Source organism: Theropithecus gelada, chromosome 11 (genome assembly GCF_003255815.1).
Source record: "Theropithecus gelada isolate Dixy chromosome 11, Tgel_1.0, whole genome shotgun sequence".
Taxonomy (NCBI): Eukaryota; Metazoa; Chordata; class Mammalia; order Primates; family Cercopithecidae; genus Theropithecus; species Theropithecus gelada.
In genome coordinates this window covers 13,344,226-13,485,370 of record NC_037679.1, presented here as the reverse complement: position 1 = coordinate 13,485,370, position 141,145 = coordinate 13,344,226, and the positions used below count along the sequence as shown (strand labels likewise).

The 141,145-nt window shown below is 47.1% G+C and overlaps 4 protein-coding genes and 1 non-coding gene across 12 annotated transcripts in view; 4 read left to right on the top strand and 1 right to left on the bottom strand.

Moving 5' to 3' along the window:
* Window positions 1-863: 863 nt before the first annotated feature.
* On the top strand, window positions 864-967 carry LOC112635613. The gene has a single exon (XR_003121960.1). It is a non-coding gene; the product is annotated as a U6 spliceosomal RNA (small nuclear RNA).
* Window positions 968-19,908: 18,941 nt separating this feature from the next.
* On the top strand, window positions 19,909-29,231 carry NFE2 (nuclear factor, erythroid 2). Of its 3 annotated transcripts, XM_025402255.1 has the most exons (4): window positions 19,993-20,229; window positions 20,751-20,880; window positions 26,003-26,172; window positions 27,957-29,231. In XM_025402255.1, exons 3-4 carry the CDS (start codon window positions 26,059-26,061, stop codon window positions 28,962-28,964), a joined length of 1,122 nt encoding a protein of 373 aa, XP_025258040.1. In that variant the 5' UTR covers window positions 19,993-20,229; window positions 20,751-20,880; window positions 26,003-26,058; the 3' UTR covers window positions 28,965-29,231. The 3 variants fall into 3 exon arrangements, with proteins under 3 accessions (XP_025258038.1, XP_025258040.1, XP_025258039.1); XM_025402253.1 differs by lacking the exon at window positions 20,751-20,880 and having other exon boundaries at window positions 19,909-20,229; XM_025402254.1 differs by lacking the exons at window positions 19,993-20,229; window positions 20,751-20,880 and adding an exon at window positions 25,305-25,759.
* Window positions 29,232-34,945: 5,714 nt separating this feature from the next.
* Window positions 34,946-41,850, bottom strand: HNRNPA1 (heterogeneous nuclear ribonucleoprotein A1). Of its 3 annotated transcripts, none has more exons than XM_025400823.1 (12): window positions 41,228-41,850; window positions 40,543-40,659; window positions 40,110-40,256; window positions 39,735-39,945; window positions 39,554-39,646; window positions 39,377-39,469; window positions 39,175-39,249; window positions 38,814-38,969; window positions 38,084-38,239; window positions 37,721-37,784; window positions 35,315-37,495; window positions 34,946-35,089 (listed from the first exon to the last, which is right to left on the bottom strand). In XM_025400823.1, exons 1-10 carry the CDS (start codon window positions 41,240-41,242, stop codon window positions 37,729-37,731), a joined length of 1,119 nt encoding a protein of 372 aa, XP_025256608.1. In that variant the 5' UTR covers window positions 41,243-41,850; the 3' UTR covers window positions 34,946-35,089; window positions 35,315-37,495; window positions 37,721-37,728. The 3 variants fall into 3 exon arrangements, with proteins under 3 accessions (XP_025256608.1, XP_025256607.1, XP_025256609.1); XM_025400822.1 differs by having other exon boundaries at window positions 37,725-37,784; XM_025400824.1 differs by lacking the exon at window positions 38,814-38,969 and having other exon boundaries at window positions 37,725-37,784.
* A 69-nt stretch (window positions 41,851-41,919) lies between these two features.
* Window positions 41,920-89,581, top strand: CBX5 (chromobox 5). 4 transcript variants are annotated; one of them, XM_025400829.1, is made up of 5 exons: window positions 41,920-42,041; window positions 68,716-68,894; window positions 77,271-77,457; window positions 82,850-82,947; window positions 86,853-89,581. In XM_025400829.1, exons 2-5 carry the CDS (start codon window positions 68,758-68,760, stop codon window positions 87,001-87,003), a joined length of 573 nt encoding a protein of 190 aa, XP_025256614.1. In that variant the 5' UTR covers window positions 41,920-42,041; window positions 68,716-68,757; the 3' UTR covers window positions 87,004-89,581. The 4 variants fall into 4 exon arrangements, with proteins under 4 accessions (XP_025256614.1, XP_025256611.1, XP_025256612.1 ...); XM_025400826.1 differs by having other exon boundaries at window positions 41,922-42,041; window positions 82,847-82,947; window positions 86,853-87,738; XM_025400827.1 differs by lacking the exon at window positions 41,920-42,041 and adding an exon at window positions 66,822-66,899 and having other exon boundaries at window positions 82,847-82,947; window positions 86,853-87,738.
* Window positions 89,582-124,894: 35,313 nt separating this feature from the next.
* Window positions 124,895-141,145, top strand: part of SMUG1 (single-strand-selective monofunctional uracil-DNA glycosylase 1) — a 26,329-nt gene continuing 10,078 nt past the window's right edge. The window contains exon 1 of the mRNA XM_025403221.1: window positions 124,895-124,978. The gene's annotated coding sequence lies outside the window, so the exon portion shown is untranslated. The remainder of the gene's footprint in view (window positions 124,979-141,145) is intronic.

Here is a 141,145-nt window from a genome sequence, read left to right as displayed (position 1 = left end):
TCAAGACTGCAGTGAGCTGCATGATCTCGCCACTGCACTCCAGCCTGGGTGACAGAGTGAGACCCCACTTTAAAAAAAAAAAAAAAAGTAAACTATATAGTAGGTTAGGTGATAAGTATTATGGAGAACAACAAAATGGAAAAAGAAGTTAGTGGACAATTCCACTTTGTTGAATAATTTATTATATATATGTGTATATATATATTTAGATATAAGAAAATATTTCTAAAAAAGAATATATATATAAAATATATATAAGAATATATATAAAAGAATATATATATTCTTTTATATATATGTTCAAGATATATATTCTTTTTTAGAGATGAGGTTTTGCTCTGTTGTCTAGGCTGGACTTCAATTCCTGGGCTCAAGGGATCCTCCCACCTCAGCCTCCTGAGTTGCTGGGACTACAGGCTCATGCCATGGGTGCTGGGCTATGCGTTGCACAATTTGAAATGGTACATTTATGTTAGGGAGAAGAGAGAAACAAGGAAGAAGAGTTAAATAGGGTGGTCATGGAATACCTTATTCAGAAGGGGACATTTCATTGAGACACCCCAAAGAAGTAACAGAAAGAGGCCAGGAGTGATGGCTCACACCTGTAATCCCAGCATTTTGGGAAGCCAAGATAAGCAGATCACAAGGTCAGGAGTTCGAGACCAGCGTGGCCAAAATGGTAAAACCCATCTCTACTAAAAATACAAAAATTAGCTGGGCGTGGTGGTGTGCGCCTGTAAGGAGGTTGAGGCAGGAGAATGGTTTGAACCCAGGAGACAGAAGTTGCAGTGAGCCAAGATCATGCCACTGCACTCCAGCCTGGGTGACAGAGCAAGACTACGCCTCAAAGACATATATATATAGTGCTGGCTTCAGCAGCACATACACTAAAATTGGAATGATGCAGAGATTAGCATGGTCCCTGTGCAAGGATGACATGCAAATTCACGAATCCTTCCTTTTTTTTTTTTTTTTTTTGAGATGGAGTCTTGCTCTATCACCCATACTGGAGTGCAGTGGTGAGATCTCAGCTCGCTGCAACCTCTGCCTCCTGGGTTCAAGCGATTCTACTGCCTCAGCCTCTGCAGTAGCTGGGATTACAGGTGTGTGCCACCACATCAGGCTTTTTTTTTTTTTTAATTTGTAGTAGAGACAGGATTTCACCATTTTGGTTGGGCTGGTCTGGAACTCCTGACCTCAAGTGATCCACCCACCTCAACCTCCCAAAATTCTGGGATTACAGGCATGAGCCACTCCTCCCGGCCACAGGTATTTTCAATTATTATGGGTATGTATCTAGGAGTGGAATTGCTGGGTCACATGGTAACTATGTTTTCCTTTTTTTTTTTGAGATAGAGTCTCACTCTGTCGCCCAGGTGGGAGTCTAGTGGTGGGATCTTGGCTCTTTGCAACCTCTGCCTCCAGGGTTCTCCTGCCTCAGCCTCCTGAGTAGCTGGGATTACAGGCGCATGCCACCACTCCCGGCTAATTTTTGTGTTTTTAGCAGAGACAGGGTTTCACCATGTTGGCCAGGCTGATCTGGAACTCCTGAACTCAGGTGATCCACCCCCCTCGGCCTCCCAAAGTTCTGGGATTACAGGTGTGAACCACCACTCCCGGCCTGTTTTACTTCTTTTTGGGACTTTGTTTTTTGTTTTTGCTTTGCTTTGTTTTTTTGCTTTTTTGTTTTTGTTTTCCAGGCTGGAGTGCAGTGGCAAAGAGACGGCTCACTGCAGCCTCAACCTCCTGGTCTCAAGCAATCCTTCAGCCTCAACCTCCTGGTCTCAAGCAATCCTTCAGCCTCAACCTCCTGGTCTCAAGCAATCCTTCAGCCTCAGCCTCCCATGTACCTGGGACCACAGGTGTGCACTAGCACACTTGGCTAATTTTTTATAAAATTATTTTTTGTAGGCCGGCGCAGTGGCTCACGCCTGTAATCCCAGCACTTTTGGGAGGCCAAGGCAGGTGGATCACCTGAGGTTCAAGACCAGCCTGGCCAACATGGAGAAACTCCATATCTATAAAAATACAAAAATTAGTAGGTCATGATGGTGGGTGCCTATAATCCCGGCTACTTGGGAGGCTGAGGTAGGAGAACCACTTGAACCTGGGAGGCAGAGGTTGCAGTGAGCCAAGATCACTCCATTGCACTCTAGCCTGGGCAACAGAGTGAGACTCTGTCTCAGAAAATAAATAAAATAAAATAAAATTTCTTTGTAGAGATGGACTCTTGCTTTGTTGCCCAGGATGATCTTGAAATCCTGATCTCAAGCGATCCTCCTGCCTTGGGCTTCCAAGCACTGGGATCACAGGCGTGAGCCACTGCACCAGGCCCTGTGTTTAACTTCTTGAGGAACTACCAAATTATTTTCCACAGTGGCTGCACCATTTTACATTCCCAACAACAATGTTTGAGGATTCTGATTTCTCCTCTCCACATCCTCACCAACACATGGTATTTTCTGAGTTTTTTGGTTTTGTATTTTCTTTACGACCATCCTAGTGGTGTTTGTAAACCATGGTGTCTCATGGTTTTGATTTGCTTTTCCCTAAGGACTAATGATTTTTTTTTTCCGCTCTGTCCCCCAGGCTGGAGTGCAGTGGCATGATCTCGGCCCACTGCAAGCTCCGCCTCCCGGGTTCACGCCGTTCTCCTGCTTCAGCCTCCCGAGTAGCTGGGACTACAGGTGCCCGCCACCACTCCTGGCTAATTTTTTGTATTTTTAGTAGAGACGGGGTTTCACTGTGTTAGCCAGGATGGTCTTGATCTCCTGACCTCGTGACCCACTCACCTCGGCCTCCCAAAGTGCTGGGATTACAGTTGTGAGCCACCGCGCCCAGCTCCCTAATGACTAATGATTTGCACATCTTTTCATATGTTTGCCTATTTGCATATCTTTTTTTTTTTTTTTTTTTGCCACGGAGTTTTGTTCTTGTTGCCCAGGCTGGAGTGCAATGGTGCAATCTCGGCTCACGGCAACCTCCGCCTCCCAGATTCAAGCAATTCTCCTGCCTCAGCCTCCCGAGTAGCTAGGATTACAGGCATGCACCACTATGCCTGGCTAATTTTGTATTTTTAGTAGAGGTGGAGTTTCACCGTGTTGGTAAGGCTGGTCTCGAACTCCTGACCTCAGGTTATCTGCCCACCTCGGCCTCCCAAAGTGCTGGGATTACAGGCATGGGCCACTGCGCCCGGGCTTTTTTTTTTTTTTTTTTTTGAGACAGATTCTCACCCTGTTGCCAGGCTGGAGTACAGTGGCACAATCTCAGCTCACTGCAACCTCCGACTCCCTGGTTCAAGCAATTCTCCTGCCTCAGCCTCTCCAGTAGCTCGGATTACAGGCACGTGCCACCACGCCCAGCTAACTTTTGTATTTTAGTAGAGACGGGATTTCACCTTGTTGGCCAGGATGGTCTCAATCTCTTGACCTTGTGATCTGCCCGCACTGGCCTCCCAAAGTGCTGGGATTATAGGCGTGAGCCACCGCGCCCAGCCTTGTATATCTTTTTTTGAGAAATGTCTATTCAAGTCCTTTATTCACTTTTAAGTAGATTATTGTAGTTTTAAGAGTTCTTTGTGGCCGGGCGCGGTGGCTCAAGCCTGTAATCCCAGCACTTTGGGAGGCCGAGACGGGTGGATCACGAGGTCAGGAGATCGAGACCATCCTGGTGAACACGGTGAAACCCCGTCTCTACTAAAAAAATACAAAAAACTAGCCGGGCGAGGTGGCAGGCGCCTGTAGTCCCAGCTGCTTGGGAGGCTGAGGCAGGAGAATGGCGTAAAGCCAGGAGGCAGAGCTTGCAGTGAGCTGAGATCCGGCCACTGCACTCCAGCCTGGGTGACAGAGCGAGACTCCGTCTCAAAAAAAAAAAAAAAGAGTTCTTTGTATATTCTGGATACTGGATCCTTATCAGGTACAAAAATTGCAATTATTTTCTTCTATTCTGTAGGTTTATGGAAGCAATTTTTAAATGATTAATTTGACAGCTGTGTGTGCAGAAAGGATTTGAAGAGACAGAAAGCAGAAAGACCAACTAGGAATTCATTGCAGTTCTTCAGGTTACAATGGACACAAAACAGTAACAGTAAGAAAATGTCCCCCAAAGATTGTGCGCAAGTGAAATTAGGAAAAGTCAGCTGAGCATTGTGGTATGTACCTGCAGTCCCAGTTTCTTGGGAGGCTGAAGTCGAAGGACCCCTTGAGCCTGGGAGTTAAAGTCTTCAGTGAGCCATGATCACGACACTGCACTGCAGCCTGGGCAACAGAATGAGGCCCTATCTCAAAAAAAAAAAAAAAAAAAAAATTAGGAAAACTCAAAGTATAACAGATGGTATCAGTCATTTGTAGAAGTAGCAAATAATCTGGTGTAGTTTCAGGAAAGCATAATTCTATCAACATATCTAAAGTTCTAGCAACCTAATCACTCAAAGTAAAATGGCTGGAGGCCTAACACAATCAAATTCTAACCCAATCAATTATAATAACATGGCTGAAGGGAATATAAACAGAATCAATTATATTAAGTTGGCTAGAGCTGAAACCCCATCAATTGAATTGTACCTTGTCTTCATAGAAAGGGGAGTAAGGAAGTACTCTGCAAAGAATTCCCACCCCTAAAATTGTCATTATTTCTCCAGTGACATTTAGGAAAGAAGATTACCCATTTGTCCAACACAAATGAATGTCTTATATCTGTATAAAGAAGATGTATGCTTTATTAGTCATTAAAATTATCCAACTAGGGTGAGCTCAGTGGCTCATGCCTGTAATCCTAGCACTTTGGGAGGCCGAGGAGGGTGGATTACCTGAGGTCAGGAGTTCGAGACCAGCCTGGCCAACATGGCAAAACCTTGTCTCTACTAAAAATACAAAAATTAACCAAGAGTGGTGGCAGGCGCCTATAATCCCAGCTACTTGGAAGGCTGAGGCAGGAGAATCGCTTGAACCTGAGAGGTGGAGGTTGCAGTGAACCAAGATCGCACCACTGCACTCCAGCCTGGGTGACCGCAAAACTCCATCTCAAAAAAATAAAATAAAATTATCCAACTAGCCGGGCGCGGTGGCTCACGCCTGTAATCCCAGCACTTTGGGAGGCCGAGGCAGGCGGATCACGAGGTCAGGAGATCGAGACCATCCTGGCTAACCCGGTGAAACCCCGTCTCTACTAAAAATACAAAAAATTAGCCGGGCGCGGTGGCGGGCGCCTGTAATCCCAGCTACTCGGAAGGCTGAGGCCGGAGAATGGCGTGAACCCGGGAGGCAGAGCTTGCAGTGAGCAGAGATCACGCCACTGCACTCTAGCCTGGGCAACAGAGCCAGACTCGGTCTCAAAAAAAAAAAAAAAATTATCCAACTAATTCCACTTGTTCACTAAGCAACCTTCTAATGATCAAACTTGCTTCCAAAATAGTCAACCATTTTGATTAGCCAATAAGATTGTCTAGGCCACTGGAAGTTTTTTTTCTCTATTTCTTAATAACAAAATTTAAAAGTGGTACAGACGGCCGGGTGTGGTGGCTCATGCCTGTAATCCCAGCACTTTAGGAGGCCAAGGCAAGTGGATCATGAGGTCAGGAGATCGAGATCATCCTGGCTAACACAATGAAATCCCGTCTCTACTAAAAATACAAAAAATTAGCTGGGTGTGGTGGCATGTGCTTGCAATCCCAGCTACTCAGGAGGCTGAGGCAGGAGAATCGCTTGAACCCGGGAGGTGGAGGTAACAGTGAGCTGAGATCACGCCACTGCACTCTAGCCTGGGCAACAGAGCGAGACTCCATCTCAAAAAAAGAAAAAAAAAGTGGTACAGAGAGGTTGTTTGGTTCTTCTTTCTTTCTCTTCTTTTCTTTCTTTCTTTCTTTCTTTCTTTCTTTCTTTCTTTCTTTCTTTCTTTCTTTCTTTCTTTCCTTCTTTCTTTCTTTCTTTCCTCCCTCTCTTTCTTTTTCTTTCTTTCCTTCCTTCCTTCGTTTCCTTCTTTCTTTCTTTCTTTCCTCCCTCCCTTTCTTTTTCTTTCTTTCCTTCCTTCCTCTCTTTCTTTCTCTCTCTCTGCCCCACCCTCTCTCTTTTTGAGACAGAGTCTCTCGCTGTCTGTCACCCAGACTGGAGTGCAGTGGTGCAATCACGGCTCACTGCAACCTCAACCTCCCAGGTTCAAGTGATTTTCAGTTTGAAAATAGATAAATATTTCCTAAGTAGCTAAGACTACAGGTGTGCACCACCATGCACAGCTAATTTTTGTATTTTTAGTAGAGACAGAGTTTCACCATGTTGCCTGAACTGGTCTCAAACTCCCGGCCTCAAGTGATCCACCTGCCTTGGCCTCCCAAAGTGCTGTTATTACAGGCCCGAGCCACCGTGCCCAGCCAGGCCACTGGAAGTTTTATGTAGAAATATGTAAATTAACCATGTGGCTTATATGTTACACTCTTCTAAGTTTGGTCAGCATAAGTGAGTTCTTCCAAGATGAATTAATTGACCAAAATTGACATGGGCATTCAAGCCAAAGCTTGAATGTTTTCTTTTCTTTCTTTCTTTTTTTTTTTTTTTTTTGAGACAGGGTTTTACTCTGTTGCCCAGGCTGGAGTGCAGTGATGCGATCTCAGCTCACTGCAACCTCGACCGCCTTGGTTCAAGGGATTCTCCCACCTCAGCCTCCCTAGTAGCTAGGACTATAGGCACACACCACCACATCTGGCCAATTTTTGTATTTTTTGGTAGAGATGGGGTTTCACCATGTTGGCCAGGTTGATCTCAAAGTCCTGATCTCAGGTGATCCATCCACCTCGGCCTCCCAAAGTGCTGGGATTACAGGCGTAAGCCAGCGTGCCCAGCCTGAATGTTCTTAGAAAAAAAAAAACTTAGCAATGTTTCTTTTTTCTTTTTTTTTTTGAGACAGAGTCTTGCTCTGTCACCCAGGCTGCAGTGCAGTGGCACGATCTCGGCTCAGTGCAAACTCTGCCTCCCAGGTTCGCACCATTCTCCTGCCTCAGCCTCCTAAGTAGCTGGGACTACAGACGCCCACCACCACGCCTGGCTAATTTTTTCATATTTTTAGTAGAGACAGGGTTTCACGATGTTAGCCAGGATGGTCTCAATCTCCTGACCTCGTGATCCACCCGCCTTGACCTCCAAAAGTGCTGGGATTACAGGCGTAAGCCACCGCGCCTGGCCTAAAGTTAGCAATGTTTCTATCCTTGATAGTGTAATCAACCCAGGTGTGGAAGGAACCTTGTTTCATATGCTCAGAAGAGACAGTGAGAGGAATTTTTTGGTTTTTCCATTCTGCAGTGGAAGCAGACTCAGAAAAGCAATGCAAATTGCCTAGGGCCACACAATTCAATTAGATAAGGCTCTAGACACTAACTCCCAACCCAGGGCTTGCTTTGGCTCCTACTATAGCAATCATAGATTGCTTCTACTCCAGCCACTGCGTAATAGGAAACAGCACAGTGGTCATCACAGCAGAGTAGGGGCAACTACAGCTGTTGACCTGGAGATGTGGGCGAATCTTCTCCACAAAATCAGGTCTTGGGGAGACAATAGAAGGGTGACATCGTTTTTTGGGGTTTTTTTTGTTTTTTTTTTTGAGACTGAGTTTTGCTCTTGTTGCTCAGGCTCGAGTGCAATGATGCAATCTCGGCTCACTGCAACCACTGCCTCCTGGGTTCAAGTGATTCTCCTGCCTCAACCTCCCGAGTAGCTGGGATTACAGGCATGTGCCACCATGCCAGGCTAATTTTGTATTTTTAGTAGAGACGCGGTTTCTCCATGTTGGTCAGGCTGGTCTCGAACTCTCAATCTCAGGTGATCACCCACCTTGGCCTCCCAAAGTGCTGGGATTACAGCTACTCAGCATCTTTTTTTTTTTTTTTTTCTAAGACAAAAACACCTCTGTTGTCTAGGCCGGAGTGCAGCCTCAACCTCCTGGGCTCAAGTGATCCTCGCACCTCAGCCTCCAAGTAGCTGGGACTATAGGTGTGCGCCACCACAGATGGCTAATTTTTAAATTTTTTTGTAGAGACAAGGTCTCACTATGTTTCCCAAGTTGGTCTCAAACTCTTGGCCTCAAGCAATTCTTTTGCCTCAGCCTCCCAAAGTGCTAGGATTACAGGCGTAAGCCACCACACCCAGTCGTGGCATCTAACTTAACAACGGTCTGGTTTTGTCTCTGAGGTGTAGGAGGTATCTCCCCAACATATGACTATGATGAAAATTAAGACCACAAAAAGGAAGATTCCTAGGGTTATGTAGTTGCAACCTTCATCCAGTAGGTTGGAGTGCTACCTGGATGAACTATTTAGACTGCCACCTAAAGATCCACCCCTACCTCTTAATTACTTTATCAACCTTCCTCAGGACTACATCAAACATAGTAACCTGCATAGAGAACATTGCTGGGGGCAGAATTGAATGTTAGCTATGCACTCAGAGGAATCCAATTTTTTTCATCCCTTCACAGAGCTGTGAGAGGATGACTTTCCTTAGGAAGAGGGATATTTCTTTCTTTCTTTTTTTTTTTTTTTTTTTTTTTTTTTGAGAGAGGGTTTTATTCTGTTGCCCAGGCTGGAGTGCGGTGGCAAGATCTCAGCTCACTGCAATCTCTGCCTCCCGAGTTCAAGTGATTCTCCTGCTTCAGACTCCTGAGTAGCTGGGATTACAGGCGTACACCACCACGCCTGGCTAATTTTTGTATTTTTAGTAGACACAGGGTTTCACCATGTTGGCCAGGCTGGTGTCGAACTCTTGACCTCAGGTGATCCACCCTCCTAGGCCTCTCAAAGTGCTGGGATTACAGACGTGAGCCACTGTGCCCGGCTGCCTTCTTTCACCTTGATAAGGTAGAAGACCACACGTGGGAATAGATACAAGTAAACTGGTGGATTTGGTATTCTAAAAAATGAGGCAGTTTCATCTAATTGCGTCTATTTTATCAATGAAACACGAAGCAAGGGCCGGGCGCGGTGGCTCACGCCTGTAATCCCAGCACTTTGGGAGGCCGAGATGGGCGGATCACGAGGTCAGGAGATCGAGACCATCCTGGCTAACACAGTGAAACCCCGTCTCTACTAAAAATGCAAAAAATTAGCCCGGCGAGGTGGCGGGCGCCTGTAGTCCCAGCTACTCGGGAGGCTGAGGCAGGAGAATGGCGTGAACCCGGGAGGCGGAGCTTGCAGTGAGCCGAGATCGCGCCACTGCACTCCAGCCTGGGCGACTAAGCGAGACTCTGTCTCAAAAAAAAAAAAAGACACACGAAGCAAGATCATCTGCTGAGAGTGAAGTGGAGGTGGTATTGGAGATGTTAGAAGAGAGAAGGTGTGAAACAATCATTATGCAGGGTAGAAAAGAGAATTTACTAGGGAAATATAGAATTATTTGGGAGTGTTGAGTTTTAGGGGTATTATTTTTTATTATTTATTTATTTATTTATTTATTTATTTTTGAGACAGAGTCTTGCTCTGTCGCCCAAACTGGAGTGCAGTGACACAATCTCGGCTCACTGCGTCCTCTGCTTCCCAGGTTCACACTATTATCCTGCCTCAGCCTCCCAAATAGCTGGGATTATGGGCATGCGCCACCACGCCCAGCTAATTTTTGTATTTTTAGTAGAGACAGGGTTTCACCATGTTGTCCAGGCTGGTCTCTAACTCCTGATCTCAAGTGATCTGCCTGCCTCGGCCTCCCAAAGTGCTGGGATTACAGGCGTGAGCCACGGCACCCTTTAAATTTAAAGTGATGCTAGTTAGCCAGATTCTGAGATTTTCTCCTTCAATATTCAGCTACCTAGGTATATATATGGAGAAGCTGAATTGTTGGATTTAACTAGAATTGGATTTTTTTCCAGAAGTTCTATGGAGGGCAAGAGGGACAAAGAAGTTAACAATGTCTGCAAGTTTATAGTTCTGGATGTGAAGGGGAGTGAGTGGATTATTTAAAAAATAAAAGGCCAGGCACAGTGACTCACACCTGTAATCCCAACATTTTGGAAGGCCAGGGTTGGGGGATTGCTTGAGTCTGGGAGTCTGAGGCCAGCCTGGGCATCATAGTGAAGCCTGGTGTGGTGGCACGCACTTGTAGTCTCAGCTCCTTGGGAGGCTGGGGTGGGAAGATCACTTGAGCCCAAGAGTTTGAGGTTGTAGTGAGCTATGATAGCACTACTACATTCCAGCCTAGGAGTCAAACCCAGACTCTAAAAAAAATAAAAAAACTAGGGCCAGGCTCGGTGGCTCACACCTGTAATCCCAGCACTTTGGGAGGCTGAGGCGGGAGCATCACCTGAGGTCGGGAGTTTGAGACTAGCCTGGCCAACATGGTAAAACCCCGTCTCTACTAAAAATAGAGAAAAATTAGCCAGGCATGGTGAGGGGCGCCTGTAATCCCAACTACTCGGGAGGCTGAGGCAGGAGAATCGCTTGAACCCAGGAGATGGAGGTTGCGGTGAGCCAAGATCATGCCATTGTACTCGAGACTGGGCAACAAGAGTGAAACTCCATCTCAAAATATAATAAAAATAGGCTGGGCGCGGTGGCTCACACCTGTAATCCCAGCACTTTGGGAAACCGAGGGCAGATCATACGAGGTCAGGAGATCGAGACCATCCTGGCTAACACGGTGAAACACCGTCTCTACTAAAAATACAAAAATTTAGCTGGGCGTGGTGGCGGGTGCCTGTAGTCCCAGCTACTCTGGAGGCTGAGGCAGGAGAATGGCGTGAACCCGGGAGGCGGAGCTTTCAGTAAGCCGAGATCACACTACTGCACTCCAGCCTGGGGGACAGAGTGAGACTCCGTCTCAAATAATAATAATAATAATAATAATAATAAAATAAAATAATAATAATAATTTATTTTTTTTTTATACAAGGTCTCTCTCTGTTGCCCAGTCTGGAGTGCAGTGGCATGATCACAGCTTACTACAACCTTGACCTCCTAGGCTCAAACAATCCTCCCACTGCAGCCTTCTGAGTAGCTGGGACAACAGTTGCATGCAGCCACACCTAGCTAATTAAAAAGAACTTTTTTTTTTTTTTTTTTTTGTAGAAGAACCCTTTTGTAGAAGGGTCCCATGATATTTCACAGGCTGGTCTCAACTACTGAGCTCAAGAGATCCTCCTGCCTTGACCTCTCAAAGTGCTGGGATTACAGGCATGAGCCACCCTACCTGGCCTCAACTTTTATTTAAATTCAGAGGGTACAGGTTTGTCATACGGGTATATGGCATGACACTGAAGTTTGGGGTATGAATGATCCTGTCACCCAGGTAATAAGGATAGTACCCAATAGGTAGTTTTTCAGCCCTCCCTGCCGTCAGTGGTCCTGAGTGTCCATTGTTCCCATCTTCAGAGCCAAGATTTGAGTGCCAGCATTTCTGACTCTGAAACTCATGCTCTTAGCCATTGTACTATAGTACCTGAGACAACTTTTGTTCAATATCGTTTTTACCAGTGGCATGATCTCGGCTCACTGCAACCTCTCTCTTCCCGGTTCAAGCGATTCTCCTGCCTCAGCCTCCTGAGTAGCTGGTATTACAGGTGCGTGCCACTACACCCGGCTAATTTTTGTATTTTTAGTAGAGACAGGGTTTCACCATGTTGGCCAGGCTGGTCTCAAACTCCTGACCTCAAGTGATCCGCTCGCCTCAGCCTCCCAAAGTGCTGGGATTACAGGTGTGAGCCAACGTGCCTGGCCTATTTTATTTTTTTGAGTTAAAAAAAAAAAAATTACCGTTTTACCGTTATACTATTATAGGATGGTATAATGAAACACAAAATCATGTGGTCCAAATAGAAAAATATTTAAATGAGGCTATTAATTCTCTGGTACATATAATTGCAAAATAACTTAGAAAAGAGGAATATGGCCAGGTGTGGTGGCTCACGCCTGTAATCCCAGCACTTTGGGAGGCCAAGGCAGGTAGATCACCTGAGGTCAGGAGTTTGAGACCAGCCTGGCCAACGTGGTGAAACCCCATCTCTACAAAAATTGGTCGGGCACTGTGGCTCACTCCTGTAATCCCAGCACTTTGGGAGGCCGAGGCAGGTGAATCACAAGGTCAGGAGTTCAAGACCAGCCTGGCCAAGATGGTGAAACCCCATCTCTACTAAAAATACAAAAAATTAGCCAGGCATGGTGGTGGGTGCCTGTAATCCCAGCTACTCAGGCGGCTGAGGCAGAGAATTGCTTGAACCCAGGAGGCGGAGGTTGCAGTGAGCTGAGATTGCGCCACTGCACTCCAGCCTGGACGACAAGAGTGATACTCTGTCTCAAAAAAAAAAAAAAAGAGAGAGAGAGAAATAAATTAAAGAGGACTATGTGTATGTGCGAAAGTAGCCAGAAAGAGTGTTGTAGACCTAGAGCTTGAAATGAACTCTCCTTGGAGAGTAGATTATAAGAAGGGAACCAACATTAATGTATTTCCTGTATAAGCACTGTATGTGCATTGCTTCATCTGATCCCTTTCACAACCTGTGATGGAAACTCTGTTCTCCCTCATTACCAAGGGGAAACTGAGGTTCAAAGGAGGTTAGATAATTTGCCCAGGTCCACGCTGCTAGGTGCGGAGCTGAGACTCAAACCTAGATCTCTCGTCTACTCCATACTGCCTTAGATTGGTAGAAAGGGCCAAGGAAGGCATTCCAGGTAGAGGGGAGCAGCAGGGGCAAAGATGGAGGTCTGGAATGAGAAGGATGCCTGTAAAAAGAAGTTAGTAAACGGCCAGGGATCTGGCCTTCCATCCTCTAAGGAGGAGCAAAGGGTGGGACTTCCTAGGCAGTTCCACCCACTTTAAAGGGTTGCAACAGTGTGAGGTGGGGCGGAGGTTCTGGGGTTCCTGGAAGGTGACTGAAGCCCATAAGCCTGGCACTGCGCCCATGGCGTGGCTGGAACTAGCCCCGCCCAGTAGTGCTGGGATGGGAGAGCCATGGCCTGCAGGCTAGTTCCTGGAAGTCTAGCCCCCATTCCTCCCCACCAACACTGGTGCAGCCTAGCTCTTGCTCTCCCCCACAATCAGGCTCTTCACTGGCTTCAGTTTGTCCCAGGCATCTCTCTACCAGAGTCTGACCTCCAGATAGGGCATTCGAAGTTCCTCAAGCCCTTGGGTCACTCTGGCCTCCAGGTATCTAAGCTTTCATCTAATAAGTAACAGACTAATTTTTGTATTTATCCCATTTTATCTTCCTAACAACTTCACTAAGTTGGCATTCTCATCATTGTCTCCATTTTCCAAGTGAGGAAATAAAGCTCAGAAGCTTTGGGTTGGCCGGACTTGGTGGCCCACACCTGTAATCCCTGCACTTTGGGAGGCTGAGGCAGGTGGCTCACCTGAGGTCAGGAGTTAGAGACCAGCCTGATCAATATGATAAAACCGCATCTCTATTAAAAAAAAATACAGAAAATTATTTGGGCATGTTGGTTCGCGCCTGTAATCCCAGCTACTCAGGAGGCTGAGGCAGGAGAATCGCTTGAACCCAGGAGGTGGAGGTTGCAGTGAGCTGAGATCGTGCCATTGCACTCCAGCCTGGCAGCAAGAGCAAAACTCTGTCTAAACAAACAAACAAAAAAAAACCAGAAAGATTGGGTTACCCAAGTCTATACGGCCAGTAAATGCCAGGACCCAAGCCCAAGTTTGTTTGTTTGTTTGTTTGTTTGTTTAGAGATAGGGTCTTGCTCTGTCACCTAGGCTGGAGTCAGTGGTTGGAGTACAGTTCACTGTAACCTCAAACTCCTGGGCTCAAGTGATCCCCCTGGGTCAGCCTCCTGAGTACCTGGCACTACAGGTTCAAGCCACCACACTCCACACGAAGCCCAAGCCTTTTTTTTGTTTTGTTTTGTTTTTTGTTTTGTTTTGTTTTGTTTTTTGTTTTGTTTTGTTTTTGAGACAGAGTCTTGCTCTGTTGCCCAGGTTGGAGTGCAGTTGCACTATCTCAGCTCACTGCAACCTCCATCTCTTGGGTTCAAGCAATTCTCCTGCCTCAGCCTCCCAAGTAGCTGGGACCACAGGTGCCCACCACCACATCCAGCCAATTTTTTTGTATTTTTGGTAGAGTTAGGGTTTCTCCATGTTGCCCAGACTGGTCTCAAACTCCTGGGTTCAAGCAATCTATCCGCATTGGCCTCCCNGCCAATTTTTTTTTTTTTTTTTTTTTTTTTTGAGATGGAGTCTCGCTGTGTTGCCCAGGCTGGACTGCAGTGGCCGGATCTCAGCTCACTGCAAGCTTCGCCTCCCGGGTTTATGCCATTCTCCTGTCTCAGCCTCCCAAGCAGCTGGGACTACAGGCGCTCGCCACCTCGCCTGGCTAGATTTTTGTATTTTTTAGTAGAGACGGGGTTTCACTGTGTTAGCCAGGATGGTCTCGATCTCCTGACCTCGTGATCCGCCCGTCTCGGCCTCCCAAAGTGCTGGGATTACAGGCTTGAGCCACCGCGCCCAACCCCAGCCAATTTTTGTATTTTTATTAGAGACAGGGTTTCGCCATGTTGGCCAGGTTGGTCTCAAACTCCTGACCTCAAGTTATCCACCTGCCTCGGCCTCCCAAAGTGCTGAGATTACAGGCATGAGCCACCATGCCCAGCCCCCAAGTCTTTTTATTTTTTTTATTTTTTTGTTTTTTTTTCTTGAGGCGGAGTCTCGCTCTGTCTCCCAGGCTGGAGTGCAGTGGCACGATCTCAGCTCACTGCAAGCTCCCCCTTCCGGGTTCACGCCATTCTCCTGCCTCAGTCTCCTCAGTAGCTGGGACTACAGGCGCCTGCCACTATGCCCGGCTATTTTTTTGTATTTTTAATAGAGACAGGGTTCCACCATGTTAGCCAGGATGGTCTCGATCTCCTGACCTCGTGATCTGCCCACCTCGGCCTCCCAAAATGCTGGGATTACAGGCATGAGCCACTGCGCCCGGCCTTTTTATTTCATTTTATTTATTTATTTTTTTATTTATGAAATGAAACATTGCTCTGTCACCCAGGCTGGAGTGCAGTGGCACGATCTCAGCTCACTGCAACCTCTGTCTTCCTGGTTGAAGCTATTCTGCCTCAGCCTTCTGAGTAGCTGGTATTACAGGTGCGTGCCACTACACCCGGCTAATTTTTGTATTTTTAGTAGAGATGGGGTTTCACCATGTTGGCCAGGCTGGTCTCAAACTCCTGACCTCAAGTGATCCGCTCACCTCAGCCTCCCAAAGTGCTGGGATTACAGGTGTGAGCCAACACGCCCAGCCTATTTTATTTTTTTGAGACGAGGTTTTGCTCCATCACCCAGGCTGGAGTGCACTGGCACAATCACAGCTCACTGCAGCCTCAACCTCCTGGGCTCAAGCCATCCTTTCACCTCAGCCTCCTGAGTAGCTAGGAGTACAGGTGCACGCCATCATGCCCGGCTAATTTTTTTTTTTTTTTTTTTTTTTGAGACGGAGTCTTGCTCTGTCCCCCTGGCTGGAGTGCAGTGGCACTATCTCAGCTCACTGCAAGCTCCACCTCCCGGGATCATGCCATTCTCCTGCCTCAGCCTCCCGAGTAGCTGGGACTACAGGCTGGCTAATTTTTAAAAATTTTTTGTAGAACCAAGGTCCCACTATGTTGCCCAGGCTAGTCTCAAACTCCTAGGCTCAAGTGATTCTCCTGCCTCAGCCTCCCAAACTGCTGGGATTAGAGGTGTGAGCCACCGTGCCCAGCCTCAAGCCCATGTGTTAAGACTCAAGATCTATTATCTACCACAAAACTACTTCTCTTTCTAGATTTAGAATTAAGCCCCAGGCCAACATGGTGAAACCCCGTCTCTACTAAAAATACAAAAATTAGCTGGGCGTGGTGGCAGGTGCCTGTAATCCCATCTACTTGGGAAGCTGAGGCAGGAGAATCACTTGAAACCGGGAGACAGAGGCTGTAGTGAGCCGAGATCGCGCCATTGCACTTCAGCCTGGGTGACAGAGTGAGACTCCATCTCAAAATAATAATAATAATGATAATAATAATAAATAAAGTAGAATGAAGCCCCAGGGATTATTTCTTCTGGACTATGCTAGGCTTATCTATCAGCCTTCATCCATTTTGGTGTTAGTACTAGGCTCTGCTAAAGGGCATAACTCTTAGATGCCTGGGTATGGGAACCTCAGTCACATCCAACTCCCTTGAAAGCCCCAAACCCTTTTGTCCTGAGAATGGGCTTCAGTCTCCCCTTAATTCCTGAGTCAGTCGTCTAAAAATTCTTATCTGAGGAAAGAAACCTCCTCAAAGACTTTTTAAAATCCTATCCTTACCCAAACTGGAACACAAGGAACAACGAGTTAGATGCTTTAGGAAATCTAGTCCACCATCTGAGCCTCGGTGTATAACAGGGCCCTCCGCTACTTTAGTAAGAGGGGCCTCACTATTCCCTTGGTCCCAGACCCCTCCACCACCTCCCCCAACCATTGGGGTAACCGCCCGGCTCTGCTGCCTAGGATAACGCCCAGCCCTCCCCTTGCCCCCTGTGGCTGCCTCCCCTTTCCGTCTGTTGAGAGAGGAAGCCAGGGGGTGGTGGGTGCAACCCTGCAGGGCACTGATAAAGGGCCAGCCCTGCCCCCGCCCTCTGGGGCCACTGCGGTCAGACCAGCAGGCAAGCAGGCAAGGCAGCCAGCTCCCTCTGGGACCCATGGCCCTCCCCTGGTTCCACCTCTACACACCCCGCCCTTCTCGGGAAGCTGGTTGCATAACTCAGTGGGGTGTTTGGCAACATTGCTTGTGGCTTGACCTGCTGCTGCTGGTGGTGTACACACACGTTATGAGGGTGAGGGTAGGGGTGGGTTGACCAGGTGTGACAAGAAGTCAACCTTTTAGGGAGTTAGTTAGCAGTATACGTGGAGAATGATAAAATAGTAAAGATATGTGGCCGTGGTTTTCTCCATATCGTATTCCATCTCTGCTACCTTTGATGAAGTGGGAGAGTCTTGATAGGAAAACCTTAGACATCCCTGCTTTAACAAGTCATAGGCACTATCCAACCCATTCAGGCTGGCTCCTAATGCTTTGCAATTTGTAAATCAAAGGAGACTTAAGGTAGAAGGGTGTTTGGTCTGGATTTCAGGAATCTGAGAGGAATGGGCTAAGGAACCATCCCTTCCTTTGAAGCCTGTAAAGGGTGTCCTGGAGGCAGGACACAGCCTGAGAACCACAGTGAAGTCCTCTTTTTCTGTAGGAGAGGAGTGAGGGTGAGATGGGAGAGACATCTCCACCTAGCCGGTCCCCTTAGTGAAGGAAGGCTGTCTCTTCACTTAGAACACCCTACTTGACTATGTCTGTCCCCTCAAATAAGTAGTAGATGACCTCAAACACTTCTATGAATCCCTATTGTTTACAGGATAAAGTATACTCTCCCTAGATTGATTCTCAAGACATTGTATAATTTAGCCCCTGTCAAATTTTCCAGGCTTATCTTCTCCTACTTCCCATCTCATACGCCAATCTAGTAAACCCAAAGTATTGCTCTGTATTTTATGCCTCCATGCCTTCACATCTTTGCTTGGAATACTCTTTTCCCCTTCTGTGCCTGGGAAATTCTTAGCTTTTCTCCACAGCCTAACTTAATTGTCATCTCCTCTGTAAAGCCCTCCTTGAATTTCACTTGGCAGAATTTATTTCCTCTTCTGCTCCATAGCACTGTATATACACCTTTATTTTTTTAATTCAATTTTTTTTTTTTTTTTTTTTAGCTAGAGTCTTGCTCTGTCACCCAGGTTGGAGTGCAGTGGCACGATCTCAGCTCACTGCAACCTCTGCCTCCTGGGTTCAAGCGATTCTCTTGCCTCAGCCTCCTGAGTAGCTGGAATTACAGGCACATGCTACCACATCTGGCTAATTTTTGTATTTTTAGTAGAGACGGGGTTTCACCATGTTGGTTAGACTGGTCTTAAACTCCTGACCTCAGGTGATCTGCCTGCCTCGGCCTCCCAAAGTGTTGGGATTATAGGCGTGAGCCACCACATCTGGCCTATTTTATTTTATTATATACACCTTATTAATGTAATTCCCTGACTAGACTTGACTGAGGATACAGACTCTCTTGCTCATCTTTGTGTTCCTGGGATGTGAAACATAGTAGACACTCAATAAATATTTGTTGAATGAATGAATGATGAGCCTTGTGTTATCCATAATTGTCTATGCAACACCAGTATCCTGAACTGATAATTCTTATTCAATAAATGTTTGTTGACTATCTGTAACCTGATATCATTATATAGTCAGCCACAAATGTGACTGTTACCATTCTTCATCCCCTCCAAGTGGCCCAAATAAGTATGCAAATGAGAGAATTATATCTGAGAGCCTACCTATGTGACCCAGATTCATGCCCAAGTCTCAAGAGATTCTGAACCCACATGTAACATGCAATGAAGTCATTGGATTGCCTCCTGTCCTACCTTGATCATGCATGTGCAGTCATGATCTGCTGGAATAGGGATGGAATTCAAAGCATTTAACCATAGGTTTGGCATGGGCATTGGCCAATTCCAGCACAAGCAGGCAGCACAGGAGACTCCTTATGGTACTAGCATTGCCTCTTTACTTCCATGGTCGTGTTGCTGGGTTGTTGGGGATCTTAGAGGAGAACTAGGCTACTGGTGGAGTGGTGGGGGACACTTAGAGGGCTCACAGCAGCTGCCCTTTATCAAGTAGGACAGAACATTTTCATTATTTTAACAGTAAACGCAATTCCATCAGAGCATGCTTGTTGAATGCCAGTCCTGCCTCAGAGTGGCACCTATCTGCTTCCCCAGTCTTGAGATGTTTCTAATTTAACTTGAACACCGTAAGAAGAAAAAAATGTAAGCTGCAGATGTCAGGATTGAAGCCAGACATATAGAGCTGAAAGCCATTACAAATCAGGAGGAAGAAAGGCTCTTTTCTCATAGTCTCTGAAGAAAGATGGGTTTGACCTGGGGCTTTGGTTGTGTAGCTTGGAGGCAAAAAGATGAATAAGTGGGCTGGGTGAGGTGGCTCAGGCCTGTAATCCTAGCACTTTGGGAGGCCAAGGTGGGAGGATTGCTTGAGCCCAAGAATTCAACACCAGCCAAGGCAATATAGTGAGACACCACTTCTACAAAAAAAAAAAAAGAAAGAAAAAAAAAATTAGCTGGGCACGGTGGCGCTGATCTATAGAACCAGCTACTTGGGAGGCTGAGGTGGGAGGATTGCTTAAGCCTGGGAGTTTGAGACTGTAGTGAAACATGTTCACACCACTGCACTCCAGCCTGGGAGACAGAGTGAGCTCCTTTCTGGAAAAAAAAAAAAAAAAAAAGATAAGGGTACTTACTGGCCTAACAGAGTTGGGTGCCATGTGGCTGGGGTGCTTTGCCTGGGAGAAAGGAGGACAAAGGACATCTGGGGTCCCCTTTAAGGGAGGTGAATAATCTCCTTGCTGGGCGGCCCCCCACCTAACTCCCCTCACACACTGACAAAAACCTGGCCAAGAAAGAGGCCTTTGTCCTAGGACATCTGAGGCTGAGGGGGGAGGGGAGAAGGCTACAGGTGAAAGGACACATCAAAGCAGCCAGCTGCCCCTCCTCCTCCAAATAGTTCCCCTGCCCTTGTTCCCAGAGTCCAGGTTTTCCTTAAATGAAAGCTATGCCCTAAACGTCCACCTGCCTAGACAGCTGGTAAGCTAGACACCTGGTCCTTACCTTCAGCTGCCTTCCACCTTGATTTGACTCAGTTTCCCCGTCCCTAGGAGAGCCATGGGGACACAAGGCGACGACAACCTGTATAAAGTTTAAAGGTCACGTTCGAGGGGACCATCAAGTTGGAATTCATCAAACGCATGGGAGAAACGCAGACCTGGCTGGACTCCTGGACTGAAAACAGGGCTGTGAGAGGCTTGGAGCCATGTGTGCCCCCGCTGGCCAGGAGCAAGGTGGGGGCGGGGTGTGGGCAGAAACCACATCAGGCTCAAGTTTCCTCTCTTGGCCGAAAGGGGCAGGAGGAGAGGACAGCCACGGGGAAAGGGGAGGGTTGGAGGAAGGACTGAGAACTCAGGCCGAGGGTTTCAGACGCTGGTGCTCCTGCCTGGGGCTCCTGTGCTCAGCCCAGCCTGAGCCTCCATACTCAAGGCTCAGCAATGGCCCGGGGGCGGGGCGCGGTCCTCGCACATTCTCAAAGGTAGCCGGGATCCTCGTCCAGCAGTGTCAGCTCAGGCTCAGCCTCCCCAGAGACAACACCGGGAGCCTCATCTCTCTCCTCACTCCGCTGGGACTCTGCCACAGGTGCCTGAAAGGCAGGGTGGGTGGGGAGGATTCCAGTGGTATCTGAGGGGCAGGCTGGGGGGGTGAAGGAGGTGAGGGGGGAAAATAACCAACTTTCGGTATGTTCTTAGGAGACTTCAGACTTTTAGATCGCCCCTGGTTTAGGAATCTGATATATTTGGGAACTCCTCTAGGAGAAGACCTAAATGGTTTCTTGGGTGCTCTGGGATCCTTGGGGTGGAGGCTGTGAATGGGGACCAGAGAGTGGTCTCCCCAGGCAAGGCACCGCTGAGGGACTGGGGAGTAGCCAGGAGGAATCCTTCAACTGGTGGGCTACCCTGGGGGAACCAACAGACTACCCTTTCCCCAACTCCATTCCATTACTCTGCCCTGTCTAGGCAGCTGAGAAGGTTTGGGGAAAGCTGAGGAATTGGAAACACTGGATATCTGAACCTCTGAGAAGCGTTGCAAGGTGGGGCGGTTGGATGAGAGATCGCCTCTGGGTTCTTGCCTCCCTTGCTGTTTCTCTTCTCTGTGCCCAGGGGCAGTAGAGATCAGCTGGACCTGGAGGGAGAAGGAAGGCATCCCAACCCCAGCATAGTTGCTTCTAATTGGAACTCTTGGCTGCTTGGGAAATAGGGGCTTGGGAAGCAGTGGAAGAGAAGAGAGGAGGTATCAGAACTGCTGGGGCTGGGATCCCCTAGACATCGGTACCAAAGGACTGGAGTTTGGGGTCCAGGGATGAAGTGACAGGATAGCAGAAACTTGTCCCCCTCTCCTTTGTTTTCACACATTTGTTTGAGTCATGCATGTCCCCAGGGCACTGAGCTCACTATACTCAAATCTCTCTCCCTCCTTTTTTTCCCCTTCATTCTGTCTCACCTCTGTGTGCGTCTCTCTCTTTGGGAGTTCTCCCTAATCTTTCTAATAAGTTGCTTACCTGCCAACCCATATCCCATGTTTTACTAATCCCTCCTCATCCTTTCACTGCACCTATTGACACAGGGAGAGGTGAGGTGGTCAAATAAGCCTCCGAAAAGGGATCCTGAGGCAAGCCTCCTCTCATTGTTCCCCCTTGTTAAGGAAGTTAAGAGCCCTGGGGCAGCAGCCAAGGCCAAATGTATTCCTCTCTCCATTATCCCTCTCCAAATGGTCCTCACTCTGTATTCCTAAGCATGAATCTCCAATATCATTCTGTGAGTACTTAGGGATTGTGATAAAAATCTTTCTGGGTAGGACCACCAGGATAAGAGTAAGGAGGATGGACTTTAGTCCCTGGTGACAACCCCATTTCTACCTAATCCACAATGTTGGGGAGTAAGAGAAGGAACAGACAACCCAGTGGGAGTAAGATGGTTGTGTGACCTCAAAATGAAAGCTGAACTAAAGTGGGAGCTTCTTATTGTAAAAGAAAGGGAACACAGGGAAGCCCACTTCACTTTCCCAGTATCTCCTCAGTTTCTATACCCTCTATGGTGTTCTATTTGATCCATCTCCCTGATCTATCCCACTGCCTGCCAGCTCTGCTGTCCTCTGAAAGGTAGGCTCTGGAGACCCAGAGGGACCTATGCCTGGTGTATAGAACACCACCCATTCTTGAGTGTCTAGGGAAAAGCATCCTGTTCCACCTGCCACCTGGTACAAACTTGCTACTGCACCCAAAAGCTGGTTGGAATGGATCCAGAGGTTCTCCTCAACTCTCTCCCCTCCAAACTCCTGCCTCTCCTTGCTCCCCACCCCCTTTTTTTTTTTTTTTTTTGAGACAGAGTCTTACTCTGTTGCCCAGGCTGGAGTGTAGTGGCATGATCTCAGCTCATCGTAACTTCTACCTCCCGGGTTTAAGCAATTCTCATGCTTCAGCCTCCTGAATAGCTAGGATTACAGGTGTGCACCACCAGACCTGGATAATTTTTGTATTTTTAGTAGAGATGGGATTTTGCCATGTTGGCCAGGCTAGTCTCAAATTCCTGACCTCAGGTGATCCACCCACCTTGGCCTCCCAAAATGCTAAGATTACAGGCATGAGCCACCACACCCGGCCACTGAGGCACTTTAAAATGCTGATTCCTGGGTCTATGAATTAAATTCAGTAGATTTGAAGTGGCTTTCAGGAATCTGTGTTTTTACATGTAGCCCTGGTGAATGTGGCACACAATGAAGTTTGTGACTCCCTGAGCTAGATGCAACCTACAGCCTTTCACAGCAATTGGTTTCTAGTCCTGTCTCCATTTAGGGAAGGGACTGAATGAGAAGCAATTTGCCCAAGGTCATGTATCCTTTTTTTTTTTTTTTTTTTTTGTTTCAGTGTTTCACTCTTGTTGGCCAGGCTGGAGTGCAATGGCATGATCTCGGCTCACTGCAACCTTGCCTCCCTGGTTCAAGCGATTCTCCTGCCTCAGCCTCCCAAGTAGCTGGGATTACAGGCATATACCACCATGCCCGGCTAATTTTGTATTTTTAGTAGAGACAGGGTTTATCCATGTTGGTCAGGCTGGTCTTGAACTCCCTACCTCAGGTAATCCTCCCACCTCCTCTCAAAGTACTGGGATTACAGGCGTGAGCCACCGCGCCTGGCAAGGTCATGTATCTCAAGTGCCAGAGAACCTAGGTCTCCTGCCTCCTAGGGCAGGACCTTTGTACTGCACCTTAGAGTCAGATCCAAGAAGATAAAAGGAGAGACAAATGCGGGGTGGGGTGGGGTGAGTGAAGAACTATGAAGCAAGAGTCATTGTCTCTGCCCCCTAAACCCCTTCTCCATTCACTTTGCCTTTGGGCAATTTCCGCCAGAACCTGGGTGGAGGAGGGTGGGGTTCCGGTGTTGAAATGGCATCCTGGACAGACATAAACACCCCACCCACTCTGCCCACTGGCAGAGTTGCCTACACCAACTCCCATCTCTGGGGATGGCAATAAAACAAGGGGATGGAGGCAAGAGCTAGGGGAGATACTCTTTTAAAAGCATCATTTGTAGTTCCTACTAATTTTGTCGTAAGTTGAAGAGAAGATTCCAAATTAAATTGCTGTGCTGGGCCATCCTTGTGGTAAGTGGTCTAAGGTCATGCAATTTGAGATCATACAATCCTATCCTCTGTCCTTCTTTTTCTTTTCTTTTTTTTTGAGACAGAGTCTCGCTCTGTCGCCCAGGCTGGAGTGCAGTGGTGCGATCTCAGCTCACTGCAACCTCCACCTCCCGTGTTCCAGCAATTCTCCTTGTCTCAGCCTCCCAAGTAACTGGGATTACAGATGCCCACGAACATGCCTGACCAATATTTGTATTTTTAGGAGAGACAGGGTTTCACCATGTTGGCCAGGCTTGTCTCAAACTACTGACCTCAGGTGATCCACCTGCCTCGGCCTCCCAAAGTGCTAGGATTAGAGGTGTGAGCCACCGCACCTGGCCTTTTTTTTTTTTTTTTTTTTTTGAGACAGGGTCTTGCTCTGTCACCCAGGCTCGAGTGTGGTGGCACAATCATGGCTCACTGCAGCCTTGACCTTTCAGGTTCGAGTGATCCTCCCACCTCAGCCTTCTGAGTAGCTGGGACCACAGACGTGTGCCACTATGCCTAGCTAATTTCTGCATTTTTAGTGGAGATGGGTTTTTACCATGTTTCTCAGGCTGATCTCAAACTCCTGGGCTCAAGCGATGCTCCCACCTCGGCATCCCAAAGTGCTTCCCCTCTCCCACGTTTCCTTCATCCTAGCCTGCTTCCCTTTACTAATATGGCAGGGTATGTCTGTGTGCGTGCACATACACACAATGTGTGACCGTAGAGATCAGGAAGACCTTGCCAAATCTACTTGGAGTCTCTTGCTGACGGCAGGGAAAACAGATGCAAGGAAGGTGGGTCTCAGGGAATAGGGAGGTAGCATGAGGAGAGGGACTGACAGAGAGAAGATAAGGACACGGGTGAGGGTTTGCTGAGAATTCTAAGCTATCCAAGCAGAAAGGGACCTCCAAGGTCAATTTGTCCAACTCCCTGGTTTTACAAATGAGGAAACAGAGGCCCAGAGAAGTGAGATGGCTTGCTCAACATCACACTGCTGCTTTGTGGCAGAGCTGCAACTAGAACCCAGGTCAAAAGAAAAGGGACTGGATGGCAGTGTGTATTCAAGGCTCTAGAGGGACATTGCCCAGAAGGAGAAAGAGAGACTGACACTCCACAGAAAGAACTGATGAATGTAGATTTCCAATAGAGGTTTGGAGTATGAAGATACAGGGGCAGGAGGGGAAGATGCCTAGAAGAAATTATAGTCAAGTGGAGTCAGGTTCTAGACCTCATCCTGCTATTATTTATCAGTTTCAGTCTCAGCTTCTGATGTACCTTTAGAATCTTTGTGAAAACCAGTCTTTTTTTTTTTTTTTTTTGAGACAGAATCTAACTCTGTCACCCAGGCTGGAGTGCAATGGCGCGATCTCAGCTCACTGCAACCTCCACCTCCTGGGTTCAAGTGATTCTCCTGCCTCAGCCTCCTAAGTAGCTGGGACTACAGACATGTACCACCCCATCACACCAAGCTAATTTTTGTATTTTTGTTTTTTTTTTTTTTTTTTTGAGACGGGGTCTCGCGCTGTGTCACCCAGGCTGGAGTGCAGTGGCGCGATCTCGGCTCACTGCAAGCTCCGCCTCCCAGGTTCACGCCATTCTCCTGCCTCAGCCTCCGAGTAGCTGGGACTACAGGCGCCCGCCACCACGCCCGGCTAGTTTTTTGTATTTTTAGTAGAGACGGGGTTTCACCATGTTAGCCAGGATGGTCTCGATCTCCTGACCTCGTGATCCACCCGCCTCGGCCTCCCAAAGTGCTGGGATTACAGGCTTGAGCCACCGCGCCCGGCTAATTTTTGTATTTTTAGTAGAGACGGGGTTTCACCATGTTGGCCAGGCTGGTCTCGAACTCCTGACCTCAGGTGATCGCCTGCCTTGGCCTCCCAAAGTGCTGGGATTAGAGGCCTGAGCCACTGCACCTGGTGAAAACCAATCTTATAAACTAAGCGTGCAACATCAAGGTTAGTTCTTAACAAGTGCTTACTAAGTCTTTACTAAGGTTGTTGTATTACCTCAGAAGCGGAAAGACTTCTGGTTGTATGGGTTAAGGTATGGCCCAAATGACCCTGTGAGGACACGGGACAGAGGTCCAGTGTCTCCAGAGCCCATTCCTTCTGTGCCTCTGCCGCCTGCAGCTGATAAACCTCTTATCTGGCCCAGGCAGGGAAGCCCAGGGCCAGGATAGGAGGAGAGGGCAGAGCTGCTATCAGCCACCAGGCCTGGGCCATATCTTCGAGAGGGGGAGGGGCTGTCTGCTTGGCTCTTTCCACAACATGCTCTTGGGGATCCTGAAGCATATACTGTCATCATCTTGGAAAGAAAAGGCTGAAAACTTAAAACTGAGGACAGAGGAGGAAAGCAGGGTGACCCCTGATGTTGCCCTAGAAAATGAAAAACAAAATACAGGAAAACAGAGAAACAGAAGATCTGACTCTGCCCTTAGCCAGGAAAACAGTTTGGGGGAGTGAAAAGTAGGGGAAAGAGTGGGCATTTTGCCTGGAAAAAAGGTAAAGACCTTCTGTGCTACCAAAGGAACTGACTGTGGCCATAGTTGGCGAGGTGGAGATCATACCACAGGAAAAGATTTTCCGTCTTAAGGGATTGGTTGATGAGTCCAGCATGAATGAGGATGGGGAGGAGGCAGTCTCTCCTTCCCTCAGGGGAAGCTGGAGGGAGCCCCTCCAAGGAGGTAGTGCAAACTTGCTGATCCTAGCAGGTGTAGCTCTAACACCTCTTTTCCTTTGACACAGGTTTCCAGAGCCATCTGGGCTTTCCAGGAACCTGGACCAGACTCTGGCCCAGTAGGATGTCCCCGTGTCCTCCCCAGCAGAGCAGGAACAGGGTGATACAGCTGTCCACTTCAGAGCTAGGAGAGATGGAACTGACTTGGCAAGAGATCATGTCCATCACTGAGCTGCAGGTGAGTAAGGGTGGGATAGGGTGGGGAGAGCGTGTGTCAGAGAAGAGAGAAGCAGGGAGTTGACCTGGACTGAGGCAGAGGGCGGGAGCAAGCAGGGCTCAGGGCTGGTAATGCTTCAGGCACTGGGAAAGGAAGAACTGGGAAAGATCTGGATGGAAGACACTGAGGAACATTGAGGAGGAGGAGTGGAGGAGCAGTGGTGGGGAGGGAATGATCTGATAGGGAGTGTATGCTCTCTCAGCAGCCACTTGACCCACATCTCTCTCTATCCCACCTCCTTCTGTCCTTCCCTTGCTCACCTTCTTCTCTTCTGACATGCCTCTCTGATCCTGCCATCTTCTTCCGTCATTACCTCTGCCTGCCCTTGGCAACTGGGTCCGTTTACTCCAGGTAGCAGAGCAGTAGTTCAGGGGCCTCAGGAAGGGGAGTTGGACTATGCCAGGGTCCTCTCCTCCTGCTACTTGGACAAAGGGGTGACTGTTGGCTTAACAATGATGCCTTTGTCCCCAGCTGGGCTGGAGCAGGGTGGCTCCCCGATGTGGGTTGGGGGCCTTGTTTCTAGCACGTTCTCTACTTCTCACTGCACCTGGGCAGGGACAGAGGGACTGAAGAGGAGACGGCAAAGTTTGTGCTGGCTCCCCAAGGTGCTTCTTAGCCCCCAGCCCACACCCTTTTACTGCCCTGCTACCATGCCTAGCACCCTCAGGATCTGCCCTAGGCCCTCTTCCCACACAGCAGCTCCCTCTGCTGGGCATCCGGGGCATGGCCAGGATCTGAACTTGACCCTTTGACCCTAGATAACTGCAGCAGGAAAGGGTTCTGAGGGGTCATCTTGAATAACAAGGCTTTGACTTCCTGAAGGAAATAAAGGAACATGAGCCATTTCTTTTTTTTTTTTTTTTTTGAGATGGAGTCTCGCTCTGGCGCCCAGGCTGGAGTACAGTGGCACGATCTTGGCTCACTGCGAGCTCTGCCTCCCAGGTCATTCTCCTGCCTCAGCCTCCCGAGTAGCTGGGACTACAGGCACCTGCCACCACACCCGGCTATTTTTTTTGTATTTTTAGTAGAGACAGGGGGTTTCACTGTGTTAGCCAGGATGGGCTCGATCTGACCTCGTGATCTGCCCGCGTTAACCTCCCAAAATGCTGGGATTATAGGCCTGAGCCACCACGCCTGGACGAACATGAGCCATTTCAACCCAGTAAGAGCTTTTCCAAGGAGAGTTCATAATTGTTCCAGTGTTAGGTAGACTTTTCTGCAGTCCAACCTCAGTGACTTCCATTCTTGCTAAAGCTGCGTTTTTCGTTTTTTCTTTTTTTGAGATGGAGTCTTGCTCTGTCACCTAGGCTGGAGTATAGTGGCACCATCTTGGCTCACTTAAATCTCCACCTCCAGGGTTCAAGCAGTTCTCCTGCCTCAGCCTCCCAAGTAGCTGGGATTACAGGCGTTCACCACCATGCCCAGCTAATTTTTGTATTTTTAGCAGAGATGGGGTTTCACCATGTTGTCCAGGCTGGTCTTGAACTCCTGACCTCAGGTGATCTGCCACCTGGCCTCCCATAGTGTTGGGATTACAGGCATGAGCCACCGCTCCCGGCCTTAAGCTGCATTATTCTTGGAACAACTGTATCAGAACTTTGCAAGAAGCTTCCAATGATTATGGCAACTTTGTTTCCTTGTTACTATCTCACTGGGTCTTTCAGAAGAATCCAGCTTGGTCCTGAGAGAGTGTTGGTTTTTCTTCCTTAGTCTGTCTCCAAATCTCTTTGTGTCTTTCCTTGCAGGGTCTAAATGCTCCAAGTGAGCCATCGTTTGAGCCCCAAGCCCCAGCCTCATACCTTGGACCTCCACCACACACAACTTACTGCCCCTGCTCAATCCACCCAGATGCTGGCTTCCCACTTCCTCCACCACCTTATGAGCTCCCAGCATCTACATCCCATGTCCCAGACGCCCCATACTCCTATGGCAACATGACCATACCAGTCTCCAAGCCACTGAGCCTCTCAGGCCTGCTCAGTGAGCCACTCCAAGACCCCTTAGCTCTCCTGGACATTGGGCTGCCAGTGGGGCCACCTAAGCCCCAAGAAGACCCAGAATCCGACTCAGGATTATCCCTCAACTATAGTGATGCTGAATCTCTTGAGCTGGAGGGGACAGAGGCTGGTCGGCGCCGCAGCGAGTATGTGGAGATGTACCCGGTGGAGTACCCCTACTCACTCATGCCCAACTCTTTGGCCCACTCCAACTATACCTTGCCAGCTGCTGAGACCCCCTTGGCCTTAGAGCCCGCCTCAGGCCCTGTGCGGGCTAAGCCCACTGCACGGGGGGAGGCAGGGAGTCGGGATGAACGTCGGGCCTTGGCCATGAAGATTCCTTTTCCTACGGACAAGATCGTCAACTTGCCGGTAGATGATTTTAATGAGCTATTGGCGAGGTACCCGCTGACAGAGAGCCAGCTGGCGCTAGTCCGGGACATCCGACGACGGGGCAAAAACAAGGTGGCAGCCCAGAACTGCCGCAAGAGGAAGCTGGAAACCATCGTGCAGCTGGAGCGGGAGCTGGAGCGGCTGAGCAATGAACGGGAGCGGCTTCTCAGGGCCCGCGGGGAGGCAGACCGGACCCTGGAGGTCATGCGCCAACAGCTGACAGAGCTGTATCGTGACATTTTCCAGCACCTTCGGGATGAATCAGGCAACAGCTACTCTCCTGAAGAGTACGCGCTGCAACAGGCTGCCGATGGGACCATCTTCCTGGTGCCCCGGGGGACCAAGATGGAGGCCACAGACTGAGCTGGCCTAGAGGGGTGGAACTGGTGATGGGATTTCCTTCATTCCCTTCTGATAAAGGTACTCCCCAACCCTGAGACCCAGAAGGAGCTGAGTTCTCTAGACCAGAAGAGGATGACAATGGGAACGGGTGTTTGGAAGTTCCAAGGTGTATTCAAAGAGGCTTGCCTTGACGAAGGGCTGGCATCTGTCTTCTCTGACTCAGCTTCTCAGGTCTTCAGCCTCCACCTCGTCTAAGCTTTGGTCTATAAAGTGCGCTACAGAAATAGCCTTTTACTGTGTCTTCCTTCTTGAGGGAGGGTGGTGAAGCTGAGATAACTATCTGTTTGAATCTTAGCACGTTCATTTCATTCCCCCCAGAGCTCTGTATGAGAGGTACCATAAAATTTGGGCTTGAGGCTGGGCATGGTGGCTCACACCTGTAATCCCAGCACTTTGGGAGGCCGAGGTGGGCGGATCACTCCTCGTGAGGTCAGGAGTTCAAGACCAGCCTGGCCAACATGGTGAAACCCCATCTCTACTAAAAATACAAAAACTAGCTGGGCATGGTGGCGCACGCCTGTAATCCCAGCCACTCAGGAGGCTGAGGCAGGAGAATCACTAGAATTCGGGAGGCAGAGGTTGCAGTGAGCTGAGATTGTGCCACTGAACTCCAGCCTGGGCGACAGAGCAAGACTCCATCTAAAAAAAAAAAACAAACAAACAATTGGGCTTGAGCAGTATGGGGATCTACCACCTTCACCTCCTTTTCAGAGTAAGGGGCCATGGATGATCTGAAGAACCCCACACTCCCTGGTGGTGCCCTATTTGTAGAGCTTGGAGAGCTGCCCAAACTGGCTAAACACCCTATGCAAAGGTTCCTGATGTTTACATCTCTTTTCTCTTAATCCTCCCAGCACAAAAAAGCCCAGAATGCCCATAGGCCTTTCTTTTTTTCTTCCCCTCCTGCTTGCCTCTCAGCCTGGGTCCTAATATGCCAGAGTTCTCTCAGAAGATTGAATGGGCTATTCTTGGCTGGAATTTATACATCAAAATTTCAGAAGATTTCACACCCAAGCTTTGGTAAAACTCGCTCCACAGTGGAGTAAAATATTCATTCCTGTGAAACGTTTTCTCTGGTTATGTTAGACAAACACTACCCAGATCTTTACTTTTTTGAGAGACAGTTTCACTCTTGTCGCCCAGGCTGGAGTGCAATGGCGTGATCTCTGCTCACTGCAACCTCCGCCTCCCGGGTTCAAGCGATTCTCCTGCCTCAGCCTCCCGAGTAGCTGGAATTACAGGCATGTGCCACCATGCCCGTCTAATTTTGTATTTTTAATAGAGATGGGGGTTTCTGCATGTTGGTCAGGCTGGTCTCGAACTCCCGACCTCAGGTGATCTGCCCGCCTCAGCCTCCTAAAGTGCTGGGATTACAGGAGTGAGCCACTGCACCCAGCCAACACTACCCAATTCTTGTTTTGGGGCCCTCCTTTTCTAGAACCTTAAAGATCTTGTTTGTTTTCTTTGAGATGGAGTTATGCTCTTGTTGCCCATCCTGGAGTGCAATGGTGTGATCTCAGCTCATCACAACCTCTGCCTCCCGGGTTCAAGTGATTCTCCTGCCTTAGTCTCCCAAGTAGCTGGGATTACAGGCATCCACCACCACGCCCGGCTAATTTTGCATTTTTAGTAGAGACAGGGTTTCTCCATGTTGGTCAAGCTGGTTTTGAACTCCTGACCTCAGGTGTTCTGCCTGCCTCGGCCTCCCAAAGTGCTGAGATTACAGGTGTGAGCCACCGTGCCTGGGGTTTTTGTTTTTTTTGAGACAGAGTCTCACTCTGTCGCCCAGGTTAGAATGCAGTGCTGCGATCTTGGCTCACTGCAACCTCAATCTCCACCTTCTTTGCCTCAGCCTCCCGAGTAGCTGGGATTACAGGTGTCCGCTACCATGCCTGGCTATTGTTTGTATTTTTAGTAGAGATGGGGTTTCACCATGTTGGCCAGGCTAGTCTCGAACTCCTGACCTCAAATTATCCACCTGCCTTGGCCTCCCAAAGTGTTAGGATTACAGGCGTGAGCCACCATGCGTGGCCTAGATATTTTTTATTAGTCTATTTTGTTTCTTCTTGAAACAGAATATAATTGACTAAGTTTCAGATTCCTTAGCCATATCAGTTAAAGTCCAGTCAAACCTCCCTGATATGACACAATCTCCTTGCTTGGAGTTGTATGGTCTCCAATATTCCCAGTCCCTGAGTTACACAGCTTCTTCAGAATATTTTACGTTTACTTTTTATTCAAATTTACTAGCTCCATTCCAACATTAAAACCTTACATCCAAGTTCTGATCTAGACACCACAGGCTGAGGTGGGAGGACTGCTTGAGCCCAGGAGCTTGAGACTAGCCTGAACAACACAGGGAGACCCTACCAAAAAAAAAAATAATAAAAAATAAAAATTAGTGGGTGGGTACAGTGGCATATGCCTGTGGTCCCAGCTATGTTGGAAGCTGAGGTGAGAGGATTGCTTGAGCCTGAGAGTTCGAAGCTACAGTGAGCCATGATGATGCCACCGTACTCCAGCCTGGGCAACCGAGTGAGTGTCTCAAACCAAAATGGGCACCACAGATACTGAGGCCTAAAAGCAGCACAGTGATTAGGGAGATATGGAACGTGGTCTCTAGCCTAAGTTTAGGGAATGAAAACAACTTGAAGCGCTTCCTATTTTTTTTTTTTTTTTTTTTGAGATGGAGTCTCACTCTGTTGCCCAGGCTTGAGTGCAGTGGGCTGATCTCGGCCCACTGTAACCTCAACCTCCCAGGCTCAATCAGTCTTCCCGCCTCAGCCTTCTGAGTAGCTAGGACTAAAGGTACATGCCACCACGCCTGGCAAATATTTGTATTTTTAGTAGGAAGGGGGTTTCGCCATGTTGGTCAGGCTGGTCTTGAACTCCTGGGCTTAAGCAATCTGCACACCTCAGCCTTCCAAAGTGCTATCACAGTCACGAGCCATCTAATGTTTCCACACTGTTTTTCTCTTGTTTTTTGTTTTGTTTTGTTTTTTGTTTTTGAGACAGCATCTTTCGCTCTGTTGCCCAGGCTGGAGTGCAGCAGCAGGATCTTGGCTGACTGCAACCTCCACCTCCCAGGTTCAAGCGATTCTCTTGCCTCAGCCTCCCAAATAGCTGGGATTACAGGCACCTGCCACCACGCCCAGCTAATTTTTGCATTTTTAGTAGAGATGGTTTTCACCATGTTGGCCAGGCTGGTTTCGAACTCCTGACCTCAAGTGACCTTCCTGCCTAGGCCTCCCCAAGTGCTGGGATTACAGGTGTGAGCCACTGCGCCTGGCAATGTTTCCACATTTCATTTTTTTTTTTTGAGACGGAGTCTCGCTCTGTTGCCCAGGCTAGAGTGTAGTGGCATGATCTGGGCTCACTGCAACCTCTGCCTGCCAGGTTCAAGTGATTCTCCTGCAGCCTCCAGAGTAGCTGGGATTACAGGCGCGCGCCACCACGCCCTGCTAATCTTTGTATTTTTGGGTAGGTGGGGGGACAGTCTCACTCTGTCACCCAGGCTAGAGGGCAGTAGCGCGATCTCGGCTCACTGCAACCTCCGACTCACCGGTTCAAGCAATTCTTCTGCCTCCGCCTCCTGAGTAGCTGGGACTACAGGCACGCGCCACTACACCTGACTAATTTTTTTTTTTTTTTGAGACGGAGTCTCGCTCTGTCGCCCAGGCTGGAGTGCAGTGGCCGGATCTCAGCTCACTGCAAGCTCCGCCTCCCGGGTTCACGCCATTCTCCAGCCTCAGCCTCCCGAGCAGCTGGGACTACAGGCGCCCGCCACCTCGCCCGGCTAGTTTTTTTTTTTTGTATTTCTTAATGGAGACGGGGTTTCACCGTGTTAGCCAGGATAGTCTCGATCTCCTGACCTCGTGATCCGCCCGTCTCGGCCTCCCAAAGTGCTGGGATTACAGGCTTGAGCCACCGCGCCCGGCCTTTTTTTTGTATTTTTTAGTAGAGATGGGGTTTCACCATGTTGCCCAGGTTGGTTTTGAACTCCTGAGCTCAGGCAATCTGCCCGCCTTGGCCTCCCAAAGTGTTAGGATTACAGGCGTGAGCCACTGTGCCCAGCCAATTTTTGTATTTTTAGTAGAGATGGGGTTTCACTATGTTGGCCAGGCTGGTCTCAAACTCCTGACATCGTGATCCACCTGCCTCGGCCTCCCAAAGTGTTGGGATTACAGGCATGAGCCACTGCACCCAGCCATTTTGTCTCCCCATTTCAAGTTGCAAAGGGCAGGGGCTTGGGCTAGCTGTTCAGAAATTTAATTAGTTCACCTAAGAGATGTCAGGTACAGACAATCCCCGTGCACTCATGAAAATCACTAGTAAGACCATCTCACACACACGTACACACACACGTTTGGTGTGCTGACCTAACAAGGTGGAACATAAGTTTGAAAATAGAGCAGCCTGGCCGGGCGCGGTGGCTCAAGCCTGTAATCCCAGCACTTTGGGAGGCCGAGGCGGGTGGATCACAAGGTCAGGAGATCGAGACTATCCTGGCTAACATGGTGAAACCCCGTCTCTACTAAAAATACAAAAAACTAGCCGGGCGCGGTAGCGGGCGCCTGTAGTCCCAGCTACTTGGGAGGCTGAGGCGGGAGAATGGCGTGAACCCGGGGGGCGGAGCTTGCAGTGAGCCGAGATCGCGCCACTGCACTCCAGCCTGGGAGACACAGTGAGACTCCGTCTCAAAAAAAAAAAAGAAAATAGAGCAGCCTGGGTTACATGGTCCAGTGGTTGCAGGAACTTGGGACAGGATTTTACCTTCAGCCTATTTCCTGATTTAGAAAACATGGAATTTACTTTTCACAATCCCATATAATGAAGTATGTAGCAAAGTACATGGAATGAAACAATGTTTCTCTTCAATAGGCATGCTTTTAGGAAACTACTATCCTCCAGTTGCCCTTTCCCTTCAAGGAAATCTGATTGTCCACAATAAAACCTCTAGTAAATGCCAAGTCACAAACTGAGACCCTGACATTACTTCCAAGTACCACAAGGCTGATGGAACTTAGTCCCACATACAGTTATTTCAAAACAGCATGGGTGTTAAGAGGCAAAAATTTCCCAATAATTCTACCTCCACTTTTGTTAGGTTCAAAACTGAGGCTGGATAAACTTTCCTTGAAAATATCAGAAAAATTTAAGTGGCCAGGCACAGTGGCTCACAGTTCTAATCTCAGCACTTTAGGAGGCTGAGGTGAGCAGACCCCCTAAGGCCAGGAGTTCAAGACCAGCCTGGGCAACATGGTGAAACGCTGTCTCTATTAAAAATACAATTAGCTGGGCACCTCTAGTCCCACCTACATGGGAAGTTGAGTCAGAATTGCTTTAACCCAGGAGGCAGAGGTTGCAGTGAGCAAAGATTGTCACTGCACTCGTCTGGGTGACAGAGGGACACTTCATCTCAAACACAGAAAAAACTAAGCATTTACTAGAGGGTACAATTATTACTTCCAAGATAGCCCTTACATTTTTAGGCTCACTATCTTTGAGAGGCTAAGTCTTGCCTCCCATTCAGTTTACTTTCTTACTCCTGGCTTGATAATTCTACTTTAGTATGAGACAGCTGGCCAATAAACCCAACTTGTTTGCCAAAGATGAAACCCATTATGTCCCTCTGCAACAGATGGTGAGCATAAGTCCCAATAGAGACCTACTGAGCTCAATGGCAGTGCTACAACTTGATTTTCCCTTGCCAGGGGAGCTAGAAAAAGGACATGCTCAATTGGATCAACAGTAAAGTTTACTTATTATAATGAGCCAAAAATTACTCCAGCAGTGAAAACTTATTTCTATTTTCATTAAACCATAAAGCTGAATGGGATGAATCTAAATACAGCAATTCACATTGTAATCAACCATATTCTAACCTGAATTTCAACGTTATTAACCATAGATATCACAAAGGAGGACAAAACAAGCAGAAATAAGTCAAATACAGTTTATTTTTAAAAAAAACCAAAAAACCCCATTTACAAAATGGAATTTGAGCTGCAGAACAGCTCATGTCAACTGCATGGCAGTGATAACGAAGCACAGTGGCTCAGATAAAGGTCTTCACAAGGATGTTCCTGCAAAAGGCAAAAGAGGTTATAAAGTATTTATATAAACAGAACTGAATGACTACACAATTATATCCATTGTCACTACTGGGAATACCTGGTTGTACCAGTAACTTTTTGCAATTGGATGAGATTACAAAATGTTTTGGTTTGAGGTACAGCTTGTCCTTCTCCCTTTTTACTTTGGGAACGCAGGGCATTCTTTTGCTGACCACTAACTTGTAAAAAACTTACCTTTCTGCCACGAACTTGGACAGGTGAGTTTCTGTTTTTAAGAGCTGATAAGACTAGTAGCAGACTCCTCCCTAGAAAAGTAAACAGCCTTTAGAAGTAGCTCTCTTCTAAGACCAAGTCCCATCTCAAGCTAAACCCCCCATACCTCCCATTGATAGCCCACCCATCCCCCCACCATATGGGGAAGAGTCTATTACTTTGAGCCATTATTTTAAGGAAATGGGTCAAAGGAAGATAAATAAAAGGGCAAAAATTTATATTCACAGTACAAATAATGTGCTCACTTCCTTCAACTGGGAGCCACCAATAGGGTGTCAATTTAAAACAATTCATCTCCAGAAAAACCAAGTTCAGCTTAACTGGACTAGTTTTGGCTCAATATATTAAGAAAAATGTTTAACAGAAAACTGGACTTTAAGCCACTATATGGATGTAAGTAAAATCTGTTCTTACCTACCCGCATAGCAATAAAACCTTTCCTCCTGGTTCTGACTGCTAGTCCTAAGAGTCAGGTGTGCCTTACTCTTGTCTGCCTCCTTCCTTGCGATGATCACTGAAATTTCACTCCCTCCTAGCTTTCATGGAGCGTGCCGTGGCCTGCCCCTGGCTTATCTGTACTCCACATACCACAAGTGTCTACTCTCAGCTGTAGAGTGTCTGAGCTCGGAGCCATTCGCGCTATACTTGCTAGCAGTTCCTAGTAGCTGAACATCTCTCCTGGATCTTTAAAGGCATTGTCACGAATCCTGAGGTATCTGCAAACTCCCTCAATAGTTAAGGTTCCACCTGCTATTGCAAACTCAGCCAGTATCATGGACTATCACCCATGCTTTCCCACCCACCACCATCTCCCACCCACCTCCCACCACCCTCCTCCCCAAACTTCCAACACACCCATGGGATGGAATATACAGTACTATTGATAAACAAATCTCTATGCTACTAGGTACAATAGCACTGAAATTGAGAGCACCAAAGGTAAGGCTCAAAAGAATCTATGTACAAATAACACATTATTGGATATTAACTGTTAAAGGTTTAGAAATCATTTTCTATACAATTAACATTTTAGGTAGGTTGTGTGACCTTGTGCCATAAAGGGAAACTGCAGTTAACACGAAATTACATAGAAAAATTTAGTTTCTATTGGTATGGTTTTCAACTCCAAATTAGTATAGTTAACTGATAAAACCTCTGAAGGCCCACCCAACCAGAACCCAAACTGCAGTTTTCCTTTAATGTAAGCCTATCTTTATGTTCATTAAAATACTTTCTGATATTGCTTATTTTTAAAAGGCCTCCCAAACACTTCAAATCTGTGGATTTATGGAGCGGCATTAGCCAGCAGCTAGTTTCTATTCCCTGGCAGAGCTTTGAACTTGAATTGTGATAGAAGCATTCAACATCATCAAGGGGAGTGGGTAGGGAAAGTCCAAATCTCTGCCAGTCCCAAATCCATACAGTTGTCATTTCATTCAAGAGAATTAAATCGTTTATTGATTACACATGATAATGGATGATACACAAGCTTCATTCCCATCTATAATTTTATCTGGTACCATTATTCAATTTAGATATATTGCATAGGATGTGCCAACAATCACTTTTATAACCAATAATTCCATGATTTTGCTTGGGTAATCCCTTTTAACGGTGAACTTCAGGTCACAACAGTAACTATCAGTTCAACTACACCAAGGTTTCCGAAGACAATGGCTTCTCCACCCAAGCAGGTTGTATATAAATTCCAAATAGAACCTGGCATCACCCTGAAGGAATTCTAACTTCACACTGTTGGGGAAGTTTACCAAGATGGCTTCAGAGTAGACTAACTTTACACAGCACATTAAAAAAAAGACATTTATTCAGCGTCACGATCAGACTATTACATTTAGCAATCAACAGCATGGGTGCAAAAAAAAAAAAAATCTACATTAAAACCCTTTGTTGGAATGCTTTACACTTTCCACAGAACAGAAACTAAAATAACCTGTTATACAATTAGTCACAAATACAGTCCTCGAGTTTTTTGCCCATACACATGAGTATTTGTCTAAAACATGTCTTCTTTGTAGCAGCTAGGCCCTGCCACCACTGTGCTTGGCTGAGTTCACAAATCTGTTGTAACCTGTAGCTTCCCTGTCACTTCTCTGGCTCTCCTCTCCTGCTAAGCTTTGTTTCCTGTTGAACAATATGGAATAAAGTTGTTAATCTAAACATATTAAGACTCAAGGCTACAATCCAATATCAAGTTTGCTTCCCACAAATTTTGCTGATCTGAATATTAACTTTATATCCACAATTACTGCAATTATAATGTTAACTATGTTGCACTGCTCAGCTACATTAGGGTTATTGGGTTCATCAGCAATTTAAAAAATTGTCCACACACAAAAAGGTGCTTACTTACCTAATTAAAATCTTCTGCCACTGCCATAGCTACTGCTGCTGCTGGAACCGCCATAGCCACCTGAAGAGTACAATTTTTCTTTTAAAGTTTCAAAGTGCCAACAGTAACACAATGTTTTCATAGTTGAGATAATAAAAGTTAAATTCAAGTGTCTGGCCATTTAAAAATGGCCCCTACTCCAAAGGAGGTGGTAAAGCAGTCCCATGACTTTTTAAATTTGTGATCAAATTATCACTTTCTGAAGGTTCTAAACTGTAAACGTTTTGCTGCCTAGACATAGCAGTTAAAGGGCTTTCTTCCCAGCAGTAGCTACAGATACAACTCTTTTGACATGATCCCAAATTACACAGATACCATACCTTGGTTTCGTGGTTTTGCAAAGTATTGACCTCCACCGCCATAGGGGCCAGAGCTTCTGCCTCCAAAATTTCCTCCCTTCATGGGTCCAAAATTTGAAGACTGATTGTTGTAATTGCCAAAATCATTGTAGCTTCCACCACCTCCAAAATTGCTTCCTATGAATGGGAAAGAGGGCCTTCGTCTGTTACCTGAGGATGATGCTAGTTTCCAATTCTGTTTAGTGGTCAGAATACAATAAGGTTGAGTTATCTGCCTTCCTTTCTCCCAAACTATGGTGACTCCAATCTTTGCATTTCATTCTCTGGGAAAGGCATTCAGTTGAATAATCCAGTAATAAAAAAACTGGCCTAACTCACCATGACATAAAATAAAGAGATTTTCATAGTGGCTCAAGCATATTCTCCAGCCTTGAAGGCCTTCATGGATCCAGGGCCACAGCAAGCAGAAGTATCTTGGATACATCAACTAAGCGCCTAAGGTCCCAAAGGAGTTAAGATACTAAATCCTTCTATGATACTAATCTAACTCAAAGACAATACTATCCACTTATCTCTACTAATTGGGAGTGAGGCGGCCCCAGCTTAAAGCTAGGAGGAGGTAGCATAGCAAGCCCATTTGTTTTTAATATACCATGCAATGTACCACACAATGCTTTAACAGCACCAGAACCCAAGCTCTAAAAGGCTAATCTAGCTGTCACACCAAGTACTTGGATCACTGGATACCTACCACTACCACCGCCAAAGCCGCCTCCGCCTCCGTTGTTATAGCTGTCATAGCTGCCACTCCCGCCATAGCCACTGCCCTGGTTTCCATAACCCTGTCCACCACTTCCATAGCCTCTGCTTCCTCCAGAGTAACCAGGGCCGCCTCCTCCATAACCACCTACAAGAATACAATTCTTCTCAATAAGACAAAAGTATTTGACAATGAAAACGTGTGCAAGTGTAATGGCTGAAGGCCTGCTCACAGCATGCGTGTTATGGGCAAGGTTGAGTTTGTCATGCACCAGAATTTTAGTCTCTTATCAACCTATTCTAAAGATCCAGGTTGCCAGGATTTTTTCTCTACTTAGTCCTAAAAAACTTACCATCATTACCAAATCCATTATAGCCATCCCCACTGCCACCATATCCACCACCACCACGGCTGCCACCAAAGCCACCTGGAAGAAAAAGTTTCAAGTATGACTTGCACTGAAAATGACATTCTGAATGCACCTCCCACACTGTAAAATCTACATAGCAAAGACGGTGTGACGTCAGAACTACACGTGCATAAACCATACATACCACGACCACTGAAGTTTCCTCCACGACCGAAGTTGTCATTCCCACCGAAACCACCTCCACGACCACCACCAAAGTTTCCAGAACCACTTCGACCTTAAGAAATGAAGTTTAAGCATTAAATCATTCATACTGAAGTAACTCAGTTACCTTTAAGGTTTAATTAAGCAACAAGCATACCTCTTTGGCTGGATGAAGCACTAGCCATCTCCTGCTTTGACAGGGCTTTCCTAACTTCACAGTTGTGGCCATTCACAGTATGGTATTTCTGAACTAAAAAAAATATAAATACATGGTCTCAGGGTTTAGAATGCCACATGGATTGTGGAACCCTTACTAAATGCCACTATCGGATACTTACTGACAATCTTATCCACGGAGTCATGGTCGTCAAATGTTACAAAGGCAAAGCCCCTTTTCTTGCCACTGCCTCGGTCAGTCATGATTTCAATCACTTCAATTTTCCCATACTGTTCAAAATAATCTCTTAGGTGATGTTCTTCGGTGTCTTCTTTAATGCCACCAACAAATATCTTTTTCACAGTTAAGTGGGCACCTGGTCTTTGAGAATCCTAATAGGAGGAAAACCACAGGTTTAGATTAGCAAACCCTATATTCAAATCAAAAATTGTTCTGGTAAGTTTAGAAAACTCCTGAATCTTAAGTCCATAGCAGCACATCTCTAAATGAGTTGAAGGGGGAAAAAAAAACAAAAACCCAACACAAAACAACTCACTTCTCTTGAGACAGCTCTCTTTGGTTCCACAACTCTTCCGTCCACCTTGTGTGGCCTTGCATTCATAGCTGCATCCACCTCCTCCACAGTGGCATATGTGACAAACCCAAAGCCCCTGGAACGCTTGGTGTTTGGATCTCTCATTACCTGAGAACAGTGTTAATTTATGTAACAAAGTCTGACCGCAGAAGCTTTTGTCATTGTAACTTTGAATAGGGCAATAGGAAACTTTATACCAGCCTTTTATGAAAAGCGGTCCAGTTTCCCTCTACCCTAGATTTAACAGGTAGCTTTTAAAATCAAAGCAGAATGTTCCTTTGCCGACAAAGCTCTAATCATAATGCTACTAACAACTTTCATAAGCATTCAGAGAAGACTGCACCAAGATATGCCAAGGAAATCGGCTATTTTACTGCTTTGTCCCAATTCTTACCACACAGTCCGTGAGCGTTCCCCATTGCTCAAAATGGCTCCTCAGGCTCTCATCGGTTGTTTCAAAGCTCAACCCTCCAATGAAGAGCTTCCTCAGCTGTTCGGGCTCTTTAGGAGACTGGAGTGGGGGAAGGGGGAAGTGTTAAATGGACTACAACACGAAACAATTTCCATCAAGGAAAAGAAAAACTAGACACCAACTGTGTACCTAGCACTTATTGTTTGTTCAGGTCGCAACAAGCCACGTGCTTCTCCCCACCAAGGGAGGCAGTATGCTGGGGGTTGGGAGTGCTGGGAAATCGCAAGCGCATGCGTCTCTAGTCGTCTTCCGACGCACGCGCAACAAAGGCTTGGGTGGGAGGGGTGCATCTCCATAATGGGACTAACCGCTCTTCAGAAATCTCGCTCACCAAGGCAAGGTCTTTTAAAAAAAGACAAAGATCCTGTGTGCCTAAGAATTTTGCTACGAGTAGCAAGTCCCGCGTGATAACTCGTGGTTGGCGGAGAGCGGCCTCATGGCGATCAAGAGGACAAAATGGCGACTTGAACTTTGGGAGGGGTAGGCCTTGGCAGCGACCGAAGTTAACTGTAGAATCGGCTGGTGCAAGGAACGAAACCAAGCCGCATCTTATCGATTCAGGAAAGGGAGACGAAAAAATTCAAGTTGGAAAGCTCGCCTAACTCACCTCTGACTTAGACATGACGGCAGGGAGAAGAGAGACTTTAACGATGCTTCTTCGGCGGCGTCCACGGGCAGAAAGGAGCAAGCTGACGAACGTATCTGCCAGCCTACCTTCGGCCTCTCTTTTTTACCCCGCCTCCTCGCTTTCGGCATTGGTAGACTCCGCCCTGGAACAGCTCTGATTGGACATTTGAAATCGCTTCCCCTTGCTATTGGCCTGTGGTGCCACATTGCTGTGTAACGTCATTCCTTTGGGCGTTCTACGCGTCTCCACCCCTTGGAGTCAATTGGTTCTCGGGTAATATTATTATTAACCAGTCTGATTGGCCAACCGACCAATCATTCATGTTTGAATCTACCTGGGGTGTTTAACGCCTTTTTCATCTTCCACGCGTAAATATTACAGTCAAGTCGCGTGGCAAAGCATGATTAACACTATGTATTAGACAAGCAGCCAGGAGGTCACAGTTTTTTTGCAAAGAACGCTTGTTGACCGCACGTGTAGCAAAATGGCGAATTTTGCGCAGGCGCATTAAGAAGTTCCACCTGCCTCTGGGAACACGTGAAATGGCGGGCAGGACTAGGCAGTGAACCTACGGCGCCTGCGTGTTGGCGGGAGTTGGTTCTAGCTTTGCGCATGCGCAGTGGGCGGAGAAAAAAGGTCCGGTTCCAGGATTGGTTGCGCAGGCGCAGGGAAGGATCCGTTTTGGCGGGCGGTTGGCGTTGCGCAGAAGGCGGCGGCGGTGGTGGCTAGTGGTGCGGCCTCACCAAACAGGAACAGGGCAGACGTTAGCGTGAGTGATCACTCTCAATCCCGGGTAAGTGGCAGACAGTCTTATCTACCCATAGTAGGTCTTGAACTGACTCCATTTGGGCCCGTTATTGTGTGAAATGAATGGACCGCGGGGTGGGGGATAGTCAAGGGGCAGCGGTGGATCGGGTCAACCAATAGAAGAACAGGGGGCGGGATGTTTTAATCCCTGTAGGTTCTTGGGAGCTGTGCAGCCGAAGACTTTGACTGGCTTGTGTATAGGCCAATTGGGTGTGCCTTGAGCTGCCGACTGATCGGCCCTTGGGCCATCGGAATGTGGGAGATGGGTTTTCCCCTTCTGAGGAGCGTCTCACTGAGCCAGTGAGCAGGAAGCGCGCGGTAGGTTGGGCTTCTCCAGGAGGCAGCGGTTTGACTCCAATGGGGAATGCGGGATCGGGCGGTTAAACGGATGGAACGAATCTGGAGCCAGTAGACGGACAGCCTAAGGAAAGCGCTGGGACCAGTCGTCCAATCGGCTCTCCAAAAGAGAGAGGTCTTCGATTTGGGGTTGTGAGGAAGGGGAGTCGGTGCCTGTAATGGCGTGTGAGGATGAATGTTTTATCCACACTGACTTTTCTAATGTTCTAACGGAGCCTTTAGGCCTCAGTCCCATACACCTCCCTGAAAGCCTAAGTTTCCTGCTGTATTCCTCGACTTGACCATTTTTCCCCCGCCTCCTCACCACTTGAGGTTTGGGGAACAGAGGAGGTTTTTGTTTGTTTTTTTAATAATACTTTCAGAAGTCGCTTCTTTAGGAAGACTGTTAAAATGTTAGAACGAATAGGAGAAATCTCTATATCCTGATAGTGCATATTTCCACGAACAATATGTTTGTAGGTCCATAGAAAAGTTTTCGAAAGCTACACACCAAAGTGTGTCAGTCCTAGGGACACAGTAGGATCGAGGCAGGCTGGTTCTTTAATGTTTAAAACTTTGCAAGATTAATGATTTGTGATTAAAATTAAATAAAAAATGAAGTCAATTGTTTTGTGTTTCTAATCATAATCACATACTTACCACCCTTTTTCTGATTTATATAATCCATGTGCCCAGTGCTTTTATTTTAGTCTCTTTCTCCTGGGAACTTTCCCTCTCACACATTTCCTTTCTTTACACCATTAAAGATATCCTAAAACCCCTCTTTTTGATGTTCATTTGAGGATATCTGACTTTGGATTAAAAAAGAAACGCTTAAAGAGGGTAATATTTAGGGTTCTGGGGACAGAAGACTCATCCATCACCTGGATTATTCCTTGCCTTTTAATTAGATTTCCTTCGAAGTGTGTTTTACATGCAGTCTATCTCCTTTTGGTAATGCCCCCTTTGCTTATTCCAGGATCTTTTGGAGAAATAAATAAATTTTGATAACATTGGCTGTATCAGAGTCTTACTGCTTTATTCAATAATTCAGGATCAAGGGAAAATACTTAAATACTGAAAATCAACTACCTATGAAGTACACTTATGACTAGAGACCTTTCCGACTTTATACCAAAGACAAACGATTTTAATAGCAGTTTATGAACAGAGGAAAAATTTCCATGTTCTCTGGCACTAGCAAAAGGACAAAGTATTTATATATAATTTATACCTGGTTTTAAACCTATTTGTAGGTATGCTAGTAATGGGGTTGCTGAGCTTCTGAGAACTAAAGTGATACTGGTTAAGGGTATCTGTCCTGGATTTATTTAGGTTTGAAAGGAATACAGTCTTAACCTGCAGCAAGATTTCTCAGCGTTAGCACTGTTGATATTTTGAGGCAGATAATAATTCTTTGTTAAGGGTATTCGGGGTGTCCTGCGCATAGTAAAATATTTAGCAAAATCCCTGGCTTCTACCCACTGTATGCCAGTAACATCGCACCTCTCGCCACATCCCCATTTGTGACAATCAGATTGTTAACAGACATTGCCAAATGTCCGGAGAGGTAGGGATCGGGGATAAAATCTCCCTCGGTTGAAAATCATTCTTCCAAAATTCTGGAGTATGCAGGGCACAGTTTCGTGTTCCTGTAGTCCCAGCTACTCTGGAAGCTGAGGCAGGAGGCTTGAGCTCAGGTGGTCAAGGCTGCAGTGTGAAATGATTATGCCTGTGAATAGCCACTGCACTCGTCTGGGCAGCACAACAAGATCCCATTGCTAAAAAATAAAAATAAAATGCTAGAGTTTATTATTTTTTCAAAATCCATTATTTTACCAATTGGAAAATAGGTAAAAGTGAGAGAAGATGGTTGAAGTGTTTAGGGAGTGGCCTTTGGTAAATGGATCGCTAAATCCTGATGTTTATCTCCTTAGATACAGAATTGATCATTGTTCCATTTGATAAAAGGAAATTTTTATTAAAATTTTTACCACTTGATCTGGCGCCAGTGGCTTACGTCTGTAATCCCAGCACTTTGGGAGGCTGAGGTGGGCGGATCAGTTGAGGCCAGGAGTTTGAGACCAGCCTGGCCAACATGGTGAAACCCGTCTCTACTAAAAACACAAAAATTAGGCCGGGCGCGGTGGCTCAAGCCTGTAATCCCAGCACTTTGGGAGGCCGAGACGGGCGGATCACGAGGTCAGGAGATCGAGACCATCCTGGCTAACACGGTGAAACCCCGTCTCTACTAAAAAATACAAAAAACTAGCCGGGCGAAGTGGCGGGCGCCTGTGGTCCCAGCTACTCGGGAGGCTGAGGCAGGAGAATGGCGTGAACCCGGGAGGCGGAGCTTGCAGTGAGCTGAGATCCGGCCACCGCACTCCAGCCTGGGCGACAGAGCCAGACTCAGTCTCAAAAAAAAAAAAAACAAAAAACACAAAAATTGGGCCGGCCGCAGTGGCTCATGTCTGTAATTTGGGCGGCCGAGGCGGGTGGATCACTTGAGGTCAAGGAGTTCAAGACCAGCCTGGCCAACATCGTGAAACCCCGTCTCTACTGAAAATACAAAAAAATTAAGCGGGAGTGGTGGCAGGTACCTCTAATTCCAGCTACTCGGGAGGCAGAGACAGAATTGCTTGAACCCAGGAAGCGGAGGTTGCAGTGAGCAGAAATTGCACCACTGCACTCCAGCCTGGGTGACAGAGCGAGACTCCATCTCAAAACAAAAAACAAAAAACCCCACAAAAATTAGCCAGGCATAGTGGTGGGCACCTGTAATCCCAGCTACTCAGGAACCTGAGATGGGAGAATCGCTTCAACCTGGAGGCAGAGGTTGTAGTGAGCCAAGATCGTGCCACTGCACGCCAGCCTGGGTGACAGAGTGAGACCTTGTCTCAGGAAAAAAGAAATATTTACCACTTTTTGCAACTTAAACTTACACATATGATTGATTGCATCTTGTCCTTGTTTGGCTTCCTAAAATAACGGCAAATATGTTTTTGAAGAAGGTAGACTTTGCCTCACATCCGTCTTTTTCACTTGATTCTAGCTGGCCTCTTTGCTGGAATTCTTTACTGGGATTCTTTTGGATCCACGTTTCAAAACTTTTGACTTCAGTAAGAAATGTATTTTACAGTAATCCTGTACACACATTGAAACAGATTTCACTAAACAAACAAATGTGCAGAGCACTCTGATACTCTTTTGTCTGCAGTATACTATTTCATTGTCTTAAGAAAGCAGTCAATTTCCACCGAACTGATTTCGCAGCTGTTTATAGACCCAGAGTTTTGGGGGAAAAAAGACTGCTGATCTGAACAATAGGTCACCAAATCATGCCACCTTTGATTACTTTCTGAGTCAGTTCCTTCCATCTCCAGCCCCAGCCCCTTGTACAGATGGTCCCTTACTTGTGATATTTCGACGACTTAAGATTTTTTCACTTTTACAGTGGTGTGGAAAGCAATTTCCTTTCAGTAGAAACCATACTTCAAGTATCCACATAACCATTCTGTTTTTCACTTTCGGTACAGTAATCAACCAATTACATGAGATATTCAACACTTTATTATAAAATAGGCTTTGTGTTAGGTGATTTTGTCCAACAGTAGGCTAATGTAAGTATTCCGAACACATTTAAGAGTAGGCTAGGCTAAGCTATGATGTTCGGTAGGAACACCTTAGGTGTAGGAAATGAATTTTCAATTTTTCGTATTTTCAACCTGTAAGTCAAGGAGTATCTAAACAGATTAAGCAGTGACCTGTTACTTGGTGTTTTTACTCATGTGTTTTACTTTGAAAGATTATAGGAGCCAAGCCGAGACTTTCTAGTTTACTGTGGTGTGCAAGTGAAAATTGCTTGTTTTATTGTGAAGTCTCACAGTGCTTAAAGAGGGAAAACAATAAAAATATTGCAAAATCTCTCACAATGTGATAGGGTTTTTTGTTTGTTTGTTTGTTTGTTTTGAGACGCTCTTGTTGTCCAGTCTGGGGTGCAATGGCGCGATCTTGCCTCACCTCAACCTCTGCCTCCCGGGTTCAAGCGATTCTTCTGCCCCATCCTCCTGAGTAGCTGGGATTACAGACGTGTGCCACCACGCCCTACTAATTTTTAGTAGAGACAGGATTTCTCCATGTTGGTCAGGCTGGCCTCGAACTCCTGAACTTAGGTGATCCGCTTGCCTTGGCTTCCCAAAGTGCTGAGATTACAAGCGTGAGCCACTGTGCCCAGCCTCTAATGTGATAATTAATAGATATGATGAACTTTTCTCTCTGGTGGTGAAATTTTTTTTTTTTTTTTTTTTGAGACGGAGTCTCGCTCTGTTGCCCAGGCTGGAGTGCTGTGGCCGGATCTCAGCTCACTGCAAGCTCCGCCTCCCGGGTTCCCACCATTCTCCTGTCTCAGCCTCCCGAGTAGCTGGGACTACAGGCGCCCGCCACCTCGCCCGGCTAGTTTTTTGTATTTTTTTTTTAGTAGAGACGGGGTTTCACCGTGTTAGCCAGGGTGGTCTCGATCTCCTGACCTCGTGATCCGCCCATCTCGGCCTCCCAAAGTGCTGGGATTACAGGCTTGAGCCACCGCGCCCGGCCTGGTGGTGAAATTTTAGTGGGTAATTTTTCATTGAAATTCTGGGAATCTCACAGTTAGAAATCCTAACTTCCAGTGTGATATGTGTTGGGCCTCCAATTACAAAAGTTACAGCATTTGTGCTTAGAACTTAGAGACATACCGGCCGGGTGCAGTGGTTCATGCCTGTAATCCCAGCACTTTGGGAGGCCGAGGCAGGCGGATCATGAATTCAGGATTGAGACTATCCTGGCTAACATGGTGAAACCCCGTCTCTACTAAAAATACAAAAAATTAGCCAGACGTGGTGGCGGGCGCCTATAGTCCCAGCTACTCTGGAGGCTGAGGCAGGAGAATTGCTGAACCTGGGAGGCGGAGGTTGCAGCGAGCCGAGACTCGGCACCACAGCACTCCAGCCTGGATGACAGAGCGAGACTGTCTCAAAAAAAAAAGAACAACTTAGAGATATACCTAACCATTGCAACCAAATCTAAAAGGAGTGTTTACTATAAAGGGGAATATATTTTTTCACTGTTCTGTCTGAAAACTAGTAAGTGGAAAGCTTCAATTTGGGTAGTAGGTAAGCAGGGTGATAGTTGGGGAAAGAAGGAGTGAGCCTACATTTGAAGCGGCTGGATTTGTATATGGCTGGGGAAATTCTGGAGATTCTCAGAGCCTTTTAACAATACTCTAGAAAAGAGAAAGGTTTGGTATCAGGGTACAAAGATTTTTGAGGAAGACCAAGTATTTTTTTGCTTCTGTTGAGGTTTGTTTGTTTTTGAGACAGTTTCACTCTGTTGCCCAGGCTGGAGTGCAGTGGCGTGATCTTGGCTCACTGCAACCTCTATCTCCCAGGTTCAAGTGATCCTCCTGCCTCAGCCTCCCGAGTAGTTGGGATTATAGGCATGTGCCACCATGCCTGGCTAATTTTTTTGTATTTTTAGTAGAGACAGGTTTTCACCGTGTTAGCCAGGATGGTCTCGATCTACTGACCTCGTGATCCAACTGCCTCGGCCTCCTAAAGTGTTGGGATTACAGGCGCTAGCCGCTGTGCCCAGCTCTATTGAGGTCTTTAACTGCATAGCATGATTTCTGTATCTTATTGATATAGCCCATTTAATTAATAACTGTCGTGGTAAAGCATTTCTAGTCTTTAATTTGTCCTTTTACTTAGATTGTTTTTATTTCCATTCACCTTACATGAAACTGGGCCTAAAGGTATGTTATGGATATTGATTTTAAAAGTAATAAATTACAACATGAGATACCACTTGACTCAGTATGGCTGTTTACATATCTGCTATTCGTGAACTTGGACTCTGGGCAATCATCTTTTTCTCCTGACATAAACTTTTATTTTTCTTCCTTGCTTATAGAGAATGATTTTAACTGATCATTGTACTAATAGGAAGGAGTCCAGGTCATCCTGAGAAGAGTTCGCTTGTCCAGAGTCCAAGATGCAGATTTGTTGGATTTCTGTAAGCCACTCGAAGCCACATATTCATTTCTGATGACAGCTTTACACTTGTGCTGGAAGAACACCCACTGTGACAACTGCTGCCTATGTTTAGTCTGTCCAGGAGCTCTACCAGCTAGCATGTTTGCAGAAAAACCTACACTGTTCCTGTTAGCAGCTATGTAAATATTAGATCTTTCTGAGTTTCTCTTCTCAGATCTGCCAATTTCTTTGGGGCAAATTGTATCCTGCAGTTGCCTCAATTTACCCTTTGAAAATGAAGGATTAAAGGTTTTAGACATTCTTTGGGTTATCTGAAACACAATTCTTTTTGGATCAGTAATGTTTTATATATGTCTACTTTATGATTTTTAAAATTTTATTCCCCCTGTGTATTAGTTTCCTGTGGCTGCTGTAACAAATTACCACAGACTTGGTGGTTTAAAACAAGAGGAGTTTATTCTTCTCACAATTTTGGAGCCCAGAAGTCTACAATCAAGATATTGAGGCCCTTTTGGAGGCTGTAGGAGAGACTGTGTTCTTTGCCTCTTTTAGCTTCTGATTATGGTCAGCATTCCTTGGCATGTCTCTCTGTTCTGTTTTCACATTGTCTTCTCTCTTGAGTACTTCCATCAGAACTCTCCCTCTACCTCTGTATTATAAGGATACGTATGATTGCAAATAAGAAACCACTTGGATGAACCAGGATAAATTTCTCCTCTCCTATCTTTTAATTCAACCTGAGAGAGCAGAATTAAAATACATTTTATTCCTAAAGTGGCAGGTCCCTGAAAAAAAAATGTAGATTCATGTTTATTTTATTTTGAGACAGAGTCTCGCTTTGTCGCCCAGTCTGGAGTGCATTGGTATGATCCCGGCTTACTGCAACCTCCGCCTCCCAGGTTCAAGCTATTCTCCTGCCTCAGCCTCCTGAGTAGCTGGGATTACAGGTGCCCAGCCAATTTGTGTATTTTTTTTTTTTTTTTGAGACGGAGTCTCGCTTTGTCACCCAGGCTGGAGTTCAGTGGCCGGATCTCAGCTCACTGCAAGCTCCGCCTCCCGGGTTTTTCGCCATTCTCCTGCCTCAGCCTCCTGAGCAGCTGGGACTACAGGCGCCCGCCACCTCGCCTGGCTAGTTTTTTGTATTTCTTAGTAGCGACGGGGTTTCACCGTGTTAGCCAGGATGGTCTCGATCTCCTGACCTCGTGATCCGCCCGTCTCGGCCTCCCAAAGTGCTGGGATTACAGGCTTGAGCCACCGCGCCCGGCGATCAATTTGTGTATTTTTAATAGAGATGGGATTTCACCATTGTGGCCAGGCTGGTCTCAAACCCCTGACCTCAGGTGATCTGCCTGCCTCAGCCTCCCAAAGTGCTGGGATTACAGGCATGAGTCACCACGCCTGGCCAGATTAATGTTTTAATCACATCTTTTGCTATATAAAGTAACATTTACAGGTTCAAGGGGTTAAGATATGAATCTCTGTTGGGAGAGGGCCATCATTCAGACTACTACACATTGGTTCCCTAACCTCTACCCAAATATATTTGACCTAATTCAGAAAAGAAAAGGTTATTTTTAAAGAAAGAGAGGCAACTGAAAAAAGGCTCAGAAACCTGGGTTCTTGTCCTACCTCTGCCATTATCTAATGGTGTAACGATGGGTGAGCCATCTGCCCTTTTTAGTCCTTAGTTTCTTCATCTTATAGGGAAGGAGTTGGATAAGTGATCATTAACAAATCTTCTAGACCTTAGACTTTATGAAGTGACTCCTAAGTCATCTTGGAGTTTGCTTTTTTTTTTTTTTTTTTTTTTTGAGACGGAGTCTCGCTCTGTCGCCCAGGCTGGAGTGCAGTGGCCGGATCTCAGCTCACTGCAAGCTCCGCCTCCCGGGTTCACGCCATTCTCCTGCCTCAGCCTCCCGAGTAGCTGGGACTACAGGCGCCCGCCACCTTGCCCGGCTAGTTTTTTGTATTTTTTAGTAGAGACGGGGTTTCACCCCAGGATGGTCTCGATCTGCTGACCTCGTGATCCGCCCGTCTCGGCCTCCCAAAGTGCTGGGATTACAGGCTTGAGCCACCGCGCCCGGCCGGAGTTTGCTTTTTAAGTCAATAATTTTTTTTTTTTTTTGAGACGGAGTCTCGCTTTGTCTCCCAGGCTGGAGTGCAGTGGCGTGATCTCGGCTCACTGCAACCTCCGCCACCCGGGCTCATGCCATTCTGCCTCAGCCTCCCGAGTAGCTGGGACTACAGGTGCCCGCCACCGCGCCCAGCTAATTTTTTTTGTATTTTTAGTAGAGACGGGGTTTCACTGTGTTTGCCAGGATGGTCTCGATCTCCTGATCTCGTGATCCGCCCGCCTTGGCCTCCCAAAGTGCCAGGATTACAGGCATGAGCCACCGCACCCGGCCTTAAGTCAGTAATTTTAAATGTGAATCAAAACATTACAAATTACAACGTTTTGTGTCAGTGTAGTCCTGTTCTTGCCTAGGACTTGAAGGATGGAAGACTGAGCTGTTGGCTGACTATTAACTCCTTGGGGTATTAACACAGGATAACCTGTATTTGTTAGCTGTGTGCTTAAGCCTTTCTAAAGAAAAGGTTTTCTACAAGGGATGTAATAGACTAGCTGGGACATTTTCACTATATTTCTAGTGAGGCTATAGATTGTGTAGCCTGGATTTTCTTTCCAGTAGTAGTAGTTCATCAAAATTAAACACTGACAAATTTTTTTCTACCTGAAACTAGGTTATAGAGAGAGTAAAAATTTTCACTTGCAGTCTTATTCTTCATACTCACTGAATGCCTGTTCCATCCTGTTTCATTACTAGGAAGGACACTAGATAAAGCCCTGAGCTTGAGATGGTGTACTTGAAAGGACTGTTTGAAGATCAGGTTTTATAACATACTCGTTATTTATTTCTTCTGTGGAGAGGAGGAACTAAATTGGATTCAAGTATTTTTCTGATAGTAATCTATGTTTCTTAGAATAAAGCAAGTTCATATCTGAGCCAGAGGGCATAATTATGTCAGAATAAAATATAATTATGTCGGAATAAAATGCCCTGTACTAAAGAGGTCAACTAACAGGCTGGGAAATCTTAAGTTTTGTTTTTAAGGCAAATCCTTGAACTCTCTGTGCCTCGTTTCTCATCCCTAAATCTGTGCACCTCACCTCACTGTGAGTTGTGGAGGGTAATATACTGCTAATTTGTTCAGTATTTCACAACAATAAATTATGCCTAAGATCTGATAAAACATAGCAAACCTCATTTATATGAATAGAGATAAGCATAGATAAGACTTACAGATAATAAAGAAAATTCATTAAAATTTTAACTTCCTTGATTATTAAACATTTTTCCTTCTGTTTCCTATATATTTTCCAAAGTATTTTCTTATTATTTTTCCATGATAGACTTACGAAATAGGGCAAATAACAAACACCAGGTTATGTAATAATGAATAAATCCATCAAGTGGATATAACAATTCTAAATGTCCTAAAAGCTAATAATAAAGCTTCAACATACACAAAGGAAAACAGAAATGAAGTAACAAGCCAGGCGCGGTGACTTACGCCTGTAATCCCAGCACTTTGGGAGGCTGAGGTTGGTGGACTTCTTGAGGTCAGGAGTTCCAGACCAGCCTGGCCAACATGGCGAAACCCTGTCTACTAAAAATACAAAATTATCTGGGCATAGTGGCATGCGCTTGTAATTAATCCCAACTACTCGGGAGGTTGAGGCAGGAGAATTGCTTGAACCTGGGAGGCGGAGGTTGCAGTGACCTGAGGTTGCACCACTGCATTCCAGCCTGAGTGACAGAGCAAGACTCCGTCTCAAAAAAAAAAAAAAAAAAAGGAAATAACAGACATCTGCAATTATATTTGGAAATTTCAGTGCCTCTCAGTAACTGATAAAACAGGTAGACGAAATCAGTAAGGAAACAGAAGACTTGAACAACACTGCCAATAACCTGATATAATTTTTTTTTTTTTTTTTTTTGAGACGGAGTCTCGCTCTGTCGCCCAGGCTGGAGTGCAGTGGCGCGATCTCGGCTCACTGCAAGCTCCACCTCCCGGGTTCACGCCATTCTCCCGCCTCAGCCTCCAAGTAGCTGGGACTACAGGCGCCCGCCACCACGCCCGGCTAGTTTTTTTGTATTTTTAGTAGAGACGGGGTTTCACCATGTTAGCCAGGATAGTCTCGATCTCCTGACCTCGTGATCCACCCGCCTCGGCCTCCCAAAGTGCTGGGATTACAGGCTTGAGCCACCGCGCCCGGCCTAACCTGATATAATTGACATTTATAGAATAGTACAAGCAACAACAGAATACATGTGCTTTTCAAGTGCACATGGAACAGTTACACAGTTTATCTTTTGGGTCATTAAGTCTCAAATTCAAAAGGATTCAATCAAAGGTTTTTTAAAAAAAAATTTAAACAGGGTCTTGTTCTGTCACCCAAGCTGGATTTCAGTGGCACAATCAACTCACTTCAGCCTGAAACTCCTGGGCTCAAGTGATCCTCCTGCCTCAGCCTTCAGAAAAGCTGGGACCACTGGCATGTGCCACCATGCTTAGCCCCCCCACCCTTTTTTTTTTTTTTGGTAGAGGCAGGGTCTTGTTATGTTGCCCAGATTGATGTCAGACTCCTGGGCTCAAGTGATCCTCTCATCTCAGCTTCCCAAAGTGCTGGGATTACAGGCATGAGCCACTGTGCCTGGCCAAGGTATGTTTCTTTCCTGATCATAGTGCAATTAAATAAAAAATCAGTAACAAAGATATCAAGAAAAATCCCTAAATATTGTGAAACTACACAACACACTTCAAAGTAACCCCCCTACAAAGAGGAAATTGCAAAGAAAACTAAAATATACTTGGAACTGAATGAAAATGAAAAGACGATATATCAAAACTTTTAGGATGAAGCTGGGTGCTGTGACTGATTCCTGTAAACCCAACACTTTGAGAAGCTGAGACGAGAGGATCACTTGAGCCCAGGAGTTCATGACCAGCCTGGGCAACATAGTGAGACCTAGTTTCTAGAAAAAAAAGTATCCAGGAGTGGTGGCTCACCGGTAGTCCCAGCTACTTGGAAGGCTGAGGTGGGAAGCTCAGTGGAGCTTGGGAGATCAAGGCTGCATTGAGCTGTGATCCTGCCACTGCACTTGAGCCTGGGTGACAGAGACCCTATCTCAAAAACAAAACAAAAAAAACTTGTGGGATGCAGTTAAGACAGTGCTTAAAGGGAAATTGATAGCATTAAGTACTTTAATAACAAAAGCACATCACTGACAGGTTTTGTCCTATGAACCTAGAAAAAGAACAAATTAAATCCAAAGTAAACAAGAAAATAGTAATGATAAAAGCAGCAATTATTGGGATATAGAACAATAGAGAATATCAGTAAAATGGAAAGTTCTTTGAAAAGATGAATAAAATTGATAAATCGGGAAAAAAGATACTAATTGCCAATATTAGGAAATAAGGAATATCGCTACTGATCCTACAGATAAAAGTAATAAGGGAATATTTTGAAAAACGATACAGGCTGGGCGCGGTGGCTCAAGCCTGTAATCCCAGCACTTTGGGAGGCAGGGATGGGCGGATCACGAGGTCAGAGACCATCCTTTCCTGGCTAACACGGTGAAACCCTGTCTCTACTAAAAAAAAATACAAAAACAAAAAAACTAGCCAGGCGAGGTGGCGGGCGTTTGTAGTCCCGGCTACTCGGGAGGCTGAGGCAGGAGAATGGCGTAAACCCGGGAGGTGGAGCTTGCAGTGAGCTGAGATCCGGCCACTGCTGTCCAGCCTGGGTGACAGAGCGAGACTCCGTCTCAAAAAAAAGAAAAATGATATGAATACATTCAATGTCTTAGTTGAAGTTAGAAACTTCCTTGAAGACAGACTACCAAAACTCACTTAAATACAGAACCTTGGGTGGGCATGGAGGTTTACACATGTAATCTCAACATTTTGGGAGGCCAAGAGTTCAAGACCAGCCTAGGAAACATAATGAGACCTCTCTACAGGAAAAAACAAGAAAACTTCCGAACCTTACTAGCCCTGTCTCTGTTAAGGAAAAGGAATTTGTAGATATAAATCATCCCACAAAGAAAACGCCAGGCACAGGCCAAGCGCAGTGGCTCGTGCCTGTAATCCCAGAACTTTGGGAGGCTGAGGCAGGTGGATCACGAGGTCAGGAGTTCAAGACCAGCCTGGCTAGCATGGTGAAGCCCCGTCTGTACTAAAAATACAAAAATTAGCCAGGCATGGTGGTGTGCTCCTGAGTCTCAGCTACTTGGGAGGCTGAGGCAGGAGAATTGCTTGAACCCCGGAGGCGGAGGGGTGCAGTGAGCTGAGATTGCACCACTGCACTCCAGCCTAGACGACAGAGCAAGACTCTGTCTCAAAAGAAAAAGAAAACTCTGAGCTCAGATGGCTTCACTGAAGAATTTTACCAAACTTTTTAGGAAGAAATACCAATTTTATACAAACTCTTCCAGAAAACAGAAGCAGGAACGCTTATCAAAACATATTTATTTATTTTGAGACAGAGCCTCGCTCTGTCACCCAGGCTGGAGTGCAGTGGTGCAATCTCGACTCACTGCAACTTCCGCCTCCTGTGGGGTTCAAGCAATTCTGCCTCAGCCTCCTGAGTATCTGGGACTACAGGCACGTGCCACCATGCTGGGCTAATGTTTTGTAGTTTTAGTAGAGACAGACTTTCACCAGGTTAGCCAGGATGGTCTGTTTTTCCCGACCTTGTGACACGCCCACCTCAGCCTCCCAAAGTGCTGGGATTACAGGTGTGAGCCACCACGCCTGGCCCAAAACAGTTATTTTTAACTTCATCTACTGTCAGACATTTAACTTCTATTTGCTTTATATTTTTTCAGAGTATTTTCTTGTTTTTCCCACAACAGATGTTTAAGTAGGGCTAATAACTAATACCCATGAGAGTTAATGAAATTGTCCAACTTGACCTTTTAATGATCTAGTTGGGTTAAGACCCACATGTACTTACTCCTGTCCTGATCTTTCCACTATTGACAAGTTACCTTTTTTTTTTTTTTTTTTTTTTTGAGGCAGTCTTTCTCTGTCGCCCAGGCCATAGTGCAGTGGCACGATCTCGGCTCACTGCAAGCTCCGCCTCCCAGGTTCACGCCATTCTCCTGCCTCAGCCTCCCGAGCAGCTGGGACTACAGGCGCCCGCCAGCACCACGCCCGGCTAGTTTTTTATATTTTTAGTAGAGACGGGGTTTCACCGTATTAGTCAGGATGGTCTCGATCTTCTGACCTCGTGATTCGCCCGCCTCGGCCTCCCAAAGTGCTGGGATTGCAGGCATGAGCCACCGCGCCAGGCGACAAGTTACCTTTTACCTTTTCTATAACAGCCTTTGGAGGAGGTGGTAACTTGACCAAGGAGGAATTCAAAAATCCTCGCCTTAAAATTGAAAACTGGAATAGACTCTGTGCTCATGCAATGCTTGACACTTTTTAGGCCCTCAATAAATATCCCATAATCAACCAATTTTAGAACAAGGATCAGAATTACTATATTAATCATGTTTTTGGCATAGGATTTGAATTGGGAATGTAGTTGGAAACTGGACAAAAAGGGAGTCAGAAACATCTTATGTAACACATCAAAACACTCAATTGAAGAGCTGGGTGGTCTGAGATTACCCATCCCTTTAGCCATTTATCTGATGCCTTTCTTTGCATTTAACTATCAATATAGCTGAAGTGTAGAGCATACTTTTATGATATTGTGGCATAGTAACTCAACTTAAATGTCAATAGAGATACTTGAAAAGACCTGCAAGGTTCGATAACTTCTGGTGTGGGTTTGTTTCTCCTGTCATCACCCATTATGTATTTTTTTTTAACCGCTTTTAAATTCCCACAGAGAGAAATTGGTCAGGATCATAATACATGGCCCAGGAGCAGCCAAGGATACCCTTGTATTTTTTTTGTTGTTGTTTGTTTGAGATGAAGTCTAGCTCTGTTGCCCAGGCTGGATTGCAATGGTGCAATCTCAGTTCACTGTAACCTCCGTCTCCCAGGTTCAAGCGATTCTCCTGCCTCAGCCTCCTGAGTAGCTGGGATTACAGGTGCCCACCACCACGCCTGACTAATTTTTGTATTTTTAGTAGAGATGGGGTTTTGCCATGTTGGCTAGGCTCTTCTCGAACTCCTGGCTTCAAGTGATCCACCCACCTCCCAAAGTGCTGGGATTATAGGTGTGAGCCACCATGCCCAGCCAAATGTCTTCTTTAAACTGATGCTAAGAAAACAAATTGTCAGCTGGACGCTGTGGCTCACGCCTGTAATCCCAGCACTTTGGGAGGTCGAGGTGGGTGGGTCACAAGGTCAGGAGATCAAGACCATCCTGGCTAATACTGTGAAACCCCGTCTCTACTAAAAATACAAAAAATTAGCCAGGCATGGTGGCAGGCACCTGTAATCCCAGCTACTCGAGAGGCTGAGGCAGGAGAATGGCATGAACCCGGGACATGGAGCTTGCGTGAGCTGAGATCGTGCCACTGCACTCGAGCCTGGGCGACAGAGCTAGACTCCGTCTCAAAAAAAAAAAAAAAAAAAATTGCCTGACTTAACACAGGTTCTTTGTTAAAATGGATGATTTGGGCCGGGCGCGGTGGCTCAAGCCTGTAATCCCAGCACTTTGGGAGGCCGAGATGGGCGGATCACGAGGTCAGGAGATTGAGACCATCCTGGCTAACACGGTGAAACTCTGTCTCTACCAAAAAATACAACAAAACTAGCTGGGCGAGGTGGCAGGCGCCAATAGTCCTGGCTACTCGGGAGGCTGAGGCAGGAGAATGGCGTAAACCCGGGAGACGGAGCTTGCAGTGAGCTGAGATCTGGCCACTGCACTCCAGCCTGGGTGACAGAGTGAGACTCCGTCTCAAAAAAAAAAAAAAAAAAAAAAGGATGATTTGTTGAAATGACCTGAAGGAGCCTTTGTAACCCTTAAGCTATTGAGGTCTAAAATCTGCAAGCTAGATAATGCCATGGTAAGGACTGAGTCTTAATTTTATGACAAATATTTGGAAAATGCTTTATCACCATAATTTTATTTGGGAATGAGCATTTTCAGTTTTCTTTTAATCCTTCCATATTTTGTGAACATGATCTGCCAAAGTGGTATGTATAAATCTAAGATTCATGATAATGTACTCAAATGTTGCTCTTACCCATTTTCCTCAAGATTTATTTATGATGGTATTGCCAGGTTCTTTGTGAAAGGTGACGAGGTCTCCAAATTCATGTTTCATTACGCTTGAGAGGAGTGGATGTGAGATTAACACCCACCTGAGAGTGTGGTGCCTTGAGATGAGTTCAGTACATTTCCAAGGATAGAGTTGTTGGAAAACACCATCTGGAAGGCATTTTCCCATGGTGGTGCCAAATTCTGCTTTCTCATAAATCTTGAAACAATTGGATATTTAACCTCTTGCCCAGTGGTGGGTTTAGGTGTACCCTAGCTAAATTTAAAGAAAACTGATACTTTTTTTTAATAGGGCAACATCTTATTCTATAAAATAGAATGCGTGTTTCTGAAAACTGGTAGTTGAGAGAGGAAATTCAGTGGATTTTAATGAGGGTGAAAAAAAAGAAAATCCAGTATAAAATGATGAGATATCAAACAAGAATTTTTGTGTTACTACTAAATACACCAGTTTACCAGACTGATACCTTCAAGCAATTCTGAAAATTGAGTCTTGTAACCCACATTCATTTATAATATGTTGGTAATCAGAGCTGGGGGGACATACAACCAAATGGAACTTACAGGGTAGCCTTTATCGCCATTTAGAATGTGTATATATACAATTATTATTTTACATATTGGGGAGGTCCCCCTATGTTTGCTCATGCTGGTCTTGAACTCTGGGCCCAAGCTGTGATCCTGCCTCAACCTCCCAAATTGTTGGGATTATAGGGGTAAGCCATGGTACCCAGCCAAGTATATGTTTTTGTTTTTGTTTTTGTTTTTTGAGACAGAATCTGGCTCTGTTGCCCAGGCTGGAGTGCAGTGGTGCGATCTCGGCTCACTGCAAGCTCTGCCTCCCAGGTTCATGCCATTCTCCTGCCTCAGCCTCCCGAGTAGCCGGGACTACAGGCGCCCGCCACCATGCCCGGTTAATTTTTTTGTATTTTTAGTAGAGACGGTTTCACTGTGTTAGCCAGGATGGTCTTGATCTCCTGACCTTGTGATCCGTCTGCCTTGGCCTCCCAAAGTGCTGGGATTACAGACGTGAGCCACCGCGCCCAGCCAAGTATACTTTTGTTTTGTTTTGTTTTGAGGTGAAGTCTGGCTCTGTCGCCCAGGCTGGAGTGCAGTGGCGGGATCTCAACTCACTGCAACCTCTGCTTCCCAGGTTTCAGCAATTCTCCTGCCTCAGCCTCCCAAGTAGCTAGGATTACAGGTGCCCACCACGATGCCTGGCTAATTTTTGTATTTTTAGTAGAGATGTGGTTTCGCCATGTTGGCCAGGCTGGTCTCGAACTCTTAACCTCAGGTGATCTGCCTCCCAAAGTGCTGGGATTACAGGGTGAGCCACCGCGCCCCGGCTGTTTTTATCTAAGAGAACAAAAGGCTCTTTACTCCCATGCTCACTGTAGCAGGAGTTTTTGCCTGATTTTTTTTTTTTTGAGATGGAGTCTTGCTCTGTCGCCCAGGCTGGAGTGCAGTGCATGATCTAGTTCACAGCAAGCTTTGCCTCCTGGGTTCACGCCATTCTCCTGCCTCAGCCTCCCGAGTAGCTGGGACTACAGGCGTCCGCCACCACGCCCGGCTAATTTTTTGTATTTTTAGTAGAGACGGAGTTTCACCGTTTTAGCCAGGATGGTCTCGATCTCCTGACCTCGTGACCCGCCTGCCTCGACCTCCCAAAGTGCTGGGATTACAGGATTGAGCCACCACGCCAAGCCTGATTTTTTGTTTTGAGACAAGAGTCTGCCTCTGTTGCCCAGGCTGGAGTTCAGTGGCACCATCTCCACTCACTGCAGCCTCTGCCTCCCTGGCTCAAGCACTTCTTCTGCCTAAGCCTCCTGAGTAGCTGGGATTATAGGTGTGCACTGCCTTACCTGGCTAATTTTTGTATTTTTAGTAGAGATGGTGTTTCACCATGTTGGCCACGCTGGTCTTGAACTCCTGAAGTCAAGTGATCTGCCTGCCTCAGCCTCCCAAAGCGCTGAGATTACAGCCATGAGCCATTGTGCCCAGCCTCTTGGCCTGATTTTTAAAAGATCATGAACTAGAGCTGTGCTAGCCAATGGGAGAACATTTCTTCCCTCCGTGCTCTCTTCTGTTAATAAAGTTTGTGTTGTCTGTATGTGGCTTGTTAATGATAGGGGTGTTAACGACCATAGTTAATCTTTCTCTTCAACTCTTTCCTAATCTAGTCTCTTAAACAGACATTTAAAAAGCTTTTAACTCCTCTTGAATTGGGTGCTCATGGGCTTTTGGTGGAGGTGGAGTGATAGTTATCAGCCCATTTAACAAAACCTGAGACAGCCAGGAAAGCTGTAATGTGAATCTCTATGCTATGTTTTTGTTAAAATGCCACATGGCTAATACTTTAGAAATCATAAATCCACTGCAAGAAAACATCTTTATGGAGGATATTTTAGTTTTATGCTGTTTGTGTTAAATACCTAAGACCATCAGTACTTCAAGCTCCGTAAAGAGCAAGGAACATAGAGCAGATTAAAATGTTTCTGTAAGTTTGGTTTGTTTTCATCTGTTTTATTTGCTGCAATAAGGCTATATAGAGGATGCCTTGAAGACTGCTGTAGCTGACAATTTAATCTTCACCTAAGTCACTGTCTCCCTAAGGGCCTTAAGGAGAAGTGGGAATTTCACAAGTCTGGGCCAACTGCAACCACTCATCAATGGCATATTTAATTAATCCATGTGATAGGGAGCTTTGCATATGTACTCTCCTCTGCTCTTTAACCCTGGCTTACTTCCTAAAGGATTTTGCCTTGTTAGGGGGCTTATAGAATTTATGTTGAAACTCTAAAATGGAGAGCACATTGATTATGCATCTTGACATTTGGTTTGATTACTATCTTTAAATAATTCAGTGGGTAGTTCAGCGAGGTAGCTTACCAATTGGCTTTCTTTTTCTTTTTTTTTTTTTTTTTGAGAAGGAGTTTCACTCTTGTCTCCCAGGCTAGAGTGCAATGGCGCAATCTTGGCTCACAGAAACTCCACCTCCCAGGTTTAAGCGATTCTCCTACCTCAGCCTCACCAGTAGCTGGGATTACAGGCACCTGCCACCACACCTGGCTAATTTTTGTATTTTTAGTAGAGACAGGGTTTCGCCATGTTGGCCAGCCTGGTCTCAAACTCCTGACCTCAGGTGATCCACCCGTCTTGGCCTCCCAAAGTGCTGGGATTACAGGCGTGAGCCACTGCGCCTGGCTGGCTTTCATTCTTTTTTTTTTTGAGACGGAGTCTCGCTCTGTCGCCCAGGCTGGAGTGCAGTGGCCGGATCTCAGCTCACTGCAAGCTCCGCCTCCCAGGTTCACGCCATTCTCCCGCCTCAGCCTCCCGAGTCGCTGGGACTACAGGCGCCCGCCACTTCGCCCGGCTAGTTTCTTGTATTTTTTAGTGGAGATGGGGTTTCACCGTGTTAGCCAGGATGGTCTCGATCTCCTGACCTCGTGATCCACCCGTCTCGGCCTCCCAAAGTGCTGGGATTACAGGCTTGAGCCACCGCGCCCGGCCTGGCTTTCATTCTTAAAAGAAAGCTTAGTGAAAGATCTAGAATTATGTGTACTTTTGCTCATAAGTGGTGATGAAAATAAAATGGCTGTAACAAGATGTAAGAAAAGCCACCGGAATTGGTATTGAGAAGTAGTGACTGCTTTGTGGGGGTAAGGCAGGAGGATTGCTTCAGCCCAGGAGTTTGAGACCAGCTTGGGCAACACAGTGAGACTGCATCTCACCAAAAAAATTAAAAAATGTAGCCAGGCATGGTGGTGTGCCCCTGTGGTCCCAGCTACTCAGGAGGCTGAGGTGAGAGGATTGCTTCAGCCCAGGAGTTTGAGGCTGCAATGAACTGTCTGTGTCACTGCACTACAGCCTGAACAACAGAACAAGACCCTGTCTCAAATGACTGGAGGGATGAAAGTAGAGCCTAAACTGGACAAAGCAGATACCAGGGACCCTATGTGGGTTGTTCCAGGATTAAATGGTCAATGCCAAGGGCTAATCATTACCTTTTTTTTTTTTTCTTTTTATTTTTTTTTTTTTTTTTTTTTTTTTTTTTTTTTTTTTTGAGACGGAGTCTCGCTCTGTCGCCCAGGCTGGAGTGCAGTGGCCGGATCTCAGCTCACTGCAAGCTCCGCCTCCCGGGTTCACGCCATTCTCCGGCCTCAGCCTCCCGAGTAGCTGGGACTACAGGCGCCCGCCACCTCGCCCGGCTAGTTTTTTGTATTTCTTAGTAGAGACGGAGTTTCACCGTGTTAGCCAGGATGGTCTCGATCTCCTGACCTCGTGATCCACCCGTCTCGGCCTCCCAAAGTGCTGGGATTACAGGCTTGAGCCACCGCGCCCGGCCTTTTTTTATATTGAGACGGAGTCTCGCACTGTCGCCCAGGCTGGAGTGCAGTGGTGCGATCTCGGCTCACTGCAAGCTCTACCTCCTGGCTTCACGCCATTCTCTTGCCTCAGCCTCTGGAGTAGCCGGGACTACAGGCGCCCGCCACCATGCCCGGTTAATTTTTTTGTATTTTTAGTAGAGACGGTTTCACTGTGTTAGCCAGGATGGTCTTGATCTCCTGACCTCATGATTCTCCCGCCTCGGCCTCCCAAAGTGTTGGGATTACAGGCGTGAGACACTGTGCCCAGCCTTTTTTTTTTTTTTTTTTTGAGATGGAGTCTTGCCCTGTTGTCCAGGCTGGAGTGCAGTGGTGCCATCTCAGCTCACTGCAACCTCCGTCTCCCAGTTTAAGTGATTCTCCCGCCTCAGCCTTCTGAGTAGCTGGGATTACAGGTGCATAACTGCCTCAGCCTTCTGTGTAGCTGGGATTACACCACGCCTGACTAATTTTTGTGTGTCTTTAGTATAGACGGGGTTTCACCATATTGACCAGGCTGGTCTTGAACTCCTGACCTCATGATCCACCTGCCTCGGCCTCCCATAGTGCTGGGATTATAGGCAGGAGCCACTGTGCCCGGCCTACCTCTTGTTTTTCTGGGTTGCCCTAGCTTGCTTGTGATGCCCTCTCTGTAATTGCTGGGAGCTGATTTTTTTTTTTTTTTTGAGACGAAGTTTCGCCCTTGTTGCCCAGGCTGGAGTGCAATGGCTCAGTCTTGGCTCACTGCAACCTCCACCTTCTGGGTTCAAGCGATTCTCCTGCCTCAGCCTCCCGAGTAGCTGGGATTACAGGTGTGTGCCACCATGCCTGGCTAATTTTTGTATTTTTAGTAGAGACAGGGTTTCACCATGTTGGCCAGGTTGGTCTGGAACTCCTGACCTCAGGAGATCTGCCTGCCTCAGCCTCCCAAAGTGCTGGGATTACAGGCGTGAGCCACCGCACCCAGCCTCTTTTCTCATCTCTATGGGCCTTAGGTGCTGTAATCTATCTATAGTTACTGGGTAGCTTTACCAGATAGTTCCTATCTATATTTAAGAGAGAAGGCTGAGAGCAGTTATTCCTGAAAGACTCTAGAAATTTGAGAAACTGCTCACCCTTTCCCTTGGAGATTTCCACAAGGATAAGGTTGTGTTCAGAGGCTCACCTTCTTTTCGTCTGTCATCGTATTGGGATTCTACCTTAATCACTCCATCATCCTGCCAACCATGTCTCATTTCTCATGCTGGAAAGCTCCCTCCCCCTAAGCTCAGTGTGAACCACCAGTCTTGATGCTCTATCTGGTCCAGGCTCTAGCCCTTAAATTGTTTGACTGGCTTTGTGTTTCATTTGACCCTAATACTCTGGGTCGCACTGTCTAAAAGAGAATTATGTCCCCTCTGATGTCTGAGTGCATTTCTCATTTCTTACTGCTGCTCCTGAGCAGATCTGTAACTTCAAGGTTAAGATACGACACATTCCATCAGAAGTATGTCGTCATCCTTGCCAGCTTCTGATCTGTGACTGTCCAGGAGATTTACAAGACAATTGCATGCCATCCTTTAAAGAATATTATGGTTGGACTCTGACTCCTGGCATCAGGCCTAATTTGATTTGTCAGTGGTTACAAAACCCATTTCCCAAAAAGAAAAGGACCTCAGCCCATGTGCCCTTTAGGCAGTTCTTAAGAGTGGAAAGGAGGGAATTGAACTCAATCTTTTACTTCCTGATGTTTTGTGGGGAGGGGTGGACACCAGAATATTTTTGTCTCTTTCCTCTTTAAATTCACTTTTCTTTCTCTGAAAGATTTCACCAAAATGTTAGTATTGCTGTCATTCTTTCCTGTTCCTTATTCCTTCACAGAGTTACTATTAGTCTTTTCATTCTGCCATCTTTAAAGTTTGTCTGAGTTTTAAGGAATAAGTATTTTGCCCTTGAGAGAGAACATACCTACCCTGTTCTCTGAAGGTTTATTCGTTTTCCAGTGCCTAGTTAACAAAGACACTGTTCCTCATTTTCTTGCTATCTACTAATGTGTTGAGCTGCAGGAGTTACTGCATGTGATTTGGTTTACTAGCTTAGGAATTTGGAAGGTCACATATTTTCTTCTGCTGTTGTATTCAGCCCTGATATATTTTTACAGAAGGTTCTCTTTGGGGGTCTTAATAGATCTTTGGTTTCAACATAAACTCACTTTTTCCCTAGGAGGTAGGTAGGGCGGGTAGTACAGATTTATTTAGCCTGTTTAAATGATGCCGGGGTCAGATGGAAAATTTATTTACTCAAGATCACACATGGCAAGTTAATCAGAGTCAAGATCCTGTTTAAATGTTTGGTATTGTTTTCATATCCCTTAATTATGAAAAGTTTAAAACAAAAGGTAAGAAGAGTTGAAAAATGCAGTTTTTATTTTTTTGAGACGGAGTCTCGCTCTGTCGCCTGGGCTGGAGTGCAGTGGCCGGATCTCAGCTCACTGCAAGCTCTGCCTCCCGGGTTTACACCATTCTCCTGCCTCAGCCTCCCGAGTAGCTGGGACTACAGGCGCCCGCCACCTCGCCCGGCTAGTTTTTTGTATTTTTTTTTTTTAGTAGAGACAAGGTTTCACCGTGTTAGCCAGGATGGTCTCGATCTCCTGACCTCGTGATCCGCCTGTCTCGGCCTCCCAAAGTGCTGGGATTACAGGCTTGAGCCACCGCGCCCAGCCGAAAAATGCAGTTTTTAATCGGAGGTTTGCTGATGATCCATTCCAATTTGAGGAAATCTTTTGTAATTAAAAAATTTCTGGACGGGCGCGGTGGCTCATGCCTGTAATCCCAGCACTTTGGGAGGCCGAGGCGGGTGGATCACGAGATCAGGAAATCGAGACCATCCTGGCCAACGTGATGAAACCCCATCTCTACTAAAAATAACAAAAATTAGCTGGGCGTGGTGGCACATGCCTGTAATCCCAGCTACTTGGGAGGCTGAGGCAGGAGAATCCCTTGAACCAGGGAGCTGGAGGTTGCAGTGAGCCGAGATTGCGCCACAGCACTCTAGCCTGGTGACAGAGCGAGACTCCGTCTCAAAAAAAAAAAAAGAAAAAAAAATTTCTCCTTTGGTCTTACACCCTATGGTTTCTTCTGTTTGACAGCCAAAATAGTCACCATTCTATGCTTCTTCTCAACTGCGTTCTTTCTTATTTATTTATTTGTTTTTTTGAGACAGAGTTTCGCTCTTGTTGCCCAGGCTGGAGTGCAGTTGTACAATCTCGGCTCACTGCAACCTCTGCCTCCCAGGTTCAAGCGCTTCTCCTGCCTTAGCCTCCCAAGTGGCTGTGATTACAGGCATGTGCTACTATGCCTGGCCAATTTTTGTATTTTTAGTAGAGATGGGGTTTCACCATGTTGGTCAGGCTGGTCTCGAACTCCTGACCTCCCGTAATCCATCCGCTTCGGCTTCCCAAAGTGCTGGGATTACAGGTGTGGGCCACCGTGCTTGGCTCAACTGAGTTCTTTGCTTTTGATTGTCCCTTTTTCTTACTCTCCTATGGCAGCCACTTCTGGCTTTAAAGTTCCCATATCTATAAAGCAGAGTAGTTTTGAAGCTCTCAAAAATGTTCTTTAGAGCCAGAAGAATGGAAAACTTATAGTATTTCAAGTCTCTGTATGTCTTTTTTATTTATCCCAGTACTCCTTTTCTCAAGAATTGGGACATACTGATACAGAGAGTTGTACATTAATAATGTATCAGGTGATGAATAATTATTTAAAAATCTGTTTCATAACATTATAGAACAACCTAGAAGTGGTTTTAATTTATCAACCATTAGGTTGTGGCAGAACCGCTCTCCTTTTTTTTTTTTTTTAAACTTCTTGGGAATTTTTTTCCACCTAAATTTTATTTTATTTTTTTGAGACAGTCTCACTCTTGTCGCCCAGGCTGGAGTGCAGTGGCACGATCTTGGCTCACTGCAACCTCCGCCTCCCGGGTTCAAGCGATTCTCCTCCCTCAGCCCCCTGAGTAACTGGGACTATATGCGCCTGCCACCGCGCCTGGTTAATTTTTTTGTATTTTTAGTAGAGACGGCGTTTCACCATGTTGGTCGGGCTAGTCTCGAACACCTGACCTCAAATGATTGCCCTGCCCCGTCCTCCCAAAATTGTGGGATTGCAGGCATGATCCGCTGCGCCCGGCGCTCCACCTGTAATTTTAGTTAAAAGATTTTTTTTGGGGGGTTGTTGTTTTGGTAGTGCTTCGTGTCTTTGGATTTTATCTCTAGTAATCACCCCAAAGAAGGAAAGTTATATAGTGTCTTTAAAATACTTCCCTTCCCCTGTTTCCTGTTATTTTTCCCCTCAAGCAATTTTAATTAACTGTTCTGTGGCAGATGGTAAAATGGGGTTGCCCGAAGTGCTCTGGTGGGCTGTATTAAGTGATGGGTGGTTTGTACTGATCGTATTGTAGAAGGATCGAGCCTTTCCCCTCCCCCCTTCAGTTGAGCTGTAATCTTGTTAGATGATCTTAAAATGCTATTGATTAATTTACAGTGCTGTTAGAGGAATAAGCATAAATACTGGATTTAAAACCTAAGAAGTAATTCCCTTGAGCTCTGAATGCCTTAGCCTTGAGGCCAAGAGAGGTACCTTCCAACTTCTCCACCCAGTCTTCACTGAAAAGGAAAGTTAAGCCTTTTAACTTTTCCATTTGCTTCTCCCCCTTAGTGTAGTACTGCTGCCAGTTGCTATGGCAACGGACTGGGACAGCTGCGCAGTGGCGCCCAGGCAGCTGGGTGGGGGCGGGGGAGCTGCCAGCCCGCCAAGACCCAGACCTGGGAGGGGAGGCCCCTCCTGTTAGCCCAGAGGGAAAGAAAGAACTGGGGCGATACGGTAGGTAAAGGAGGGAACCCCCATTCATTTTCTACCTTTGGGGCTCCTCTTCTGCATGAAGGTATAAAGGGAGATTTTCCTTTTCTCTCCCTCAAAATGAAGAACACATGTAAATCCTTGTTTTTCCTGGTGAGGCAGGGGAGGCCATAGCCACAATGCTTAACTGCATGCATCTAACATGGTGCTGGTTTTAACCCCAGCGCTCTGACCTAAACTGCTCAGCTCCCGGAAATTCCAAGGTGAGTGGGGGTGGGGGTGGGGTACTCTCCCTGGAATATGACATTTCCTGTTTCTGGTGAGGTTGGAGGCTGTTTCATTTTAAATAAACCACATAAGATATTTTCTTGAAGCTTAGGACTCTTCTAAATTCATGGAAAAATTATTTTAACCCCCCACCCCCCGCACCTACATTTTCCTACTACTTCTTCCAAATAGAGTATTTTAATAAAAACTTAGTCTTATAGGGCAGTAATGGGTATAGGCAGTGTTTTAGGTGGGGAGACCTATTGCTAATAAGTTCTGGGGATATGGTTTCCAACTATATATTCTTGGAATAATTTTTAAAGTTTTGCTAATTTGAAGTGAATTGATAATTGCCACTTTTTATGTGACTTGAACATCATTGTGAGATTAGTAGTGGGCCCTCCCTGACCCAGTGGTTTTCTGGTCAGGGTGGAAATATTTAGAGGGTGCTGATAAACATCTTTAAAGATTACAGGAAAACAATAATGGAGTTCAGCTAAGAAAACAATTTCTGCTACTCTGTAATCCAGACTGTAGGCGCCATTTAGCATGGTTAAGGAAGAATTCTTAAAAATGATTGTGGAAGAGCAACATGGGAATTTTTAAAACTAGATTCTCTGTTGAGTACCCCCTGGTGTGCATATTTCTGAGCTTAACTCAATTTCCATTTGTGTTTCCTTGCTTCAGCTTTCCTTGGGCCTATGAATGGTTCCTCTGTATTTTGAGGAGGCTTCATGTTGATGCTGAGTCTGGGGCCAGACTTCTTTTTCCTCCTCCTCTTCCTTTGGCCCTGAGTCAACTTCAGTTAAGAGGAGAGGTACCTTCTTAACTATTTGGATTAGTTACATCTTGGGAATTACTCAACAATCTAGTGACTAATTTTGAATTTTAGGACTGAAAATTTTTTTCTCCTTTCTGCCTCCCTCCCATCCCCAAATTAGCTTTCTAAAAAGGAAGCTTAGTGTGTTTGAGATGTCAGCCTTGCTTTTGTGAGCTGATGGATGCTCTGAAGGGACAAGCTCAATTTGTTTAAGGGAAATGTACCAAGTCACTGAAAATGTGGTGAAAGATGCCTGAGCAAGCCTTTTTTTTGTGCTGGTGAGAGACTGGGCAAGATGCTCAGAGCACAGAAAACTCATATTTTAGTGGCTTTTCTTTTTTCATTTTTATAAAGACCCTTATTCACTTTGGAGAAAAAGGTTTTAATTTTATCTTGGTTCATTTAACTGAAGATTTTGCACATTTCTGTTTGAGTTCCTGGCTTGTAAATAGTTATAAACATAGCCAGGAATAACATACCACACTACTTGTCTTTTGGAATCTGAAAGAAGAGTTAGACAATTGCGCCTTCTAATAATTTTGGTCTCTGTAGCCGAAGAGAAGGTTGTGGTTGAGGAAGTGAAGACTGATTCATTTTTAAATTAAATTCTTAGGACTCATCTGTAGAATGATTTGAGACTCAAGAGCAGGGCACATGGCAACTTGGTGTTATCCCCTTTTCGTCCCATCAAGAAGAGACAAAGTTTTTAACTCTTCACATGGATTCTAACTATTTTGTCCTTTGCCTTTACAGGGACCCGGTGGCCTTAGTCTTTCAGGTGGAACGGTGTGCGACATGGGAAAGAAAACCAAGCGGACAGCTGACAGTTCTTCTTCAGAGGATGAGGAGGAGTACGTTGTGGAGAAGGTGCTAGACAGGCGTGTAGTTAAGGGACAAGTGGAATATCTGCTGAAGTGGAAAGGCTTTTCTGAGTAAGTTTCTTTTTTACCCCAGGCTTTGGTACTCTGTAGAGATAGACATCTTTGGTTTATTTCCTTAGGAATCATGAGCATCTTTGTCTTTTTCTTCCCCCTCCCGCACTCTTCCTAAGAGTTAGAAGACACAGCAGTAAACAAAACAAAATCTCCCCGCTTGTGGAGCTTATGTGCTAATGATACTGCTTTTGAAAGGCAGTATAATGAATTGGTTAGGAGCACAGACTCGGGAGTCAGATTGCCTGGATCTAGATTCTAACTCCACCACTTATGATACAAACTGGATAGCCTTGGCTAATTTCCTTAATCATTTTATCTCCTTAGTGGAATAAGGATAAACAGTAGTGCTTATAAGGCCAGGCGCGGTGGCTTGTGCTCTAATCTCAGCACTTTGGGAGGCTGAGGCGGGCGGATCACCTGAGGTCAGGAGTTTGAGACCCACCTGGCCAACATGGCAAAACCCCATCTACTAAAAATAAAAAAATTAGCTAGGTGTGGTGGTGGGCAGCTGTAATCCCAGCTACTGGGGAGGCTGAGGTAGGAGAATCACTTGAACTCAGGAGGCAGAGGTTGCAGTGAGCCAGGATTGTGCCACTGCACTCCAGCCTGGGTGATTGTGTTTTTAGTAGAGGCAGGGTTTTGCCATGTTGCTCAGGCTGGTCTGGAACTTCCAGGCTCAAGTGAGCCATCTGCCTTGGCCTCCCAAAGTGCTGGGATTACAGGTGTGAGCCACCGTGCCCGGCTGTGAAATTAATTTTAATAATATTTTATTTAACCTAGTATATGAAAAATACTATTTCAGCATTAAAATCAGTATAAAAGTTATTAACAAAATTTTGTGTGTGTGTGTGCTAAGACTTGAAAATCTGGGATATATTTTACACTTTATAGTGCATCTCCATTCAAACTAGCTGCATTTCAAATAGGCAGATGTGGCTAGTGGTTACCATATTGGATGGCACAGCTCTGTAGTATAGGACCTAAATACACTGAAAGATACAGTGGTTTACCAATACTTTTGGATAAAGGCAATGTGTCAAGAACCTTTGAAACATACGGGAGGTTATTTCATTACATGATCAAGGTTTCTCATCTGGAGAATTATTGGCGTGTAGATGGGATCATTCACGCATTTTGCAGGATGCTTAGCATCTCTAGCACCCAGAGTGCAAGTATGGGGTAGCACAACAATCAGAAGATGCCCTCTTTCTAGAGAGGAGTGGTATCATGGCTTCCACTAGTGATGAGAACTGTTGAGTTTGAGAGACCTCTAGAGCACTAACAGATAGGAACTAAAGTAACACCTGAAGATTTTGAAGATGTTTATTGGGCCCATTGAATCACCACTGGAAATATTTGGGGTATTTGAAAGATACTTGAAACTCTTTCTCTGTCATTAAGCTACTGGTGCCGTACCATAGATGAAAGGGGGAAAGATAAGGTTTGGGGTAGACAAATTAAACATTGGTCCTTACTTTTTCAGAAATGCCCTGGATTTCATAAAAGACTGCAACAAATCAGCATTGTCTATAACTGAACGCCTACTTTGTGCTAGACAGTGATCAGATTCTACCTCTCGTGCTTTTTTTGATTCTCATAAAAGCATTTAGAGTCCGGATGTGGTGGTGTGTGCCTGTAGTCCCAGCTACTAGGGAGGCTGAAGTGGGAGGATTGCTTGAGTCCAGGAGTTCTGGGCTATAGTGCACTAAACGGATCAGGTGTCTGCATTAAGTTTGGCATCAATATAGTGACCTCCCAGGAGTGAGGGACCACCAGGTTGCCTAAGGAGGAGTGAACCAGAGCAGGTCAGAACTCCTGTTTGAGCATTAGTGAGATCAGGCCTATGAATAGCCACTGCACTCCTGTCTGGTTAACATAGCAAGACCCTGCCTCTTCAAAAACTTTAATTTTTTTAAATTTAAATTTTTACATATTTTTATCTTTAAAATAGAGACAGGGTCTCACTGTGTTACCCAGGCTGGTCTCGCACTCTTGGGTTCAACCAATCTGCCTGCCTTGGCCCCTTGAAGTGCTGGGATTATAGGTGTGAATCACTGTCCGTGGCCAACCCAGGCTCTTTTTAAATCATACTATGTTGTCTTTTGGGTGGAAACCAAAGTAGAAGCAGCAGTGCCAAAGTGTTAGGAAAAGGGATAATCCCCTTATAGGACTGGCTTTCCTAGCTTTCAACAGACTCCTCCCAACCCCCAAGTCTATTCAGCTTGTGTAATAGTGTTGGTACACCTTTCAATATTGGTATGTTAATTTCCTCTGGAATGGTAAACTATGTGGTATGTGGGTTTTGGGGAAAGTTACTGTGTGAGGAATTTTTTTTCTTGACCTTTTTTTTTTTTTTTTTGAGACGGAGTCTCGCTCTGTCGCCCAGGCTAGAGTGCAGTGGCGCGATCTCAGCTCACTGCGAGCTCCGCCGCCTCCCAGGTTCACGCCATTCTCCTGCCTCAGCCTCCCTAGAAGCTGGGACTATAGGCGCCCGCCACCAGGCCCGGTTAATTTTTGTTTTGTTTTGTTTTGTTTTGTTTTTTGAGACGGAGTCTCGCTGTGTCGCCCAGGCTGGAGTGCAGTGGCGCGATCTCGGCTCACTGCAAGCTCCGCCTCCCGGGTTCACGCCATTCTCCCGCCTCAGCCTCCGAGTAGCTGGGACTACAGGCGCCCGCCACCACGCCCGGCTAGTTTTTTGTATTTTTAGTAGAGACGGGGTTTCACCATGTTAGCTAGGATGGTCTCGATCTCCTGACCTCGTGATCCACCCGTCTCGGCCTCCCAAAGTGCTGGGATTACAGGCTTGAGCCACCGCGCCCGGCCATTTTTTTGTATTTTTTGTAGAGACGGGGTTTCACCGTGTTCGCCAGGATGGTCTCGATCTCATGACCTCGTGATCTGCCCGCCTCGGCCTCCCAAAGTGCTAGGATTACAAGCGTGAGCCACCCCGCCCGGCCAACTTTTTTTTTTTTTTTTTTTTTTTTTGAGACAAGAGTTTCGCTCTTATTGCCCAGGCTAGAGCGTAATGGCGCGATCTCGGCTCACTGTAACCTCCCTCTCCTGGGTTCAAACGATTCTCCTGCCTTAGCCTCCCCCGATTAGATGGGATTACAGGTGCCTGCCACCACGCCCATCTAATTTTTGTATTTTTAGTAGAGATGGGGTTTCACCATGTTGGCCAGGCTGGTCTCGAACTCCTGACCTCAGGTGATCCACCTGCTTCCACCTCCCAAAGTGCTGGGATTAGAGACGTGAGCCACCGTGCCCGGCCGAGGAATTTTTTTTTCTGCTGCGAGAAGGGATATAAAGGAGAAGCTTTCCCATATTAGCTCAAATGATTTAGAAATAAATTTTGTCTCAATTTTGTGTTCCTTTTGTAGAAACTTGTTTAGGTCGAGAGTAAATAGCTCAGATTTTTCCATCTTTCTGCTTTCTACTTGAGTCAGGTTATTATGGCATGTGTTCAAATCATTCCCATCTGAAGAAACATTATTATTATTATTTTTTTTGAGATGGAGTTTCACTCTTGTTATCCAGGCTGGAGTGCAATGGCTCGAACTCAGCTCACCACAACCTCCTGCCTCCCGGGTTCAAGCGATTCTCCCAACTCAACCTCCCGAGTAGCTGAGATTACAGGAAGGCGGCACTATGCCTGGCTAATTTAGTATTTTTAGTAGAGATGGGGTTTCTCCATGTTGGTCAGGCTGGTCTCAAACTCCCGACCTCAGATGATCTGCCTGAATTGACCTTCCAAAGTGCTGGGATTATAGGCGTGAGCCACCGCGCCCAACAAGAAACCTTATTTAAAACAAGCAAAGGCCGGGCGCGGTGGCTCACGCCTGTAATCCCAGCACTTTGGGAGGCCAAGACAGGCAAATTAGTTGAGGTCAGGAGTTCAAGACCAGCCTGGTCAACAGGAGGAAGCCCCATGTTGGGCGAAATTAGCTGGGTGTGGTGGTGGGTACCTGTAATCCCAGCTACCCGGGATGCTGGGACAGGAGAATCACTTGAACCCAGGAGGCGGAGGTTGCAGTGAGGCAAGATCGTGCCATTGCACTCCAGCCTGGGTGACAAGAGCAAAACTCCATCTCAAAAAATAGTAAAAAATAGGCCGGATGCTGTGGCTCATGCCTGTAATCCCAGCACTTTGGGAGGTCGAGGCGGGTGGATCACGAGGTCAGGAAATCAAGACCATCTTGGATAACACGGTGAAACCTCGTCCCTACTAAAAATACAAAAAAATTAGCCGGGCATGGTGGCGGGCGCCTGTAAGCCCCAGCTACTCGGGAGGCTGAGGTAGGAGAATGGCGTGAACCGGCTTGCAGTGAGCCGAGATCGCACCACCGCACTCCAACCTGGGCGACAGAGCCAGACTCCATCTCAAAAAAAAAAAGAAAAACACATAATAAAAAATAATAAATAAATAAAACCAACAAATAAAATACCCAAGATGGGCTGAGTGTCGTAGCTCACTCCTGTAACACCAGCACTTTGGGAGGCCAAGGCAGGAGGACCGCTTGAGCCCAGGAGTTTGAGATCAGCCTAGGCAACATAGTGAGACCCCATCTCTACCCAAAAAAAAAAAAGTAGCTAGACATGGTGGTGCGCTGCTATAGTCCCAGCTACTTGGAATTCTGAGGCGGAAGGATCACTTGAGCCTGGGAGGTCAAGGCTGCAGTGGGTCGTGATCATGCCACTGCATTCCAGACTGGGTGACAGGGTGGAGGCATTGTCTCAAAAAAAAAAAAATCTAAAAAAAAATGAGTAACAGTTATTTAAGATTATAAACTGGCAGTGCATAATATATTATTCTTAATTTTTGAGACAGCGTATTGCTCTGTTGCCCAGGCTGGAGTGCAGTGGCACGATCTTGGCTCGCTGCAAGCTCCACCTCCCGGGTTCACGCCATTCTCTCACCTCAGCCTCCCGAGTAGCTGGGACTGCAGGCGCCCGCCACCACGCCTGGCTAATTTTTTGTATTTTCAGTAGAGATGGGGTTTCACCATGTTAGCCAGGATGGTCTCGATATCCTGACCTCTTGACCTGCCTGCCTCGGCCTCCCAAAGTGCTGGGATTACAGGCATGAGGCACCGCACCTGGCTGCATAATTTATTATTTATTAAGTTGTCCTTTCCGGGAGTTGCACAGATGATTGTATGTGTGAAATCATGCTGTTTTTGCCACTTTGAAACCAGAATTCAAATTTGGGTTTTTATTTTTAAGAATTATTTATTTATTTATTTTTATTTTTATTTTTATTTTTTTCATTTTTTTTTTTGAGACGAAGTCTCACTCTGTCGCCTAGGCTTGAGTGCAGTGGCGCGATCTCGGCTCACTGCAGCCTCTGTCTCCTGGGTTCAAGCAGTTCTCCTGCCTGGCCTCCCGAGTAGCTGAGACTATAGGCACGTGCCACCATGTCTGGCTAATTTTTTATATTTTTAGTATAGACAGGGTTTCACCATGTTAGCCAGGATGGTCTCCATCTCCTGATCTTGTGATCTGCTCGCCTTGGTCTCCCAAAGTGCTGGGATTATAGGCATGAGCCACCTCACCTGGCCTATTTTTTATTTTTTGAGATGGAGTCTTGCTCTGTCGCCCAGGATGGTGTGCAGTGGTGTGATCTCAGTTCACTGCAGCCTCCTCCTCCTGGGTTCAAGTGATTCTCCCGCCTCAGCCTTCTGAATAGCTGGGACTACAGGTGCGCACCACCAGTCCTGGCTAATTTTTGTATTTTTAGTAGAGATAGGGTTTCATCATGTTGGCCAGGCTCGTCTCAAACTCCTGACCGCAGGTGATCTGCCCACGTTGGCCTCCCAAAGTGCTGGGATTACAGGCATGAGCCACCGTGCCTAGCCAGCAAAGTTTTTTTTTTTTTTTTTTTGAAAGGAAGTTTTGCTCTGTCACCCAGACTGGAGTGCAGTGGTGCAATCTTGGCTCACTGCAACCTGCAACCTCCACCTCCCAGGTTCAAGTGATTCTCCTGCCTCAGCCTCCCAGGTAGCTGGGATTACAGGTGTGCACCACAACACCCAGATAATTTTTTGTTTTTTGTTTTGTTTTGTTTTGAGATGGAGTCTCATGTGTCACCCAGGCTGGAGTGCAGTGGCCTGATCTTGGCTCACTGCAACCTCTGCCTCCTGAGTTCAGGTGATTCTCCTGCCTTAGCCTCCTGAGTAGCTGGGACTACAGGCATGTGCCACCACGCCTGGTTAAGTTTTGTAGTTTTTGTAGAGATGGGGTTTCACCGTGTTAGCCAGGATGGTCTCGAACTCCCAACCTTGTTATCCGCACGCCTCAGCCTCCCAAAGTGCTGGGATTACAGGCGTGAGCCATCGCGCCCAGCCATGATTTTGGCAGTTTTAGTAGAGACAGGGTTTCACCACGTTGGCCAGGCTGGTCTGGAACTCCTGACCTCAGGTGATCCACCCCCTTCAGCCTCCCAAAGTACTGGGATTACATGCATGAGCCACCGTGCCTGGCTGAAATTTGGGTTTTTAAACAGCTTTATCGAGGTATAAACACCATAAAATTCACCCATTGAAATTGTACAATTCAGGCTGGATACGGTGGCCACTCAAATTCCAGCACTTTGAGTGGCCGAGGCAGGCGGATCACTTGAGGTCAGGAGTTCGAAACCAGCCTGGCCAACGTGGTGAAACCCCGTCTCTACTAAAAATACAAAAATTGGTGGCGCACGCCTGTAATCCCAGTTACCGGGGAGGCTGTGGCCAGAGAATCGCTTGAACCCGGAGGTTGCAGTGAGCCGGTATCACACCACTGCACTCCAGCCTGCAAGACAGAGTGAGACTCCCATCTTAAAAAAAAAAAATTGTACAAATTCAGTGATTTTCTTTTTTGTTTGTTTGTTGGTTTTTTTTTTTTTTTTTGAGACAGTATCTTACTCTGTTACCCAGGTGGGAGTGCAGTGGTACTGTCACGGTTCACTGCAGCCTCAACCTTCTGGGCTCAAGGGATCCTCCCATTTCAGCCTCCCAAGTAGCTGGGACTACAGGTGCAAGCCACCATGCCTGAGTAATTTTAAAGTTTCTGTGGAGACAGAGTCTTGCTATGTTGCTTAGGCTGGTCTTGAACTGGTGGGCTCAAGTGATTTCCTCACCTTGGCCTCCCAAAGTGCTGAGATTATAGGCGTGAGCCACTGCGCCCAGCCCAATTAAATGATTTTTTTTTTTTTTTTTTTTGGTGATAGTGTCTCACTCTGTTGCCCAGACTGGAATGCGGTGGTTTAATCTTGGCTCACTACAACCTCAGCCTCCCAGATTCAAGCAGTTCTCATGTCCTAGCCTCCTGAGTAGCTGGGACTGCAGGTGTGCACCACCAAGCCCAGCTAATTTTTGTATTTTTAGTGGAGACAGGGTTTTGCAATATTGACCAGGCTTGTCTTGAACTCCTGAGTGCCTCCCAAAGTGCTGGGATTACAGGCGTTAGCCACTGTGCCTGGCTCCAATTAAATGATTTGTAGTAAATTTATAGAGCTATGCAACCACCACTGTGATCCAGGTTTAGAACATTTTCGTGTCCCCCAAAATTAATTCTCTTGATTCCCGTTTGTATTACAACTCCCTCAGCCCCAGGCAATCACTGATCTGCTTTTTTTTTTTTTTTTTTTGAGACAGTATGGCTTATTTGCCCAGGCTGGAGTGTAGTGGCGCAATCTCAGCTCACTGCAACCTCCCCTTCCTGGGCTCAAGCGATTCTCCTGCCTCAGCCTCCCAAGTAGCTGGGACTACAGGTGTGTACCGCCATACCAAGCTATTTTTTACGGTTTCACTGTGTTGGCCAGGCTGGTCTCAAACTCCTGACCTCAAGTGATCTGCCTGCCTTGGTCTCCCAGAGTGCTGGGATTACAGGTGTGAGCCACCGTGCCTGGCTGATCTGCTTTCTGTCTCTATAACTTTGTCTTTCTCAGACATTTCATATAAATGGAATTAGACAATATGTAGTATCTTGTGTCTTATTTCTTTCACTTAGTATAATGTTTTTGGGTTTCTTCCAAGTTGTAGCATGTTGTAGTATTTTATTTTTGTTGAATAATATTCCTTTGTATGGATATACCACATTTTGTTTTTCCATGTCACTATCCATTGATGAACATTTGAATTTGTTTTCTGTTTTTGACTATTAAAATGCTGCTGTAAACAATTGTAAATAAGTCTTTGTGTGGGCCTTTTTTTTTATATATATTTTTCCTGGGTAGAAATCTAGGATCAAATTTGTTATCTTCTTTAAAGCGTAGGGTTTCTCTGTGCTTTTTGTCTGAATGTCCTCTTTGAAATAAGGCATTGGATATTTTTCCTCATTCTTTACTCTTCCCCCCCCTTTTTTTTTAAAAATTTTCCCATTTTTCTTACCCAGGGAGCACAATACTTGGGAACCTGAGAAAAACTTGGATTGCCCTGAGCTAATTTCCGAATTTATGAAAAAGTATAAGAAGATGAAGGAGGGTGAAAATAATAAACCCAGGGAGAAGTCAGAAAGTAACAAGAGGAAATCCAATTTCTCAAACAGTGCCGATGATATCAAATCCAAAAAAAAGAGAGAGGTAAGCTTCCTTCCCCTTTTTCCCCACAAACTATTCTTTTGCCACCAAAATAATAATAATAATAATACATAGAAGTATCGTATTTTGGTTATTTCTATTGTAAGGATGGACCTATGAGGTAAATTGTTGAACAAAAGAGCTTCCAGGGAGGTATGTTGATTACAGCTCCCTCTCCTGGCTAAGTGAGAAATGTAATTTGTGGCCACTGAATTGTATTAAGGTGGCAAAATTAAATCTTTATAAACTGTTAAATCACTCCTCTGCCTTTTCCATAAGTAGAGGACTTAGTTATCTTAGAGAAAGAGGATCATTGGTGAATTTTTTAAGAATAGAAAGGGGCTTTGAAATGTTTTGTTTTGAGACAGAGTCTTGCTCTGTTGCCCAGGCTGGAGTGCAGTGACTCGATCTCAGCTCACTGCAATCTCTGCCTCCTGGCTTCAAGCGATTCTCCTGCCTCAGTAGTAGCTGAGATTATAGGCGCACGCCACCACGCCCGGCTGATTTTTGTATTTTTAGTAGAGACAGGGTTTCACCATGTTGGTCAGGCTAGTCTTGAACTCCTGACTTCGTGATCTGCCTGCCTCGGGCTCCGAAAGTGTTGAGATTACAGACATGAGCCACCATGCCCGGCCGGGGCTTTGAAATGTTTACCATGTCACTTCCTTTTTTCTTTTTTCTTTTTTTTTGGAGACAGAGTATCTCTCTGTCACCCAGGCTAGAGTGCAATAGTATGATCTTGGCTCACTGGAATCTCCACCTCCTGGGTTCAAGTGATTCTCCTGCCTCAGCCTCCCAAGTAGGTGAGATTACAGGCACACGCCACCATGCCTGGCTAATTTTTTGTATCTTTAGTAGAGACAGGGTTTCACCACGTTGGCTGGGCTGGTCTCAAACCCCTGACCTTGTGAGCCACCCGCCTTGTCCTCCCAAAGTGCTGGGATTATAGCCGTGAGCCACTGCACCCGGCCCTTTTTTTTGTTCCAGTGATAGCATTTGCTTTCAATCGTTGATAATCTTTTTTTGCAGTGAAAATCATATAATATACAATTAAATATTTTATTTATTTTTATTTATTTATTTTTTTTTGAGATACAGTCTTGCTCTGTCACCCAGGCTGGAGTGCAGGGGCATGATCTCAGCTTACTGCAACCTTCACCTCCTGGGTTCAAGCAATTCTCCTGTCTCAGCCTCCTGAGTAGTTGGAATTACAGGCATGTACCACCACAGCCAGCTAATTTTTGTATTTTTATTTTTATTTTTTATTTATTTATTTTTTTGAGATGGAGTTTCACTCTTGTTGCCCAGGCTGGAGTTCAATGGCATGATCTTGGCTCACTGCACCCTCCGTCTCCTGGGTTCAAGTGATTCTCCTACCTCAGCCTTCCAGAGTAGCTGGGATTACAGGCATGCACCACCATGCCTAGCTAGTTTTGTATTTTTAGTAGAGAGGGTGTTTCTCCACGTTGGTCAGGCTGGTCTTGAACTCCGGAACTCAGGTGATCCACCTGCCTTGGCCTCCCAAAGTGCTGGGATTACAGGTGTGAGCCACTGGGCCTGGCTCAATTAACAATTTTAAAGTGTACAGTTCAGTGGCATTTATATTCTCTCGATCTATTAGTTCTACATACTTGACATACAAAATTAATTTTTGTCTTTTGAATCTTCTTCAGTTTGGGAAGTGTATGAAATTTTGGTTTGATTTAGTTGCTTTAATCCTTCTGATTTTTAGCTCTCAAGTAAGTAGAATAAGCACTGTTATTGCCTCTCTCTTTTTTCATCTCTGTGTGGGCGCATAAATACACACACTCTTCCATCTCCTCCCGCCCCCAGCTTCCACTCCTTTCATTTATTTCAAGGTTATGAAGCCTTTTGTGGTGAGGGATGTATCATACACTTTACATTTAATAAAAGCATAAGTCTACTTCGGAATCTTCCAGCCTTCCAGAGTAGCAGCCACAATCATCCCTATTTATCTTCATTGTAATTAGATATATACCTTTCTAGAACATTAGTTCTTAACCCTGTCTACACATTAGAATCACCTGGGGGGTACGTTAAAAAAATTTCTAGTGCCTAAGATGCACCCCAGACCAGTAAAATTAGAATTTTTTTTTTTTTTTTTTTTTTAGACAGAGTCTTGCTTTGTCACCCAGCCTGGAGTGCAGTGGCACGATCTCACTGCAACCTCTGCCTCCTGGGTTCAAGCGATTCTCCTGCTTCAGCCTTCCTAGTAGCTGGGACTACAGGCACATGCCACCACACCTGGCTAATTTTTTGTATTTTTAGTAGAGACGGGGTTTCACCATGTTAGCCAGAATGGTCTCAATCTCCTGACCTGGTGATCCAACTGCCTCGGCCTCCCAAAGTGCTGTGATTACAGGCGTGAGCCACCACGCCTGGCCTCTGTCATTTTTAAAAAGGAGCTGTCTGAATAATCTGGCTTAGAAGCACTGGCCAGTGCAGAGAGTTTTTGTTCTTAGGCCAGGTTCTGAAGCTGCCAACTTTGAAAACAACCCCCACATGTCCCTTACATCATCATAATGTTCATCTGGGGCCCCTGATAGCATTCTTAGCAGTACTGGCTGCTGTCAGGTAGACAGCTGAGATGATAGCTGATTGTATGTTTTAAAGGTACAGAAGGGGATTGTGTATCTTTTTTAAGACCCCTGGAGAAGAAATTTGTTAGTTTGCATTATGCCTGATTTAAGATTACTGCCTGTATGATGATTTTAGCATTTTCTTCGCCCCGGCTCCTTTTCAGCAACTTGAACATTTTTCTTCCATTTGCCTCCCCTTCCCTCCCTATGTAGCAAACTGTTTTCAGTTGCCAGTTATGATTTACAACTTAGTCCATGTGCCAGCATTCCAGCTGTGAGCAGCTGTGTGAACATCTGGGAACTTCTTCCCCGTAAGCGCCCCTAAAAGAGGCTATGTTTTTAAAAGTCAGTATCTCTCATTGATCCATGCATGGAATTTCCTTCCAATTGTGGATTTTGGTATCTTTGGGGACCACCCGGACCCCAAATGCTTTGTATGTCTCAGAGGAAAGCAAGTGAACATAAGATCAAAGAGATTTTATTATGAAAATCAGGCAGTAGATATTTAGTTCATTTGGGCACCTCTAAATCTTTTTTTTGTGTTGTCACTGGAGAGGCTAACATTATCTTCCATAATAAAGTTTTTAAAAATTCTCTAGTTTAGGCCGGGTGTGGTGGCTCACACCTGTAATCCCAGCACTTTGGGAGGCTGAGGCATGTGGGTCACTTGAGGCCAGGAGTTCGAGACCAGTGTGGTCAACATGGTGAAACCATGTTGAAAATACAAAAATTAGTCAGGCGTAACTGGGTGTGATGGCTCCCGCCTGTAATCTCAGCACTTTTGGGAGGCCGAGGTGGGGTGGATCACCTGAGGCCAGGAGTTTGAGACCAGCCTGGCCAACAAGGTGAGACCCCCGTCTCTACTAAAAATGGAAAAATTAGCCAGGTGCAGTGGCATGCACCTGTAATCCCAACTACTCGGGAAGCTGAGGCAGGAGAATCACTTGAACCTGGCAGGCGGAGGCTGCAGTGAGCCGAGATTGCGCCACTGCACTTTAGCCTGGGCAACAGAGGGAGACTGTCTCAAAAAAAAAAAAAAAAAATTACCTGGCTTGTATAAAATTTTGCTTTTTGGCTCTCATCAGTATTATTACACCTGGATTAGAACCTGTGCTCCTTGTCTAGATTGTATTACTGCATTTAGACCAAGTTTCAGTACTCATCTCATCAATTATCAAATTTTCTTCTTTCTGTCTTAAGAGGCAGGTTCTCACTATGTTACCCACCATGGAGCACAGTGGCATGATCATAGCTCACTGCAGCCTCGAACTCCTGGGCCCTGGGCCTCAGCCTCCTGAGTTGGAGTAGTACACTTCAGGTGTGCACCACTGTGCCCAGCTAATTTACAGAGACAGTTGCCTATGCTGGTCTCCAACTTCCAGTCTCAAGCAATCCTCCTGTCTCAGCCTCCCAAAGTGATGGGATTACAGGCATGAGTCACTGCACCAAGCCAGTTTTTTGTTTTTGTTTTCTTTTTTGTTTTTGTTTTCAATCACAGTCCAGTTCTGCCTTCTAATGCTAGCAATCATCTACATCCAGAGGGGATAGGCATTGACCAGGGCCTTCTGTCCAACCAAGCATATAGATATTGGTGTTTGTGATCTCTGAAATTTTGCTATTTAATAGTATTGGCCTTGCATAATTCTTACCTCTATTCTTTCATAAATATAGGCGACTGTGAAATGTGTTAAAATTATTGGTTAGTGTTAAGGTAAACTAAAAGTCTAAAAAAATAAAGATTGAGAGAGAGGTAGTATATTTGAAGTTCATAAGATGAAAAGATATAGTTAGGGTAAACAGGGTATTCTTTAACATTTCAGAAGCTTATTTACAATATTAAGGAGATTCCAAGTGAGTGGGATTAGAGGAATTCCTAGATGTTGACTGCAGAGTATCTTTTTTTTCTTTTGAGACAGAGTCTTGCTGTGTTGCCTAGGCTGAAATTCTGTGGTGTGATCTCTGCTCACTGCAATCTCCGCATCCCAGGTTCAAGCAATTCTCCTGCCTTAGTCTCCCGAGTAATTGGGGTTACAGGCACCTGCCACCACGCCTGGCTATGTTTTTGTATTTTTAGTAGAGATGGGGTTTCACCGTGTTGGCCAGGCTGGTTTTGAACTCCTGAGCTTGTGATCCGCCCGCCTCGGCCTCCCAAAGTGCTGGGATTACAAGTGTGAGCTACCATGCCTGGCTGACTCCAGAATATCTTATAGGACATTAGAGACTTTGAGGGTTCACCTCCAACCTTCTGGAGGAATTCCAGGAAAGATAATCACATCTTTTTTTTTTTTTTTTTTTTTTGAGACGGAGTCTTGCTCTGTCGCCCAGGCTGGAGTGCAGTGACCGGATCTCAGCTCACTGCAAGCTCCGCCTCCCGGGTTCACGCCATTCTCCTGCCTCAGCCTCCCGAGTAGCTGGGACTACAGGCGTCCGCCATCTCGCCCGGCTAGTTTTTTTTATTTTTTAGTAGAGACGGAGTTTCACCGTGTTAGCCAGGATGGTTTCGATCTCCTGACCTCGTGATCTGCCCGTCTTGGCCTTCCAAAGTGCTGGGATTACAGGCTTGAGCTACCGTGCCTGGCCGATAATCACATCTTACAAAAATATCTCTTGGCATCACTGTCACTTCATTGTCACTGTCAGTACTTAGTATTAAGTTCTAAAAATTTTTCTGAATTGGTGACAGAAATGATATCAGGAGATATTAACTTAGGTTGTGTTTTGTTGAGCCTAGAAACAGGGAGTTTCTTTACTATTTCCACAAGCTGTAACCTTTCTTCGTCTTCTATTTATAGCAGAGCAATGATATCGCTCGGGGCTTTGAGAGAGGACTGGAACCAGAAAAGATCATTGGGGCAACAGATTCCTGTGGTGATTTAATGTTCCTAATGAAATGGTGAGAGAGATTTGGCTTCATGTTACAATTGTGTTTCTTTGCCAGTGACTTGAATTTGTGCGGAAGATAGGGTGGCAAGATTGTGTATTCCCAAACCATGTATTTTCAATGTCAGAGATTTTTTTTTTTTGAAACAGTGTTTCGCTCTTTGTTGCCCAGGCTGGAGTGCAGTGGCACGATCTCACTCAGCTCACTGCAACCTCCACCTCCCAGGTTCAAGTGATTCTCCTGTCTCAGCCTCCCAAGTAGCTGGGATTAGAGGCGCCCACCATCATGCCTGGCTAATTTTTGTATTTTAATTAATTAATTAATTAATTTTGAGGCTGAGTCTTGCTCTTGTTGCCCAGGCTGGAGTGCAATGGTGCGATCTTGGCTCACCGCAACCTCCGCCTCCGGGTTCGAGCAATTCTCCTGCTTCAGACTCCCAAGTAGCTGGGATTACAGGTATGCACTGCCATGCCTGGCTAATTTTATATTTTTAGTAGAGACAGGGTTTCTCTTTGTTGTTCAGGCTGGTCTTGAACTCCCGACCTCAGGTAATCTGCCTGCCTTGGCCTCCCAAAGTGCTGGGATTAAGGTATGAGCCACTGTGCCTGGCCCATTTTTGTATTTTTAGTAGAGACGGGGTTTTGCTGTGTTAGCCAGGCTGGTCTTGAACTCCTGGAATATCAAGAGATCCTTGCTGATACCAATTATTGGTGTTAAATGGGAATTATGCTTCAGAATGGCTTGCTATTAAGCCAAATTATATTAGATTGCATATCAGAAAAAAAGGTAAATTTGAGGTAGAAAATATGTAAAGGTTGGGTGCAGTGGCTCACACCTGTAATCCCCACACTTTGGGTGGTCAAGGCAGGCGGATCGCTTGAGGTCAGGAGTTCGAGGCTAACCTGCTTAACGTGGTGAACCCCCATCTCTACTAAAAATACAAAAATTAGCTGGACGTGGTGGTGCATGCCTGTAGTCCAGCTACTTGAGAGACTGAGAAAGGAGAATTGCTTGAACCTGGGAAGCGGAGGTTGCAGTGAGCTGAGATCCAGCCATTGCACTCCCGCCTGAGTGACAGAGCGAGACTCCGTCTCAAAAAAAAAAAAAAAAAAAAAAAAAAAAATATATATATATATATATATATATATAAAACAACATGACTTAACCATTTGTTTACACAGTTCTGAATTACATACTGTAAGACTATGGGCCTGTGACCCTGGGCTAGACATCAAATGAGGCTTTCTGCCATCCCTGAGGGCCAAACCTGCTGAATAATGTCTGAAAGAGAAAAATAATCTCAACAAAAAGCATTAAAGCTAATACTGGCCAAAGCACAAGTTATTTCATTCTATAGAGAGAGAATGGCGCTAAGATGAAAAGGAAGTAGTTCTTCTCAATTTGATTTCTCTTTTTTTGAGACGGAGTCTGTTTTGCCTGGCGTGTAGTGACGCGAACTTGGCTCACTGCAACCTCCGCCTCCCGGGTTCAAGCGATTCTCCTGCCTCAGCCTTCCAAGTAGCTGGGATTACAGGCACCTACCACCATGCCTGGCTAATTTTTGTATTTTTGGTAGCGATGGGGTTTTGCCATGTTGGTCAGGCTGGTCTTGAACTCCTGACCTCAAGCAATCCGCCTGCCTTGGCCTCCCAAAGTGCTGGGATTACAGGCGTGAGCCACTGCGCCCAGCCCTAATTTGATTTCTTAAAGACAGGGTGATTTATGGTGTGGCCCTCACTACCTCTCTGTTTCCAAGTATTCTGGATTTGTGATACATAGAGGGTTTATGTTACAGTGCCACTAAAGAAACATGTTACCTTAAAAGTTATATAATCAAGACTGGGCGTGGTGGCTCACGCCTGTAATCCCAGCACTTTGGGAGGCCGAGACGGGCAGATCACAAGGTCAGGAGAGTGAGACCATCCTGGCTAACATGGTGAAATCCCGTCTCTACTAAAAATACAAAAAAAAAGTAGCCGGGCTTGGTGGCGGGCACCTGTAGTCCTAGCTACTCGGAAGGCTGAGGCAGGAGAATGGTGTGAACCCGGGAGGCGGAGCTTACAGTGAGCCAAGATTGCACTACTTCGCTCTAGCCTGGGCAACAGAGCGAGAGACTGTCCCCCCGCCCCCAAAAAAGTTATATAATCAAAAGGCTTAATATTTTATCTGATGAGAGTACTGCTGGTAAATTACCCAGAAACCTGTATTGGAAGATTTGCCATATTCAGAAGTAAGGAGCTATATGGACTGCTTGTTTTGTTTTGTTTTTTGAGACAGAGTCTTGCCTTATCACCCAGGCTGGAGTACAGTGGTACCATCTCGTCTCACTGCAACCTTCGCCTCCCAGGTTCAGGCAGTTCTCATCCCCCAACCACCTAAGTAGATGGGATTATAGGCATGTGCCACCACACCTGGGTAATGTTTATATTTTTAGTAGAGACGGAGTTTCATCATGTTGGCCAGGCTCGTCTCGAACTCCCTAAGCTCAAGCAATCCACCTGCCTCAGCTTCCCAAAGTGCTGGGATTACAGGTGTAAGCCACCACGCCCAGGCTGGACTGCTTTTTAAAAATTTTATTTTAGGCAGTGTCTTGCCCTGTCACCCCGGCTGGAGTGCAGTGGCGTGATCACAGCTCACTGCAGCCTTGACCTCCTGGGCTCAAGTTATCTTCCTACCTAGGTCTCCTGAGTAGCTGGGACTACAGGTGCATGCCAACATGGCCTGCTAAGTTTTAAAATTTTTTTTGAAGAGACCAGGTTTCCTATGTTGCCCTGGGTTCAAGTGCTTCTCTCACCTCAGCCTCCCAAAGTGCTGGGATTATAGGTATGAGGCACTGCGCCTGGGCTGGACTGCTTTTTCCTACTCAGCCATATGTGGTTACTTACGATTTACATTAACATTAATTAGCTTTTTCCACTGTAGTCCATATTTGAGTATCTGCTCCAATAAGGTGGTAATTTTTCTTGTCCACATCTCAGGATAATTTTATTTTGTTTTTTATTATTTATTTATTTTGAGACAGGGTCTCGCTCTGTTGCCCAGGCTGGAGTTCAGTGGTTCAATCTCAGCTCACTGCAACCTCCACCTCCCAAGCCCAAGTGATCCTCCCACCTCAGCCTCCCAAGTAGCTGGGACCACAAGTGTGCACCACCATGCCTAGCTAATTTTTGTATTTTTTGGTAGAGATGGGTTTTGCCATGTTGCCCAGGCTGGTCTCGAACTCCTGGGCTCAAGCGATCCACCTGCCTCAGCCTCCCAAAGTGCTAGGATTACAGGCGTGAGCTACTGTGCCTGGGCTTCTCAGGATAATTTTAATTTTTTAAAAACTGATTTGGAATCATGTTTAAGGAACCATGTGGCTAGATTTTTTTGTTATACTTGGTAGTAGAGGTTGTGTAACTGAGATAATTGAAATTTGTAGCTAAATTTTTATTTGCTTGTTGTTCCAATCCACAGTTCTGACCAGAGGGGTAATAAGTATTTAAACAGACACAAAATGAGGAGGGTTAAGACCCCTTCACTTAGATGATCTGGAAACTGGATTGACCAACCTGTGTATAATTGACTTATGCATAATTAATAGAGCTGAATGTAGGTTTGATTGGGTTCACTCACATGCTTGTATTCACAAATAAAAATTTTGGAAGCAGATTAATATTATTTATCATTCAGCTTTTTAACCTAAGCCTACCATGGTTTACATCTAAATTCTAGCTACAGACATCTGTTTCTGTATATTAGGTATTAATCCATTTACTTAAATTTCTTCTTGAAAATATTGAAAGGGTCCTTTTCACCTTGACACCAAGGTGAGGAGGAACTCAAGTCAATTAAATCCATATAATGACATAAACTTACGTCTGGACAGATTCTTTCACTCTTCCTCTCCTTTTAAATCTCATATTATTTCTCTCCAGGAAAGACACAGATGAAGCTGACCTGGTTCTTGCAAAAGAAGCTAACGTGAAATGTCCACAAATTGTGATAGCATTTTATGAAGAGAGACTGACATGGCATGCATATCCTGAGGATGCGGAAAACAAAGAGAAAGAAACAGCAAAGAGCTAAAGGAGGGGATGGTCTCTGTCATTTCTCTTTGTACATAATACATTCACCTCCCTGCCTCCTCTCCCTTCTACCCACCCCTTTCTATCCTAAACACATCCATAAAAAATGTGCTTATCACTGTGCTCCACAGGAGAAATGTTGGTATTGGTTCTCTTGTAACATAACTGATGGTCTGATTAATGATGAGTGTCTCTCTGTGAAGACCAGGCATTTACATACTGAGTGTAATACCCACAATTTTTTTTTCCTTTGCCCTGATCTCTTCCTTCTGCTCCCCTGTGACCTCAAGATGAGTTTTAACTTTTTAATCACCTTAGAGTCTTGATTTTTAGATTGGGGGATTTTGTCACAATGATGTTGAATTTTGGTTTCTTGCTTTGGTTCTTAGAACATGTTGCTGACTAGCTGGCCTTTGTTCTGACATGTTGAGATGGAAAGGATGTTGCCCGTCTGTTAAAAAGCCAATAGCAACTGCCTACCTGTTGGGGCTTTCCCAACCTTGTTCAGCTCTACCCAGGAGAATACAGGGTTTCTGGTGTGGTCTTCTGGGCCACCCTCTGTTGTTCATCCTCACTCATCCTCCCAGAATTACTCCATCCTTTGGAAGATTTGAAATTTTACACTGAAATTTGTCAAGACACTCTTTTTAGCCCCAGGACTTTTGGTCTTGCTTTTAGCACTCTCCACTTCTGCTTCTGTAAAGTGATACCAATTTGTGATAAAATGACAAGATTATTAACTGTGGAGATTTTTAGCTATAGTACATGAGGATGATGGGGTAGGGTATAATTGTCTTTATTATCACATATGGTATGTATGTATGATTTCTTTCCATTCCTCATATTTAGACTGTATATTATGTAGGTGTGAGTGTTTGCCTGGTGCTTGCTTGTGCCAAGGTGCTAGGCACCCTCCAAGCCTGCCAACTTTTGTGGCCTCCCAAAGCATTCCTGTTACCAAAGAGGCTTCAAACCTGACCCTCACTTCTCAGTGGACCCGAGTTTCCCTTCTATGCCATTATTTTCAGTGGGAAAGTTTTAGAGGTGAGCTGTTGGCCACAATATCAATTTTAAGTATTCATAGCAGTTAAAAGTCTCTTGCATTCTTGGCTCCTGGATTTACCACCAAGAGTCCCCAAAATATTAATGCTCTTCCCTTTTTCTACCCTCAAACTTATAGTTGTATCTTATTTTTTAAAATGAATTTTCATGGCCAGGCACAGTGGCTACCACCTGTAATCCCAGCACTTTGGGAGGCTGAGGCAGGAGAATTGCTTGAAGCCAGAAGTTTGAGACCAGCCTGGGTAATGTAGTGAGACCCCTGTCTCTAAAAAATATAAATAAATAAAAATAAAGGCATGTTCCTAAAAGACTATCACCTTGGAAAGTGACAGGCCCTGGCATTATTAGCATGTTGACACAACCTTTTCTCCTTACTCAGCAAAATATTTCCTTTTGGTTTCTTCTTGTGTTGCTATTATATTGAGAAATTTGTCTGATCATATCCTTCTGCCTTTGTCCCCCAAGAAATGTCCTACTTTATCCTTTTCTTTTTGTGGTTGAGGAGGGCTAGAGAATCACAATTAGAAGTAAGGAAATAGCAGGGTTTTGAGGACCCTTGTCCCAGCCCCAAAGCTGAGGAAATAAGAATAAATGCTTAATATAGCCTTAATTCTAGAGTACACCAGCCATGAGGCTGCTTTTCTTGTTGCTTTTGATTTTTAAAACATACAGCTGTCTGGCCAGGAGCATCCACCATTTCTAGATTATTCAGAGTAATGAGGGGAATGGATGGATTGCTCCAGTCCACAGATGAGCCACATAATATGCAAATCATATACCCATTCATAGCATTTGTTAACATTGCTTCCCTGCTCAGCTGCTGATTGAATTCTGTGTGCTTATATAAATTATGTCAAAAATTATACTGCATAATTGAGGTGACAGCTGTTGCTGCAGTGACATGACAGACTGGAACAATGAAGCTTTTGGTTTAAGTCAGCTAGGAAAATCCTTCTGAATGGTAATGTGATTGAGCAAGAGCTCATAAACCATACCTCAAGTGGGTGGGAGTTTTATCTGTATATTCCTTCTCTCTCTGAAGGAATTAAAGGCTTAGATCAAGTGCTGGATAATTGTCAATTGCTTGTACTTAATCTGATCGGTTTCTAAAAGAAGGAAAGGATGGTCAGGAAACAGATTTATCATAAATGTAGCCAAAGGTATCCATTAGGGTAGACAAGAATAGGACAAAAATAGGCCAGAGCTCCTGAGGAGGTGATTTGGGTCTCGATTTGCAGAAAATGACAGCCTATCCACGTGGCCCAGTGTATGCCTCCCAGTAGCAGTGGGCATGTAAACTGCAGTGACCAGATTTTTAAAACTAAAAATCTCTAGTATATGGACAAAGAACATGACAATATTTGGTACTGAGATTGGTTCTGAGAAACTTGGGGCACATGGCTGCTGTGGTTATAGGTAATATTTAAGACATTCATAACAATCTGATATTCTTTTTACCGAAATAACCCCAGTATCATCTACTACTTATCATCTCTTTAATAGACTTTTGTCTTTCTTGTTTTTGGTTTATTGTACTGAGTGCCGCCAAAACAACTTTTGTTCTCTTCCTGCCTACCTGCAGCTGGTTCTATAGGAATATAGGGAGCTAGAAGCCAATACTGATTTCAGCCCTTAGCACAAAGGAAATCAGATGCCTGCTTCCAGCATTTGTTAGTGTTGAGTAGATGTTCTTGCCCTAGAAGAATTAACAGCCTCAAACAGAAACCTGTTTCATGGAGCTTTCCCCCCTCAGAAGAGTTAATAGTTAAGTGCTAAGCACTCTTAAACTCCTAGGTCTCAAATGCTAAAAGTATATTTTTCCTGTGTTTTAGTCCTCTTTCAAGAAATCTTTCTAATCCTTTCAATAATCAGCATTAAAAGATCTTCCTTTCTTCAGAGTTATAGCACAGCTTTGTCCAGTAGAGTCCACCAAGGACAGCTTAGCAGCTCTTTGATCGCTGGGCTAGGCACATGGCCTTCAAGTTAAGATCAAATGCCGGAAAATCAGCCTACATGGGAGCACCCATTTTAAACCTGGAGAGAACCATGGTGTTTTCTTCTTCAAATAACAATCTGGTTTTTTTTTTCCCCCAGTACTAAAATTTTATTGTCTTTCAGACAACATAATGTTTATTTAAAATTGGAACATACTATCTTCATGCTTTCTTTTTCTTTTTTCTTTTTTTTTTTTTTTTTTTTGAGACGGAGTCTCGCTCTGTCGCCCAGGCTGGAGTGCAGTGGCCGGATCTCAGCTCACTGCAAGCTCCGCCTCCCGGGTTTACGCCATTCTCCTGCCTCAGCCTCCCGAGTAGCTGGGACTACAGGCGCCCGCCACCTCGCCCGGCTAGTTTTTTTGTGTGTTTTTTAGTAGAGACGGGGTTTCACCGTGTTAGCCAGGATGGTCTCGATCTCCTGACCTCGTGATCCGCCCGTCTCGGCCTCCCAAAGTGCTGGGATTACAGGCTTGAGCCACCGCGCCCGTCCTATCTTCATGCTTTCTAAGCTAAATCTTAATTTAGATTTCACTCCTCAGTAGATCTCAGAGGAGAAGCTATATAAGATCCAGATTCAAATTTAACAGTGTCTTCTACTTCTTTAGTTATGTTTTCTATCAACTCCTGCTGCTGCTTCAAATAAGGATATTTCTCAGGAGACTCTTCTACTTGTCCACTGACTGTATTTTTTCCTTTTTGATCTGTAGCCCCGGTTAAATGGCTGATGTCCTTCTGTGGATGATTCTTGGAGGTAGTCTCAGAATTCCAAGGTGATTGTCTATCTTCCTCTTGTCTTTATCCTAATGCATTCACCTCATTTATTTATTTATTTATTTCTAGATGGAGTCTTGCTCTGTCACCAGGCTGGAGTGCAGTGGCACAATCTTGGCTTACTGCACCCTCCATCTCCTGGGTTCAAGCGATTCTCCTGCCTCCGACTCCCTAGTAGCTGGGACTACAGGTATGCGCCACCATGCCCAGCTAATTTTTGTATTTTTGGTAGAGGTGGGGTTTTACCATGTTTGCCAGGATGGTCTCGATCTCCTGACCTCATGATCCACCCACCTTGGCCTCCCAAAGTGCTGGGATTACAGGCATGAGCCACTGTGCCTGGCCACCTGTATTAATTTTTGTGCCCAAAAATAAAATTGTCATTATTTGTTTGCTCTCATGGGGCACTTTCAGTAATATATATTTTTTTAAATTCTAGTTGCCCGCTTTGTTGATCCTTCCTTTGTAATACCAGACTTTGCTAAAGACTTGAGGGGTGGTTTCAGAATAGGGTCAGGTGATGGGAAGGCAGGATGAGAAAAGCCCTGGACTTGCATGTTTGAGAAGGCTTCCAACCACATCTTCACTCACACTCTAGGTCGGAATTCCTGTCCCCAAAACAAGCTTCTCTTTTTTTGTTCACAATGCTATATTTGCTTCTAAATTTTTTTTTTTTTTTTTTTTTTTTTTTTTTTTTTGAGACGGAGTCTCGCTCTGTCGCCCAGGCTGGAGTGCAGTGGCCGGATCTCAGCTCACTGCAAGCTCCGCCTCCTGGGTTCACGCCATTCTCCCGCCTCAGCCTCCCGAGTAGCTGGGACCACAGGCGCCCGCCACCTCGCCCGGCTAATTTTTTGTATTTTTTAGTAGAGACGGGGTTTCACCGTATTAGCCAGCATGGTCTCGATCCCCTGACCTCGTGATCCGCCCATCTCGGCCTCCCAAAGTGCTGGGATTACAGGCTTGAGCCACCGCGCCCGGCCTGCTTCTAAATTTTTCCTGAATTGCTGAGAAGCAGTCATTAGCTTTGTTAAGTTTGGTTTGGGGACATCGTTGGTATCAAAATCGAAGTCTTCATTTGATGTAGGCTGTGAATCATCAATAACTGGTTACTGGAAAGCTTGACTACCATCCACTGGGTTGCTATTTTGAGAAGGATTTTTGGGTATCTTTTCTTCTTTATAATCTGCAATTGGTTGATGATTGCTTTCTAGTTTATCAACTGCATTTATATTTGCTTTTCTGTTTACTAAAAATCCATTATTTGCTGGCACCCCCCCACCCCACTTACAGCAAGTAAAAGTGGTCTGAGGTTATCCTTGTTTTTCTTCATGGTTTGCCATGTGTGAAAGCAGTTTTCCTGCTATTGATATATTCTCATTATAGACAGAATAGTGGAGAATAGTGTTGCCATGGACAACAATCCAGTTTTGGTCTGCCTTGGGGAGCATTTGGACTTGTGGTGCTTCTAACACTTAAAAGTCTAGATGGTTCTCGACTGTCCCCCAGCCATACTGCATACTACTTTGTGCATTCTACTTTGTGTCATTAATGAAGGATTGGTCATGTCTCTGTAACTTAGGCATTTATTATTCTTAACTCTTCGTTCCTGTTCTGTAGCCACCCTGCATATGTCCAGGCCAAGCCACAGGGCATTGGGGAAGGTTTTTGGGATTTTCATATTGAGATTTTATTGAATCTGTAGTTTACCCCAGCTTTCCTAAGATACAGTGAGGGGTTGGAGGGATCTGTGTTTGGCCTGGGGAGCAGTTGTCTCTACCTTAAGGTTATATTTTGAGGGCATAAAATACTATTTTGCAATGTCATGAGAACCCCATTAGATCTGAAATGTGGAAATGGTTTCTCACAATTTAAAGGAAAAACTCACTTTGCACCCATGATCCCATCCTTTTGGTTGAGATTTTAGAATAAAAATTATAGTGTTGAGATCCGTACTTTTGTAATCAGACCACCAAGCATGCCTGTGGCAAGGCAGAGAGGAAAGGTCTAGAGCTAGTATATTGCAGTTTCATGCTACCTTTACCTACTAATCATAAAAATTATGTTTTCAAAAGTAGATAATACTAGCCTTACACCCAAAAACATGTTCTGAATTAGATGCCCCTCTCACCCAATTTTTATTAAGCTTTCTAAATTCCAGCCACATTGCTGTACATCAACATTGGTTTCATTCAACAGACTTTTTTTGGCCTGAAGATACAAAGTTCAGAAAGAGGCCATCCCTGCCCTCAAATAACTTTCATAGTGGTGTGTGATGAACTGACCATTAATAGTTTAAGTGCTTACAAGCTATGTTTCTGTTAAAAAAAATAGCTTGGTATAATAAATGCTATCTATAAACCAATACACATTTCTGACTTGGGGGCAGAGACAGACTGGCTGATGTTGTATAGTTTGTAGCCCTAGAGTAAGAAGTTGACATTAATTTTGGCTTATATGTGGAAAAGACCTATAACATTGGGTGAACTGAGCCAGCTGGCCATAGAACACAAGAACATGTTCCAGGAAATAAATATAGCTGAGGGTTGGAAATGCTGTTATTACCGAGAGAGAAAACAGGTGAGTTGGGATTGAGAACTCCTGATTTTCATCCCTGGTTTAGATTCTTGGCCACAGTAGTGGTAGAGTTAATCTTTGCTTGTGGAAAGTGTTAAGTGTGTTGCAGATTCAGTTGTGTTACATTATTGTGGGTTCTATAACAACATATTCCTCATGGACACTTCACCAGAGTTGCTCACACTTTTTTCAATTTCTCATCCCTTTTGGAGGAATGAACAGGAGACTGCCTTTAAGCCTAAAACAGGGACATGCTTTCCAATGACGAGATTTTCTAAAGAGAAGGCTTGGAGCACATCTGTTAATACCTGAGCATCTACTCTGAGCAGAGCAGTTTTATTCAATACTGAAGAGAGGGTGATTTCTAAGCAGAGAATTGTATCACTTATGTGGAAACCTTTCCCAGAAATACATATACCTTATATATTAAATCCGAGTCTCAGATTTAATCATCGAAGCCTAGCCGGGTTAAGAAACAGTCTGATCTGGCCGGGTGCAGTGGCTCACGCCTGTAATCCCAGCACGTTGGGAGGCTGAGGTGGGCGGATCATGAGGTCAGGAGATTGAGACTATCCTGGCTAACACGGTGAAACCCAGTCTCTACTAAAAATACAAAAAATTAGCTGGGCGTGGTGGCAGGCACCTGTAGTCCCAGCTACTCTGGAGGCTGAGGCAGGAGAATGGTGTGAAGCTGGGAGGTGGAGCTTGCAGTGAGCCGAGATCGCTCCATTGCACTCCAGCCTGGGCGACGGAGCGAGACTCAGTCTCAAAAAAAAAAAAAAAAAGAAAAGAGAAACAGTCTGATTGTAAAGATGTTGTTGATTCTGACCATGGGTGACCACAAGAAAAAGATACTTATTTCTGCCTGGATAATTGAGAGTTGACTAATTTTGGAAGTCAGAATTCCCAGGAATTAGAGTAACTGTTCTGGAAAGTTAAAGTGTGAAGTTTTTTAGATAATTTCATAAAAAAATTCTGGTTTTTTTTTGCTTGTGCTGACTTTCTTGGATTTTAATCTACCTCATCTTGTCTTTTTAGAGTTACTTCAACTTGTCACTTTAACATTGTGCTTGACTTTGGTTGTTTTCTATGATGGAATTTTTCGGATTCATTGACAGCGTGTTCTCTTGCCTTTTCATTCTGATCCTCATTTCGTCTAACATCATCTCATAAGGCTCCTCTGTCAAGGGAAATATTTTAAAATAGTTTAAAGTCTTGTTTTATGGAAAGAAAGTGATTCCTCCAATGCTATTTGTTTCTGAGGTCAGTAAGAGGAATTAAGGCAGTGGGGGAGGGAATGAATCCTGCACTGGAGGCAAAAGCTGACAAGGAAAGAGCCATTAATTAAGACAATTTCAAAGTCAACTGATTGTGATCATTAATGTCACAATAGATCAAAACCTAATTATCACAGCCTAGGTAAGAGCCATCAGTATTAATCGGAAAATCTAATAGGAAACTGTTATCAAGAAATTAGGCCAAATTGAATGCAATGAACTTTTTATCTTGCCATTCTCTATTTTTTTGTGATGTCCCCTGGCATTGGCAGGTGTGACCCTAACAGTCGATTCAAGGCCAAGTGGCCAGTTTGTCAACCTTTTTTAGGGATTTCTTTTTATTTTTAGGAATTCCAAACAGTTAACCTAAACTGTGATTGCCAAAAGATCAATCTTGAACTTTCTTAGCACCTGTACCTGTTTAATGTGATCAGCTATCAGTGAGAAAAAAAAAAAAAATCTGTTTAGGTCTTGGAATGGTTCCTGTACGTAGAATATCCATATTGAGCCTTTTTTTTTTTTGAGATGGAGTCTTGCTCTTTTGCCCAGGCTGGAGTGCAGTGGCATGAGCTTGGCTCACTGCATCCTCCGCCTCCCGGGTTCAAGCAGTTCTCTGCCTCAGCCTCCCGAGCAGCTGGGATTACAGGTGCCTGCCACCACACCTGGCTAATTTTTGTATTTTTAGTAGAGATGGGGTTCACCATCTTGGCCGTGCTGGTCTTGAACTCCTGACCTTGTGATCCACCCACCTCGGCCACTCAAAGTGCTGGGATTACAGGCGTGAGCCACCGCACCCGGCTACAGTATCTTTATTACAGCTCACTGCAGCCTCAATCTTCTGGGCTCAAATGATCCTCCTGCCTCAGTCTCCCAAGTAGCTGGGACTACAGGCGCACACTGCGGTGCCTGGCTATTTTATTATTTTAAAAAATTTTTTGTAGACACAGAGTCTCCCTGTGTTGCCCAGGCTGGTCTCCAACTCCTGGGCTCAAGTGATCCACCTGCCTCAGCCTCCCAAAGTGCTGGGATTACAGGCATGAGCCACTGCACCCGGCTCCTAGTGAACATTTTACTGTGTGTGTTGATAAATCATCTTTTGAGCTTCTGTTGTATGTGGGGACTTGCTACACTGGCTGCTGTGAAGAGGTATGGAAGAAAGGAGAGGCTTTCTGCCTAGAAATTATTTGAGAACACCTGAAAAGACAGTTGAATCATGTCACAACACTCTTAAGGCTCAAGTCAGTGTTTTCTGGTTTCCAGTAGCTTTAGGACTGGATTCTTTTAAAGCAGGGCTGATGGTGAGTTTGGTGTCTGTCTCATGTCCCCCTCACTCCCCACCTCCTCAGTTTAAGATAAGAGACATAATGATTTCTACCAGAATCCAAAGTAAATCCAAAGGGGGAGAAAAGACATACTGTTTTTTCTTCTACCTTTTTTTTTTATTAAAGAGTTACGTCTCTGGCAGGAGGAAAGAATACAAGAGTCTATATGATTAGTTAGAGAGAATATTTTCATCCCCTCTCCCTGAATAGAAAAGCAGGGGTCACCATGTGTATCCTTACCCTTCAGGTGTTTTTGAAGATGCTGCAACTCCTGAAGTAGAGCTGAGGCAGAAAGGTTGGAAAAATGCCGCCCTCTGGGTATTGTGGGGAGGGATGTGACATAGTAAGAGGGTGTTTTGTGGTGTTAGGATTCCCACGCCACCAAACTTGCAGCTTTGTAAGAGCGCTACCAAGAACCACTGGGGAAATGGTTCTTATTCATTGTTTCTGTTGGAATGTGGTCTTGCTTTCTGGATTTTAGGAATTCAGGTTACTCAATATAAAACTTTGAGAAATCAGTGTGACTTAGTCCTTCACCTCCTAATATAAAGTGAATATTTCTTTACAAAAGAATTCATGTCCTTAATGTTAAAGATATTTTATTTTCAAAACATCTGTAACATGACTTTCAGAAGCAGTTCATTTTTCCAAGATTCCTCACATTATACTAGATAAATAATAGGCCCTCAGTTAATACTCTTGGGTTATTGAATTAATCTAGTTTGCAGAATGAGGTGTACCTGCCAATTTTCCTCTGCTTCCAAGTGTACTCTGAGAAGTAAAATGCTCTGGGAAATGGAACAAGAATTGAGTGGATGCTGACTCTGTGTGCCCACCTCCTCAACTGATTCATAATGGCTGACCTTGGGCAAGTCACTTCTTTCAATGCCTCAGTTCCCCATCTGTCAAATGGGGGTAATAATACTGACCTACCTCACAGGGGTGGTGTTGTGAGGCATTGTAAATCAAAGTTAATAGAATACTTCAGGGTCCTCTGTGGAGGATGTCTTGAGCCGGAGTTTAAGCCTGACACACAGGCTTTCGTCCTCACTGAGCTGTCTCCAAGACTGGAACTACTTAGTGACTCGGCAAATTCTCTGCCCCCCACCCCTCATCAAAGCTGCTAGTTCAGATGTTGACAGTGTTTTCATGAATGTTAGATTCTTATTAGTCTAGACTTTCTTAGGATGTTGTTGGGGAAGGCACTTAGGATTTTCTGTGTTTTGCATTCACAGAGGAAGGCCATTTCAGATTCAAGAGCATTGGATTAGGGAATCGTGAGGCAGAGATGCTACTGCTTATTTCTCTCTGCAGGTTGGGGATTAAAGTTCCATTCCCCATGGGTTTGAAGCAGACTCAGACTGTCTCAGGATCAAAGCAACCCTCAGTGGTTTTGATTTATGTCATTGCTTACCACTCCACAAACTGATCCCAGGACAGCTGGGTCACTGTACCCCTTTGTGGTATCTGTACCCGGGCCTCTCCTTTCTCATAGGGACCAGCTGATTCAATAAATATGACCACCTTGTTTCCACCCCCAAAAAAAGCTACATTGGAATTATTTTTCCTAGAAATGTGTGTAACACTCAGAATTGGGCATTGATCCTTAAAGCTTCATCCGATTCACTGTATTCAGCATCTTGTCATCTCTTTCTCAGTGTCTGCAGTCTGAACCTAACCTTGACCTTTTTTCCCTCTGGTTTGAGAAAACTTTGGACACTATTTCTACTTGCCCAGGTGTGGGCTCAAGAGCCTTACTCTTTCCATCTCAGTTTAGGGGTGCAGCCAGCTCCTCTTCCCAATAGGGCTCTTTCTCCTTTTCCTCTCCTTGGCCCTAGATTTGTAATCCATGAAAAAGCACAAGGTCCTGGCTCCTTGCGGTCACATTCTGGTTCTCTGTGTTTTGTGGACTCTGTTCTCACTGTTCATCCAGCACTAGCAGTACCAGATGGTTCTGTGGAGTCCTGGGGAATGGAGAGAGCACAGTCTGATGCCCTGCCAAGGAGCCAGGAATTGACTTGCCCATGGTCCGCTGGCTTTCCCACCACTTCCTACAGGATGGGATCTAAGAGACTCAGGAGCTGGGTTTCTTTCAGCACTCTGTACTGTCCCAAGTAGCAAACAAATCACTTTGTAGCCAGATTTCTGAATGGAAATGAGAAATTGAATTCTCCATGGACTTTTAGGTTTATGGGGGAGTTTTGATTGTGTTTCTTGGTTTTATTTCAGCCAAACATGTCTGCTTTTGATTTTTTTAAAAAAACTGTAAGTGGTCTATATATATGTTCACCTTTTAAATGTAAATGTTTAAAAAGTAAGCATTTATGTGTTTCCATAACTGACATCTGATGCAGACCTCATTCTCTCCCCCTCTTCTACCCTCCTCTTTTCCCTCTTTTCATACTCTTGTATTGGTTCTAATAAATGGTTGCTTTTCAAATATGGATTCTGAGTGGTGGTTTACAGATCTGGGTCTTACACCCCTTGTTTAATTTGGGCCCTGGAGTGTCAGCTCAATTTCTGAAAGAGCAACAAGACTTGGAGAACATGGGCTTCTTTTCTAAGGATTACTGGTCTCTGACTTCCTGCAAATAACCACAGGGTGGCGCAAGCCTGAGGAAAGAAGATAACGCATATTCTGTTTCGTACTCTTATTTCCTTAACTGGTTCAGTGTGTACCTTTCCTGGTTTCCATGCTCTTGTGTGCTCCTAATGGTTCAGAGAATAAATATTAGCCTTCAGCAACCTGGGGATCCCTAGAAGAGTCATCTCATGGCTATTAGAACTTATGGAATACCACATCAAGCAAATGCAATCTAAATCAGGTTTGAAAATACATGAATCTGTAAACTTTGTATTTTATCTTTCTGATTTGCTTCGCAAATACCAAAGAAACTTCTCTGAGGACCGAAGGCTTGTGGGTCAGGAACATGGTGTGAGGTCAGTTGGAAGTTAGGAGGAGGAAAGTATGTAGATAAGAAATTATTGAAAAATATAAGCCTGATGTAGTCCTGAATTTAATGGAGATAGGCAGAAACTCACAGAAGAGAGAAGTGAGGAAGATGAAGGGGTCCCCCAACCCAGACATCCTCTCACTGACATGTGAGGCCTCTGGAGCTGAGCACTTGTTTCTACCATCTCTTATCTGCAATTCTCCCCTCTTGTTTTCCTTTCTTGCTGAGTTATAGGGTCTCCCCAGTCTAATCTCGTAAAGTCTTATGAAGACATCTGTAGGTTGGCTGGCTTAATGGTCCATGACCTCATAAACATGGGACAGGAGAGCCATTTGGTCCACTTCAGAGCCAGACCCTTCTGGACATTATTTATTTCCTACCACGGAAGCCTGAGACTGCTTGCCCTCTTCCCTTTCGATCTCTTTCTTGCTCTCTAAACATCATGTCACTTTGTCTCTGTCTCAGGCCCACTGGAAAGCACAACTCCAAGGTTTTGACACCCACATTCCTATTCCTAAACAACTATGTCTTGGTTTTTGTTTCCCTTCAGTGAGGGACTGTGCCGGCATGGCACTCATTCAGATGGGCTCATCATTGCTCATAGCTCTCCTCCCAGGAATCTTGCCTCAGTGTCCTGGAGAAGTCAGGAACTGGGCAATTTTGCCCCTCCTTTTGTCTTCGTTAAAGAGCTTCAGAGCTTGTGAAATCAGTACCGCGCTGGCAGCCTGGGGAAAATGGAGGATCACTGTGTGGGAATTCCCTTCACAGGATCACTGAGCACACAGTTCTATGGTTTTTGTTAAAGTTTGTTTGTTTGAAAACGGAGTCTCACTCTGTTGCCCAGGCTGGGGTGCAGTGGCATAATCTTGGCTCACTGCAACCTCCACCTCCCAGGTTCAAGCTATTCTCCTGCCTCAACCTCCTGAGACTGGGACTACAGGCGCCCACCACCACGCCTGGCTAATTTTTCTTTTGCTTTGTTTTGTTCGAGATGGAGTCTTGCTCTTGTTGCCTAGGCTGGAGTGCAATGGCATGATTTCGACTCACTGCAACCTCCGCCTCCTGGGTTCAAGCGATTCTCCTGCCTCAGCCTCCTGAGTAGCTAGGATTACAGGTGTGAGCCACTGCACCCAGCCTAATTTTTTTTTTTTTAGTAGAGATGGGGTTTCCCCATGTTGACAAGGCTGGTCTCAAACTCCTGACCTTAAGTGATCTGCCCGCCTCGGCCTCCCAAAGTGTTGGGATTACAGGTGTGAGCCATAGCGCCTGACCTGAACACACAGTTCTAAACCGCTCTGTTAGAGTCAGCAGCCCTCAGCCTCTGCTCTTTGGAAGTAAGTGTGAGCTGGGGGTGAGAGCCCCAGTACTGAGGGCTGCTGAACATGAGTGTGTGCAGAGGAGAGCCCATTATATCCTGTGGACACACCAAGGTGCTCTCCAAGCCTTGAGAGTGACTTGTGCGTCTGTGTTGGGGAACAGGAAGACAAGGTGAAAGCTGGAGGCCAACTGGTGTGTGTGGGCATGCCACACAGGCCTTGCGGGGGTTCTGCTGTTCAGGCTGAGATGCAGTAGCCCGTGTGAGAATACCCCAAGAACTCACCTGCTTAAAGTTACAAGAAGATGAAGACAGATGAAGGGAAGGGTCTGATTCTCAGCTCTTTGGCTCCTTGGCCTTTTTTCCTCTTCCCTGTTGCTCTCCTGCTTTCCCCTCCACCTCTGCAGTTGTAACATCTTGCTTTCCAGGTGCTGACTCCCTCCTTTCTCTTAGGTTCTGCCTTTATTTGTGAGGCTGTATTTTTTATGGTTCCCCTCTTTGTCTACTGTATCGTGTGTATTTTTCTCTTTGTCTTCTTTTCTTCCTTTTCTAGTCTCTCCAGCCCATGTTCTCAACATCCTTTTTAAATTCCATAAGCAACCTCAATTTGGACATTTAATTTAACCCCATCAAATTATTATCTTTCGTATAACAATCTGGGACTCTTTGTGAGCTCTTACTGCCCCATGCTGCCTCTGGAAACAGGCGCTTCTGTTTATGTGTAGAATGTGATGCCCCCTCCCACACTGGGAGAGGTGATGCTGGCTCAATAGCCTCATGCCTCCTCTCAGCAAAGCCTTGTTTAATCATTTGGTTATGAGCCAAGGAGGGAGGAAGAGACGCTGAGAATTGAGCTTGCTGATATATTTGGGGGCTGCTGAGATGAAAAGGTTTAGGGTTATTATTGTACCCTTTCCTGTTCATTCCTCTTTCTGCTGCTGCTGTCTTCTGGAGAAGGAAGCTGGTGGGAAGCTGAGGTATTGACCACAGCTGCTGCAGCTTATGAAATTCTTACAAAATTAGCTACTAGGGAGGCTGAGGCAGGAGAATCGCTTGAACCCGGGAGGCAGAGATTGCTGTGAGCCGAGATCGCACCACTGCACTCCAGCCTCGGCAAGAAGAGCGAAACTCTGCCTCAAAAAAAAAAAAAGAAAAGAAAAAATTAGAAATTCTGCTTCTACATGTGCAGCAAGGGTAAAGGTAGGGATAGGGGGTGGAGATGGGGATGAGGTAGGAGGGCAGGTAAACTAGGGCCCTTGCCTTTGCTATGTAGGAAGGAATGGGATGGGCCATGCAGCACTTACTTCTGCAGCCTGTTTCCCCTTTGCTTCTCCCCACTCCGCTCCACACTATAATCCTTTGCTTCTGTACATTTCAGCTATTCCTAGTAGAAGCCAGGACAGCCCAGCTCCTAGACGCCTGGGCCTGTCCTCTGTCACATACCTCCTTGCTCTAGTTCCTGCCTTACCCTTCTAGTCCTATTTGCGCATGGAGCTGGGAGATAGGATGGGGCTGCCACAGTGCTCCCAGGAGAGAGCAGGGCTGGGGCTCCCTGCTGCTCAAGGGTGTGGTGCAGCCACATCTTGCTTTTGGTGCAGGTCACAGGATGCTTCCTCCTCTGTGTTTCTTCTGCCCTTCCAATTTCCCTCTCCCTGACCTTTTCACTGTTCATTGTCCTTTCTAGTTACTGTATTTTCCTTTTTATCATCTTCTCAGTTCTTTCCATTTTCCTCTCCCGTTTTTTGTTGTTTTATTTTTTTGATACGGAGTCTTGCTCTTGTTGCCCAGACTGGAGTGCAATGGTACGATAACGGCTCACTGCAACTTCCGCCTCCTGGATTCAAGTGATTTTCCTACCTCAGCCTCCTGAGTAGCTGGGATTACAAGTGCCCACCACTACGCCTGACTAGTTTTTGTATTTTTAGTAGAGATGAGGTTTCGCCATGTTTGCCAGACTGTTCTCAAACTCCTAACTTCTGGTGATCTGCCCACCTCGGACTCCCAAAGTGCTGGGATTACAGGTGTGAGCCACTGCGTCCGGCCCCTGTTTCTTTATTTTCATGTGTCAGAGAGTACAGAGCTAATAAGGGGGAGTGAGTGAAAGGTTTAAAAGATGGGCCGGGCGTGGTGGCTCAAGCCTGTTAATGCCAGCACTTTGGGAGGCCGAGATGGGCGGATCACAAGGTCAGGAGATCGAGACCATCCTGGCTAACACGGTGAAACCCCGTCTCTACTAAAAAAAGTACAAAAAAACTAGCTGGGCGTGGTGGTGGGCGCCTGTAGTCCCAGCTACTCGGGAGGCTGAGGCAGGAGAATGGCATAAACCCGGGAGGCAGAGCTTGCAGTGAGCTGAGATCCGGCCACTGCACTCCAGCCTGGGCGACAGAGCGAGACTCCGTCTCAAAAACAAAAACAAACAAACAAAAAAAAAAAAAAAAAGAAAGGTTTAAGATGGAAAGAAAAGTATAGATGGTTTTTCCTCATTTCCTTTGGAAATGTGGGGGAGCAGGGAGACTACCATCTTTCTCTTCCTGAGAACTGGAGCATCTCTCCATCCCCAGCACTCTTGAGTCTCTCAGCAATGATGTTTAAAACAGGGATTCATTATCTTGAAAAATAGTTCCAATTCTAATTTTTTTTGTGTGACTGTGATTACATATTTGTGAGAGAGAACACAGTCAGTTATCTGTGTGGCATATTTCTGTTAAAAACTTAAAGATGGCCGGGCGCGGTGGCTCACGCCTGTAATCCCAGCACTTTGGGAGGCCAAGGCGGGCGGATCACAAGGTCAGGAGATCGAGACCACAGTGAAACCCCGTCTCTACTAAAAATACAAAAAAAAAAAAAAAATTAGCCGGGCGCGGTGGCGGGCGCCTGTAGTCCCAGCTACTCAGGAGGCTGAGGCAGGAGAATGGCGTGAACCCGGGAGGCGGAGCTTGCAGTGAGCCGAGATCGCGCCACTGCACTCCAGCCTGGGCGACAGCGCGAGACTCCGTCTCAAAAAAAAAAAAAAAAAAAAAAAAAAAACTTAAAGATGATCACTTTTGAGAATTTTATAACCCTCCTTGACATGATTGGAGCCATCTGGTTGTTGCAAGAAGACTGGAAACTACTGATCTCCAGTGTCCTACTAAACCAGTTGAGTCCTTATTTCTGTCTCAAATTTTTGCTGCCTTATTTAGCATGGGAATGAAAACTTCTTTGGGGATCTCCTGTTGTCTCATTCATCAGCCTAAGGGATCATGGGGCAGGTAGAAACCATTTGCCTGATTCCTCTCCCCACCAACCCCACCACCCACTGCCCAACCCCACAAAAGACAGGCCCAGCCTCCCTGTAGAGGGAGGTGAGGAACAGTGCCTGGGCTCAGAGACTGAATCTCTCATCCCCACCCTTTGCTTCTCCCCATACTTCTTACACTCAAAACACAGAAGAGGGGTGTTTGGAGACCCAACTTATAAGCTTGGATAGAGGAGGTGGAAGAGAGAGAGGCATAAGGTTGTCCCTGTGAAAAACTAGGAGACTGTAGGACAAAATGAAAAAGGATAGCCAGGGATGGTGGCTTAATCCTGTAATCCCAGCAGTTTGGGAAGCTGAGGCAGGAGGATCACTTGAGTCCAGGAGTTTGAGGTTACACTTATCTATGATGGCGCCACTGCCCTTGGCCTGGGCGACAAAAGCAAGATCCTGTCACCAAAAAAAAAAAAAAAAAAAAGTGGAGATGAAGGAGTTGGAAAAATAGATGTTGTGCAGGGGACATGTATGCATCACAACACAGATGCTAGGAATGTAGAAGCTCATGAAAGGGGCAAGTGAGGCCCTCTGAGGCTGTGTATCCTCTACCTCCAGGCAGTATCTTCACTCAAACAGATGGCTGGAACTTCACTTCTGAAGAGCTCTGGGCAATGAATCAATTTAGGATCCATTCTCATGTGTTCTCAGAATAATCTTTGCTCTGGACTGTATCACCTTCCTGAAAATCTGAGAAATACTTGGATTATTTCTCCATCCTGAATGACTTCAATTTTTACCCTAATATGGGGATTTGGAGGACCTGGAATCCCAACACTTTAATTCCCAAGCCTGTTTTAGGTGGTCCCAGGAAGGGAATGAGAAGTGGGTGTGTATAAAAGAGGCAAGTTGAGGGAATGGCAGTGCAGGAAGCTGCAGGTAAGGATTCCCCAATCCTCACTAGAGATTTCAATTGAATAACTGTTGCTATCTTCAAAGAAGAGATGGAACAAACAGCCCCCTTTACTCCACAAGGAAATGGCAGATCTGTGTGTATATGAGTTGGAAGGCTATATTCATTTGAATATAACTGAATACATTTGTCCTCATTTGAATATATTGAATTTCACTGAGTCCAAGTTGAGTCACTTTAATGGAGGGGAAGCAATGGCCTAAATAATTCAAGGCAGTAGATAATCCCCAAATCATTTATGAATGTGATTGAAAGGCACTTGGAAGGGGCTTTGGAAGGTGCTTTGTGGACTTCTCTGGGCCAAAAGGAAGAAATAATTAATGGAGGCAAATGAAAAGCTACTCTTAGACCTGTACCAGAATAGCTGTACAGACCCCATGGTATTGGAAGAGCAACAAGCAGGTTGGAAGTCTGAGGGGACAAAGAGAGTTGCAGTTATGTATGGATTGAGAAAAAATAGGAAACAATAAGCTCACAACTGACATCACTCCCAGATTAACCAATATAACAGCTTGGAACAGCCCAGGCACTGGGCAGAATCCTTGCATAAGAATTGAAGTCTGGCTTTGTTATTCACAGGTTGAGTAATTTATTTTATTTATTTTATTTATTTTTTTTTTGAGACAGAGTCTCATTCTGTCGCCCAGGCTGGAGTGCAGTGGCACAACCTCGGCTCACTGCAAGCTCCACCTCCCAGGTTCACGCCATTCTTCTGCCTCAGCCTCCCTGAGTAGCGGGGACTACAGGCGCCCGCCACCACGCCCGGCTAATTTTTTGTATTTTTAGTAGAGACCAGGTTTCACCATTCACAGGATGGTCTCGATCTCCTGACCTTGTCATCTGCCCGCCTCAGCCTCCCAAAGTGCTGGGATTACAGGCGTGAGCCACTGAGCCCGGCAGGTTGAGTAATATTGGCTAAATTAATTCCCCTCTCTGGGTATCAGTTTCCTAAGGGGACTCAACTCAAATATGGGATGATTATTTCATTTTTCACAAAGTATTTTATCTTTTTATTGTAATCATAGCAAAAAATTGATAAAAGTAGACACTGGGAAAACTATAATCCTATGATGTTAATATGACATATTTTTCCATTTGCATGCTTGACTAGATTTTTGTCCATATGAAACAAAATCCCATTTTTACATAGTGTGTGTACCATTTTGTATTATTATTTTCTAAGATAGGGTCTCACTCTGTCTCTCAGGCTGCAGTGCAATGGCATGATCACAGCTCACTGCAGCCTCGACCTCCCATACTCAAGTGGTCTTTCCACATCCTGGACTAAGCCTCCCTCCCAAGTAGCTGGGACTACAGATGCATGCCACCATGCCCTGCTTTTTTTTTTTTTTTCCTCTAAGAGATGGGGCCTCCCTGGCTGGGCGCAGTGGCTGACGCCTGTAATCCCAACACTTTGGGAGGCTGAGGCGGGCGAATCACAAGGTCAGGAGATCGAGACCATCCTGGCTAACACAGTGAAACCCCGTCTCTACTAAAAATATAAAAAACTAACTGGGTGTGGTGGTGGGCACCTATTGTCCCAGCTACTCAGGAGGCTGAGGCAGGAGAATGGCATGAACCTGGGAGGCAGAGCTTGCAGTGAACCAAGATCGCACCACTGCACTCCAACCTGGGGGACAGAGTGAGACACTGTCTCAAAAAAAATAATAATAATAATAAAGAGAGATGGGCCTCCCTGTGTTGCTAGGCTGGCCTGGAACTCCTGTACTCAAGAGATCCTCCTGCTGGGACCAGTGCTGGGATTATAGACATGAGCCACTGTGCCCGTCCCTATTTTGTACTTTTTTTCACTTAAAAAACAGTTCTGGGCTGGGCGTGGTGGCTCATGCCTGTAATAATCCCAACACTTTGGGAGGCTGAGGCATGAGGATTGTTTAAGCCCAGGAGTTCAAGACCACTTTGGGCATCAAAGTGGTACCTCCATCTCTACAAAGAACACAAAAATTAGCTGAATGTAGTGGTACACGCCTGTAGTCCCAGCTACTCGGAGAGCTGAGGTGGGAGGATCGTTTGAACCAGGGAGGTTGGGGCTGCAGGAAGCGTTGGTCATACCAGTGCTCTCCAGCTTGGGCAACAGAGTAAGACTTTGTCTCTTAAGAAAAAAAATTTATCAATGTACTGTGTATGGATTCTACCAGGATCCATGGTTTGGAGGGCCCCCTGGCCACTTCATGTTAGTCTCATACCTTTGAAACAGTAATGGTTCCAGTGTTCCATTCTCAGCTGTTGTTCCTTTTTTTTTATTATTCTTATTTTTTGAGACGGAGTCTGTCTCTGTCGCCCAGGCTGGAGTACAGCGGTGTGATCTCGGCTCACTGCAAGCTCCACCTCCTGAGTTCACACCATTCTCCTGCCTCAGCCTCCCGAGTAGCTGAGACTACAGGCGCCCACCACCACACCCGGCTAATTTTTTGTACTTTTAGTAGAGATGGGGTTTCACCGTGTTAGCCAGGATGGTCTCAATCTCCTGACCTTGTGATCTGCCCACCTCGGCCTCCCGAAGTGCTGGGATTACAGGCGTGAGCCATCGCGTCCAGCCTCAGCTGTCGTTCTTACCCCACTTTGTTCCCTTCTTCTAAAATAGCTTCTATACTTTCATTATTTCAGCTATTACTTATGGACTTATGACCCCTCACACCGGTATCTCTGAGCCTCAATTGTATGGCTGTTCTCTCGGTATCCACTTGCCCTTTGCTACCTCCTCCTGAGAATCCTGGAAACTCTTCAAATGCAGACTCTTCACAGTCTGCCCGAGGCCTGCCTTTACTGCATTTTCCTCCACTTCTATTCTCCTTATCCCTCCCAGCATTTCACAGAACTATGCTCCACGCCCCAACACGCTGGTCTCTTGGATTTCAATGCCTCTGCCCCCACAATCCACTCTGCATAGTTTGGTTTCTTCCTCCCTGATGCCTTCATGGGTTCCTTCAAGTAAAATTACTCATTCTGTCTTTGGTGCTTTCACAAACTCTTATGCCTCATCTGTATTATAAAATAAACTGTGAATTCCTGTGGACAGAGTTCATTTCTACTTCATCTCTGGATCTTCAATTCCTGGCTGAGTGTGTAGCACATAGCAGATGCTTATAAAATAATTGTGGGATGAATCAATGGTCAAGTCATGGTTCCCACTTGCTTCGATTTCACCAAAGTTGTCATTGTCACCACTGATCAGTACCCTTACTGATATCATCATTAACTTGATCATGATCACACTTCCGTCATGGTCACTATTATTAACTCCATTGACCACACCACCTCATCATTTACAGCAACAAAAAAAGAACCTTTATTAAACATCTGTTCCTAGAGGATAGTATGCAAAAAGCTTTTAATGGAGTTACATGTCATCCCTGCCTTCCAGCGCTCATAGTCTAAAACATCGTTTGTGCTGGGAAATGGTCATTATAGACTTTCTGAAGGATGACCAGTGAACAAGAAAGTAAAAATTATTTAAAGAATGACATGACAGGAGATCGAGACCATCCTGGCTAACACGGTGAAACCCCGTTTCTACTAAAAAATACAAAAAACTAGCCGGGCGAGGCGGCGGGCGCCTGTAGTCCCAGCCACTCGGGAGGCTGAGGCAGGAGAATGGTGGGAACCCGGGAGGCGGAGCTTGCAGTGAGCTGAGATCCGGCCACTGCACTCCAGCCTGGGCGACAGAGCAAGACTCCGTCTCAAAAAAAAAAAAAAAAAAAAAAAAAAAAAAAAAAAAAAAAAAAAAGAATGACATGAGGCCAGGTGTGGTGGCTCATCCCTATAATATCAGCGCTTTGGGAGGCTGGGGTGGGAAGATTGCTTGAGGCCAGGAGTTTGAGACCAGCCCGGGCAACTAGCAAGATATCGTTACACAAAATTAAAAAATTTGCTGGTCGTTTTGGTGCACACCTATAGTCCTAGCTACTTGGGAGGCTGAGGTGAGAGGATCACTTGAGCTCAAGAGGTTGAGGCTGCAGTGAGCCCAGATCATACCACTGCACTCCAGCCTAAGTGTCTATCCCCTACCCCACCAAAAAAGACAGACATGATGTGACATTTAGAGAGGCATCATGGAATCCCCAGCCCTCTCACCTCCTACTTGGACTTGTCTCCATCATCACCCACAGTATGAAACTCACCAAAAACACTAATAATGGTTAGGAAGACTTCACTGCCCAGACTTTCTGGCCGGTCCCAGCCCCAGCTCCATAGTCTTCCCTTCTGCCTTCCTGCTTTCTCCATGAGACTATCTTGGTCTAGATATCCTTATCAGTGAGTCTGATCACAGCAATAAGATTGCACAGTATGCCCCTTGAAGCACCAGAAGTTTTTGGTTTCTGAGTTTGGCATCTCTAAAAGGTGGCTTATAAATCACTTATGCCCTTGTGGTGCCTCAGGCCTGCAAAGCACAGATGACAGTGGAATTGGAGAGAGATGGTGGTGGAGAGTTGTTGCTGGTGGTGGTAGTTACAGAGGAAAGCATTTGGGATGGAAAGAGGACAGGATTTCTAGAGGGTGAGAAGGATGGGAAGAAACCAAGCCCCAGAGGAAAAAGGGGAGAGGAAATGTAAGTAGAAAGGGTGGGTGCATAAAAGGAGAGGAATATAAAAGGCAGTAAAAAGGCAGGAATGATGTGAGGTATGGTAGGCAGTGAGAGAAAAGATGCTATGTGAGAGAGAGCCACTTGAGTGTGTCCAGGCATCTCCTGGGCACCACAGTGTGAACGAAAGGTGAGATAAGAGTCAGCAGGGAAATTCACCAAACCCTCCTGTTTGTAGGATGGGAAGTGAGAAGGCTGGGGATTCCAAAGGTGCCCAGCGTCTTGGATGGCACACACACACCAGCCTCCTATAAGGTAATTGAGTTTTCTGTTGTTTCACTCAGAAAAGAGGCATGGTGGGAGTGGGAGCCTTATATTAATATCAGTTCCCTCAATGTTGGGCACACCCATGAGTGATGTGAAGCTGGGTCCAGACTGTATCTCTTGGTGCGGTAGGACTTGGTACCTGTAGCCAAGGGGGAGTTAGGGTTAAGGGTGATAGATCTTTGTCATTAGTTCAAGGAGTTAAGAAGACCAGGAATACGGCTAGTATGAGGGAGGCTCTGGCCTGAGCAGAGATAGGGTGAAGCCTGGATGGAGTGAGAGGGAACAATATTGGATCAGAGCAAAGTGGAGCTTTCCGTGAAATGAATGCATGTATATCTAACAATTCTGAGAGGAAATTGAGCCCAGGAGAAGGCTTTGAGCAGCCCAAAACCTCACAGTTGTCCCTAGGCCTGGAACTCAGGTCTGTCTTCCTGAGCTCCCCCGACTGTGTTCTGTTCTCAGAAGCTTTGGCTGTGCCCCTTCCAATCCTGGGATGCACACTTAGGGCACAACTGACCATAATTAAGGGCAGGCTGGACAGTTAGGAGGCCTGGACACTTTTTTTCCCTTTCCTTTTTGAGATGGAGTGGCACTGTCTCGGCTCACTGCAACCTCCACCTCCCGGTTTCAAGAGATCCTCCTGCCTCAGCCTCCCGAGTAGCTGGGATTACAGACGTGGGCAACCATGCCGGGTTAATTTTTGTATTTGTAGTAGAGACGAGGTTTCCCCATATTGGCCAGACTTGTCTCAAACTCCAGACCTCAAGCCATCCGTCCGCCTCGGCCTCCCAAAGTGGTGGGATTACAGGCGTGAGCCACCGAGCCCAGCTGGACATTTGTTATAAAATGACCAAGGGAACACAAAACCAGAGAAGACAGAAAGCACTGGCGGAGGTGTGGTTTGCACACCAAGGCCTATCTGGGAGAAGACGGTGGGGACAGGGGCGGGATGTTCAGACTAGGGCTCAATACTCAGAGGAAAGTCCAGAAGGGTCCTTGCTTCGAGCCCCTTTAGGCAGCCTGAGGTGATTTGGGGGGGTTTGTGCTGCCCCCTGGTAGCCACTGTGGGAATAGCACTGAGAATCATGCTCAGCCGACGAACCGGTGTGAACCCCATCCTACAGGATGAATTCTTGCTGTCTCATACTTTCTTGCAGAATGCATGCTGGTAAAATTCCTTAAGCCTCTTGGCCTGGATTGTTAGTGCTCACCTTCCCGGGGCAAGGGAGTGAGATGGAACCTCATGTCATCTGTCTGGAATCTCAAGACATGTAGTAAGCATTTTATGTACTATTCTCACTCCATTATTACAAAGTCCCTATTAAGTAGTCACTGTTATTCCCATTTTAAGGTGAGGAAACAGCCTTCGAGGGAGGCAGTTACTTCTCCAACATCATGCAGTGCCAGAGTTTGAACCTCAGTCTCTTGGCTCGGAGTCCAGTGCTTTTTCACGGCATCCGCTCTCCACTCATAATCCCCCTGGTTTCTCACCTCTCACAATCTTGGGCCAAGATGCGTAAGGACCCAAAAAGTACCAAGAGGAGGGGCTCTCCCATGGGCTCGCAGATGACATGTAAACGACGCTACTTGGGATCACCAGAGCCCTGGGTATCTATGTGTGCCTGAAATAATCAAGGCCTCACTCATTTATTCAGTATTTGAGTATCTCCTGGGCTTCAGACTTTGTGCCCAGAAGTGGGATACAGCAAAGAACAGACATGTTCTCTGTCTTAAGTGAGAGAGTTCACAATTTAGTAAGTGCAACTGACCAAATGTTTTTGCAGTAAGTGCTAATAGATAGCATTATCAATTGCCATGGGGAATCGCGGAGGTCTTTCCAAAGGAAAGCATATCTGAGCATTAATTTTCAAAGAATGTGTCTGTCAAGCAGACAAGAGGACAGAAGAGCAGTCGAGGTGGAAGCAAGGTGCAGGTAAGTCCAGGCAGAGTGAGAGAGCTCATGAGGAGCTTAGGGACCCTCAGAGCAGTTTTGTGTAACTGAAGCGCTGGCTGTTGTGTGCCTGAGTCTGGCCATGATGCAGAAGATAAGGCTAGAGAAGGGGGATGCTGACAGAATGTGAGGGGCTTTCTTTGGCAAGGGTGAACAATATAAGCTTTATTCTGCAAGCCTGGGAGTCCAGAGTTTTCAGCTGTTGACCTCCATTAGACCAATTTTTTTAGCAAGGTAACCCCAGAGGCAGGACTACCACCTAGGAGGCTATGCACCAGGAAAATCCCACCAGAAGCCCCTGGTCCAAGGCGTCAGGTAAGGATGAGCGCATTCAGGAGACACTGACCAAGTCGAATCCAAGAGAAATGGAGGAACCAGAATCTGAGATTGCAGGCTTGGCCTGCGCCAGTGCGAGACAGACATGCCGGAAGGTGGCGCGAGCCGGGGGAGCCGCGCTCCCGCGGTTACTCACTCAGGGAGGGGTGAGAACGCGCCAGTACCCGGGGAGTGAACAGCCGCGGCGGAGGCGCGCAGGGAGAACGCCTGCCTAGCGTGGGGCCTGCTCGCCCGGAGTCGCCAGCCGCGAATATATGGCCCAAAGCCGAATGCAGTTGTGCGCAGCTGGGTATGCAAATGTACGCAAATCCGTGCTGCCCGGCCTGGGCTAAGTTGCGAGCGGAGTCAAAGGGTGGGGGAAGCGGCACAGGATTGCTACTGTTCTTCCGCTCCCAGAGGAGTTCAGACGCAGTGCGGGAGGGGATGCAGGGGGAACAAATGCATCTTCCCTGTCCTGACCGTCCCACCTCAGGACCGTGACAATCTATTGGGACAAACGTGGGTTCCCTCCATGTCCTCAATGACCTTGTTCCCCCACGCCCTCAGCCCCATCCTGCGTAAGATGCGTGCAGGGGGAAGGGCCCTGGCACTCAGAATACCTGAGCCCCTGTTGGTCAGAGCGTCCTTCCTTCACTACGAGCGGGAATGAGCCTCAGGGTGGGTAGATGATCCCACACCCGACCCGGTCTCCCATAATTACCCCTCCCCACAGCCAGGGAAGGGGTCGTCCGGAAGATCTGATTTATTTTATCTCTTCATTGTGACCCGTCCTTCTGCCTCCCATCCGCTTCTTGAGAAGTCCCTCCAGAAGTCTAACCATAGCCACACTTGCTATTGTTTCTGTTTTATTTTTCCGGGTGGTTTAGTGAGAAGACTATTCCCAAAGTCCCAAAGGTTGGGTTCTGAGGGTGTGGGAGTGGGGCCTGGGCATCAACTTCCGCCCCCTCTCCCCCACCCAAGGACCAAGGAATAAGTCCCTATCCAAGGCACGAACTGAAAGGGAGTCTGGGCTGTCATCTCCCGGCTCTGGCTTTTTTCTTTTCTTTTTTTTTTTTCCCCTTGCCGACTCTTCCCTCAATGGCCACAAGGGGTCTTCCTTGCGCTAAGAATGGGAAATCCGGCGTTAGGTTTGAGCGCTGGGAGGGTGGGGCGCCTAGCGAGGCTTCCTCTCCACGGTTTGCGAGCGCGGAGACCTGCAGGCGTCCCACCTCCCCACTCCTCCTCGGTGGCTTCATTCAGTCGCAGACGACTTCAGCTCTCTCACCCCACGCTCCAGACGGGAGATTGGTATTTCAGGATCTCCTGCTCCTTCACCTAAGCCTATGGAGCAACCAGAGGACTGTGAGCCGAGACAAGAATTCGGGCCAGACATACAGTAGGCGCTCAATAAATGCTTTTCAGATGAATGACAATGTGGCGGTGTCCTGTTCAGAAGCTTGGGAAGGGAGGAGACGACTCGGGTGAGTTGAGCAGGACACCCCTCCTCCCAAAGCAAGAGGGTGCCAAGAGGCGGCTCAACTGCCTAGGAGGGAAACTGAGGCCATCTGTGGGACTTACATGTTGATACAGCAGGGGAGGTCCTGAAGTGACAGGGGCAATTAGAAGGGAGGGGTTAGCTAATCAGAAAGCTGTCGTGGATTGATCTCACGTCGGAAGGCGGGAAAAACGGAAGATCCAGGCCCCTAAAGGGAAGCCTTGTTAGAATGGGGAAATGGGATGTGAGCGTGGAAAAGGGGCTGGAGATTTGGATTGTTTAGCTCAGAGAAGGAAAGTTAAGGCAACCCCTTTCTCCTGTGAGGGCAGAACTTGTTAGGTTTAGCTGAAGCTGCAGCAGGAGGAACGGCGGTCGGACCCCAGGAAGGACTTCCCCGTTGGAGTTAGACATGGGGGCAGAGGGTGAAGAGGTGATGACGTCATTCCTGGGGTGGGAGGTGAGTTACCTGAAACCGTCTTATAATGGGAACCCGTCAGGGGTGGTGGGGGCGGGAGATACAGTTAAGGGTTAGATGCAGTGGGTGGAAGCTTAGGTGAAGTCGGCTGCCCTTCCCCCAAGGAAGCGGCTGCAGGACCCGAGAGGTGGGAGGTTCCTGACCAGGTGCTCTCACGCTCACTGCCCACCTGGAGGGACACCTGGGTGGCCCTGCCACACGCCCCCACCCAGGGCTTGCAGGAAGTCCTTCCCCAGCCGGATGGGGCGAGGTGTGTTTGGATGAACCGTAGCCTCGGGCTGCACCCGGTGACCTCCTCGAAGACCCTCACACAGGCTCCCGTGGCAACTCGCCAGTCCCATCCCCTAGCTTTGGCGCATTCAGGGCCGCTCCTGAAATGTCCTCCCTGCAACCCTAGAAAAGGCTCCTCTGGGAAGCTTGCCCTGCTCTCTCCAGCCTGGTCAGAAATCCTATGGCTCTTCTACTTTGTTTCTCTGGGTGACTTGGGTGAGCAGGAACCACACCTTGATTAGCACATAGTAGGGATACCAAATAAAGTTTTGGGTGGAGGCCTGGTTTAAATCTTGCACTGTTCTGGTCGTGTGACCTCGATTTGAAGCCCCATGTGCTCATCCGTGAAATGGATACTTCTGTCTTGCTCACTTCTTGGGCTTTTTTTTTTTTTTTTTTTTTTTGAGACAGAGTTTTGCTCTTGTAGTCCAGGCTGGAGTGCAATGGCTCGTCTCGGCTCACCACAACCTCTGCCTCCCAGGTTCAAGCGATCCTCCTGCCTCAGCCTCCCAAGTAGCTGGGATTACAGGTGCGTGCCACCACGCCCAGCCAATTTTTGTATTTTTAGTAGAGACAGGGGTTTCACCATGTTGGCCAGACTGGTCTCAAACTCCTGACCTCAGGTGATCTACCCAACCCGGGCTCCCAAAGTGCTGGGATTACAGGCATGAGCCACCGCGCCCGGCCTTCTTAGGCTATTTAAAGGACTATGTGCCTGAAATAAGGAAAGGGAAAGCATTTTGTTTTATGCAAATGCAGGCCATGCAGACACCCGTGTGCTCAGGGGTGGGTACACCCACATTCACACAGGTTGAATCTCTTGGAGGGGCTAGGTCCGCGTCTCTTGATTTTGCAGTCAAGCAAAAGCTGGAGACGGTAGGCAAGAGGACCAGCTAGGGAGAGCTAGCTGTCAGATGCCAGAGAGGGAACCCAAGAATGCGAGGGGTGGTCCCCAGAACTGGCTAACCTAGACCCAGGATCTCATTCTCCAGGGCGGGATCCCAGTTCCCTGGAGGATTCTGGGTACAGGCCAGTGGGCCTGGACCCTGGCGCAGAAACACGGGACCGAAGACCTCGCTGTGGGAGCCCCGAGTCGGGGCTGCCCGGCAGAGGGCGCCCAGGCTGGCTCGGGCACAGCCCTCTTTGGGTGCGGCCCGCCTCCTGTTGCGCCCTCTGCGGGCCAACAGGGACACTATCGCGCTGCCTGTCTTCTGTGGCCACAAAATGGGCGGGGTTCTGCTTATTCAGGGTCTCTTGGCCACGCCTTTCCTGCAGAAGCCTCCTGCATCCTGGACCCTGGAACTCCCAGCCACGCCTGGCTCTATCTCCACGCTTCAACTCCTTGTGGAGAAGGGAGCGCCTCTCCATCCCTCAAAAGGTGAATCCAAGTACCAGGTTTCCTGCCCAGCTCAGCTCCACACTCAAGCTCCACTGGGAAGGATGATGAGAATAATCCCCCAGCAGCGTCATGCTTAGGGTATCTTTTTTTTTTTTTTTTTGAGATGGAGTCTCGCTGTGTCTCACGGGCTGGAGTGCGGTGGCACGATCTCAGCTGACTGCAAGCTCCGCCTTCCGGGTTCATGCCATTCTCCTGCCTCAGCCTCCCCAGTAGCTGGGACTACAGGTGTCCGTCACCACGCCCGGCTAATTTTTTTTGTATTCTTAGTAGAGACGGAGTTTCACCGTGTTAGCCAGGATGGTCTTGATCTCCTGACTTCGTGATCCCCCCACCTCGGCCTCCCCAAAGTGCTGGGATTACAGGCGTGAGCCACCACGTCCGGCCAGGGTATCTTTATATCCAGATTATGGAGGTTTAAAATTCAGCCTGCCTGCTCCCAGCTCCCTGGCCACTGTCTCGTCCCAGCCTGTCAGTCCTTCAAGGATGTCTTAGCTTGGGCATGTTCCAGCCTTCTCATTGGACCCCCTGCCTACTGTCTCTCCTCTCCACTTACCAAAATTATCTTTCTAAAACACAAATTGGCTGGGCGCGGTGGCTCAAATCCTAGCACTCTGGGAGGCGGAGGTGGGCGGATCACTTGAGGTCAGGAGTACAAGACCGGCCTGTCAACATGGTGAAACGCTGTCTCTACTAAAAATACAAGTTAGCTGGGCATGCTGGCCTGCGCCTGTAATCCCAGCTACTCGGGAAGCTGAGGCAGGAGAATTGCTTGAACCTGGGAGGCGGAGGTTGCAATGAGCCGAGATGGCACCATTGCACTTCAGCCTGGGTGACAGAGCCAGACTCCGTCTCAAACAAAACAAAATAAAAGCAATAACAAAAAAACACAAATCAGTGTAGGTCACTATTTTACTTTAATCTCCAGTAGATCCCCATTGCCTAGGAGAAAAAAGGTCCAGACTCCTTCTTAGCTCATCTCCATCTTCTATGGCCAAATCTAAGCCTCTGATCTCATCAGATCACCTCTTTGCCTACTCGAAATTCTCCAAACACATCCTGCTCCCTTTCCTTTTCCTTTCCTTTCCTTTCCTTTCCTCTTTCCTTTTTTGACAGGGTCTTGATCTGTCACTCAGGCTGGAGTGCAGTGGTGTGATCTCAGCTCAATGCAGCCTCAACCTCTGGGTCTCAAGCCATCCTCCTGCCTCAGTCTTCCTAGTAGCTAGGACTACAGATGTGCTCCACTGTGCCTAGCTAATCACACCCTGGATTTTGGTCTTTATTTGGTAAATTTCTACTCATTCCTCAAGGCCTAGTTCAAATATGCCCTTGCTGGGCATTCTTTTCTCTAACACCCCCAGGAAGCATGTTTCTGTGCCCCCATGGACTTCTTTGTACTCACTTCTTTTTTATGACATTTATGCTGGGGCATTATCTGTTCACAAATTGGTTCCCCGCCCCACCCCCACCACCACCACTAGAAGTTGAGCATCGCTAGGTCCAAGTCTGATTCTTATCCATCCTGGTACATACTGGGAATCCAATCTAGAGCTGCTTGGCCAAGGACCCACTGGTGCCTCAGCCCCAGATTGGAAGAAGTGGTGTCTCATGTCTGCCCCTGGGCCTAGAACATGGCAGAAATGCCTCTGCCTGTTCAAAAACTGACTGGACAAGACAGTTGACTCATTCCCTCACTCCTGGGGTGAGCCTCTGCTTCCCTCGTTTCTTTCCAGGAGAACAGCCATCCTTTCTTTCTCCTTGCTGTTTGCTCCCTTCCCTGCTAGGGGGCAGGTACTCCAGACCCTCTGGGTTCTAGGAACCTAAATTTAAGTCTGATCCAGAGGTTTATTTCTTAAGAGCTCAGAAACCGATGGTATGGGAGGCTTCTCCCCTCTGCACAGTCTCAAAGATTCCCCACTGATTCTTGGACCCCACTCCAAGTCAGCCTCCCCACCCCAGAATTTACCTAGTCCTTGCTTGTCTAGCCTGGGGCTTGGGGGCAAAATCATAAATTTGGGAGACAAGAGGCGAGATAAAGATCATTTGTTGAAAATGATGTCATCAATCATTTGCTGGGGAGAATACATCTAAGAATTCCCCAAACCTGGGTGCTCATATGCACCCCCTCAAGCTCCCTGTTATGCTCCCCTACCCCAATGTCCCTGGCCTCCCTGGTCAGCTGTTTTCCTGGGCTTGAGGTTGCCTGGTCATTTTTGTTTCATTCTTTCCAGCCTGCATTCTCAGAAAGCCCTCAGGCCCTTTCCTACCTTGGGAGGGTCTCAGGATGGAGAAGTTCATCCCCCACCCTTCCCAGCCCACACTAATGATCATATTTCTGAAAGAGCCTGGAGGGGAGATTCCTAAACTCCTAGTTGTAGAGTTTCAGGCTGAGGATGAACAGATAAATAATGGCTTGCCAAATTAATTAATTATTTTATTAGCCTGAGTAATTATTAATCAGGTAATTAATCACCCAGTTGTGCACTATGAATAGTAATTATGTGGTTGGGGGTGGGGGACGACAGTGGTGGAGCAAGTTATGATTTTAAGGTCTGGCAATGTATGGACCTTCTCTTGGTCCTAGGAAGATTTCGGAGGATTTATGGGCTCCATCTCTTCCCTCAGCCTCACACCCATGCTTAGAGATTAGGAACAGAATGGGATCTACCTGGATCCTTTTGCAAAGGCAGACATCAATTTCATCCTTCCCCTCTTGACTTCCAGAGTTCAGAAGGATGGAGGACATGGAGGCAGGGACGTGTACATGGAGATGAAAGGAAAGTGAAGAGAACGTGCACTTGTGAGTGTGTGTGTGTGCAAGTGTATGTATGTGAGTGTGTGGTGTGTGTGAATGTGTGAGTATGTGTGTGTTGGGTGTGTGAATGTGTGTATGTGAGTGTGTGTGTGTGAGTGCTTGAATGTGTGTGAACGTGTGTGTGAGAGTGTGTGAATGTGTGTGAGTGTGCGTGTGTGTGTACCAGGGTGAGACTGAGACAGAAGCAATTCCTAAATGTGCCAGATGTCTCCACAGCCTCAATTTGGTCATTTGATATGAGAGAGCAATGCTGGGATTCACTAAAAATGTTGCCTTTGAACCTGATGTTTTGGAAGGTAGAGATGCCACCAGAAGCAAGGAAAAATAGAGGAGGCTGAGAACAGAGACAGGAGGAAGTGCAAGGCAAGACAGGAAATAAGGGGAAGAGGGAAGGAGGAAAAGTAGAACCGGCTCTTTACCTTTGAACTGACTTCATGTTTTTGTCTTGCTGGGATGGGTGGTGTTCCCTTCCAGGCTTTCTTTTCCACACTCCCCATCCTACTCAGGACCTTCTCTCTTCGGAGATCTGGAGTGGGCTCCACCTTCAGAATTTTTCTCCTTCAGCTATTTCCCAAGACTCTGTCTACTTCCCTGTAGGGTTGGAAGGAGGGGAGTGAGGATAAAAAGAGATGGTGAAGTGATGGCAGGTTACACTTGCCCTTGACACCAGGAAATCATTCTGCAAGTCCCACCTCCATGCCTCCTGCTGTTTGGAGATCCCATCAACTCATATCCCTGTGTGGTATCCCTTTGGATAACAGTAAGCTCCTGTCTCTCAAGGTGCCCCTTCCCCCAGACCTCCTTTTCCCTGGGCCAGGTGCTCCCAGGTTCCCTTCCTTCCCCTGCTCACTTGGGGAGGGTCACTGATCATGCTTTTAAGCCCCCTGAGGCCCTCTGCTCATAGCCCCTTTTACTTTCTGTTTATGGTAAATTTCACCCTTTATTTACAGTGGGTCCTGCTTTGTTTATGACCTGCTTGAGGTCAGTTTTATTTTTGTATCTCCAGTTCCTCTCCCATGCACTGTTTGTTTATGCCTCCTCTTGGTGCCCCCTTTGCAGGCTCTTCCCCAAGACCCCACTCTGAGAGGGCACAGGGGAAGGGGAAGGCCTGGATTTGAGAACCTGGGTCCTGCAACTCCAGGAGATGGTTGGGCTAAGGAGGGGCGGAGGGGTGGCCGTGGTAGCTCCATCTCCTGGGTCTTACATCAAATGACCAGTCAAATTGAGGCTGTGGAGAAATAGAAAGATACCTAGGAAGAGGAAGGAACTGGAGGTGGCCCCTAGGTCCTGAGAAGCACTTGCATAAATTGGCCAGGGAAGAGGCCCTCACATGCCCGGTGCCACCTGTTTGGGGCTCAGGCTGCTGTGAGAATATGGAATCTCCACGCTCCTCAGGCCCCAGTCCTTGCAGGGCCTGTCCACTGGGCATCCCTGTTCAGTGTATCCTCTCAGCAGAGCTCTGGGGGCAGGGCAGGGGGTCAGACTCAGGGGCAGCTCCTGACATGACAGAGCCTGCCATGAGATAAACATGGGGCCTGGAACCCAGCCTCTTGTTTGGAATTCTTGGTGGCTGGGGAGGGTGGTGGTATGGGGAGGGAGCGGTTGGTGGGAAAATGAGTGGAACGGGGAGAGCAGACCTCACGGAGGGCCCGTGCTGAAAGAGAAGACCATAGCCCGGCGCCCTTGACATCACTCGGGGACTTGCTAATGGCTCTGGGGAAAGGGCTAGCATCCAAAGTCCCTTGAGATTGACTTACCCTCTTATGAAATCACCCAGCACCCACTCTGAGTAAGCACCTGATGGGCACTGGGGAGGGAAGAATGGAGGATGGAAAGAGCTTTGGATTCTCAGCACCTTAGGGTAGCGCAGCTGCGCTCACAAGTTCTTCCTCTCTGACTTCCACCTCCCTCTGTAAGGGATGGGGGCGTAGAGAAGGTGGAGTGAGAGTGGCTCAGATTTCTTGCTCTTCCCTCCAGAGTCTCCCTGGGAGTTGTTGATCTTCAGCCAGGTTCTGAGCGTTATCTAGAAGACACTCCAGGGAACCAGCTCCAGCTCTGTTGGAGCCTTATCTTGTCTGCAGACAGACTCAATTAACCTCTTCTCGCCCTCAGTGCATGTGTGGAGGGCGTCTTCCTCCCATCCCTGGTGGCCCTGCTTTCTTTTTCTTTCTTTCTTTCTTTTTTTTTTTGAGACGGAGAGTCTCGTACTGTCGCCCAGGCTGGAGTGCAGTGGCGCGATCTTGGCTCACTGCAAGCCCTGCCTCCTGGGTTCACGCCATTCTCCTGCCTCGGCCTCCTGAGTAGCTGGGACTGCAAGTGCCCACCACCACGCCCAGCTAATTTTTTGTATTTTTTAGTAGAGACGGGGTTTCACCGTGTTAGCCAAGATGGTCTCGATCTCCTGAGCTCGTGATCCACCCGCGTTGGCCTCCCAAAGTGCTGGGATTACAGGCGTGAGCCACTGCGCCCGGCCTGGCCCTCCTTTCTGTATGTCTCTAGGGGCATCCCAGATATTTCTCCATCTCCATGTCCTCCCCCTCCCCACTATTTCTCAGGCTAGGACACCTCTGGAAAGGAGATGTCTTCTATTTTCTCTTGCTCCTTTCCCCTGAGGTAACCCTACCCTGCATCCCTGCTAAGCCCTTCTTAGGATCTTCCCTTCATCTTTCCTCTTCCATTCATCCTTTCCTTAGAACACAGGCACTCTATGGCCAGGCACAGTGGCTCACTCCTATAATCAATTCCAGCACTTTTGCAGGCCGAGGCTGGTAGATCACTTGAGGTCAGGAGTTCGAGACTAGGCTGGCCAACATGGTGAAACCTGTCTCTACTAAAAATACAATAATTAGCCTGGTGTGGTGGCACGTGCCTGTAATCCCAGCTACTTGGGAGGCTGAGGCAGGAGAATGGCTTGAACCCCGGAGGCAGAGGTTGCAGTGAGCTGAGATCGTGCTGCTGCACTCCAGCCTGAGCGACAGTGAAACTCCGTCTCCAAAACAGCAACAACAACAACAACAACAAAAACAAAACACACACACACACAAAACCCAGGCACTCTAGTTCCTGACTCCTACTCCAAAACCTCTCTGGGGCCTATTGTCTATGGTTCTTTTATGGATTTCACAGTGGTACCTCTTCTCCACTTGGTCCAAAGCCTCAGCTTTCCAGGCTGCAGAGGGGAGAAGAGTGTGTAGTTCTTCCCATTGCCAGCAGAGAGCAACACACACACAAAACCATGCAGAAGGGTTGGGAGGTCGAGAGGCCTGGAGTGGGACCACCCTACTGAGAGGTGGGACAGACGACACTTGCAGCCTAGGGACTGCCTTAGGAGCAGGATAAGCAAAAAATTTCTAGGACCAATAAGTGGGGTGGGAATCTCTAGTTTTTAGCCTTATTTACAAACTCTGTAATAGCTAATAGTATCAGCTACTTTTTTTTTTTTTGTGAAATGAAGTCTCGCTCGGTTGCCTGGGCTGGAGTGCAGTGGTGCAATCTTGGCTCACTGCAACCTCCGCCTCCTGGGTTCAAGCAATTCTCCTGCCTTAGCCTCCCGAGTAGCTGGGACTATAGGCGCCCACCAACACGCCTGGCTAATTTTTGTATGTTTAGAAGAGATGGGGTTTCACCATGTTGGCCTGGCTGGTCTCGAACTCCTGACCTTAGGTGATCCACCTGCCTTGGCCTCCCAAAGTGCTGCAATTACAGGCGTGAGCCACCGTGCCTGGCACAATATCAGCTACAATTTGAGGCAGGCACTTTATATAACACATCAAATTCTCAGCCGGACACGGTGGCTCACGCCTGTAATCCCAGGACTTTGGGAGGCCAAGGCAGGTAGATCAGGAGGTCAGGCGTTTGAGACCAGCCTGGCCAACATGATGAAACCCCTAAAAATACAAAAATTAGCTGGGCATGGTGGTGCGTGCCTATAATCCCAGCTACTCGGGAGGCTGAGGCAGGAGAATCGCTTGAACCCGGGAAGCAGAGGTTGCAGTGAGCCAAGATTGGGCCACTGCACTCCAGCCTGGGCAAAAAAGCGAGATGCCATCTGAAAAAAAAATTATATATATATATGTGTGTGTGTGGGTGTGTATGTGTGTGGTGTGTGTGTGTGTGTATATATATATATGTTAAATTATCAAAATAACCATGAGGAACTATTATGTCCATTTTACAGAAGGGTAAATTGAGGCCGAGGAAGGTAAAATCATGCTAAATCATGTGCCCAAGATCACACAACCAGGAACTGGCAGAGGTGGGATTCAGTGGTCCTTTCGAGGTGGCCCATGCCTGAGGGAGTTGGCCCCCTCCCTCCCAGTCTCGATATAAGGAGCCTGGAAGGGGCCCTTGTGGCGCCCAGGCAGTCCTCTCCTTCCGGCACCCAGCAGGCTTCAAAGGAGGGGCTGGGAAGCTGGGCGGGGGACCCCTGCCTCCACAAGCCTCCCCCAGCCTGGCCAGATGCCTTTGGGGCCTGGAAACAAGGGGCAGAGAATGGGGCTGCCATAAACAGTGTCCGGCTGCACCATGAGGCTGTAAAACCAGCCCAGCAGAGCTGGAATGTGGAGGGATCTAGGAAGGATTTTCCGGTGGGTCTGGCCTGATAGCATCTTTGGGGCCTGGGGTCAAAAGGGAGCCCACCTCCCTTCCCTCCCTCTTCCCAGCCATCCTGCTGCCCTCTCCTTTCCCCTTCTCCCACCTCCTTTGCTCCCACTTCTCCCCCAGTCTTCCTCCTCTCTTCTAGAGACTTCTATCATGTTTCTGGAGCTGTGTCTAAGTGTCTCCACCCCTGCTTGGTCTCTCTTGGCCCCTTCCTCTCTGGCAGGTGGTGCAGCACCCGCTTGAATCTGTTCGCCGTGTAACTTTGGGGCTCCTCTGCCTTATTCCCCCTCATCTGTAAAATGGGGAATAATGAGGCACTTATCTCAGAGGCTAGATGAGGTAAGATCTGTAAAGCACTTAGGACAGTGCCTGACTCATATTAAATACGATCTAATTGTCTGTTAATGTAATAAATATCAGTGTGTCTGTTTATTCCAGTTTCTCTTCCCTGCAGAGGGATCTGGGTCAGCTGGTGGGCTTTCCTCTACTTATTCCTTCTCACGACCTTCACTTGGGTCCAGGAGGCGGCTGGAGGTGCGACTCTAAGGACAGGATGAATGCTGGACATCCCACCTCCCACCAGGCCTGGCCCCGGAGTCTAGCTTTGCAGAATCAGGCTGCCATCCCTTCTGTGGCCAGCAGGGGGCAGCAGATGCCCGGACTGTGACCTCCAGGAAGGGGTGTGCGCTCACGTGGCCCTGCTGAAGGCCGAAGACAGCGATGGGAAGGGCCCAGTGGTTGTGTGTCTAGGTTAATTTCCAGGTGCCTCGCTCCTGTCCCTGCGCTTCCATGTGTGAGGATGAGGTGGGGAAGGGGTGTCTTGCCTTGTTACCCATGTTGTGACATGTACGGGGCAGTTGTGTGTTTTAGAACGTACCAGGACCACCAAATCAGCGTCCTGTGGCCCAAAAGGACTTAGAGATTGTCTAATGGGCCAATCCCCTTATCTTCAGCTGGGGAGGCCAAGGCCCAGGGAGGGCAACGTGCTTGTTCAGGCTTGCACGGTGAGCTTGTGGCCGAGCTTTCAGACGCTTACTGCACCGCTCTTACTGGTGTGTGTCTGTGAGTCCATGAGAAGTGGGTGTGTCTGCTGTGCCATACAGAAACCCAGGTCTCAGAACAAGTGCCTGCTTCCTCTGACCCCCACTGCTGAGGCTAACTCCTGGAAGAGGCCTTGTCCTCCCCTTCTCTGGCTTCCTTGTCTCTGCACCAGCCTCTTCTTCATGGCCCAACTGACCAGCTGAATGAAGGATATTCACCTCCTTCCCTAGAATCTAGGTGTCTGGAGACGGGGGCTCTTGTAAATGATAGTGAAAGCTGCTGTGATTACTACCGTGGTCAACCTTTGTAGAGTAGTCATTGCCATGCATCAGATCATTTAATTACTTAATCCCGCATCAATCTTTCAAGGGAGGCACTCTGGCTATTCTCATTGTATCCATGAGGAAATTGAGGCACAGAAAGGTCGAGGACCTTGCCCAAGACTGCACAGCCAGCAGGCAACCAGGCTGTCCCAACCCAGCGACAAGTACTAAGCAGGATGGATCCCATGTGATGGTGCTAGCCATACCCCCAGTAACCACCTCTGGCTGCTTGTAGAATGCTCAGCATGTGCCCAGCACTTCTCATTTGATCTTGACTGCTCACAATAACCCTGTGGCATATGTTTTATCTTCACTTTGCAGACAAATGAACAGAAGCTCAGCTAGTAAGCAGAAGGGCCAGGTCTCTATCAGAGCTCTGGGGGGCTCTATGGTAAACCCATGCACTTAATCATCCACTGGTCTGGTGCTCTCAAACTTTACATCACCTTAGGACTTGTCAAAATGCAGACTCTAACTCAGTAGGTCTGGGGGCAGGGCCTGAGATGCTGCATTTTCTTCTTCCTTTCCTTTTTTTTTTTGAGACGGAGTCTTGCTCTGTCTCTCGGGCTGGAGTGCAGTGGTGTGATCTCGGCTCATTGCAACCTCCGCCTCCTGGGTTCACGCCATTCTCCTGCCTCAGCCTCCCGAGTAGCTGGGACTACAGGCGCCTGCCACCATGCCCAGCTAATTTTTTGTATTTTTAGTTGAGATGGGGTTTTACCGTGTTAGCCAGGATGGTCTCGATCTCCTGACCTCGTGATCCGCCCGCCTCGGTCTCCCAAAGTGCTGGGATTACAAGCTTGAGCCACCGTGCCCGGCCTCCTTTTTTTTTTTTTTTTTTTTTGGAGATGGAATCTCGCTCTTGTCACTGAGGCTGGAGTGCAGTGGCGTGATCTCAGCTCACTGCATCCTCCGCCTCCCGGGTTCAAGTGATTCTCCTGCCTCAGCTTCCCGAGTAGCTGGGATTACAAGGGTGCGCCACCACGCCCAGCTAATTTTTGTATTTTCAGTAGAGATGAGGTCTCACCATCTTGGCCAGGCTGGTCTCGAACTCCTGACCTCATGATCCGCCCTCCTCGGCCTCTCAAAGTGCTGGAATTACAGGCGTGAGCCACGGGAGACGCTGCATTTCTGTAAGCTCCTCCAAGAGGTGTGGATGCTGCTGGTGCACGGATGGTGCTTTGAGCACTAAGGGTCTATAGCTTCTTCTAGTCCTCATACAATGGGCTTTCTCTGGACTTCAGTGTCCCCATCTGCAAAACAAGAGGATCCTAGGAGCTCAGATTCTCGGTTTAGCCTTGTTCCATCCCCTCTGTTCCCTCCCTCACAACCTTAGACCATCTCTAAGCACTTGGCATTATGTTCTCTTAGAGGGCAGCGGGCGGACATGACTTTAAAGGCTTTGAAGTGTGCTCCCAATTTCTAACAGAAGGAAAACACAAGGCCCTGGTGGGAGTGGGTCCTTTTTCAAAGTCACAAAGCTCATTAGTAGGTACAGAACTGAAACCCAGATTGCTGACTCCCAGTCAAGCTCTGCACTCCTCCTGAAAGGGCCTTGGGTGCTCCAGGTATCCACAGGGAGGTCCGGATGCTGGCAAGTGGGAGGCCTAAGGGCTCCCATGAGAGGCTGGATGACAAACCATTGTTATGGGCAATAGCTTCAAAGGGGAAATTGAGGCACCTGCGAGAAGGCTGCCCTCCTTTTGTTGGCCCCATCCTGTTTGTCTGGGGTTCTCCCTCCTTCTTCCCCACCTCCTCTGCTTCTTGCTGTCTCTACTCTCCCAGCCCTGGCATTTCATCTCATCTCTGTTCTCTGGTTGACTCTGTTCCCAGCCCTCCAGGACTCAGAGTCACGGGTGTGATTTTGAATAGTCATTGACCAGCTTGCGTGGCCAGCTCCACTCTCCCTTTCTCCAGCTCCGTCCGACCTTCCCATGACCTCTGCCTGGCTTTCTTCAGCAGACCTTTAGGGGAGACAACACCCAGAGGCTGACAGAGGGGACTTCCCTGTCTGAGAGGTCCTAGAGCAGGAAAGTGGGTCTCATCCAGGCTGTGGGGATGGACCTTCTGCAGGAGCCAGACTGGATGGGGGCCTCTAGAACCTCATCCCTGCATTCAGCGGCAGCATTCAGATTAGCCTCTCTCCTGGCTTTCGGCTGGGAGTGCCGTGGAGGGTTCACAACCCTTGGTCTTTTCACGCCAATGACACCGTCTGTCCTTCTGGGAGGTCTGCTGGCCTCACATTTACCTGGAGAATGAGCTGCTCCTCAATTCGCTCACCAGGGCAACCACACCACAGAGCAGGCATGCAAAGCCGGGTCCTGCGGCTCTCCTGGCCCCGGGTGGGGCTCAGCTGGCTGAGGAAGAACTGGGAATGAAGATATCCCAGCTCTCAGCTGGGACTCAGACTGGAGAAAATACGAGCAAGCAGCTCTCTTCCTGGCCTTTTCCTGGGTACTCTAGGAAAGTTCCTGCTCCCCCCCCCGCCCCAGGTGGAGGCCCGATAATTGTTCATACCACAAATGCCTACTGAGCCCTGCCCGTGTGTGAGGTGCTCTGATGGCCATCAGAGCTTGAGCCCACCTCAGGTCTTGGTGACTGAAAGAGGAGGGCTCTGTCCATGGGCCAGAGAATGGGAAGGAGGTCTCAGCAGTACCAGACACAGAGGAAAGGCCAGACAGACCGTTTTCTGGAGTCAGGAGCTGAGGAGACATGGAGGCGGAGTGAGATGCCTCCCTGCCCTCTCTAACTAACCCCCTCCCGCACATGGGGGGTCCGGTCTGTAGATGGTGAGCTGGGCAGGTTGCTCTCTCTGCCTCTCCTGGCCTCATTTCTCTTCTTTGAAATATGACAGCGTGAGGCTAAGCCAGGAGTTCTCAGGAGACGACTTAGAAGCACCTGGGAACATTACAATTCTGATTCCTCAGCCCCTCTGATCTAAGTGCTCTGAGGTCCTGGGGTCAGTACCTAGCATTTGTTCCTCTAAGCCCTGCCTGATTCTAATGGGCAGCCAGGTGATGGGTAGTGGAGGTGGAAGGCTGGAGGACCTCCTACAACCCCTCCTGAAGGCTAAGGGGGCACCCAGGGTCCTTCCTGCTCTGCCAGACTGCAGTCTGGGGGAAGCCGCTGTGCTTGAGTTTTTATAGTGCTAGGCACTGAGCAGCGTTCACTTAGACTCCAGACAGGCACTTATTATCCCCATTGTGGGAAGGAAACTGAAGCCCAGAAAGGTAAGTGGAACAACCCTGAGCTTTTTATTTATTTATTTTTAATTTTCATTTATTTATTTATTTTTATTTTTTGAGCTGGAGTTTTGCGCTTGTCACCTAACCTGGAGTACAATGGCGCGATCTCAGCTCACTGCAACTTCTGCCTCCTGGATTCAAGCAATTCCTCTGCCTCAGCCTCCTGAGTCACGGGGATTAGAGGTGCCTGCCACCATGCCCAGCTAATTTTTGTATTTTCAGTAGAGATGGGGAGTCCTTATGTTGACCAGGCTGGTCTCAAACTTCTGACCTCAGGTGATCCGCCTGCCTCGGCCTCCCAAAGTGCTGGGATTACAGGCGTGAGCCACCGCGCCCGGCCAATCCTAAGCTTTTAAAATATTAGGTCCCCACCACTGCAGGTCTGTAGCTTTTTTCTCCACTTTCTCTGTGTTGGTTTCTCTTCTCTTGACGGACAAGACACTTTGTTTTTCCATCTCCTGCCCTCTTACCTACCTCTTCCTCTCTTCTCTCTCCCTCTAATCTCCAGAGAAGGTGCTTATCAACTCTTTTCTGAGAAGTCCTCCCTGTCGTCTGTCCCAAGTTTCTTCTCCAAGGAGAGTCCATATTCCCAGGTCTCCCCTTGTCGGTGGGGAGGAGAGAGCGCCGCGGATATTGCCTCTGACTCACTGCTGTTCCTGGCTCCCCTGGCCTCCTGCTCCCTTCTTCTCATCTATCACTAGTTCTTACCCTTCCTTCCTCTTCAGAATTCTTTGGTTTCTAACAGAGGCAAAAATCCAGAGTAATGAATTCCCAGAGAGAAATTCTCTCCAATTCCAGCAGGAAGGATTGAGTCTAGATGCCTGGAAAAACTTTCTAATAGCCAAAGTGAGTAGTTCTGAATAAGGGTGTGGATCCAAGGGGAAAGACTGGTCTCTCTCCAGGTTTATAATCCTCTTGTTCTTCCTGGTCCCCCCTTTTCACATGCCCACAGCCCCCTGCTAGGGTGACTTTGTGCCCATCCCCTGACCTCTTCGTGAGTGCTGCCAGGGGGTCAGAGGTCATGGGCTCCTCAGGGCCACACTGATGCTGAAGGATGGGCTGGGGCACCCAACCACCCTGGCCTTGCCCATTGTCCCTGCTCTGGGCCCTGTGGCCTCACCATCCACTCCAACCATCCCTCATCTTCTCAGGATGGGACTCATGGCGGGTCTGTGTGGGAGATCTGAGGGTGTGCCGGGTGTATCTGTGGAGCCAGCCGTGTGTGTGGCTGTGCATGGAGTGAAGGCATGCCTGGGGGTCTTGGTGTGCCTTTGCCTCAGCCCTTGCCCCAGAGCTCCAGAAGGCCCCTCTGGCCTCCATCCTGCCTCTGGCCCTGGGGTCAGCTGGCAGGTGTGATGAGTTGGTGAGTGCACAAACTTGGGAGAGCCACTGACACTATGAGGTGGGCACACTGACACCTGAGGCTTTCCTGATGTTGCACTGAATGCCCTCAGGTCCCAGGCCAGCTCTGCTGCCCACTATCTGGCTAAATGGTCCCTTACCAACCAGGCCCACCCTTCTGAAAGTAGGAACTGGTGGAGGATTGAAGGGCTGTGTTGGGGACCTTTTGGCTCTTCCTTCTAAGGGCTCCTAGTGTGCCTCCCTCCAGGAGCTCTGGAGTGGTGGGTTTTGAGATGGGCAGAACCCATCAGTCCCAACTGCACCCTCCACTGCAGGTCCAGAATTATTCTGTAGTGGGTCAGTTCCTGACCCCTCTCTCCACATCTTTGTTTTGTTTTTTTTTGAGATGGAGTCTTGCTCTGTCGCCCAGGCTGGAGTGCAGTGGCACGGTCTCAGCTCACACTGCAAGCTCTGCCTCTCAGGTTCACGCCATTCTCCTGCCTCAGCCTCTTGAGTAGCTAGGACTACAGGCGCCCGCCACCATGCCCGGCTAATTTTTTGTATTTTTAGTAGAGACGGGGTTTCACCGTGTTAGCCAGGATGGTCTCGATTTCCTGACCTCATGATCTGCCTGCCTCGGCCTCCCAAAGTGCTGGAATTACAGGCGTGAGCCACTGAGCCCGGCCCACACCTTTGTTTTTATTTTAATTATTTTTTTTTGAGACAGGTTTTGCTCTGTCAATCAGACTGGAGTGTAGTGGCTTGATTAAGACTCACTGCAGCCTCAACCTCCCAGACTCAAGTGATCCTTCTGCCTTGACCTCCCATGTAGCTAGGATCACAGGTGCACCCACCATGCCTAGTTTTTTTGTTTTTTGTTTTTTGTTTTTTGTTTTTTTGTAGAGATGAGGTCTCACGTTGTTGCCCAAGCTGGTCTTGAACTCTTGGGCTCAAGCAATCCTCCCACCCTGGCCACTCAAAGTGTTGGGATTACAGGAGTTAGCCACTGTGCCTAGCCTTTATTGAACTCCTGGCCTCAAGTGATCTTCCAGCTTCAGTCTCCCAAAATGCTGAGATTATAGGTGTGAGCCACTGTGCCCAACTCTTCCCATATATTTGAAGAAGGGTTTTTTGCTTTTTTTTTTTTTTTGAGACGGAGTCTCGCTCTATTGCCCAGGCTGGAGTGTAGTGGCGTGGTCTTGGCTCACTGCAACCTCTTCCTCCTGGGTTCAGTCAATTCTCCTGCCTCAACCTCCCAAGTAGCTGGGATTACAGGTGTGCACCAGTATGCATGGCTAATTTTTGTATTTTTAGTAGAGATGAGGTTTCACCATGTTGGCCAGGCTGGTCTCAAACTCCTGACTTCAAGTGATCTGCCCGTCTTGGCCTTCTAAAGTGCTGGGATTACAGGTGTGAGCCGTGGCGCCTGGCCTGAAGAGGAGTTTTAAAAACGATTCAAGTTCACGTACAGAACATTATCATTACATTTGGTTATTTCCACACTTCTTTAAGGTAAAATGGTGGGCCAGGGGGAGTTTTACTTCCTTTTTTTGAGACGGAGTCTCTCTCTGTTTCCCAGGCTGGAGTGCGGTGGCACGATCTCAGCTCACTGCAACCTCTGCCTCCCTGGTTCAAGCAATTCTCCTGCCTCAGCTTCTGAGTAGCTGGGACAGGCACGTGCCACCACGCCCAGCTAATTTTTGTATTTTTAGTAGAGACGGGGTTTCACTGTGTTAGCCAGGATGGTCTCGATCTCCTGACCTCGTGATCCTCCCGCCTCGGCCTCCCAAAGTGCTGAGATTACAGGTGTGAGCTACCGAGCCGGCCTTTTCTTCCTTTTAATGAATGAGGTCACTGAGGCTCTGCGGGGAGGTGTGCCCAGGGTCACTAGCTGGAGAGCGGCAGATTAGGAACTGAATGGGGTTAGCCTGTCTCCTCTTCCAGGGCTCCTTCTGGGCCCTGCTCCTTCCTGACCAGGTGCCCTCAGGGCTGGGGCTGCCGATTTGGCCTCTCACAGAAGGTGGGGCCCTGGTTTCCCTGTCCTCTGCATCAGCAACCCTGGGCCCCAGCTCTAACCACGGGTGTGGTGGTGGGAGGCGGAACTGCCTGTCCTGCCTCTGCGTGGCCACAAGGGGGCTCCAGGACCAGGATTTTACTTTTGCGGGAGCTGCAAGGGGTCCCAGCAATCCCGGCACCCTGAGCTTTTCTGGAAGTGCAGGTTATCCTTCTGAAGCTACCACTGAAGGGTCTCTGCCAGGCTGGGAGGCCACCAGAAAGAGCGCAGCCTTTGCGCTTTATAATTCTATTCCAGAAGTACCTCCCTTCTCTCGGCTAGGAAGTCCTTCCAGTTGTCTACCCTCCATTTCTACTGCTACAGGCAGGGAGAAATAAGGCTGAGTGAGCCACTCTTCTTTCTTTGCATTACTACTTCCCTACCCAAGGCTTGAAGGGAAGTACTTGTTTTCGTCCCCATTCCCTGACCTTTAGAGCTCAGACTGGTCTCCTGTCACTGCTAAGGGCTGGATAGACAGCAGCAGGAAAGATGTAAGTTAGACATCAGGAAGGACTTCCTGACAGAGAAGGCCATGGGCTGCTGGGTTTGGGTATCTGAGGGAGGCTGAACAAAGGGAAGTTGGCTGTTCATCTGGGGTGAGGCTCTGGGAAAAGTCCTCTGCGCTCCACACCCCACAGCTATACATCCCTGGAGGTGGGTAGTGGGGCCTGGGTACAGTCATTTGCTACTGTGTCTCTCTGAACCTCAGGGAACCACAGATATTGCTGACTCCTTGGGCTTCTGGGATGGGGAGAAGATCTGCATGGGGGCTTTCAAAGGAAAACACCTGAGCCACTCCCTCCCTTGGCTGATGACCCAAGGCAGAGGAAAGGATGACATGATGGAAGAGTTTTCCGCATCTACTTCAATGGGCTTTCAGAGTCCCTGTGAGGTCTTCAGATTCTTAGGTTATCATCAACCTACGGGGCAAAGACTGAGTCATGCGCGTGGGGTGATTCTTGCGGCAGGAGATGACGCTGCGCAGGATGTGAAGGAGTCTGGTCCCCTCCATTTTCTACACCTTGACTTTCCAAGTGGGACATGAAATGTCATCTGCCTCTTTTTCCTGTCTGTCTTCAATGCTAAGGGGACCCTGGGGTCGAGGGAAGAGCAGGCCTTTGGAGTCAGACCCTACCTGATGGAGCCGCATGGCGGACCACTCTGTCTCAGTCCCTGCATCAGAAGGGGAGGGTGGAATAAGAACTCCTACTTCCCAGGGCTGTGGAGAGCTTCGGGAGACCACGGCTGTGAAAGGGCCTAGTGCAGGGGCGGGGGGGCGCAGCACAGCACAGCAGGTGCTCCCTGCCCAGACTCCTGTGCTCCTGGAGAAGGGGAGATGTGTCCATTTCCCGGATCGGAACATGGTGGTGGGAATGATACTAAGCCGCAAGGCCAGGATCTCTGCTGGACATGCTCCAGAGTCAAAAGTTTGGCCTCCTCCTCCCCTGGCCTCCTCCTGTTTCCTCCCCTCCCTCTTCCCACAAGACCTTTCTCTGGCTCTTCTTTCTACCCTGCATCCACCTCTTTTCTTCCTTTTTTATGATTCTCCCTTCCTTCTTTTTTCCCCTTTCCCCTTCAGTTCTATTTCCTATTTCCTCTGTTTCTTTACTTCCTTCCTTCCTTCCTTCCTTCCTTCCTTCCTTCCTTCCCTCCCTCCCTCCCTCCTTCCTTTACTAAGCATTAAGTTAGGTGAAAGAGATGATCAAGAGTACTAAGTAATGCACGTGCTGTATCCCCGATCATCACCTCAGGCATTTTCTTCTCAGTCTTTCTTTCTCACCTCCCCACTAGGCTGATGCTTCTGTTCTGTGGGCCTGGGATGGGAAGGGAGGTGGTAATAAAATCTGGTTCAATTAAATGTGTGCCTGTATTTGTGTGTATCCTGGGGAGAGAGCTGCACAGCACATGGTGGTCCCTGCCCTTGAAGGTCTTGTGGCTAGAGAGGGAGGCTGGGCTACCAGGAGCAGTGTGACAAGTGCTGCCTCAGATGTTTGAATACATTGCTGGGATCTGAAGAAGAACATCAGAAAAGATTTCACAGAGGAAGTAATAGTTGAGATGGGTTTTGAGGGATGAGCTGGAGTTTGCCAGGTTCAGGAGTTCATAGAGATAAAGGCAGTCCTGTCAGAGGGATCACCACAGGCAAAGACATGTTGCTAAGAAAGGGCAAGGAGAATTTAGGGAACTGGCAGTGGTTCTGTATGGCTGAAGCCTAGGGAGCTCATGGGAGACTGAAATCCCAATCCAGAAGGGGAGCAACGATGCCCAATGGTCAGCTCACTAGCCATGCGAGAGTGGTCCAGAACAGGGCATTGCTCCCTGCTACATGAATGGCAAAGGGCGGTGGGAGCTGGGGGTGTTGAGGGGTGTGCCCTGGGCTCTCATGTCCTCCCTACTTGCTGGCTATTCTGCTCTGGGAAACCTACATTAACTGATCCTGGGCCTTGGTTGTCTCATCTATAAAATGAGGATGGTGAAGCCTTATCTCCTGAAGATGGGTAAGACAGACCTGGTTTCTTCGGGTGCCTTTCAGCATTGAGAGCTGTAGGATTATGATTACTTGGAGTTTGTTTACCAGGGAAAGCTTCATGGAAGTGGAGGACTTGGTATCCGGCTTTAAAAGATGGCTAGGCTGGGCGCGGTGGCTCACGCCTGTAATCCCAGCACTTTGGGAGGCCGAGGCAAGTGGATCACGATGTCAGGAGTTCAAGACTAGCCTGGCCAAGATGGTGAAACCCTGTTTCTACTAAAAATACAAAAAAAATTAGCGGGGCGTGGTAGTGGGTGCCTGTAATCCCAGCTATTCGGGAGGCTGAGACAGATAATTGCTTGAAACTGGGAGGTGGAGGTTGTAGTGAGCCAAGATCGCACCATGCACTCCAGCTTGGGTGACAAGAGTGGAACTTCGTCTCAAAAAAAAAAAAAAAAAAAAAAAAAAGGCTAATAATGAGCGAAATCGAGAGGAGTGGGGAAGACTGGGGGGACCATGACAAAGGTTGGAGACAAGACAGTACAGGCCATGTCTGGAGGACGGTGTGTCCAGCTGGCTTTTGGGGTTGAGGCTGGCTCTAAGGTAGGAGACGACAGGAACACGCCTTGGGCTGTCAGGAGGTATGTAAGAGTCAAGGCTCTGGTGCACAATCCCCTCCCCACCCCCAGGCCTCTTGGAACCAGACTGAACTGGGAGCCAGAAACATGCAAATGAGATGCAAACAGCAGGTGACTCACATCCCTGCACCCACTGCCTGAGGCCTGTTTTGTGTGGGTTTGAGCCACAGGACAGAGGGTCCTGTACTCTTTACCTTCCCTGCCAGAGGCTCCTCTTGCCTTACTGGCTAAGCCTGCTAGATTTTGGGGACCCAGGCATATCAGCTGTTTCCCTTCCCCAGGCCCAAGAGCTATTCCTTTCCCACCCCTCCCCGATAGAGCCCTTGCCCCTCCCGTTCATCCCTGGTGGACTGGCTCAGTTCCTGTGGAAGCTTCCCAAAGCCCGCAGGAAGTGTCTGCATTTCTCTGACAAGGAGAGTGAAGAGCAGGCCAGAAAAATGACCTGAGACAGAGGGAGTGACTGGGATGGGGTCTCAGACAGGGGAGACCAGAAGGTAAGGGACGGTGTGTTGAGAGGCCCGAGAAAAACAGAGATTTCCAGGGAAGTGGATAGATGCAAACTCAGTGAGCAAAAAGCGCCCCAGAGACCCTGAGAGACACATTCCAGCAGAGACCCTGAGTGACAGAGACAGACGGAGAGAGCCCTTCTCATGTGTCCAGCCTGGGACATGCTGTACCAGCGCCTCTGTCGGCTTTCTCTCGCCTGTCTGCCTGTCCCTGGCTGACGGTCCCTTTGTCTGTCTAGCTCTTTGTTTGTTTGTCTCTTTGTTTGCCTGTCTCCCTCCTGGTTCCCCCTTTCTTCCCCTCTGCTGTCTATCTGGCGGCCCAGACTTCTCCGTCTGTCATTGCCCTCTGCCTGTCCATTCTCTATGGAGAGCACACTGTCACTGGGGTCGCAGGGCCTGTGTCCTCGCCTCCTGATCTTGGACAGGTTCCTGCTTTTCCTTCTCCTGATTTTGGGTCTCAATTTCCTCCTCTCTAAGGTGGCCCTACTTTCTGCCTCCTGTCACGTTTATGAGCCTCAGGAGTGTGGAAGAGTGACTGTGTTTATGGTTGCTCAGGCATCCTAACAAAGGGTTTAATGCCTTTGAGGAACAATACTGCTCTTTAACCTTCTAAGGACAAAGCAAGAAGACAATAATGGCTGCAGCATGGAGCACAGTGGTTAGACATTCAGAGGGACTTACTAAAAGGGCAGTGTGGAAGACACTAGAGTAGGCCTGCTAAGAGGTTAAACAACCCCTTTCATAATCTCCTGAGGAGGAGTCCCATGGCAGGAAGATATGCAACAAGCCCTTGCTTAGTCTGTGTGGTCTGAGAAAAAGGCTTTTGATGTTATGAGGCAGCAGAGACTTGCAGGAGGAGGCTAGGGTACAACCCTTGCCATCAGTTCTCCTAGGCTTCCACCTGCACTGCCTCTCAGGTGGCTGGGGATTGGGCCCTGAGAGAAAAAGGGTGTGGAGGAAGTGCTATCTATCTCTGCACCTCCACCCTGTTTCCCTGTCACCTTCCCAAGCTGAGGACCACCCCGCCCTCGCCCCCCAACAATCCATGAGAGATGGCTGCTGGGGACGGAGTGATGTATGTAATGCAGATAAAATGTCAGCAATTCTAAATGGGTCCGGAGATGCAGCCGTGGGTGCGGGGGGAGGGAGAGAGGGCGGAGCAGGGGGAGAGAGGAAGGGAAAATGAGATGTGGTCCTTACCAGGGATGGCAGCAGGGACAGACACCCTCCTCCCCCCAGCAAAGGCTAGAGGAGGGGTGGGCCCAGGAGGCAGGAGCCCAAATGAGATTTTGAAGAGGGAGCTGGAGGGTGGGGGGTAGAGGGGAGGAGGAGGAGGGCGGGGGCAGTGGGGCCGGAGCTGCTGATGTATAGCGGTTTCATAACTTCCTCAGTATTAAAGGCAGGTTCATGGGGAGGGCAGCGCCATTAATCACTAGGCTGAATGGGGCTGGGATTTGCTGAGAGGCGCGCTTGCTGTCTGCTGCGCCTGCTCGGCTCAGGGTGGGAGGGGGCAGGCAGGGATATCCCTCCTGAACTAAGGGGTGAGACCCCAGGATGCTATTCTGGGTGTTGAGCAAGTGGGTCCTTGCCTGAAGAGGCGGGGAGCCAGGAGCTGGGGACCCTGGCAGGAAGAAAGAGAAGGATGAGGAGGGTTGTGGCAGGGGCTAGGAGAGGAGGGTCAGGGGCTGTGGGGAATGATGGGGGCAGAGGCTAAGAGTACTCTAGGGGAGGAAAACTGGGGAGGGAGGATTGTGCATTTGAACATGAAATGGATCACATGTAAATATAATGCAAATGCATGCAAATGAGCACAGGATTTCTCTGGGTCCACAGCTCAAGCATTCTCTTTCTTGGATTGAGCATTGGGGCCAATTTGCATTCAGTTCTGGGCCCAGTGCCTTGTTTCTTTATTATTCATATTTTCAGAGGGAGAACTCCAATCTCACTTGTTAAGGGAGTGGTGGGGCCAACGTGGGCTGGTCCTCTGGACTTCTTGGAAAAGGGTAAAACATCAGGAAAATCAACATGCTTGAGTGACAGTGAGTGACAGTGAGGGAGCTGAGTGGTAGGACTCCTGGGCTACATGCCTGAATTAATGGGGGTCAAAGAGGCAGAGACTCAACAGTAAGGTAGAGAAAACAGACATATCCCCATAGCTTATCTGATAGACTCAGAGCAGATAAGACAAGAATGCATCATGTGTCTTGTGAAGTAGGCATTGTCATCCTCTCTTCCAGGTGAAGAACAAAATGATTAGCCCAAGGTTCACAGAGGTCATGAGCTTCCTAAGGTCACATTGCTGGCAAGTGGCAGACTCCCAGCTCCAAATTTCCTCGAAAGTTCAGTGCTCTTTTCAACCTACCATAAGAGCATCCTTGAGCTGTGCACCGTGGCTCATGCCTGTAACTTCAGCACTTTGGGAAGCTGAGGTGGGAGGATCACTTGAGCTCAGGAGTTCGAGACCAGCCTGGGCAATATAGTGAGACCCCCGTCTCTACAGAAAAATTTAAAAATTAGCAGGGTGTGGTGGTGCACATCTGTAGTCCCAGCTACTTGGGAGGTTGAGGTGGGAGGATTGCTTGAGTCTGGGAGGTGAAGGTTGCAGTGAGCTAAGATTGTGCCACTGCCCTCCAGCCTGGGCAACACAGTGAGATCTTGTCTCAAAAAAAAAAAAAAAAAAAAAAAAAGGCTAGGCACGGTGGCTTACGCCTATAATCCCAGCACTTTGGGAGGCCAAAGCAAGTGGATCACCTGAGGTCAGGAGTTCAAGACCAGCCGGGCCAACATAGTGAAACCCTGTCTCTTCTAAAAATACAAAAATTAGCTGGGCACGGTGGCAGGTGCCTGTAATCCCAGCTACTCAGGAGGCTGAGGCAGGAGAATCCCTTGAACCCGGGAAGCGGAGGTTGCAGTGAGCTGACATTGCGCCACTGCACTCCAGCCTGGGCAACAGAGCAAAACTCCGTCTCAAAAAAAAAAAAAAAAAAAAAAAAAAAAAAGAGTATGTCCCTCAAAGTGTTGCTGTGAGGATTAAAGGAAACGATCCACATAAAGCACTCAGGGTGGTGTCTGGTGTGGACAAAGCACTCAGTAACGGTTAGTTATTGTTGTTATCACCCTTATCACTATTCTGAAAGATGTGGAATGGAGGACAGAGACAGGGAGAGGGGTCACCAAAGAGATGAGAGGGGCAGTATGGGTGGGAAGGAAAGGACAGGTTCAAGAGGGCTGCAGGAGCAAGAGAAGGCAAATGACAGAGCCAGGGCCAGAGGCAAGAAAAGTGTCTTTTGGGAACATTGCAGGGGAAGGAGCAGGGCTCAGAAGAATCACCCTAGGTTCAAGTTCCTGCTCTGTGACTGGTTCCCTGGGAGTGCAGGGCAAGGCAGGGCTGGGCCTCGGTGTTGAGTAGGCTGGAAGCTAGGATTCTTGGGTCATCCTCCCACTTAGTCCCATAGCCACTCTCTCAGACTCATCTTGACTCCTCTTCCTTGTTGCTTAATTTGGCTCAACCTGTGGGAAATGCTCCTCCCATTCTCCAAGTCTCACTTCCATCCTTCCTGCTAAAGGACTTGGGGATAAGTCCCGTTCCCTTGGCTGTCTGTCTGTCTGATGTCTGTGTGGTCCCTCAGGATAACTGCTCTGGACAACTCTAACACCACTCAGATAGATTGTCCAGCCTCCTGGCCCCGACATCTCCCACCACTGCATCAAGCCAAATTACTCAGCCCCCCCAAGCCTCGGGCTCTGGTGAAATCCGATTAGCGAGGAGAGAGCTGCACTGAGCTGACAGCTCCTCCAATAATTGCTTCCCAAGTAAGTGATGCAAATCAGCCCATCCAGCCTATTCCTGCTCCTCCTTTGGGGACCCAGGAGTCCAGGCCCCAGGAGATGGGGGACACCAGAGTTGAGGAGACCTAGACGCTGTCATCTGCCTCCAGTTAAGTGGGCATAATCCATAAAGCTAGGTTGCGGTGCCTTGGGGCTGAGGTGTGGGTATCAGCGTGGCGAGGCTAAGCCAGGGACCCCACTGTCTCTGCATTTCTGTCTTAACTGAGAGGGCGTCACATTGTCACCTTATTCTCACCCCTTGGAGAATAATCCCATTTCCTTGTAAGGTAGATGAAGGCGGAGATATAGAAGATACAGAGACAGCGAGGTGGCTGAACCTGTCGAGAAACAAATCAGGCAGGTGCGGTGGCTTGCACCTGTAATCCCAACATTTTGGGAGGCTGAGGTGGGAGGATCACTTGAGCCCAGCAGTTCAAGACCAGCCTGAGCAACATAGCAAGATCCTGTCTCTACAAAAAAAAAAAAAAAAAAAAATTAAAAATTAGCTGGGTATGGTGGTACGCACTTGTAGTCCCGGCTACTGGAGAGGCTGAGGCGGGAAGATTGCTTGAGCCGGGGAGGTCGAGAGTGCAGTGAGCCATGATCATGCCACTGCACTCCAGAGTGAAACCCTGTCTAAAAAAAAAAAAAAAAAAAAAAGACACAAATGGATAAACTCACAGCCTAGCTCCTCTGGCTGTGGGCCCTGCAGATAGTTTTCTCCCCTTGTGAGTCCCCCTCCTCACTAGGCTGAGGAAAAGACATGGAGTGTTAAGTCCCCACAGAGGGAATGGGGACATTTAGGGAATCTGATCAAGCCTGGAGACTTTCGTGCGTGTGCCAAGGACATGTCCTTGGGATGCAGTGGCCCTTGCTTAACTAACACATCAAGGAGCCCTTTTCCCTTCCCCAAATCAGGGCACTTCAAAGGGCCTGTTAATGCTTCTTCCATAATGCATTTCCTTCCCACATCTTTATTTCAGGCTCTTTCTTGCTGTGACCTCCTTATCCCAACTCCTGCTGACCTTGGAGACCTGAAGAGTTACTTTCCTTACAATCCTGAACTTACAACTCCAAACCTAACCCTGCATGCAGGTCACTGTCTTCGTGGAAACCTACAGGGTAAGCTCCCCAGTCTTGTCCACCATGCTTGTGTGTCTGATAGGGCTTCATGGCCTGGATCTTGGCTACTCAGACTAGCATCTGCCTGAGACCCTGGCAGTGCAACAGCAATAACTACCCTTTGTGGAGCCCAAATTCCATATTAAGCACTTAATGTAATTAAGTCATTTAATCATCACAAAAGAAGATAGAGATTACAATGATTATCCCATTTTACAACTGAGATAACTGAGGCACAGAGAAATTAAGTAACATGCCCAAGGTCACCATGAGTAAGTGGCACAGCTTGGATTCAAATCCAGCAGTCTGATTCCAGAGCCCACAGTCCTGAGGCCTCTGCTATGCTGCCTTCACTCTCCCATGCTCTTGTGATGTTTGTTGGGCTAATCGAGACAGGGCCCAGTGTAGTGGAAGTGGGGAAGGTGGCTACACTGAAAGTTAAACACCAGATCCCCCTTTGGGGCTCCCCAGGTCAGAGACAGTGAGTGAGAGTTGAGCAGGGTGACACTCCGTATCTAGGAAGGGGGAAACATGGCCTTCACCTTCTCCAATTCCGGACCTTTGTTTTCTGCAGTGGGAGGCCCTGCAGCTAGACAGCCCTTCCCCGTTGAGAAGAGGGGAGGCAAGGGAAAGGCTGAAAGATCCGCCTAGAAGCCCAAGTGAGCAGAGTCGGAGCTAGGACCCGAAGAGGCCGATAGATGGCGCTCATGGCCCAACACAGCTCCAGCAGCCCAAGGAAATCTAAGGAAAACAAGTGAGCAGGTTAACCCCTTCCCTCCTGGGCTCAGGACAGAGTTGCTGGCTGGTGGGTATGCAGGGAGCACTGCCCCAGGCCCGGTGCCTCAACTCTCTAGGCTCTTACCCAGGCGATAATCTGGGTCATCTTCTGTTCCTGCCCAACAAGGCTTTACCCATAAATCATGGTCAGCAGCCTCCTGAAGACTTCCCAGAAGACATGAAGACTAATAAACGGAAGACACTGGTTGGGAGAGCTGCACCCAAGCCCATGTTTCATCTCTTGGGCTCTATCTCTTGAAAGCCTCAGGGTCTCTGTTTCTAAGCACCCCTACTTCAGGAGAGCGCCTCACCTCCATCTTTCCTGGGAGTGACTCACTGGGTGGGGAGGAATAGCATGCATGGACTACAGACAGAGAAGGCCCCAGGCCCCTCTGGCATTAGCTATAGGGACTCACTGTGGGCTGCCTAAGCCTCAGTTTCTCCTTATATCTGGACTTCCTATCTCTGGGTTCCCTGGGGTGGATGGGCTTATAGGGAAAGAAACAGTTATTCAAGTCTTCTAGGAAGTTGAAATCGGGTGGAGGTCCTGGGGGATTTCTGCTTGCCTGTTACTCATTTCACTCCTTACTGTTCTGCCAGAAGCTGACTTTGAATGTGGAGGGGTTGCCAAGATGACAAACTAGAACAGAAGTGCTGGGCAAGCAAATGACAGAGGGGTCAGGGGTGGGCAGGAGGGTTGTCCAAGGGATGGTGGAGATCCTGGAATTTTTAAGCAACGGGATGACACCACAATGAGGTCCCCCCACCTTATTTTTGGTCAGAAACACAGAAATACATAGATACACAGAGATGGGGGAACTTTTTCTAGAAGCTCAGATCCTCTTATTCCAGTCATTCTAGAGTAAGAAGCAGAAACAGGGAGATGTTCACAGAGGGAGAGAGAGACACACAGATACAGAGAGAAAGCTACACAAGAGACTAGAAATAGAGACAAATTTACATAAGTAGAGAGGGGCAAATAACATAGGCAGAGAGAAACATAGACAGGGAGAGGATCTGGTAAAAATTAAAGCTCAGAAAATTATGGGCTTCATGAGGTGCATGATTAATTCCATTTCCAAAGTCTTGCAAGGGTCAGGGTAGTTTCTCACCCTTGATGTCAGAAGGTCACTGCTCACAGC

Bases quoted from the DNA above. Each gene is read 5' to 3' on its own strand.
- CBX5 (XM_025400826.1), top strand. From the start codon at position 68,758: ATGGGAAAGAAAACCAAGCGGACAGCTGACAGTTCTTCTTCAGAGGAT. The intron at 77,458-82,846 runs GTAAGCTTCCTT...TTCTATTTATAG, and splicing joins AATCCAAAAAAAAGAGAGAG to CAGAGCAATGATATCGCTCG. The intron at 82,948-86,852 runs GTGAGAGAGATT...ATTTCTCTCCAG, and splicing joins TTAATGTTCCTAATGAAATG to GAAAGACACAGATGAAGCTG.
- NFE2 (XM_025402253.1), top strand. From the start codon at position 26,059: ATGTCCCCGTGTCCTCCCCAGCAGAGCAGGAACAGGGTGATACAGCTG. The intron at 26,173-27,956 runs GTGAGTAAGGGT...CTTTCCTTGCAG, and splicing joins TGTCCATCACTGAGCTGCAG to GGTCTAAATGCTCCAAGTGA.
- HNRNPA1 (XM_025400823.1), bottom strand. The intron at 40,257-40,542 runs GTAAGAATTGGG...CACTGTTCTCAG, and splicing joins GAACGCTCACGGACTGTGTG to GTAATGAGAGATCCAAACAC. The intron at 39,250-39,376 runs GTATGTATGGTT...TTTTTCTTCCAG, and splicing joins AGGAAACTTCAGTGGTCGTG to GTGGCTTTGGTGGCAGCCGT.